Below are 144,179 nucleotides of genomic sequence, written 5' to 3'. Positions count from 1 at the left end.
CCCTGGACCTGAATGCCAGCATTTCTTAACTACTGGCCTATGAAATGCTGTCATTTAGGCTGGTGGACACAGACAGCTTCAAACAGCTCGTGTCGCTTGCTGTCCCACAGTATGTTGTTCCCAGCTGCCACTACTTCTCCAAGAGAGCCGTGCCTTCCCTGCACAACAAAGTATCCGATAAAATCAAGTGTGCACTGCGCAACGCCATCTGTGGCAAGGTCCACCTAACCACAGATACGTGGACCAGTAAGCACGGCCAGGGACGCTATATCTCCCTAACTGCACACTGGGTAAATGTAGTGGCAGCTGGGCCCCAGGCGGAGAGCTGTTTGGCGCACGTCCTTCCGCCGCCAAGGATCGCAGGGCAACATTCTTTGCCCCCTGTTGCCACCTCCTCCTTCTCGGCTTCCTCCTCCTCTTCTTCCACCTGCTCATCCAGTCAGCCACACACCTTCACCACCAACTTCAGCACAGCCCGGGGTAAATGTCAGCAGGCCATTCTGAAACTCATATGTTTGGGGGACAGGCCCCACACCGCACAGGAGTTGTGGCAGGGTATAGAACAGACCGACGAGTGGTTGCTGCTGGTGAGCCTCAAGCCCGGCCTGGTGGTGTGCGATAATGGGCGAAATCTCGTTGCAGCTCTGGGACTAGCCGATTTGACACACATCCCATGCCTGGCGCATGTGCTGAATTTGGTGGTGCAGAAGTTCATTCACAACTACCCCGACATGTCAGAGCTGCTGCATAAAGTGCGGGCCGTCTGTTCGCGCTTCCGGCGTTCACATCCTGCCGCTGCTCGCCTGTCTGCGCTACAGCGTAACTTCGGCCTTCCCGCTCACCGCCTCATATGCGACGTGCCCACCAGGTGGAACTCCACCTTGCACATGCTGGACAGACTGTGTGAGCAGCAGCAGGCCATAGTGGAGTTTCAGCTGCAGCACGCACGGGTCAGTCGCACTGCGGAACAGCACCACTTTACCACCAATGACTGGGCCTCCAAGCGAGACCTGTGTGCCCTGTTGCGCTGTTTCGAGTACTCCACCAACATGGCCAGTGGCGATGACGCCGTTATCAGCGTTACAATACCACTTCTATGTCTCCTTGAGAAAACACTTAGGGCGATGATGGAAGAGGAGGTGGCCCAGGAGGAGGAGGAAGAGGGGTCATTTTTAGCACTTTCAGGCCAGTCTCTTTGAAGTGACTCAGAGGGAGTTTTTTTGCAACAGCAGAGGCCAGGTACAAATGTGGCCAGCCAGGGCCCACTACTGGAGGACGAGGATGAGGAGGAGGTGGAGGAGGATGAGGATGAAGCATGGTCACAGCGGGGTGGCACCCAACGCAGCTCGGGCCCATCACTGGTGCGTGGCTGGGGGGAAAGGCAGGACGATGACGATACGCCTCCCACAGAGGACAGCTTGTCCTTACCCCTGGGCAGCGTGGCACACATGAGCGACTACATGCTGCAGTGCCTGCGCAACGACAGCAGAGTTGCCCACATTTTAACGTGTGCGGACTACTGGGTTGCCACCCTGCTGGATCCACGCTACAAAGACAATTTGCCCACCTTACTTCCTGCACTGGAGCGTGATAGGAAGATGCGCAAGTACAAGCGCACGTTGGTAGACGCGCTACTTAGAGCATTCCCAAATGTCACAGGGGAACAAGTGGAAGCCCAAGGCCAAGGCAGAGGAGGAGCAAGAGGTCGCCAAGGCAGCTGTGTCACGGCCAGCTCCTCTGAGGGCAGGGTTAGCATGGCAGAGATGTGGAAAAGTTTTGTCAACACGCCACAGCTAACTGCACCACCACCTGATACGCAACGTGTTAGCAGGAGGCAACATTTCACTAACATGGTGGAACAGTACGTGTGCACACCCCTCCACGTACTGACTGATGGTTCGGCCCCATTCAACTTCTGGGTCTCTAAATTGTCCACGTGGCCAGAGCTAGCCTTTTATGCCTTGGAGGTGCTGGCCTACCCGGCAGGCCAGCGTTTTGTCTGAACGTGTATTCAGCACGGCAGGGGGCGTCATTACAGACAAACGCAGCCGCCTGTCTACAGCCAATGTGGACAAGCTGACGTTCATAAAAATGAACCAGGCATGGATCCCACAGGACCTGTCCGTCCCTTGTCCAGATTAGACATTAACTACCTCCCCTTAACCATATATTATTGTACTCCAGGGCACTTCCTCATTCAATCCTATTTTTATTTTCATTTTACCATTATATTGCGAGGCTACCCAAAGTTGAATGAACCTCTCCTCTGTCTGGGTGCCGGGGCCTAAATATATGCCAATGGACTGTTACAATGTTGGGTGACGTGAAGCCTGATTCTCTGCTATGACATGCAGACTAATTCTCTGCTGACATGAAGCCAGATCCTCTGTTACGGGACCTCTCTCCTCTGCCTGGGTGCTGGGCCTAAATATCTGACATTGGACTGTTGCAGTGGTGGGTGACGTGAAGCCTGATTCTCTGCTATGACATGAAGACTGATTCTCTGCTGACATGAAGCCAGATTGTCTGTTACGGGACCTCTCTCCTCTGCCTGGGTGCTGGGCCTAAATTTATGAAAATGGACTGTTGCATTGGTGGCTGACGTGAAGCCTGATTCTCTGCTATGATATGAAGACTGATTCTCTGCTGACATGAAGCCAGATTGTCTGTTACGGGACCTCTCTCCTCTGCCTGGGTGCTGGGCCTAAATATCTGACAATGGACTGTTGCATTGGTGGCTGACGTGAAGCCTGATTCTCTGCTATGATATGAAGACTGATTCTCTGCTGACATGAAGCCAGATTGTCTGTTACGGGACCTCTCTCCTCTGCCTGGGTGCTGGGCCTAAATATCTGACAATGGACTGTTGCATTGGTGGCTGACGTGAAGCCTGATTCTCTGCTATGATATGAAGACTGATTCTCTGCTGGCATGAAGCCAGATTGTCTGTTACGGGACCTCTCTCCTCTGCCTAGGTGCTGGGCCTAAATATCTGACAATGGACTGTTGCAGTGGTGGGTGACGTGAAGCCTGATTCTCTGCTATGATATGAAGACTGATTCTCTGCTGACATGAAGCCAGATTGTCTGTTACGGGACCTCTCTCCTCTGCTTGGGTGCCGGGGCCGAAATATCTGAGAATGGACTGTTCCAGTGGTGGGTGACGTGAAGCCAGATTCTCTGCTATGGGACCTCTCTCCAATTGATTTTGGTTAATTTTTATTTATTTAATTTTTATTTTAATTCATTTCCCTATCCACATTTGTTTGCAGGGGATTTACCTACATGTTGCTGCCTTTTGCAGCCCTCTAGCCCTTTCCTGGGCTGTTTTACAGCCTTTTTAGTGCCGAAAAGTTCGGGTCCCCATTGACTTCAATGGGGTTCGGGTTGAAGTTCGGATCGGGTTCGGATCCCGAACCCGAACATTTTCGGGAAGTTTGGCCGAACTTCTCGAACCCGAACATCCAGGTGTCCGCTCAACTCTAATGCTGACGCATCAAAGGAAAGGGAATAAACCCCCCCCCCCCACCACACACACACACACACACACACACACACATCCCTATAATGTGAATTCATGTAGTGGAAACATATATCATGTACATACATATGTGCCAATGAATCAATAAATAATTATGCATAATCATAATCCATAAGTGATAAGATATGATGTTTATAAAAATTATGAACTCATATAAAGTGCACTGTGCAATGAAGCCCTGAGCAGAGTAGCCTCAGAGCCAAAACAAATACTACCCATACATTCAAGTTTAAAGTCACCCACTAATCTGGCCGCACGGATCAACCCGTACAGAAAATAGAATACAGGACACAACAATGTTTTGGAGTGAATATTCTGATGTTGGTACAGTTAGTATCCGTTGTTCCATAGGGCATATTCTATTCTGCATCATGACACAAAGAAAGCCTCCAAAAGGACCACACCATCGCAGCAATCAAGTATACTGTGAAAATACAAATAACATCAATGAATACATGATAAAAACAAACACATAGTAAAAAAAAAAAAAAACATGATTTATAGAAAGGACCTGAAGCTAGCCATCTCATTGAGACCTTTTGGGATCTCACTCTTATGCAACACAATCCACTTGGTCTCCAGCTGCAAAAGGCGTTTCATGATATCCCCTCCATGGCAGCCCAAGGACACGCTATCAATAGCCATACATTGTAGCCCACGAGGGTCCCCCCTGTGGTGATCCCTAAAATTTAGGGCTATGGGTTGGAACTGGATACCCTCCTCCTGTGTAGTGGTGGCTGCCTGCCGGATTTTGTTTGCATGTTCAAAAATTCTAACACGCAACTCCCTGGTGGTCATCCCAACATACAGGAGCTTACAAGGGCAGGTGATCAGATAAATCACAGAGGCAGTCCTGCATGTGATATGTTGCACAATTTGGTATTCACGTCTGCCCTCGGAGTCCCCAAATGTAGAAGACCGGATCATATACCTACACGCCTGACAATTATTACACAGATAGGAGCCCCACTTTGGCCCTTTGCTGCTAAAAATTTAAGATGGCGAAGGGGATACAGAGTGGCTGCTGGTAAGCAAATCACCTAGATTTTTTGAGCGTCGCCATGTCACCTGGGGATAATCCTGAAGAGTTGCCCGCAGGTCACTATCTGAGAGCAGTATTGGCCAGTATTTTGTTAGTATTTCGCGTATTTTGCGCCACTGCATGTTGAAAGGGGTAATAAAACAACAACCAGTATTGTCAATTTTAGATCTACTACTATTTAGGAGGGAATCCCTATTTGCAGATTTAGCCCGTGTATAGCCCTACTTGATGTCAGCCTGATTATAGGCCCTATTACGGAACCTCCTAGACTGCTCCCCAGATTGTGTCTCGAATTTTTGATCGCTGGAACAAACTCGTCGGAGGCGCAAAAATTGCACGACCGGAATGGCACTCACTGTCTGCGGGTAGTGATGAGCGGCAGGGGCAATATTCGAATTCGCGATATTTCGCGAATATTTGGGCGAATATTCGCCATATATTCGAGAATTCGCGAATTCATGATCTCCAGGCATTATTTTCTTGATTGCGAAAATTCGCATGAAATTCGCATACAATTTTCGCATAAAAATTCGCATGGACTGATATTTCCACAAAAATCGAATATTCGCAATTGCGAATATATTTTGCGATATTCGAAATATTCGCGAATTCTCGAAGTGCCGATATTCGCGATTAAAATTCGCAATTCGAATATTCGTGATCAACACTATCTGCGGGTAGTGTGCAGATTTCGCATGTAGCAAGGTGTTGGAGGTGGGCTTTCTGAATAGGTCCTTGGAGACCCGGCCGTCTCTCTCCCTGCAAATGAGAATGTCCAAAAATTCCATTCTATCTTGGCTATAATGCCATGTGAGCCTAATATTAAGCATGTTGTTATTAAGTTGCTGGAGGAAGGACAATAGCCGGCTCTCCGTGCCCAGCCAGATCAAAAGAACATCGTCGATATACCACGAGACCACAGAGCCGTAATCAGGGAGGTTCTGGACTAGCTCTCTTTCCCACAGTCCGAGGAACAGGTTAGCATAAGAGGGCGCACAAGTCGCCCCCATCGCTGTTCCCTGGAGCTGCAGGAAGAGGCGGTCCTTAAATATGAAATAGTTATGTCTCAAAATAAAGTCCAGTCTGGATCTAAATCTACCATACGTAAAAAGTATTGGCAGGCTCTGATCCCGTGGTCGTGGCATATCGACGTGTAAAGGGCCTCAACATCACACGTGACCAGCCACATGTCCCCCTCCAGCGACACCCCATTAAGTTTCCGCAATACATCAGAGGTGTCTCTGACATAGGACGGCAGGGTCTCCACGCACCCCCTCAGATAGAAATCCACAAATCTGCTAACTCGTTCACAGAGGCTTCCTACCCCGGACACAATAGGGCGCCCGGGGGGAGTTTGTAACTGTTTGTGGATTTTGGGCCGCAAATACAGAGTGGGAGTAACCGGGTAATCCACCACCAAGGCCCTCTTTGAGTCGAGCTGGCAGAATGTTGTTTTCTACCCCAGAATCTAGAATACCATCTAGTTCAGCTTTAAATCTAACAGTGGGGTTACTCTCTAGACATTTGTAGCAGTTCCTGTCTCCCAACTGTCTAAATGCTTCCTTCTCATATATCTGTGTAGGCCAGATCACAACATTTCCCCCTTTATCCGCTGGTTTGATAACAATATCTTTCAAACCACGGAGTTCTTTTATGGCCCGATTTTGATCATAGGTCAAATTCTTCTGACCATGGTAGCAAGCCAGCTGTTCAAAACCATGTTTGACCAGCTTGACAAAAATTTCGACATTGGGACACATTTTTTGGGGAAATGTTGTGACCGGCAGCACAGATGCATTGGTGTTTTATTGGCAGAGGGTGGTGCTTCTTGTTCATCTAACAGGGCCTGTAAATCACTAAGTGCCTGTTTCTCAGCCCCAGTAGTGAATTGTGTAGCACTATCACTCTTGCCAAAATACTTTTTAAAGAGAAGCTTCCTACCAAAAAGCTCAAGTTCCTTCACTGCTGTAAAGTAATCAAACTTGCCCAATGGGGCAAAAGTCAGTCCCTTTTGAAGGACCTGGACCTGTGTATCAGTGAGCCTGTGTGTGGAGAGATTGATTACCTTTAGTTCTTCCTGTAACGTTTGCCCGTCGCCTCCGCATTTCGGGTTCTCCTTTTTGGTCTGGGGGTGTTTGGTGCGTGTTGGTATCCGACTCGATCTGTACCTCCCTCCAGCGCCCCCTGTATTCCTAAAAATGGATCTCCACATGTCTCGTCAGAGGTAATTGAAATTCCCGATAGGGACGCTGTCACTGACGCGCTCCTCTCCCGCCTTTCTTGCCACCTGTACACTCTATTGGACTGAAAATCCGTGAGATCACGCTGGAATTTGGTAGATTTTTGTTCCTGGATATTCCTTTCCCAGGTGTCTAGATCTGATCCTAATGAGATGTCAATATTATCAAAGTCCTCTTTGTTCAGAGACTCCTGCAATTTCGTCTTGACTATGTCAATTTCTTTTTCTGTCTGTTCAAGTGACCCGCGATCGAGCCCAATCAGTGGTTTCAAGGGTGGGGAAGACCTGGATCCGTAGACCCCTGGGAATGATGTTGCGACTCAAGTAGTTTTCCAAGGCCGCCTTGTTCCACCAAAGCTTAATACGCTTTTTGAGGAGATCCCTAATTTTTAGCTTCAAGTCCTTTACATTACGTGCTTCCGAGTCAGCTGGAGTGCCTTCGCTAAATACGGAACCCAGTTTGGATATCCGTGCTACATCAATCCTGAGAGTTTCTCTGTAATGAAACAAACATTTAGACCAACCTATAAGAAAAAACTCACATATAATGTGTAGATAATACTGGGGTCTAGTATAATATACTGAGCCAACCCAAAAACAAAACCAATAACCCCAAGGAAAAGTGGGAGACACACATAAAATATATGTAATTTATTAAGACATAATCACAAACAATACCGTATATGAGACATAAGGCACAAGTGTACAGGAGGGGGGAGACCTCATGTAAGGAGGTCAGATACAACCTCTCTCCCAAACACCCAGCTGGCAGGAAAAAAAAATGTCACAGCCCTAGGTATATATCAGCATGAAAATTGTGAGAACTGTAGGTTCACTCAAAGTAACATGTACTGGTATGTATGTTACATGCACAGAGATGAATGAAAAAATGTACAAATAGCACAAGGCAAACTAGCCCACCCAAAGACCTGGGATGGCCGCATAAGGTATGCACATAGCCATTGAACTGTAAAATACAGACAGAGGCAAGTGTGCCAAGTGCAGGTGGTAATAGAAATACAAACCGGATTCCAAAAAAGTTGGGACACTAAACAAATTGTGAATAAAAACTGAATGCAATGATGTGGAAATGGCAAATGTCAGTATTTTATTTGTAATAGAACGTAGATGACAGATCAAACGTTTAATCTGAGTAAATGTATCATTTTAAAAGGAAAAATAAGTTGATTCAAATTTTCACGGTGTCAACAAATCCCAAAAAAGTTGGGACAAGTAGCAATAAGAGGCTGGAAAAAGTAAATTTGAGCATAAACGAAGAGCTGGAAGACCAATTAACACTAATTAGGTCAATTGGCTACATGATTGGGTATAAAAAGAGCTTCTCAGAGTGGCAGTGTCTCTCAGAAGCCAAGATGGGTAGAGGATCACCAATTCCCTCAATGTTGCGCAGAAAGATAGTGGAGCAATATCAGAAAGGTGTTACCCAGCGAAAAATTGCAAAGACTTTGCATCTATCATCATCAACTGTGCATAACATCATCCAATCTCTGTGCGTAAGGGGTCAAGGCCGTAAAGCCATACTGGATGCCCGTGATCTCCGGGCCCTTAAACGACACTGCACCACAAACAGGAATGCTAATGTAAAGGAAACTCACAGAATGGGCTCAGGAATACTTCCAGAAACCATTGTCAGTTAACACAATCCACCGTGCCATCCGCCGTTGCCAGCTGAAACTCTACAGTGCAAAGAGGAAGTCATTTCTAAGCAAGATCCCCAAGCTCAGGCGTTTTCACTGGGCCAGGGATCATTTAAAATGGAGTGTGGTAAAATGGAAGACTGTTCTGTGGTCAGACGAGTCACGATTCAAAGTTCTTTTTGGAAATCTGGGACGCCATGTCATCCGGACCAAAGAGGACAAGGACAACCCAAGTTGTTATCAACGCTCAGTTCAGAAGCCTGCATCTCTGATGGTATGGGGTTGCATAAGTGCGTGTTGCATGGGCAGCTTGCATGTCTGGAAAGGCACCATCAATGCAGAAAAATATATTCAGGTTCTAGAACAACATATGCTCCCATCCAGACGTCATCTCTTTCAGGGAAGACCCTGCATTTTTCAACAAGATAATGCCAGACCACATTCTGCATCAATCACAACATCATGGCTGCGTAGGAGAAGGATCCGGGTACTGAAATGGCCAGTCTGCAGTCCAGATCTTTCACCTATAGAGAACATTTGGCGCATCATAAAGAGGAAGGTGCAACAAAGAAGGCCCAAGACGATTGAACAGTTAGAGGCCTGTATTAGACAAGAATGGGAGAGCATTCCTATTTCTAAACTTGAGAAACTGGTCTCCTCGGTCCCCAGACGTCTGAGTGTTGTAAGAAGAAGGGGAGATGCCGCACAGTGGTGAAAATGGCCTTGTCCCAACTTTTTGGGGGATTTGCTGACACCATGAAATTCTGATTTAACATATTTTTCCCTTAAAATGGTACATTTTCTCAGTTTAAACTTTTGCTCCGTGATTTATGTTTTATTCTGAATAAAATATTAGAAGTTGGCACATCCACATCATTGCATTCAGTTTTTATTCACGATTTGTATAGTGTCCCAACTTTTTTGGAATCCGGTTTGTATAAAAAGAAATGTAACAACTAACTGAGCAAAACAACAAAACATGTATTACCCATGATATGCTGGACCCAGCGCGTGTGACCAAAAGCTGCACCTTGACGTACGTTTCACCTGGAGAGGATTCGTCAGGAGGTAAAGTAACAAACTGAGTTCGTCCTTAAATGGTGTGGTCCACAGCTGGCAGCTGATTAGCGCATCCGCCCAGTGTTGCAGGGATGACAGCATAAAGACGCGCCACCCAGCTTACAGAGCAAGGCGAGGCACGCCCACCGCGTCACATGACCAGACCAGGAGGAGGGAGCCGCATCTGACATCACGCCGCCACACCTCCCCGCCCCAGGTCCGATCACATGACATGCACGTCAGCCGGCCCTGAGACAGCCAGGTATAGGAGCGTCACTACAATGCCAGCCAGACAGCGCACCAGAGCGATGCGCATATGCCAGGTGGAGACCATGTATAGAGGACAGTGGAAAGATAACCACATATGAAGGACAATAGTCCAAAATTGCCAATATTCAGCTCAATCGTACAGCATATCTGAGTAATATATACAGGCAGAGCAGCATAGTATAGAGCCTCCTATAGCCTTCACCATTAACGATATATGCACAGCCCCATAAAAAAAGCCCCTTTTATATTGCTATAACACAAAAAACAACTGTGATGTGTAATATTGTAACTTTATAAAAATGGATCCATGGATCCATAAGTCAAAAATGGTAATAGAAACCTATGCCATCAGTAAAAACATGACCCTAGACCAAAAAAGTGATGAATACAATAAATATTTATATATTTATATATATAAAATCAAGCATTAGTGAACTTGTAATATTATAATTGTCAAGGCTGTTGCAGCCTGTGATTGTGGGAGGGGCGTAGGCTTTATAAGCTCCCCTCCCACGGTCATCCGACGCCGGTGTCATCTCGTGCATCCCACTTTGGTTTCGCCAGTCCCGTACGATCGCTGCTCCGGCCAGGTAAGTATGTTCCCCCCACGCTCCACTCGCAATCATGTACTCGCGCCTCCCACGCTCCTCACACATTACCGGCTGCTTCTGCCACCTCCTGCCGGCTACTTCCACCCTCATTTCGCTGCCATTGCGCGCCACAGTTTCCAGGGGGGGGTGGTCCGGCACCGACCCCCGTTTCCACCCTCCTCCCGCCCTCCTTCACCCTGCGCCTCCTGTTCCAGCACACCGGCCCCCCTCCACAGCTCTCACCTCGACCGGAGCGCTCCAGGGGCCACCCGGCAGACGGCGCGGTCGGCCTCTCCACAGTCCGGCTTCCTTACAGTCCCGGGGGGGGGGGGGAGGGGCAGGCTCCTCCTCATCCACGCCCCTTCTCCCCGCCCTCCTTCACGCAGCTCCGCTCCTCGTCACACTCAGCCACCCCAAGTGCAGCGCCCCTCCATTCCCTCCCTCAGTTCGGCTTCCTTGCAATTCCGGCCGGGGGGCGGGGCCGGCTACTCCTCATCCACGCCCCTTCTCTCAGCAGGTCTCTCTGCGCATGCTCCAGCAGGCTGCTGGAGGAAGTCATCGATACGGTCTTCTACCCCACCAAGCACAAAAAATAAATAAATAACTAAACATACATAAACCCGCCAAGCATCTGTAAAAAAAAAAAAAAAAATGGGTTAAAACAAACTCAATAAACATCACAAACCCGCCACACATTGCAAAAAATAAATAAATAAAATCATCAAGTATTATAAAACCGCCACTCATCCAAAAAAAAATAAAAAAATTGCCGCCATTCAACTGATCTTCGCATAAACACCTCAATGTCCCCCGTTCTACGTCACAGACCCACCTTCACGGTTCCTTCTGACAGAGCCGTGGTACGCCAATCGTTTTATTACTAGGTTTACCTGACCCTTTTTCTGTCACACAAAACTTCATCAGCAGGTTGGTATATTCGTTGCATCACTCTCACCAGTCTCCTGCGCACTCTGGGTATGGTAGTCTGGACACGACTGCTCGTCCACGTCCATGCCTGTTCTAATTACCACAACATTGGGTCGTCAGTCACGTCTCCCTACATTTGTGTCATCCAGCCACGGTTGTTCACGTTGCCACGCCAAATTTCACATTCCACGATTCACGTCTGTTGTCATGTCTCCTGTGCCTCCACGTCCCAGCCTGTTTCGTTTTCAGACCACGTCTGTTTCTATGTCTCACGCCTGTTTTCGTTATTCAGGCCTCGTCGGTCATTCACGTCTCACGCCTGTTTTAATTATTCAGGCCACGTCTGTCATTTATGTCTCACGCCTGTTTTCGTTATTCAGGCCACGTCTGTCATTTACGTCTCACGCCTGTTTTCGTTATTCAGGCCACGTCTGTCATTTACGTCTCACGCCTGTTTTCGTTATTCAGGCCACGTCTGTCATGAACGTCTCATGCCTGTTTTCGTTATTCAGGCCATGCCTGTCATCCACGTCCCACGCCCGACTTTGTTATTCAGGCCACATCTGTTATTCACGTCCCAGCCCGTTTCATCTTCAGACCACGTCTGTCTTCACGTCTCATGCCTGTTTTAGTTATTCAGGCCACGTCTGTCATTCATGTCCCAGACTGTTTAATTCCAGATCACGTCTGTCTTCTACGTCTCACGCCTGTTTTCTTCATTCTGGCCACGTCTGTCATTCACGCCCCACACCTGTTTTCATTTTCCAGGCCACGTCTGTCATTACGTCTCAGACAGTTTTTCATTCCAGATCACGTCTGTCCTCTACGTCTCACGCCTGTTTTTCGTTATTCAGGCCATGTCAGTCATTCACGTCACAGCCTGTTTCATCTCAGACCACGTCTGTCTTTCACGTCTCCTGATTGTTTTCATCATTCTATGCCCCGCGCTGGTTCACATAAAAAAAAAAAAAAAATTATAATTCTTCCCTTATCATGCCTGTCCACATCATTCAGCCTCATCTGTCTTCCATGTCTCACGTCTGTCAGTCATGTATCACGCCTGTTTTTCTTTATCTAACCTAGCTGTCAGTTACGTCTTTCGCCTGTTTCATTATTCAGGCCTCATCTGTCATCCACGTCTCACACCTGTTTTCGTTATTTAGGCCACGTCTGTCATCTATGTCTTATGCCTGTTTTCGTTATTCAGGCCACGTCTGTCATCTACATCTCACGCCTGTTTTCGTTATTCAGGCCACGTCTGTCATTTACGTCTCACGCCTGTTTTCGCTATTCAGGCCATGTCTTGTCTTCTCGCTTCCCCCTCCTGTTCACGTGCCAAGCCACATCTCTTCTTCTCGTTCCATCCATATATTCCATCCTCACCTTCCGTCAGGCCACTCCGTTTCACACACACGCCCTGGTTTCATCTTTTCGCCCTGTCACTCTCGGTCTCACACCTGCCACGACAGGCAGGTCATTTCGGTCCCTCATCCATGTTCATTTGTCTCCACGGCGGCCCACCCAGACTTCAGGTTAAATTAATTCGCAATCTTGCTCACTGGCCATAGGCCCCTCCGCTAAAACTTTTACTTTTATCTCAAAGACCCGATCTCGTCTACGCCGCCATGAACCTTCAGGACCCGAGGCTTCGCTAGACCAGATCGTTCCAGAAACGTTCATCTGAGGGGCAGAAAACGCAACGCACCCCCTCGGATCCAGGGCCCTAATGATTCCGAGGCTACGTCTCGGCCAACCCCCCAAAAAAAAACACAATCTTGCTCTCTCTTTCAGTTTTCCAGCATGTCACATCGTTCTGCAATCGACGACTCCGCTTCCTTTCCAGATTCCCTGACATCCAGCCACGCCAGCGTAGGGTCACTTCGGAGCTGGACGATCCCCAAAATCATAGCTGAGTTAACCAAAAGAAGGTTTCGTTACCCAGCTTCGGCCAGGAAGGCTGAGCTTTATCAACTCCTGGTATCTGATTCCTCTCACTCCGAAGAGCAGATGTCATGTCAACAATCCAGTTGTCAATGACTCAGCTGCACGTCTCCATCAACACCCTGGACACTTCCGTTTCAGTCATTCAGACCAGGCTGTCGGCAGTGGAGTCCAGAGATCCGCCTCCCCGTCCCTCCTCTCCCAGTCGCTTCCAGGTCCCAATCCACATCCTCAGGTCAGGCCAGAGCGGATCCAGCAGGATTGTCCCCTCCAGAGTTCAACACCCTACGCATGGACCAGCGCAAACTATTTCGTACGCCAAATCCCTAAAAAAAACAACAACAAAAAAAAAAACAACATCACCTTTCGCTTGGTCACAACTCCATCAGATTGCACATGGCAGGGGGGCAATACTACTTCACTCTCAATCATCCAGGTAGCAAGGCTATATTTGCATCCCCCCGCCATCGGGGCAGTCCCTAGGGGGATTCAAAAAACATCCTGCCATGCACTCACGCCAGGCAACTAGTCTCAGGGGATCTGTTGGGAAGCTTCCAATTTTCTAGACAGCAACCTTCGGGCTCCATCCCAGCACCATCTAAAAGCGGCCATGTATCCAGGTTTCCATGAGTCTGTGAACCTGTGAATTCCCCCCAAAATCCAAGGGTCCAACCAAGAGCCAGTTAGCTTGGAGTCACGACCATTTCATCCTGCTACTACCTTCCACCAAAATGTCGCAATCAGTGCCCCCAGTCCAAGTCAAGTATTTCAGGTCCTTCAACAAATGATGTCCAGTCCCGGGTTTCAACCAATCAACAAGCTCCTTGGGTCATTCCTCTCCAGACAGGCCGCGGCTGCCATTCAATCCACGACCGCGCAAACCATTTCCCACATTCACCTTCTAGTCGCCAGCCTAGGTTTCGATCTCAAAACCATTTCAGGTCACTCGTTTTCAGATCGGGGCGGCTTCCGCAGCCTCCAAGCACAACGTTCCCAGCCATAACATCCGCAAGATGGGACGTTGGGAGTCTTCTTGCCTTACCAGGTACCTTCCCAATCAGCATCAGGAATCAGACGTTTTTCCGCAAACGGGCATCGTTAACCATGTACCCTTCAATTAAATACCAAATCTACCTTACCTTGCTTTTTGGCCCCTTATAGGCTACCCACGTTTCACGGCTATGGGCACAATCCAGGCCTACTTAGTTCAATGGTATGTCTGGGTTCCTGGGCTCACCACGCTAGCACGACCATAATAATATTATGGATATGGATATGGATGCTGACACATCAAAGGAAGGGGAATAACCCCCCCCCCACACACACACACACACACACACCCCCCACACACACATATCCCTATAATGTGAATTCATGTAGTGGAAACATATTTCATGTACATACATATGTGCCAAATAAATAATTATGCATAATCATAATCCATATAAGTGATAAGATATGATGTTTATAACATAACATAGGAGGAGGGGAGCCAGTTCCAACCCATAGCCCTACATTTTAGGGATCACCACAGGGGGGACCCTTGTGGGCTACAATGTATGGGTATTGATAGGGCGTCTTTGGGCTGCCATGGAGGGGATATCAAGAAACGCCTTTTGCAGCTGGAGACCAAGTGGATTGTGTTGCATAAGAGTGAGATCCCAAAAGGTCTCAATGAGACGGCTAGCTTCAGGTCCTTTCTATAAATCATACTTTCTATTTTACTATGTGTTCGTTGTTTTTATTATGTATTCATTGATGTTATTTGTATTTTCGCAGTATACTTGATTGCTGCGATGGTGTGGTCCTTTTGGAGGCTTTCTTTGGTGTCATGATGCAGAATAGAATATGTCCTATGGAACAACAGATACTAACTGTCTACCAACATCAGAATATTCACTCCAAAACATTGTTGTGTCCTGTATTCTATTTTCTGTACGGGTTGATCCGTGCGGCCAGATTAGTGGGTGACTTTAAACTTGAATGTATGGGTAGTATTTGTTTTGGCTCTGAGGCTACTCTGCTCAGGGCTTCATTGCACAGTGCACTTTATATGAGTTCATAATTTTTATGAACATCATATCTCATCACTTATATGGATTATGATTATGCATAATTATTTATTATTATTTCTTTGGCACATATGTATGTACATTAAATATGTTTCCACTACATGAATTCACATTATAGGGATACGTGTGTGTGTGTGTGTGTGTGTGTGTGTTTGCTAGGGAGGGGGGGGGGTTATTCCCTTTCCTTTGATGCGTCCATATCCCTATTTCTTAGTTGTGAGGGGTATTTATTTATTTTATTTATTTATTTTTCAGTGTATTCAGTGTAGCAAATATTGTGATTATTATAATATTACATGTTCACTGCTGCTTTAATAAATATATATATATATATATATATATATATATATATATATATATATTATTTTTTGTACTCATCACTTTTTTGGTCTAGGGTCATGATCTCATTGATGGCATAGGTTTCTATTACCATTTTTGACTTATGGATCCATGGATCCATTTTTATAAAGTTACAATATTACACATCACAGTTGTTTTTTGTGTTATAGCAATGTAGAAGGTATTTTTTATGGGGTTGTGCATATATTGTTAATGGTGAAGGCTATAGGGGGCTCTATACTATGCTGCTTTGCCTGTATATATTACTCTGATATGCTGTACGATTGAGCTGACTATTGGCAATTTTGATCTTTGTGCCCCCCATTTATTGTCCTTCATATGTGGTTATCTTTCCACTGTCCTCTATACATTGTCTCCACCTGGCATATGCGCATCGCTCTGGTGCGCTGTCTGGCTGGCATTGTAGTGACGCTCCTATACCTGACTGTCTCAGGGCCGGCCGACGTGCGAGTCATGTGATCGGACCTGGGGCGGGGAGGTGTGGCTGCGTGATGTCAGATGCGGCTCCCTCCTCTTGGTCTGGTCATGTGACACGGTGGGCATGCCTCGCCTTGCTCTGTAAGCTGGGTGGCGCGTCTTTATGCTGTCATCCCTGCAACACTGGGCGGATGCGCTAATCAGCTGCCAGCTGTGGACCACACCATTTAAGGACGAACTCAGTTTGTTACTTTACCTCCTGACGAATCCTCTCCAGGTGAAACGTACGTTGAGGTGCAGCCTTTGGTCACACGCTCTGGGTCCAGCATATCATGGGTAATATATGTTTTGTTGTTTTGCACAGTTAGTTGTTACATTTCTTTTTATATCTCCATTACCACCTGCACTTGGCACACTTGTCTGTATTTTACAGTTCAATGGCTATGTGCATACCTTATGCGGCCATCGTAGGTCTTTGGGTGGGCTAGTTTGCCTTGTGCTATTTGTACATTTTTTCATTTATCTCTCTGTGCATGCAACATGCATACCAGTACATGTTACTTTGAGTGAACCTGCAGTTCTCACAATTTTCATGCTGTTGTATACCTAGGGCTGTGACATTTTTTTCCCTGCCAGCTGGGTGTTTGGGAGAGAGGTTGTATCTGACCTCCTTACATGAGGTCCCCCTCCTGTACACTTGTGCCTTATGTCTCATATATTGTTTATGTGATCATGTCTTAATAAATTACATATTTTATATGTGTCTCCCACTTTTCTTTGGGGTTATTGGTTTTGTTCTTGGGTTAGCTCAGTATATTATACTAGACCCCAGTGTTATCTATACATTATATGTGAGTTTTTTCTAATAGGTTGGTCTAAAAGGGGCTGTTATTACTGGCCCATAATGGGGGGCTGTTATTACTGGCGCATAATGGGGGGGGCTGTTATTACTGGCGCATAATGGGGGGCTGTTATTACTGGCACATAATGGGGGGGGGGGGTAACATACCTCCAAAAATAATTACTTTACATTCCCCATATGTCTACTTCATGTTTGCATCATTTTGGGAATGACATTAAAAGGCTTAGAAGTTTAGAAGCAAATCTTGAATTTTTCAGAAATTTTCAAAAACTATTTTTAGGGACCAGTTCAGGTCTGAAGTCACTTTGTGAGGCTTACATAATAGAAACCACCCAAAAATGACCCCATTCTAGAAACTACACCCCTCAAGGTATTTAAAACAGATTTTTACAAACGTAGTTAACCCTTTAGGTGTTCCACAAGAGTTATTGGCAAATAGGAATGACATTTCTGAATTTCATTTTATTTATTTTTTTCATGTCCCATTTGAAGCCCCCCTGATGCACCACTAGAGTAGAAACTAGATTTTGGAATCTACGGGATAAGGTGGCAGTTTTGTTGGGGCTGATTTTAGGTACATATAATTTTTAGTTTATCTATATTACATTTTTGTGAGGCACGGTTACCAGAAATAGAAATTCTGAAATTTCATCTCCATTTGCCAATAACTCTTGTGGAACACCTAAAGAGTTAACGACGTTTGTAAAATCTGTTTTGAATACCTTGAGGGGTGTAGTTACTTAGATGGGGTCACTTTTATGGAGTTTTTACTCTAGGGGTGCATCAGGGGGGCTTCAAATGGGACATGGTGCCCAAAAAAAAGGCCATCAAAATCTGCCTTCCAGAAACCATTCTGCATTCCTTTCCTTCTGCGCCCTGCAGTTTGGTCATACAGCAGTTTATGATCACATATGTGGAGTTTATGTAAACTGCAGTATGAGGGTAATAAATATAAAGTTTTGTTTGGCTGTTAACCCTTATTTTGTTGAAAAAAATAACATTTTGGCACAGTTTTTATTTTTAGGTAAGGGGTATTTTTATAGAGCAGATTCTTACGGATGCGGCGATCTCTAATGCGTCTACTTATTTTTTTATGTTTTACACTATATTATCCTTTTTATAAACCCCAAAAAATAATTTTAGCATCGCCATAGTCTAAGAGTTTTTTAGTTTTTAGCCGATTATCTTACTAAGGGGCTCATTTTTTGCGGGATGAGAGGACGGTTTTATTGGCACTATTTTGAAGGCATATGACTTTTTGATCACTTGCTATTACAAATTTTGTGATGTAAGGTGACAAAAAAATACATTTTTTTGCACCTTCTTTAATTTTAGTTTTTTGACCGTGTTTATCTGAGGGGTTAGGTCATGGGGTATTTTTATAGAGCAGATTCTTACGGACAGGGCAATACCTAATATGTCAACTTTATTTGTTTTAGTTTTACTAATATTTTTGGAAAAAAAAACATTTTTTAGTTTTAGTTTCTCAAGTCTGAGAACCATTTTTTTTATCCGATTGTCAGTGGCTAAATTGGGATATAAATTTAGTACTCCATGGAAGTATGGTACTCCCTAAAACAACAGTCAATGCAGAGCCCGGATGATCGGGGTACATGTCACACTAAGTAGTGGTGTCCTTCCATATCCCCCTCCTGTGACATACTCTGCACTTTTTTTGGGTCCGTCCCTTCTTTCCAGTATGGGATTGATTCTGAGCAGTCTGGCTGAACCCTAGGTTTCAGGAGGGATTCCCCATCACAAGGGCATGTTGATATGCATGATTCAACACTTTTAAAGGATAACCCGACATTTAAACCTATGTTTAAGGTCATTAGAGGCCAGACGGAAATCCCCTATAGAGGATTAATTGCGACGTAGTGGCAAGAACTGACCCTCTGGGATGCCACATTTCAGAGCTACAGGGGGACAACTGTCCTATTCTAGTAAAGTATTGGTTGCCGTCTTTTTTCTAAAGAGGTGTGTCCCAATATTGCCATTTATTTCCTTATAAAAAGGTAAGGTCCAGGAACGTTATTTCAGAGAAATGGATCTCAAATCAAAAAAAGCCACAGTCATTGGTGTTGAGATGTCGGACAAAAGACTCAAAAGTATCAGCATTACCTTTTCAAAGGATCAATACATCATGATGTATCTTAACCAAAGAACAATTGATTAAGTAAAATCACTCATGTTTTCCCTGAACACCACCTCCCGTTCCTTTCTTCCTAGGTAAAGGTTTGCGTATGTGGGGGCACACAGGCTCCCCGTTGCCATGCCCTTCACTTGATGGTATATTTTCTCAACAGGAAGGTATTGTGTTCAAGAATGAATCTCATGAGTTGGAACACCAGTTTGTTGTGAGGCCTTAAATGTACTGCCCTCCCTTGTAGATAAGCCACCACTACTTCACATCCCTTCTGGTGGGTTATTGAGTTATATAGGGCCTCTATGTCCAGGCTGGCTAACAACCTCCTGTGCAACATGTAAGCCAATAAAGACTCCCAGTATCTGTAGTTAATTTTAAATTGCTCACACACACTTATAAAGATAACAGAGGATGGTAGGAGATGCAAACTTTGGAGACTTATCTTAAAATAGTACCAGGTGGACTTAGGATTCCAATACTGCTTGTGGTGGTTCATATCCGCTCTCCAGGGTTTTTTGGCTAAATGGGAGAAAGAGTCTATTGACTCATCTCTTAGATTAATTACACCGCTCTTAGAGGAGGAGAAAAACGTTTTTTAAAGAAACGGTATAAGGCTACTTTCACACTAGCGTTAGTCGGTCCGCTCGTGAGCTCCGTTTGAAGGGGCTCACGAGCGGACCCGAACGCTTCCGTCCAGCCCTGATGCAGTCTGAATGGATGCGGATCCGCTCAGACTGCATCAGTCTGGCGGCGTTCAGCCTCCGCTCCGCTCGCCTCCGCACGGACAGGCGGACAGCTGAACGCTGCTTGCAGCGTTCGGGTGTCCGCCTGGCCGTACGGAGGCGTGCGGATCCGTCCAGACTTACAATGCAAGTCAATGGGGACGGATCCGTTTGAAGATGCCACAATATGGCTCAATCTTCAGGCGGATCCGTCCCCCATTGACTTTACATTGAAAGTCTGGACGGATCCGTACGAGGCTATTTTCACACTTAGCTGTTATATGCTAAAATAATGCAGACGGATCCGTTCTGAACGGAGCCTCCGTCTGCATTATTATGATCGGATCCGTTCAGAATGGATCCGATCGAACGCTAGTGTGAAAGTAGCCTAACCCTCCATGAGCAGATTGAGGTGGTGAACAAGTTCTCCAGTAACCCTGATTTCTCCCGTAAGAAACAAATACTTCAACAAACAGTTGAAAAAACTTAAAACACTGAGGGAGTTTAGGCGAACACTTGAATGATATAAGGAATGGATCAGATACCCCAGTGGCTCGTCAGGTCGCTGATTTCCATATGGCTGACCCATGGGCCATCAAATTTCAAGGACTAGAGGTTGTTCAACCATTCCCCAGAGGAGGGGACTTGGATAAAGGTCTTTTACAAAAAGAGGCACAGTGGACGTTTTGTCTAAAAAATGTGTGACCAGATGGCCTCAATGATCATATTTCTTATACATGTTTTCTGTAATATTGGGGGAATGATTCAGTGGCCTTTCCTTTATTGAACTATGGTCATTATAATAATGGACACTGGACCATGTTTCATTAAGACTCCCCCCTTGACATAACACAGTATTTGGCAACCTTTTAACCTATATTATCTGCAATACTCTCTGAGAAGTATGGTTTGTACTTGGTCTTTATCCTTACACTTGGCTATGGGGTAATACCTCTGCTGGTGGCCAATGGCGTGGGTGTTTGAGTTACCTGCATCCATGTTTATTACATCTGGATACGAGTTCCGGATCAGTACTTAAATTACTGCATCATTAGTAATCCAATAGGGAAAGAGTGTGTCCCCTTGATATACACCCATGGTCTCTGTTTACAAAATGTCATCAGTAATTTAAAGCTAATGGTACCTCTTTCTGAATAGCAATGAGCGTTTGAGATCTATCAATCATCTTTATCTTGTCTTCTCTTTGCACCGGTCCCCCTTGGAACATATTTGGTGTCCACCTATTATTCCCTGGTTATCATTAAGGTTAGATCTGGTCCCAAGGTTAGAGACTACCTTGATGGGGTTGTGTCCGTGATGATGGCACTTCATTCTCCGTGTTGGCCGCAGTATTTGGGGGTGTGGCCACTTTACTGAGGGGGCAGTGCTACACTGCATAAATACCCGGGCGGAAGCACTGCCTCTGAAAGAGAGGGGCTGCGTCATGCTGGTATTAAATCACAGCTTTATTTAAGATTCTATATTCTGGTTAGGGCTCCTGATGATACACTGTTAGGTGTGGAAACACGTAGAGCCTAGGGCCGACGCACCGCAAATAGATACATTGCTGACAGTGAGAGCAAGGGATTTTTTTCCTACCTTAGCAGGCTATTAGAGTTGGGGTGGTTTTGGTCACCGCACCTTTGCATTCTGGCCATTTTTGACTACAGCATTGATGGTTAGCCCATCTCTTGTGTGTAGGATTTGGTGCTAGGTCTAATCATGCATCACTTGCATTTAGGCACCTGTGATGTCTAGCAAAGGTAGAGTCTAGGCAATCAGAACAATAGTCTCCCTTTTTGGTCTCATAATGTGATATAGGGAACAAGGGATTACGTCCTACACAAGTATTCCAGCAATTAGGTTTTCAATCCATATTCTTTTTGAAATATCCCCTTATTTTTATCTTTATCATAATAAAGCTGTATTTTCTTTAGCATCCGATATTGCAGTGAATTACTAAAATAGTGACGCAAAAATGTATTGAAGTTGCTATATATGTGAGGCAATTGTGTTCAGTGGTTCAATTTTTTCTCACGTGGATGCTCTCAGTTTTGATGCATTCTTCACATGCATGAAAAGGAAAAAATTACGAATTGCAAATAACTTCTCCTAGCAACTATCCGTAAAAAGCCCTTTGCATCCGCATGCAATGTGTTTTTCACTGAATCCCTATTCACTATGGGACCAGGGCTGTGTGAAAAACTCTGAATATAGATGTGCGATTCTTAAGCAATGCAGAAATGATGAAACAATGCTCATGTGCATAGACCCATTGAAATGAATGGGTCAGGATTCAGTGCGGGTGCTATGCGTTCACTTTGTGCATCGCACCCAGATGGATGAATTCATGCATCTGGGCCCTTGATGCCACGCCTCCTGGTACACCAAACGATAGACTCTCTGTGCACGTTGATACCGGTCAACCCCCAGTTGAGCCAGGATCTCAGTTTTTACGGTGGAGTAGTCTAGGGCATACTGCTCACTGAGGTCATATTAGCCTTCTGGGGACCACCAACTAAAAATGGCACCAACACCTCCGCCCAAAAGTTGAAGCAACTGCTCAAGAGTTGCCACCTTCTCGAACCCCATTAGATAGGCCTCCACATCATCCTTCAACGTCATCTTATTGAGCGCCTTGTGGACCTCTTTCCTCACATCTTGCTATGGCATCACTGGCATGGCCCTTTGCAGAGTGGTCAACAGCACAGACGTCTGCTTGGCCAGCAGATGGTTAGTCTCATGTTGTGCGGCCATTGTCTCCACATGCATTTTATGGTTTGGTTTGCACCAGCTGCTTCACTAGTTCTTCTATGGCTGTGGTTTGTTGCTTCAATGCCAGTGAGCTAGGAAATTCACCATGTGTGCATCATTGCAATTTTCCGCTCCTAGCCACGATATGTAGGGAGTTGCTCTGGTAGGCAGGTGGTAGTGATAGAGTGAGATAGGGACACAAGCAGGTTAAAGTCCAAAAACAGTGTTTTATTCACACTTTCAAATAAAAACAAAACAAACAGCCTTAACTCAGGCACAAATAAAACACCTCAGCCGTCCAGCCACTAACTAATACATAGAAAGGCCTAGCTGCCAGACCCACGCTTTGGTTCCACAGAACCAGGTGGTACACAGTTACCTTGGTTTATACTGCATCAGTCCCCAGGTAGTGCACACCTCGGATTCTCTGAAGGAGAATATATCAGGCTCCTAATGAGCCACATGACCCACAGCTGTGAGATAGGGAAAAACCAAGGATGGAGTAAAGTGTCCCACTGCCAATCTACCATTCACTCCATAAAAAGCACACCTGTAACAGACTTTGCAAAAAGGTCTAAGTCAACTTTGCCTTACACAGATTAACACTTTCCAGCTGGGCTGGTAGATCCTGTACACTCATAGGTTGTTGAAGCTGGCATTTCAGCTAGATCCATAAATGCTTGGAGATGAGCCTGGTGACCGGACAGGCAAGGAAGTGTTACGGGTAAAAGACATTCCTGGGAAGCCTGTGCTATGTGTGGTAGAGCAGAATACTGCTGAAATCGCAGTTAAAAGTCCTGCCACGAGAGGCAACACATGTGGCCACAGCATGTACTGCACATATAACTGAGCTGTAAATGTCCCTCATATCACTACTAGGGGTTGCTGCCAGTCATATGTGGTGGCTCTGTCAAGCTTTAAACCAGTAGCTAGGGCAGTGTGTCGCTCCACCACAAAAGCAGAATTGAAGCGCTCACGAAGAGGCCTTATTACTCAAACCCGACCATTGTGGGATCTCAAACAGAACCTGGATTTATCCCTAAAGATGATATAGTTCCAGCCCAGATTTTCCATTCACATTACCACTCTAAGCAAAAGGTGACTCTCGCGCAACTACTGCTCCAAACACTTTCTAAAAGTTAAGTCAAAATGGCCTAGATGGATGGCAATGCTCTTAAAATGATCATTCTGCTTCTCGCAGTGCAATGATGTGCCCCCTTCTCAAAACTCTGCAATCTTTGCAAAGTGTCTCTCACCAACTGGTACACTACTCAAAAGTAGCCTCTGAGAACCAGTTTTTTTAAACAGCAGAACAGAAAACACCTTTACACTCTTGTGGCAAGACCCATTATCTTATTAGATCACACCTGTAGTCGTCTTTTACATATCTGCATGCTAAGTTTTGCAGAAATCCAACATGTCTATCTGGGCGAGTTATGTTTTTGGTCATTGAGTGTATTTTACGAAATCTCATTCACACACTGTGAAACAAATCCCCAACGTAAAATGGTCAACGACTCCCCCCATCCTCCTTCCTGACCACACAGGGGGAAAAAATAAAAAATAAAAAACTTTTTTTTACTGTGCACCTCAGGACCTGCCAAGAAACTAAAAAGTAGGTCTTGTGTAACCTCAATAAACAGAACACAATTTTTTGTTTTGCCAAGGATGGTAGATTCTAAAATGGGAGTTCAAAAATGTTTGCCAAGCTAGTAATTTTATTGTAGAATAAACTCAAGTACAAAAACTGAATATTTTTACTTAAAAAGCAAGCCAATTATGACAAAGTATGGACATGCAAAATACGAATACGCCAATTTCATACGGAAACATGCACCATGTGACTGCAGCATTGTTCCTCTGACCCGAACACCCAGTATTATGATTACTTATAATGCTGTAAGTTCCTGCCTGACGTGGGTCTCCTATACGCAAGGTATTATGCAAGTACAATACAGAATCTCTGCTGTCAGGCAGAAACTCACAGCATCATAATTTATGATGCTGGTTTGAGTTCAGGTCATAATAGCAGTGCTCGGTCTGGGAAATGTAGCCATCACACTGTTTTTGCCAGACCACTGGTGCTGGTGTGAAACTGGTCAAAGCGATTGCAATATAAATATGTGCCATTTCCTGTTTGTACCCTTATCGGTAAATATACCAATAAAGTAAATTTCTAAACCGTTACCGAAAACATTGGATGTGAACCAAAGAGAAAGAATAAGCACACACGAAACAGTACAAATCAAGGACAAGATGTAAAAGGGTAACAAAGAAAAAAAAAAACTTCCGGAATATTTGGCTAGAGGGGGTTTTGGGAGTTCACTTCTCTCCCTTCTAGTGATAGGTGTGGGTGTCACTCAAGTGCTGGCATTTCACCATTACTTGTCAGAAGTTTTTTCTTTTCTTTTTTATAAAAAAAAGTTACCCTTTAAAACAGATCTAACAAAAATTTTTAACATTCATCGATGCCTTAGGACAAGTTTCCCCCTGCCAATGCTATTGTGAAAACCTTTACTTCCATCTGGCCCATATGGAAAACGAAGTACCCCACTTGGAAGCCCTTGAGAGAATGGGGTCTTTTTCACAGCTAAAGGACTGCAGGGTAGCAGCTTATTTTCCATATGAAGATTAAAAGCAGCAGCTTTGCGTTTCTGTACCCAAGGGCTAGAAGAGCAAATGCCACTATCATAAGAATGCTCTGAAAACTTCCCACAAACTTCTGGGCTTGTTCCAGGGCTAGCAAAAACTCTGTTACGAAGGTCTGTGGCTAAGGGAGAAAGGTTATGGTATAGTTGAGTGAAGCATTTGCGTGCTAGTAATGGAGTAGATCGAGGACTACTGAAAGAATGTGGTCTTAAGGAAACATCTGAATTTGTAAAATTCACAGCAGTGAGGTAGCGAGGTGCCATAACTGGTGAGGCTGGAGTACTATCAGACTCTGATGAGCTGTAGCACGATTCCTCAGTTGGGCGCTGAAACTTTCCTATAATATGTTTTTTTGACAACTTCTTATGTAACAAGTCAGGGTTTTCACCTTCATCAGACTCCATGCCACTTTTTTTACGCATTCCTCTACCACTTACTGGGATCACCTTAAAGGAAGCAGAAGTACTATACTGCTTTGAGTCAAACGCATCTAATGCCTTCTTGGCACCTTCTAGATTCTCATATTCTACAAGAGCACAGTTCCTTGTAGCTAGTTCAGGATATTTAGACAAATATTTTTTAATATCACAAGGCATCTCTTTACCAGGTTTTATGATACGCACTGAAGTAATAACACCATATGAAGCAAACAGACATGTAACAGTTTCCATAAGGTTTTGAGACTTTCCAGGTAAGATTTTTTCTGCATTATCTAGATTCCAGGCCAACAATAGTTTGGTGGAAGGAAGTCCAAGAAGACTGTCTGGAACTGGCTTTTTTCTCCTCACTTTGGTTTCCTCTTCATTAACCTCTAAGAGTTCAGAAAACTGAAGTGCATACAAGGTTTGCCTCCAGTCTCGAGTTAGGCACTTAATCTGAATAAAAAATAAAATAAATAATGCAGTGCAATTACAAGATTAATAACAATATCAAATGGAGCAGAATGTAAAATACAGTTTTTAAATAAATACACAAGGAAAGCTAAATGAGGGTTTCCATTTGCAGTGGTACCCTCAAAGATGATACTATCCCCAAAATTAAACATACTGTCAGTTATAAAATTGTATTATGTAATATTATATGGTTTAGGATGGTCTAACAGTTATCTAAATAGGTTCCAGTACTCCAGATCTCGAGGTGACCACTGCTTTCAACTACATCTGTGTTCTCAGGACGGTGCCATCTGCTCCTTTTTTCTGTCTCATAAGCTACAGAGCACTTTAAGCGTGTATCCTATAAGATGCTCAGACAAGAATCTTACTGTCACTTTATGGCGTGGTAAAGCCCTGAACTCACCCACACCACTGTCTGTACCTACTAGCATGATCTGCCCTAAAGTGACAGGAACAAGTGGTCCCTTTCTGACTAGGTGCTGGGGCCTATGAGGGAAAATACAAATGGATAAAATAAAATAAAAAAGGTAGTATCAGACAAAATTTGGACTGTATCAAAATCCCAATGCAAAGCCAAAATCAGGCCAGATTCCAAACCAGAAAGATATGTCAGAAGAAAGACCAGATACAAAACAAAGATACCAGAGTAAAATACCAAAGGGGTTCAGTGTCAAGGAAGAAACGACAGTCAGGAGCAAGGTCAGGGACAATACCAAAGTCAAAGACAGAGGTATCCAAATAGCAGTTCAATACATGCTAGTGAGGTTTAGAAAACCAATCACAGGCACCTGTTGCCAGAAGCTGGCTGTTTAAATCTCCTTCTGGCAGACAGCATGTGACGCCTGAGCCATGCCCGATTAGTCTGATGCCTCTGTTCACACCACCACAATGTAACAATGCTGGCAGCGCCACCTTGGAGTGATGGGACCTGCCATGGGAGCACCACCAGTTGAGATCATGACACCTACATAGACATCATACATTAAATCAAATATGACCACCCAAGTTTCCTATCCATGCATCTCATGTACTGCTGATCTTAAGATACTGAGACATGAGTCAGGAGGTGAAGTCTTTGTAACTTTTCTCTGGGGTGGGCGAGAGAGGCAGGGGACAGTTCAGGAGACAGAGCAGAGTCGCCATTGCCTGGTGTGGCGGCCCATAACTAACTGGGGTCACTATGAGGAACCATTACTGACTAAGAAAACTATTGCAGAATTGACTGGCACTAAAGAGTCACGAGTACTGGAGGGGGGGGGGGGGCAATCATGGAATAGGGGCCACTATTACAAAGTCGGGGCACTAAGGGGTGTGTGATTACATTATGGAGGGCACCAAGTTTGACCTAATACTGGGGGGCACAGAGTGCAAAAATACTTGGTAGAGTATACCATTAGCTTTGTCACAGTGTGGCAATTGGAAGCATTACTACAACTATAGAACCATATAACTGTGTGTGATGCACTAAGGAGGGCAACAAACTCACTCTGCATTTTGAAAGTGTGAGGTGATGTATCTAAGAATAAGATTATCACATGTTCATGAATAAAAGTTTTTTCCTGTATGTGGATGAGATATCTTAAAAACTCGTCCACATCACTGGTACTGTAAAAGAGTTTAGCCTGCAAATTTGCAGCATTTACGCCCCATGTGGATATACCCTTATAGCTGTGCTGGCTTCAGAATATTTTTCGGGTTGGGTGAGGGCAAAACTCATGTCATTTTTATTTTTTTTAGATCATAGCAACAACAATGCTCCGAATACTGCACTTTCCTTTATACAGCCATGTTGAAATATGTCTGCCTACAACCTCTACTGGAATGTGTTCACAGTATAGAGATTTGTAAATGTTGATAGCGAGAGGTGAGAAAAAGCTAATTAACATAAGTTTTCTCCAGAACTGATCAGGTGACAGAGTCTCCTCCACCCTTTTTAAAGGGGATGCCCAACAACACACACCCCTAGCCACAAGATGGGGGATAAGGGTCTGATCAGCAAGGGTTTGAAAGCTGGGCCCCCCCTTCCCCCTGATTGATCTTGAGAACAGAAGCCTCATGTTACTTCATTTTACTCTATGGGATTGCTGCAAATCCCCCGGCAGCCCCATAGGAGTTTATTGGAGTTGCAGCAAACCTGTGACCACAACTATTCTGTGTACTGCCTGCCAGATAGTGATGAGCGGCAGGGGTCATATTCGAATTTGCGATATTTCGCTAATATTTTGTAGAATATTCATTAAATATTTGCAAATTCGAAATATTCGTATTATACTGCGTTTTTTTTTTTTACTAAAAAAATCGGCAAGATAATGATTGTGTAATATATACAAATTTTCGTAATTCGAATTTTCGTATTCAAAATTTTTATTGAGAATTTTTCAACTTACAACTAGGGATGAGCGAACTCGAACTGTATAGTTTGGGTTCGTACCGAATTTTGGGGTGTCCGTGACACGGACCCGAACATTTTTGTAAAAGTCCGGGTTCGGGTTCGGTGTTCGTCGCTTTCTTGGCGCTTTTTGAAAGGCTGCAAAGCAGCCAATCAACAAGCGTCATACTACTTGCCCCAAGAGGCCGTTGTCACGAAACGGCCCTGAGCGCGCCGTCCAGCGGGCCACGTGACTAATAACTCAGGCAATTTGAAAGACCATTTTCCTTCTTTTTATATTTCGGTTGTGCGTTTAAGTGTATGGACATCGTATTTCGTGCTAGATTTGGTTACTGGTGTTGTGCTTTTAAATGTATTCTCTTTTCCCTTTGTTGTAAGGATTGGAATGGCCTGGTTGAAATGCAATTGTATGCTAATTACTGTGTACCTCACCTCTCCAGGGCTGTGTAATCTGAGGTTGTAAGAAGGCCATCTGTATGCAAATCCGATGGTCTGATTCAAGCCTGGACATGTCTAGGGTTACATAAGGCTTGCAGTGTGTGTATAAATGCATGTGTCCAAGACCCTAAATAAATCAGTCAGTCCCTGTTTCAAGTCATACAGCAACGTCTGGTGAGTGATTCCAGGGCGCAACACATTGTACCAAGAAGGCCGGGCCACTCGGGCTGATCTCCACCGTGGGTGCCCCATCCCCTCCGCAGACGTCCGAGACATCACCAACCAGGGGGTCAGATAGGAGCAGGACCGCAGGCGGACACACCATTCCGTCACACTGGTGGCAGCAGTGGGATTGCTCTCTGCACCCCCAGAAGAGACCCTCATCTCAGCATGGCAGCCTACGCCAGCTGTAAACGAGACACTCTGCGAGATCTGCTGGAGAACCGTGGAGGGACTGCGGGCTCGAAAACCAAGGATGCTCTGGTCGAAGAGCTAATGGACATGGATCAGCGGGAGAGGGCCGCGCCCGTACCCCTACCACCGACCCCCTCCCAGGCACCCATCTCTGAAAATTCCTTCCAGAAAAAGGTACAGCAGCGGGCAGCGGCTTACGGAGAAGCCCCGACGGAAGCCACCTTCCACAAGATTGTCCAAGAAATCGCTCAAGAGGAAGAGCGGGAGAGGGTGCGCCAGCATGAGCTACGGCTGGCAGAAATCCAGTACCAGAGAGTGGAGAGCCCCAACCCCGAGAGACCAGCGGCCCGGAAAGTACCCTTCCAGGTCTTCAAGACTTTTAACGAGGCGGAGGAAGAGATCGAGAGCTTCCTCCAAGACTTTGAGCGGTCGTGCCAAATACACGAGGTTCAACGTTCCGCTTGGGTCGGGATTCTCGCCTGTAAGTTGACCGGACGAGCTGCGGAGGCCTATCGAACCGTCCCAGACGAGGAAGCCCGGGACTACGAGCAGGTAAAGCCAACCTTACTGGCCCACTTTGCCATCACTCCCGAGGCCAGCCGGATGAAGTTCCAGAACTCACGCCGGCCCAACGGCACTACCCATGTGGAGTGGACACACCGGCTGCAAAGAGACCTGAAGACCTGGTTCGCAGGGAGCAAAGCTGGAACCGTGGAAGACATCACCCAGCTGTTCCTCCTCGAACAATTCTTTGACCACACCGCCCCGGCAGTACGGGAGTGGGTGAGGGACAAGAAGCCCCAGACGGTGCAGCAAGCGGCTACCTGGGCAGATGAGTATACGGACACACGGAAACCCAATGGGACAGAGCGACCCCCACCCCTTCGACCCACACTATCCACCCCTTCCCCGGAGCCACCGACTCGCTGGCCGGCACCCAGACTGGCGAACCGCCCCCAGACAAACCGCTCGCCCTCCACGGTTACCATCCGATGTTACGGGTGCGGCCAGGGGGGGCACTACCGTCAGAACTGTCCCAACCAACCTCCCCTTCCACGGGGACCCCCCCCCCGAGCACCACCTGCGGCCCACTGTTACCAAACCGAATCCCCGTATTGGGACCCCCAGGAAGAATGGGGGATGCTGCATGAGGCCGACCCTGTACAAGCTGCCTCGGCTGACAACCGCCAACACCACCGACAGGTGGTGTGGATCAACGGGCGGGCTGCCGAGGGCCTCCGAGACTCCGGCGCCACCATCACGCTCGTGCGCCCCCACCTGATATCCAAAAAGAACCGGCTAGACCACACCGTCGCTGTCCGCGTGGCCGGAGGAAAAGTGCTTCGACTCGCTACTGCCCGAGTCCACCTTGATTGGGGGTCTGGGGAGGGATCTGTGAGGGTGGGTTTACTCGACCAACTACCGGCTGAAATCCTCCTTGGGAACGACCTGGGACGCTTGGTCTCGGCCTATGCCACGGACGCGGCAGCCCCGGTGACAACCCGGCAACAGAGCCACCGGAACAACCACGGCACGCCCGTCGGGACCCAGGTGAGACCACAACCCAAACCCCCCAAACCCCGACCAAACGAGACCACATCCCCTCGACCTGACCACCCCCTCACATGGGGCTCCCCGGCCACCTTCCGACACCAGACTCAGACCGACCCCACCCTAGAGAGGTATCGCGACCGGGCCGGCAAGGGCCCGGAAGGCGCAAGGGACGATAGCATTGAGTGGGAGGATGGGTTATTGTATAGGTACACCGCAAGGGGGGGCACACGGAAGCCACAGGCTCCCCATAAACAATTAATAGTCCCTCAGGCCCCTAGACAGGAGCTCCTGAGACTGGCCCACGACATTCCCCTCGCTGGTCACCTAGGGGTGACCAAGACCCGACACCGGTTAACACAAGCGTTCTTTTGGCCCCGTCTTAGTGAGGATGCCCGAGAGTACTGTCGCACCTGCCCGGTTTGTCAGAAGACGGGGAAAACCGGAGACCACCCGAAAGCCCCACTGCACCCCATGCCCATCATACAAGAACCCTTTAGTCGGGTGGCGGTCGACATAATTGGCCCCCTGCCTCGCCCCAGCGCCACCGGGAAGAGATATATTCTCACCGTGGTGGACTACGCCACCCGATACCCCGAGGCGGTGGCCCTGTCCAACATCCAGGCTGACACCATCGCCGATGCCCTCCTACGGGTGTTCTCTCGGGTAGGATTCCCACGGGAGATTTTGTCTGATCAGGGCTCCCAGTTCACTGCTGAGCTGACCCAACAGCTCTGGTGCCTGTCCGGTGTTAAGGCGCTTCACAGTGCCCCATATCACCCTCAGACGAACGGGCTGTGCGAACGGTTTAATGGGACCCTGAAACAGCTAATCCGAGCCTTCGCCCACGAAAGGAAGGACTGGGAAAAATACCTGCCCCACTTATTTGCCTACCGAGAGGTCCCCCAAGAATCGACCGGGTTCTCCCCCTTTGAATTATTGTACGGACGCAGGGTCAGGGGTCCCTTGGATTTAGTCAGGGCTCAGTGGGAGGGAGGACAGGAAGCCGATGGTCTCCCCGTCCTGAGTTACGTCCTGGAGCTCCGAGAGCGCCTGACCGAACTCACAGAATTAGTTCAGGGGAACATGCAGGCAGCTCAGGCCCAGCAGAAGGCATGGTACGACCGCTCTGCCCGCAGCCGCTCGTTCCTCGTGGGGCAGAAAGTCCTGGTGTTAAAGCCACAGCGGCAGAATAAGCTGCAGGCGTCCTGGCAGGGCCCTTATCGGGTGGTAACCCAAGTGGGAGAAACCACCTATGTGGTTGTCAGCTGTACCGACACCAGGATTCAGCGGACGTTCCATGTCAACATGCTCAAGGCCTACCACGAGCGCCCGGAGACGGTGTCTGCCATCTGCACTCCAGCCACCGAGGAGGCAGAACAGTTTCCCCTGATAGAGCTTTCCGGGATAGATAGTCAGCCCTCAGGGGTAGCGCAGGTGCAGCTGGGGGAGGAGTTGGGACCCGATAAACAGGCACAGGTTAGGCAGCTGCTCCAAGACCGCCAAGAGATCTTTTCTGCCATCCCCGGCTATACCAGCCAGACCGTGCACCAAGTAGAAACCCCCGGCCAGAGACCCCTCCGGCAACCAGCATACAGACTCCCGGAGGCAGTACGCGAACCCATGCGGGCTGAAATCCGGGAAATGCTGGAGCTGGGGGTGATCGAGCCTTCGACCAGTCCCTGGGCATCGCCCGTAGTCCTGGTCCCCAAAAAGGACGGTACCACTCGGTTTTGCGTCGACTACCGGAGGTTAAACGACTGCACCATCACTGATGCTTACCCCATGCCCCGAGTCGACGAGCTGTTAGACAAGATCTCCCAGGGCCATTTCTTGACCACCGTCGATCTGTGCAAGGGGTACTGGCAGATTCCCCTTGCAGAGGAGGCGACCCCGAAGTCGGCCTTCATCACCCCGTTCGGCCTGTACCAATTCCGGGTCATGCCGTTCGGGATGAAGAACGCTCCGGCCACCTTTCAGCGGTTAATCGATCGCCTCCTCGATGGCCTACAGGAGTTCGCTTGCGCGTACCTGGACGACATAGCCATATACAGCCAAACCTGGGAGGAACACATCCACCATCTGGGGGTGGTATTAGAGCGAATCAGGGACGCCAACCTGACCCTTAAACCGGAAAAATGTAAAATAGGGATGTCCGAGGTGCAGTACCTCGGCCACCGGGTGGGCTGTGGGACCCAGCGACCAGAACCCGCCAAGGTAGAAGCCATTCTAGAATGGCCCACCCCCGTGACCAAGATCCAGGTCCTCGCCTTCTTGGGCACCGCGGGGTACTACAGGAAGTTTGTCCCCCACTACAGCGACCTCGCCAAACCCCTGACAGACCTGACCAAGAAATCCCTACCCCGCCAAGTCCTGTGGTCCCCGGAGTGTGAAGCAGCCTTCCAGAAGCTGAAAACCGCCCTAACCCAAGCCCCCCTCTTAGCAGCTCCGAATTATAACAAACGTTTTATCGTCCATACGGACGCCTCAATGTTCGGACTGGGAGCCGTGCTAAGCCAAGTGGGGGACGACGGGGGGGGGATCATCCAGTGGCGTACATCAGCCGCAAACTCTTACCCCGGGAGGTGGGATACGCCGCGGTGGAGAAGGAGCGTTTGGCCTTGGTCTGGGCCCTGAGGAAATTTCAGCCATATGTTTACGGGCGGTCCTTCACCGTTATGACCGACCACAATCCACTGGTGTGGCTCAACCGGGTGGCAGGGGAAAACAGACGCCTGTTGCGGTGGAGCCTGGCCCTCCAACCATTTAATTTTACGGTCCAGTACCGGCCCGGGTCTCAGAATGGGAATGCCGATGGACTATCGCGACAATCTGCTCGGGAACCCGGAGACCCGAGCTCACCGACTCCCCCTATTCGACCCGTTGGGGTCCAACCGTGTCCGTCGTACTTTATTGGGGGGGAGAAATGTCACGAAACGGCCCTGAGCGCGCCGTCCAGCGGGCCATGTGACTAATAACTCAGGCAATTTGAAAGACCATTTTCCTTCTTTTTATATTTCGGTTGTGCGTTTAAGTGTATGGACATCGTATTTCGTGCTAGATTTGGTTACTGGTGTTGTGCTTTTAAATGTATTCTCTTTTCCCTTTGTTGTAAGGATTGGAATGGCCTGGTTGAAATGCAATTGTATGCTAATTACTGTGTACCTCACCTCTCCAGGGCTGTGTAATCTGAGGTTGTAAGAAGGCCATCTGTATGCAAATCCGATGGTCTGATTCAAGCCTGGACATGTCTAGGGTTACATAAGGCTTGCAGTGTGTGTATAAATGCATGTGTCCAAGACCCTAAATAAATCAGTCAGTCCCTGTTTCAAGTCATACAGCAACGTCTGGTGAGTGATTCCAGGGCGCAACACATTGTACCAAGAAGGCCGGGCCACTCGGGCTGATCTCCACCGTGGGTGCCCCATCCCCTCCGCAGACGTCCGAGACATCACCAACCAGGGGGTCAGATAGGAGCAGGACCGCAGGCGGACACACCATTCCGTCACACCATTCCGTCACAGCCGTCACAGCCGAGCCTACTATTGGCATGGCTGTGATTGGCCAGAGCACCATGTGACCCAGCCTCTATTTAAGCTGGAGTCACATAGCGCCGCCCGTCACTCTGCTCTGATTAGCGTAGGGAGAGGTTGCAGCTGCGACAGTAGGGCGAGATTAGGCAGTGATTAACTCCTCCAAAAGACTCCATCTAGTGATCGATCTGCAGCTGTGGATCATTGAGCTGCTGATACTCAATTGCTCACTGTTTTTAGGCTGCCCAGACCGTTTGTCAGTCACTTTTTTCTGGGGTGATCGGCGGCCATTTTGTGTCTTGTGGTGCGCCAGCCCTTGCTGCGACCAAGTGCATTTAACCCTCAATGGTGTGGTTGTTTTTTGGCTAAAGCCTACATCAGGGTGAAGCTGTCACACCAAGTGCATTTAACCAGCAATAGTCTGTTTATTTTTTGGCCATATACTACATCAGGGGCAAGCTGCGCCTGTCACCAAGTGCATTTAACCCTCAGTAGTGTGGTTGATCAAGCTGTCACACCAAGTGCATTTAACCAGCAATAGTGGGGTTATTTTTTGGCCATATCCCAGTCTAATTCTGTCAGTAAACGTATACCTGTCACCCAGCGCCTAAATACTAGGCCTCAAGTTTATATCCAGCTAAATCTGTCGTTACTGCTGTACTGTTGTGGCTGGGCAAGTTACTTAGTGTCCGTCAAAGCACAGTTTTTGTTCTGGGTTGAAATACAATTCCCAATTTAGCAATTTCCGAATTTAGTGGTTTCTGCTGTATTAGAGCTATTTGAAATCTATCCCTAAAAGGGTATATAATATTCAAGGTGTACATAGGGTCATTCAGAATAACTTCACACACACGCTACTGTGCATTTCCAAGTCTAATTCTGTCAGTAAATCTATACCTGTCACCCAGCGCCTAAATACTAGGCCTCAAATTTATATCCCGCTAAATCTGTCGTTACTGCTGTACTGTTCTGGCTGGGCAAGTTATTTAGTGTCCGTCAAAGCACATTTTTTGTTCTGGGTTGAAATACAATTCCCAATTTAGCAATTTCCTAATTTAGTGGTTTCTGCTGTATCAGGCCTACTTTAAATACATCCCTAAAAGGGTATATAATATTCAAGGTGCACATAGGGTTATTCAGAATAACTTCACACACACGCTACTGTGCATTTCCAAGTCTAATTCTGTCAGTAAATCTATACCTGTCACCCAGCGCCTAAATACTAGGCCTCAAATTTATATTCAGCTGAATTTGAATACAATACATTGGGCCAAATAATATTTTTGTTGTTGTGGTGAACGATAACAATGAGGAAAACATCTAGTAAGGGACGCAGACGTGGACATGGTCGTGGTGGTGTTAGTGGACCCTCTGGTGCTGGGAGAGGACGTGGCCGTTCTGCCACATCCACACGTCCTAGTGTACCAACTACCTCAGGTCCCAGTAGCCGCCAGAATTTACAGCGATATATGGTGGGGCCCAATGCCGTTCTAAGGATGGTAAGGCCTGAGCAGGTACAGGCATTAGTCAATTGGGTGGCCGACAGTGGATCCAGCACGTTCACATTATCTCCCACCCAGTCTTCTGCAGAAAGCGCACAGATGGCGCCTGAAAACCAACCCCATCAGTCTGTCACATCACCCCCATGCATATCAGGGAAACTGTCTGAGCCTCAAGTTATGTAGCAGTCTCTTATGCCGTTTGAAGACTCTGCTGGCAGGGTTTCCCAAGGGCATCCACCTAGCCCTTCCCCAGCGGTGGAAGACATAGAATGCACTGACTCACAACCACTTATGATTCCTGATGATGAGGACATGGGAATACCACCTCAGCAAGTCTCTGATGATGACGAAACACAGGTGCCAACTGCTGCGTCTTTCTTCACTGTGCAGACTGAACAGGAGGTCAGGGATCAAGACTGGGTGGAAGACGATGCAGGGGACGATTAGGTCCTAGACCCCACATGGAATGAAGGTCGTGCCACTGACTTTCACAGTTCGGAGGAAGAGGCAGTGGTGAGACCGAGCCAACAGCGTAGCAAAAGAGGGAGCAGTGGGCAAAAGCAGAACACCCGCCGCCAAGAGACTCCGCCTGCTACTGACCGCCGCAATCTTGGACCGAGCACCCCAAAGGCAGCTTCAAGGAGTTCCCTGGCATGGCACTTCTTCAAACAATGTGCTGACGACAAGACCCGATTGGTTTGCACGCTGTACCATCAGAGCCTGAAGCGAGGCATTAACATTCTGAACCTTAGCACAACCTGCATAACCAGGCACCTGCATGCAAAGCATGAACTGCAGTGGAGTAAACACCTCAAAAACAAGGAAGTCGCTCAGGCTCCCCCTGCTACCTCTTCTGCTGCTGCCTCGGCCTCTTCTGCTGCTGCCGCCTCTGGAGGAACGTTGGCACCTGCTGCCCAGCAAACAGGGGATGTACCACCAACACCACCACCACCTCCGTCACCAAGCGTCTCAACCATGTCACACGGCAGCGTTCAGCTCTCCATCTCACAAACATTTGAGAGAAAGCGTAAATTCCAAGAGAGCCGTGCCTTCCCTACACAACCAAGTATCCAATAAAATCAAGTGTGCACTGCGCAACGCCATCTGTAGCAAGGTCCACCTAACCACAGATACGTGGACCAGTAAGCACGGCCAGGGATGCTATATCTCCCTAACTGCACACTGAGTAAATGTAGTGGCAGCTGGGCCCCAGGCGGAGAGCTGTTTGGCGCACGTCCTTCCGCCGCCAAGGATCGCAGGGCAACATTCTTTGCCTCCTGTTGCCACCTCCTCCTTCTCGGCTTCCTCCTCCTCTTCTTCCACCTGCTCATCCAGTCAGCCACACACCTTCACCACCAACTTCAGCACAGCCCGGGGTAAACGTCAGCAGGCCATTCTGAAACTCATATGTTTGGGGGACAGGCCCCACACCGCACAGGAGTTGTGGCGGGGTATAGAACAACAGACCGACGAGTGGTTGCTGCCGGTGAGCCTCAAGCCCGGCCTGGTGGTGTGCGATAATGGGCGAAATCTCGTTGCAGCTCTGGGACTAGTCGGTTTGACGCACATCCCTTGCTGGCGCTTGTGCTGAATTTGGTGGTGCAGAAGTTCATTCACAACTACCCCGACATGTCAGAGCTGCTGCATAAAGTGCGGGCCGTCTGTTCGCGCTTCCGGCGTTCACATCCTGCCGCTGCTAGCCTGTCTGCGCTACAGCGTAACTTCGGCCTTCCCGCTCACCGCCTCATATGCGACGTGCCCACCAGGTGGAACTCCACCTTGCACATGCTGGACAGACTGTGCGAGCAGCAGCAGGCCATAGTGGAGTTTCAGATGCAGCACGCACGGGTCAGTCGCACTGCGGAACAGCACCACTTCACCACCAATGACTGGGCCTCCATGCGAGACCTGTGTGCCCTGTGTGCCCCGTTGCGCTGTTTCGAGTACTCCACCAACATGGCCAGTGGCGATGACGCCGTTATCAGCGTTACAATACCACTTCTATGTGTCCTTGAGAAAACACTTAGGGCGATGATGGAAGAGGAGGTGGCCCAGGAGGAGGAGGAGGAAGAGGGGTCATTTTTAGCACTTTCAGGCCAGTCTCTTTGAAGTGACTCAGAGGGAGGTTTTTTGCAACAGCAGAGGCCAGGTACAAATGTGGCCAGCCAGGGCCCACTACTGGAGGACGAGGAGGACGAGGATGAGGAGGAGGTGGAGGAGGATGAGGATGAAGCATGGTCACAGTGGGGTGGCACCCAACGCAGCTCGGGCCCATCACTGGTGCGTGGCTGGGGGGAAAAGGCAGGACGATGACGATACGCCTCCCACAGAGGACAGCTTGTCCTTACCCCTGGGCAGCCTGGCACACATGAGCGACTACATGCTGCAGTGCCTGCGCAACGACAGCAGAGTTGCCCACATTTTAACGTGTGCGGACTACTGGGTTGCCACCCTGCTGGATCCACGGTACAAAGACAATGTGCCCACCTTACTTCCTGCACTGGAGCGTGATGGGAAGATGCGCAAGTACAAGCGCACGTTGGTAGACGCGCTACTTCGAGCATTCCCAAATGTCACAGGGGAACAAGTGGAAGCCCAAGGCCAAGGCAGAGGAGGAGCAAGAGGTCGCCAAGGCAGCTGTGTCACGGCCAGCTCCTCTGAGGGCAGGGTTAGCATGGCAGAGATGTGGAAAAGTTTTGTCAACACGCCACAGCTAACTGTACCACCACCTGATACGCAACGTGTTAGCAGGAGGCAACATTTCACTAACATGGTGGAACAGTACGTGTGCACACCCCTCCACGTACTGACTGATGGTTCGGCCCCATTCAACTTCTGGGTCTCTAAATTGTCCACGTGGCCAGAGCTAGCCTTTTATGCCTTGGAGGTGCTGGCCTGCCCGGCGGCCAGCGTTTTGTCTGAACGTGTATTCAGCACGGCAGGGGGCGTCATTACAGACAAACGCAGCCGCCTGTCTACAGCCAATGTGGACAAGCTGACGCTCCTAAAAATGAACCAGGCATGGATCCCAGAGGACCTGTCCGTCCCTTGTCCAGATTAGACATTAACTACCTCCCCTTAACCATATATTGTTGTACTCCAGGGCACTTCCTCATTCAATCCTATTTTTATTTTCATTTTACCATTATATTGCGAGGCTACCCAAAGTTGAATGAACCTCTCCTCTGTCTGGGTGCCGGGGCCTAAATATATGCCAATGGACTGTTCCAATGTTGGGTGACGTGAAGCCTGATTCTCTGCTATGACATGCAGACTAATTCTCTGCTGACATGAAGCCAGATCCTCTGTTACGGGACCTCTCTCCTCTGCCTGGGTGCTGGGCCTAAATTTATGAAAATAAACTGTTGCATTGGTGGCTGACATGAAGCCTGATTCTCTGCTATGATATGAAGACTGATTCTCTGCTGACATGAAGCCAGATTGTCTGTTACGGGACCTCTCTCCTCTGCTTGGGTGCCGGGGCCTAAATATCTGAGAATGGACTGTTCCAGTGGTGGGTGACGTGAAGCCAGATTCTCTGCTATAGGACCTCTCTCCAATTGATTTTGGTTAATTTTTATTTATTTAATTATTTATTTTAATTGATTTCCCTATCCCCATTTGTTTGCAGGGGATTTACCTACATGTTGCTGCCTTTTGCAGCCCTCTAGCCCTTTCCTGGGCTGTTTTACAGCCTTTTTAGTGCCGAAAAGTTCGGGTCCCCATTGACTTCAATGGGGTTCGGGACGAAGTTCGGATCGGGTTCGGATCCCGAACCCAAACATTTTCGGGAAGTTCGGACGAACTTCTTGAACCCGAACATCCAGGTGTCCGCTCAACTCTACTTACAACTATTAGACAAAGAAGATTATTGCACTATATTAGCTAAATTGCTCTATATTTGTTTTGTTTTTTTATATTTGCTATATTGCTATAACTTAGTTTTTTCGAATATTCGTAATATTCTAAAACAAGTATATATAGCATTAAAGCGTATATTCGAAAAAACTAATATAGAGCAAAATTCGCAAACACTACTACTCCTAAAGTCAAGTATATTGCAGCCTTCTTATTGGCCCACAAGCTAGAGCAGGGAGGGATCATGTGTACTGATAAAAAGGGAGGGATCATGTGACCAGTGCAGGAGAGGACGGCACAGCAGTGAAGAGAATTCCTGGGAAGAAGCTGTGGTGAGGTCTGCTACATGAGGAGAGGCAAGTGAAGGGAAAGGCAGGGCAAGGGCAGTTTTTTGGAGTTCTTTTAGAAGGGGGGCGCCGGCAGGGCACAGCAGGAGATGAGCGCTGCGCTGTCATTATAGAAGCGCTCACTCATCTCCTCGGGACGGCGATACAAATGTCTGTGCTGCGGCAGGGGAGGGAGAGGTCTGTCCCCTCCCTGATCCTCTGACAGGCTGCCGGCCTAGTGCTGGCAGCCTATCAGAGGTCGGTGCAAGCTGCGCGATGACATCATTGCGCCGCCTGAGCCAGCGAGGGACACAGGCCAGAAGAAGCCTGCACCGCATCCTGGAGGAGATATATATATATATATATATATATATATATATATATATATATATATATATACACATATACACACACACAAATTACAATACTGGCACATGATGGGGGGGCCACTGGCACATGATGAGGGGGCCACTGGCACATGATGAGGGGGCCACTGGCACATGATGAGGGGGCCACTGGCACATGATGAGGGGGCCACTGGCACATTATGAGGGGGCCACTGGCACATTATGAGGGGGCCACTGGCACATTATGAGGGGGCCACTGGCACATTATGAGGGGGCCACTGGCACATGAGAGGGGGCCACTGTGCTGGCAACCTATCAGAGGCCGGTGCAAGCTGCGCAATGACAATCGCGCCGCCTGAGCCAGCGAGGGACACAGACCAGAAGAAGCCTGCACTGCATCCTGGAGGAGGCAATTTTTTTTTATATATATGTACAAATTACAATACTGGCACATGATTGGGGGGGGGCGACTGGCACATGATGGGGGGCTACTGGCACATGATGGAGGGCTACTGGCACATGATGGGGGGGCTACTGGCACATGAAAGGGGGCCACTGTGCTGGCAACCTATCAGAGGCCGGTGCAACCTGCGCAATGACATAATCGCGCCGCCTGAGCCAGCGAGGGACACAGGCCAGAAGAAGCCTGCACCGCATCCTGGAGGAGGCAATTTTTTTTTATATATATGTACAAATTACAATACTGGCACATGATGGGGGGGGGGGCTACTGGCACATGATGGGGGGGGCCACTGGCACATGATGGGGGGGGGCCACTGGCACATGATGGGGGGGGGCCACTGGCACATGATGGGGGGGGGCCACTGGCACATGATGGGGGGGGGGCCACTGGCACATGATGGGGGGGCCACTGGCACATGATGGGGGGGCCACTGGCACATGATGGGGGGGCCACTGGCACATGATGAGGGGGCCACTGGCACATGATGAGGGGGCCACTGGCACATTATGAGGGGGCCACTGGCACATTATGAGGGGGCCACTGGAACATTATGAGGGGGCCACTGGAACATTATGAGGGGGCCACTGGAACATTATGAGGGGGCCACTGGAACATTATGAGGGGGCCACTGGCACATTATGAGGGGGCCACTGGCACATTATGAGGGGGCCACTGGCACATGATGGGGGGGCCACTGGCACATATGGGGGGGGCACTGGCACATATGGGGGGGCACTGGCACATATGGGGGGGGCACTGGCACATATGGGGGGGGGCACTGGCATGAGGGGGGGGCCACTGGCACATGATGGGGGGGCCACTGGCACATGAGGGGGGGGCACTGGCACATGAGGGGGGGGGCACTGGCACATGATGGGGGGGCCACTGGCACATGATGGGGGGGCCACTGGCACATGATGGGGGGGCCACTGGCACATGAGGGGGGGCCACTGGCACATGAGGGGGGGCCACTGGCACATATGGGGGGGCCACTGGCACATGAAAGGGGGGCACTGGCTCTACTGGCACATGATGGTGGGGGGGCTCTTATTACTGGCACATGATTGGGGGGCATCTATGGGGCACATCTTACTGGCACATTATTAGGTGGCACTATAGGAGAATCTACGGAGGCTAAAAAAGGGGTATTTTATATGGGGGGCTCTGTATAGGGGCATATTATACAGGGACACATTATGGTGGGTACAATGGGGAAGGGGGGAAGAGGAGCACTATAGGGTCATCTACAGGGGCACTAAGAAGGGGTATTTTATATTGGAACATTATGGGAACATTAGCTCAACTGGGGGCATTACAAGGGGGTATGTTTTGCACATTATAAGGAGAATTCTTTCTACTGGGGGGGCATTATGGTGGGCTTTATTACTCCCCCATGGTATGAGCCCTCTAGTAGCAGCACCAGCCTCTCCCTGCTCTGCTATCCCTCTGCCCCTTCTCCAAATCCTTATTATGAAATCTTTCTCATTAGGATAAAACACATCAGCTCCACCGAGCCCCCGGCCAAAGTGTTGAAGTGGTGTCCAAGATCCCCAAGGGCCAAGCCAAGTAATTATAAGTTTTCATGTGGAATATGTTTATGTTATACACATATTGCATACACTGTGCCACACAATATACAGTATACCTCTACACTGTAGGGGTTATACTGTTTATTGTACAGCATGGCACAGAGGTTATATTGTCCGGCATGGTGTAACTTCCATACATTTTATGTACAGTATACAGTAATCCACCTTGCCATCTATGCTTTGAATCTGGTTTTATATGTTACTTGGTTTTTGTACATTTACTTGTGTGTGCGCTAGTTGAGAATTGCTGTGATTGGGTTTTAGTTAGTTATTAAATGCTAACATGACCGTTTCTTTCGGTTTTGCACATTATTGATGATGATTGTATTTCATGACTACTCTTCTAAGGGTATTGCCTTCCTTTGAACTGCAGTTCTCCTGTACCACTCTGCCTGCGACTTTTAGCAGTTTAAGCAGCAATCAATAAATCTTATACATATGGTGAGACGGTTGCAAGTACTCTTCTGATATGATTTCATTGAGCAGTTTTGATGGTGGGGCAGAGCAATGCTGGTAGTTGTAGTTATTTAACTGGGACTGTATGTTAGGGCTGAAGGGAAGGACGTTATTTACATGGGACAGTGGGGTGGAGTGATGTTATTTACATGAGACTGAAAGTTGAGGGGTAATGTTATTTACATGGGACTATGTTGAAGGCAGCTGTGGGAGGGAGTGATGTTATTTACATGGGACTGCATGTTGGAGGTGGCTGGGGAGGGGGTGATTTTATTAACATGGTACTGTATGTTGAAGGAGTGTGGTGGAGTGATGCTATTTACATGGGACAGAATATTAAGGGGGTGATGGGACTGTATGTTGACTGGCTGGTGAGGGAGTGTTGTTCTTTACATGGAACCATATGTTGAAGGTAGCTGGGGAGGGGGCGATGTTCTTTAAATGGGACTGTATGTTGAAGGCGGCTGGGGAGGAGGTGATGTTATTTTCGTGGGACTGTATATTGCAGGGGGCAGGAGAGATGGTGTGAGGTTATTTACATGGGACTGTATATTGGAGGGAGCTGGAGAGATGGTGTGATAGTGTTTACATTGGACTCTATGGCGGAGGGAGGGAAATAATGTTATTTACATGGGACTGTATGGTGGAGGGGCTGAGGACACTAAACTGAGGCATATAAATACCGGTGGCACTTCAGGGCGAGCATTATAACAGTAGGGGACAATATAAATACTGGGGGGCACTATAGGGGCATTATAACAGTAGGGGGAGATATAAATATTGGGGGCACTGTGTGGGCATTATAACAGCAGGGGGCGATATAAATACTGGGGCATTTCAGGGTGACCATTATAACGGTAGGGTGCATTATAAACACTGGGGGGCATTTAAATCCAGGTGACATTAGGCATTCTTACTACTGGGGGCTCTATAGGAGGGACTTATAGATCTGCATTATTTCTACTATGAGCACTATGGGGGTCTAATTACTACTGAGGGGGTCAGTAAATAGCTGTATTACCACTGTGGAGCAATAGGGGGCCTTATTTGTACTACTAGGGGCTCTGTAAGGGCATTATTAATACTGGAGGGCTCTTCAACTAATGGGGGCACTCTTGGGCAGCATTATCACAGTTGGGCGCACTATAGGAGGCAGTATTACTAATGAGGGCATTCTAGAACGGAATTACTATTGGTGGGACTATGAGGAGCACTATTACTATGGGGGGCACAAATTTTTCTTCAGGATAGTATTTGGGGGTACAGAAAAATGAGGAAGCTAAGATGTCTGTGTGTTACAGTCTGCAGAGACGGGGCGGCTGAGAGAAGTTGTCCAGACGGAATAGGGAAGATGATGACAGGGATTATCTGCATCAGAGGAGATGTCACCTCGGAGGCCCTGGATGTGAGAGGTATAGCAAGTACAGTAAAACGTCTTCAGTGCTAGTGTTTGCGGGTGAAAGGCGGTTGGTCGACTTAGAGAATTGGGCCATATGCATTGGGGCTTGGGCCCCAGATCTCTTGAGACCCTAGCAACGCCCCTGGGAATACGTGAAACTTCCCATTTTAGCAGGTCTGACTTCATATTACTGATTGGTGCACTAAGCATTGTTGTGAACTTGTGACATCACAGCACTATGTCTGTAGCATGTATATACAGGTCCTTCTAAAAAAAAATTAGCATATTGTGATAAAGTTTATTATTTTCTGTAATGTACTGATAAACATTAGACTTTCATATATTTTAGATTCATTACACATCAACTGAAGTAGTTCAAGCCTTTTATTGTTTTAATATTGATGATTTTGGCATACAGCTCACGAAAACCCAAAATTCCTATCTAAAAAAATTAGCATATCATGAAAAGGTTCTCTAAACGAGCTATTAACCTAATCATCTGAACTAATTAACTCTGAACACCTGCAAAAGATTCCTGAGGCTTTTAAAAACTCCCAGCCTGGTTCATTACTCAAAACCGCAATTATGGGTAAGACTGCCGACCTGACTGCTGTCCAGAAGGCCATCATTGACACCCTCAAGCAAGAGGGTAAGACACAGAAAGAAATTTCTGAACGAATAGGCTGTTCCCAGAGTGCTGTATCAAGGCACCTCAGTGGGAAGTCTGTGGGAAGGAAAAAGTGTGGCAGAAAACGCTGCACAACGAGAAGAGGTGACCGGACCCTGAGGAAGATTGTGGAGAAGGACCGATTCCAGACCTTGGGGGACCTGCGGAAGCAGTGGACTGAGTCTGGAGTAGAAACATCCAGAGACACCGTGTACAGGCGTGTGCAGGAAATGGGCTACAGGTGCCGCATTCCCCAGGTCAAGCCACTTTTGAACCAGAAACAGCGGCAGAAGCGCCTGACCTGGGCTACAGAGAAGCAGCACTGGACTGTTGCTCAGTGGTCCAAAGTACTTTTTTCGGATGAAAGCAAATTTTGCATGTCATTCGGAAATCAAGGGGCCAGAGTCTGGAGGAAGACTGGGAAGAGGGAAATGCCAAAATGCCTGAAGTCCAGTGTCAAGTACCCACAGTCAGTGATGGTCTGGGGTGCCATGTCAGCTGCTGGTGTTGGTCCACTGTGTTTTATCAAGGGAAGGGTCAATGCAGCTAGCTATCAGGAGATTTTGGAGCACTTCATGCTTCCATCTGCTGAAAAGCTTTATGGAGATGAAGATTTCATTTTTCAGCACAACCTGGCACCTGCTCACAGTGCCAAAACCACCGGTAAATGGTTTACTGACCATGGTATTACTGTGCTCAATTGGTCGGCCAACTCTCCTGACCTGAACCCCATAGAGAATCTGTGGGATATTGGGAAGAGAAAGTTGAGAGACGCAAGACCCAACACTCTGGAGGAGCTTAAGGCCGCTATCAAAGCATCCTGGGCCTCCATAACACCTCAGCAGTGCCACAGGCTGATTGCCTCCATGCCACGCCGCATTGAAGCAGTCATTTCTGCAAAAGGATTCCTGACTAAATATTGAGTGCATAACTGAACATAATTATTTGAAGGTTGGCTTTTTTTGTATTAAAAACACTTTTCTTTTATTGGTCGGATGAAATATGCAAATTTTTTTAGATAGGAAATTTGGGTTTTCATGAGCTGTATGCCAAAATCATCAATATTAAAACAATAAAAGGCTTGAACTACTTCAGTTGGTGTGTAATGAATCTAAAATATATGAAAGTCTAATGTTTATCAGTACATTACAGAAAATAATTAACTTTATCACAATATGCAATTTTTTTTTAGAAGGACCTGTATGTATGGACAGCAGAACCTATCACACTACCTAAGCCTGCACTGGAACCAGCTACACTATATCACAATCTCCCACTAACTATATGTATTAGCATAATATATATACACACACACACACACACACTGCTGTCTTTCCGAACTGCAAAAACTGCAGAAAATGGCTGCTGGGGAGGTTCTTATATAGTAAAGGGTAGGCAGCTTTCCTATTGGTTGCTAGGGGTGTTGCTAAGCTCAGGCAAAGACATTGCAGCCTTCTCATTGGCCCACAAGCAAGAAGCAGGAAGGGGTCATGGGTTCAGTTGAAAAAAAATCTAGAATATTTGTCAATACGAATATATACGTAGCACTATATTCTAAATATTCGTAAATTCTCAAAGTGGCAAAATTCGCAATTAAAATACGCGAGTTGAATATTCGAGCCCAACACTATTCTAAACATGAGGCCCCTATTCTAGTGACTGGTGGAAGCCTTAGCAATAGTGTTGGCTGGTGCAGATGATGCAGAGAATAATCAGACATATATGGATGGCTGTAGTTTACTAGGATTCATTTGTATTGAAGAGACATACAGCAGAGAGCATGGTGCTCATGTTAGCACAGGAGATATAGATAAACAACAGCCATAGATAACAGGAAAATGCAATAACAGATAGTCAACACATAGAACATTATGATAGAGTATTTGTGTATAGTGACATCTAGTGGTCAGACTCAATACTTCAAATACATAGGCATACAGGGAAATAAACCAAGCAATGTATAACATAGCATGAAACAATGTTCAGTCTCCAACAAATCGGACCCCCACCAGTAAGACACATGCCTTAAACTGAGGTGGTAAGTAGAGGTCTTGACAGATAGGTGGCTGTGGATGTAGTGTTCTTGAAACTTGCAAAGGCATTTGATGATGTCCCTTAAGCTTTTAATAGGTAAAATAAAGTCAATAGGCCTAAACATTTTCATATGTAATTGGATAGAAAACTGGTTAAAGCTGTCCAGGAATTTGTGCTCAGATCCCTATTCTGAATGGTCCCCAGCTGTAAGTGCTGTACCCCAAGGTTCAGTGCCAGGTTTAATTTATTTATGATATCGAGGATGGGATTAATAGCACTATTTCTATTTTTGTAAATGACACCAAGCTATATACTACTGGGCAGTCTATGGAAGATGTCCATAAACTACAAGCTGACTTGGACACTCATTGTTTGGGCATCAACTTGACAAGTGAGGTTCAATGTTGATAAAGTAAACTTATTGTTCTGGGTAATATTAACCCCTTCCCAACCGCAATCAGTCTATATACGTGATAGCTGCACATACCCCCGTGCAGCTACCACGTGTATAGAAATCAGGCAGTTCTTTAATCCAAGCGCTGCAAAGCGCTTGGATTAAAGATTCTTCCCCTGCCCTGGTGCTGTCAGGGACAGCATACAGTCTAGTAATGCCGGCAAGGGACCAATCAGAGTGGTCCCTTGCCGGCAATCAATCTGATTGGTTAGTCTGTGGCTCCATTCCTGAGCCGCCGACATCAGCAGCGAGTGTCAGCTGTATGCTGACACTCTGCTGTAACCCCTTAGATGGTAACCTCTTAGATGGGGTTAATAGAGGGAGGGGACTCCCTCTCTCAACCATTGGGGCTACCGCGCTGTGATGGCAGCGCCCAATGGTTGCCATGGCAACTACAGGATATTTGATAGTATTGTACTTTGCAATGCAAATGAATTGCAAAGTATAGTATAGCCATCAGCCCCACTGGATCTTCAAGATCCAAGTGGGACTTGATAAAAAAATATGAAAATAATAAAAGTTAAAAATAAAATAAAAATGTAAAAAAATAAATTACCAAAGCTACACATTAGCTATCACTGCGACCGTAACAACAGTCTTTATAAATATATCACATGATCGACCGTTTGCGATAAACACCATAAAAACTGCGTCAAAAAAGCCAATTTTGTCACCTTACACCACAAAAAGTGCAACACTGAGCGATCAAAAAGGCGTATGTCCCACAAAATGGTACCAATAAAACCTTCACCTCATCCCGCAAAAAATGAGACCCTACATAAGAAAATCACTAAAAAAATAAAAAAAACTATAGCTCTCAGAACACGGAGACACTAAAACAATTTTTTTTCTTTCAAATATTCCATTATTGTGTTAAAGTGAAAAAAATAAAAGTGTACATATTAGGTATTGGCTAGTCCGTAACAACATGCTCGATAAAAATATCACATGACCTAACCCCTCAGGTGAACGCCGTAAAAAATAAAAACAGTGCCAAAAAGCAATTTTTTTCACCTTACATCACAAAAAGTGCAACACCAAGTGATCAAAAAGGCATATGCCCCCAAAAATAGTACCAATAAATCTGGCACCTTATCCCCCAGTTTCCAAAATAGGGTCACTTTTTGGGAGTTTCTACTGTAGGGGTGCATCAGGGGGGCTTTAAATGGGACATTGCATCTGAAAACCAGTCCAGCAAAATCTGCCTTCCAAAAACCATATGGCGCTCCTTTCCTTCTGCGCCCTGCCGAGCGCCCTTACATCAGTTTACAACCACATGTAGGGTGTTTCTGTAAACCACAGAATCAGGGTAATAAATAGAGTTTTGTTTGGCTATTAACCCTCAATGTGTTAAAGTAAAAAATTTAAAAAATTGAAAATCTGCCAAAAAAGTGAAATTTAGAAATGTATTCTCCATTTTCCTTTAATTCTTGTGGAACACCTAAAGGGTTAACAAAGTTTGTAAAATCAGTTTTGAGTAACTTGAGGGGTGTAGTTTCTACAATGGGGTCGTTTATGGGGGTATCCACTATGTAAGCCCCACAAAGTGACTTCAGATCTGAACTGGTCCTTAAAAAGTGGGTTTTAGATTTTTTTATTTTAAGAATTGCTTCTAAACTTCTAAGCCTTCTAACATCCTAAAAAAATAAAATTACATTTCCAAAATGATTCCAACATAAAGTAGACATATGGGGAATGTTAAGTAATAAATGTTTTATGAGGAATCACTTTTTTTTGAAGCAGAGAAATTGAAATTTTGAAAATTGCTAATTTTTCAAACTTTTTGGTAAATTTGGGATTTTTTCATAAATAAAGGTGAAATATATTGACTCAAATTTATGACTATTATGAAGTAGAATGTGTCACGAGAAAACAGTCTCAGAATGGCTTGGATAAATAAAAGTGTTCCAAAGCTATTACCATATAAAGTGACGCATGTCAGATTTATAAAATTTGACCTGGACACTGGGGCATCAATGACCCATGATCACGAAAGGGTTAATATAGGTGTATCATACGTCATAGAGGAGATAACACTGGGAAGAGTAATTTGTAGATAAATATTGAGTGTACTTGTAGACCATAGATTAAGTAACAGCATACAATGTCAATCAGCTGCTTCTAAGGCTGATTCGTCAGACAGGGATGTAATATTACCAATTTACAAAGCTCTGGTGTTGCCTCATCTGGAATATACAGTTCTGGACACAGTCCACAGAAATGATGCCCTGGGACTGGAAAAATACAAAGCAGAGTAACTAAACTGATAAAGGGCATAAAAGGTATTAGTTATGAGGAAGGATTCAAATAATTAAACATTTAGTCTCACGAGAAGACATCTAAAAGGGGGGGGCACTACAAAAATTATGGTGAAAAGCTGATTCATTTAAACTCACTGCAAAAAACAATTGGGCACTGCCTCTCTTTGGAGAAGAAAAAGCCTCCAGAGGCATCAAGGCTTCTTTACTGTAAGAATTGTAGAGCTGTAAAAGTCTACCTCAGGTCATATAACCAAAGAAAAGGCACTAGACCCAAGATACAATGATAAAACCACCATCTTTATTGAAAAATTCATATTAAAAATATAATAGAGAGCCACATAAGAATCAGATAAAAGATAGAGGGTGAGCTAGCCTACAAAGGCTCACCAACCATTCCCGACATGTTTTGCCAATGGCTTCGACCCCCCCCCCCCAGACGAAGCAGTTAGTGAAATAGGCAGAGGCGCATAAAGGAGTTCAACACATGGCTTGGTAAATGGTGTCAAGAGCAAGGATTTGGCTTTGTTTCTCATAATAGCTCTACTTGGAATAGAAAGGAACTGTACAAAAAAGATGGTTTGCATCTTTCTCTCAAAGGAACAAATGTACTTAGTGAACAACTCCAAGAATTTGCGAAAGAGTATTTAAACTAGGAAGGGGGGGCAAAAGAGTGAAAATAAAAGAGTCCAATTGCCCCCCGAAACAATGCCAGAACAGGTCAGAAGCACAGAGGGTAAGAAATAAGCTCCAAGTCCTCTCTACAAATGCTCGCAGTTTAGGTAAAAAAAATCAATGAACTTGGGTCAATAATGGCATCTGAGAATGTAGATTTAGTGGCTGTTACGGAGACATGGTTTAATGAAAGAAATGACTGGGACATAACCATACCAGGGTACTCTTTATACAGAAGAGACAGAGAAGGCAAGAAAGGAGGAGGAGTGGCCCTGTATGTGAAAGATAGCATTAAATCTAACCTAATACAAGTTGGTGAGGCCAACATAGAGTCAGTTTGGGTTACGTTGCAGTTTGCTAATCATGCAGTAACTCGTGTAGGTGTGATATATAGACCACCTGATCAAGTTAAAGAACTAGATGATCTACTAGTTGAAGAAATAGCTAAAATGACAATGAAAGGAGAAGTTATCATTATGGGAGATTTCAATCTTCCAGATATAAACTGGAAAACCAAAATAGCAAGTTCTACCAGGAGTACAGATATTCTAAATTCCCTACTGGGGTTATCCCTACAACAAGTGGTTGAGGAGCCAACCCGGAGGGAGGCCATTTTGGATTTGATATTCACAAATGGGGATTCGGTATATGATGTCATTGTAGGCGAAACCTTGGGATCTAGTGATCACCAGTCAGTGTGGTTTAATATAAGAACTGTGAAAGAGTCCCACCACACAAAAACAAAAAAGTTTTAGATTTTAGAAAAACAGACTTTTCAAAAATGAAATTAGTCATAAATGAGTCCTTATCAGACTGGAACGGATTACATGGAGTCCAGGAGAAATGGGACTACTTAAAAGGTGCATTATTGAAGGCAACAGAAAATTGCATTAGACTTGTCAGTAAAAGCAAAAAAAGGAAGAGACCACTGTGGTACTCAGCAGAAGTGGCCCAAATCATTAAAAATAAAAAGCTAGCATTTTGTAATTATAAAAAAACCCAGAGCAATGAAGATAAGGAAATCTACAAGATTAGGCAGAAAGAGGCCAAGCAAGTTATAAGAACTTCTAAAGCTCAGGCAGAAGAAAAACTAGCTCAGTCTATGAAAAAAGGGGATAAGACATTCTTCAGATATATAAATGAAAAAAGGAAATTAAAACAAGGAATAACTAAATTAAAAATAAAGGACGGAAGGTATGTAGAAGAGAATAAAGGGCTAATCGACTGCTTTAATGAATACTTCTGTTCAGTTTTTACAAAAGAAAAAGAAGGAGAAGGACCTCCACTAGAAAGGATGACTATTAAATCGTTTGATGCATGTGTCTTTACAGAGGAAGATGTTCTAAGTTTGCTGTCTAAAGTGAAGACAAATAAGTCACAGGGGCCTGATGAGATACACCCCCCAAAATTATTAAAAAAGAGCTTAGTGGTGAGCTGGCAAAACAGTTAACAGATTTATTTAACCAATCATTAGTAACAGGAGTCGTCCCGGAAGATTGGAAATTGGCAAATGTCGTGCCCATTCACAAGAAAGGTAGTAAGGAGGAATCGAGCAACTATAGACCAGTGAGTCTGACATCAATAGTAGGCAAATTAATGGAAACCCTATTAAAGGATAGGATTGTGGAACATCCAAAATCCCATGGATTGCAAGATGAAAAACAGCATGGGTTTACTTCAGGGAGATCATGTCAAACAAATCTTATAGATTTTTTTGACTGGGTGACTAAAATAATAGACGGTGGAGGTGCAGTAGACATCGCATATCTAGATTTTAGTAAGGCTTTTAACACTGTCCCACATAGAAGACTTATCAATAAACTGCAGTCATTGAGCATGGACTCCCATATTGTTGAGTGGATTAGGCAGTGGCTGAGTGACAGACAACAGAGGGTTGTAGTCAATGGAGAACATTCAAAACAAGGTCATGTTACCAGTGGGATTCCACAGGGATCTGTACTGGGACCAATTTTGTTTAATATCTTCATAAGTGATATTGCAAAAGGCCTCGATGGTAAGGTTTGTCTTTTTGCTGATGACACAAAGATATGTAACAGGGTTGATGTTCCTGGAGGGAAACGCCAAATGGAAAAGGATTTAGGAAAACTAGAAGAATGGTCAGAACTCTAGCAACTGAAATTTAATGTGGATAAGTGCAAGATAATGCACCTGGGGCGTAAAAACCCAAGGGCAGAATATAGAATATTTGACACAGTCCTGACCTCAGTATCTGAAGAAAGGGATTTAGGAGTAATTATTTCAGAAGACTTAAAGGTGGGAAGACAATGTAATAAAGCAGCACGAAATTCCAGCAGAATGCTTGGATGTATAGGGAGAGGTATAAGCAGTAGAAAGAGTGAAGTGCTTATGCCGCTGTACAGAACACTGGTGAGACCTCACTTGGAGTATTGTGCGCAGTACTGGAGGCCATATCTCCAGAAGGATATAGATACTCTAGAGAGTTCAGAGAAGAGCTACTAAACTGGTCCATGGATTGCAGGATAAAACTTACCAGGAAAGGTTAAAAGACCTTAATATGTATAGCTTGGAAGAAAGAAGAGACCGAGGGGATATGATAGAAACTTTTAAATACATAAAGGGAATCAACTCTGTAAAGGAGGAGAGCATATTTAAAAGAAGAAAAACTACCACAAGAGGACACAGTTTTAAATTAGAGGGGCAAAGGTTTAAAAGTAATATAAGGAAGTATTACTTTACTGAGAGAGTAGTGGGTGCATGGAATAGCCTTCCTGCAGAAGTGGTAGCGGCAAATACAGTGAAGGAGTTTAAGCATGCATGGGATAGGCATAAGGCTATCCTTCATATAAGATAGGGCCAGGGACTATTCATAGGATTCAGATATATTGGGCAGACTAGATGGGCCAAATGGTTCTCATCTGCCGACACATTCTATGTTTCTATGTTTCTAAATACAAGTTAGGAGCGGTGGATGAGCAGTAGAGACGTCGCGAACATAAAATTTTCCGCTCGCAAACGGAATAAGCAAATTTCTGCAAATCTTTGCGAACGGGCGAACCGCCATTGACTTCAATAGGCAGGTGTCACGGACGGTGTACAGGAAACAAGACAATGCAACATGCATATATGACTCACTGGATCCAAAGCTAAGAAACCAAGGGGAGACCCCTGCACAAGACCTAGCACTTTCCCTGGCTGCTCAGCCTATGCAAAGATCCCAGAGGTGGATGGTTGCATATCCACGTACCTCGACTATATAACCCCTGAACACCCTACAATAGTATGCTTCAAAGTCTGTTTAAAAAGGTTGAGCATTGACTTACAGAATACCTGCCATGCATCTGGTGGCAGCATAGGTTCAGCTCTCTCCTTTTTTGGAAAGGGAGCTAATTTGCACATCTTTTTCACCAGAATACAGAGAAGCATTTCCTGGCCTATAAGGCTCCTCATGCATACTAGACACGCTCCATAAGAAGAATTAGTAACACCCCCCCCCCCCAATCCAGATGAAGCACATCACCTAGTTAAGCCATTTCTGAAGTTACACTATTTTATGAATATAATTATGTGCAATTTAATATCTTGAAAAGCATTTCTGCCTGTATAACAAGGTATTTTAGTGGCTCTTTCCCCTAAATTCCTTGTAATGAAGTTTGTTAGTGACATCTGGTAATTTGCAGCTTTTCTAAAGTCTGAAGTAACTGTACATGCATACTGCACACTGAAGACCTTTAGGAGGGGCCAGGAGGTTATAAAACATCTAGCTATATAACAAAGAGCTTTGCTCTATTGAGGGCATAATTAGGGTAAGATCTTTCTTGCTACTACTACCTCTCCATGTGTCATATAGGCATCATCCAGGTGCTATGTTGGGAACTGGTCGAAGGGGAGCCGTTATGTGGTGCCCTGTGGCAGGTGTACTGTGTAGTGTGGACATTTGTCCCTGTTTCCCATATGCAAAGTTATAAACTTCTTACTTTATTTCACTTGAAAGGGTTAACATTCACTGTTTAATACTGTGTAACTGCATTTTATATGTATGTTGTGATTAGTGTTGATCACGAATATTCGAATTGCAAATTTTTATCTCGAATATCGGCACTGAGAATTTGCAAATATTTCGAATATAGTGATATTTCGAATATTATTTATTCATTTTTTTGAATCAGTACACATGATCCCTCCCTGCTTCTAGCTTTTGACTTTAGGAGTAGTGTTGATTGCGAATTTTCGTAATAAGAATGTTCTACATTAGTTTTTTTTCGAATATTCACTATTAGTGATGGACGAACATCTGATGGGACAGTTCGCAAACACGATCGCTTGAACACGCTCAAATGTTCGCAAACCGCAGGTTCACAGCAGGTCTCATTCATTTTATTGGCATGTGAACATGAGAAATCTCCAGGTCATATTTGCAGCCACAAAATACTTAGTAAATTTGCACACAGTCCCACAACATTGACACTGACATACCAGAAGTATTAAGCAAATCTGCGATCTACAAGCATTTTTTCATCGGCAAAATTTCAGCAAAATATTAATCACAAGAGCACATGCGTTCTGAAGGTGTGGCCTACAGCAACTGGTTTACACCGACTAGCAATGAGATGGATGCGATGGTTGAAGCGAAGTTCAACGAGGAAGAGGAAGAACTCCTGGTGACTGTGTAATCTTACATTAAAGTAGTGTATTTGATTACATTTCACCTGCATGTCTGAACAATCTCTTTATATGCATAAAGTGTGTTATAAAAATAAATCGCCAGTGCGACCTTCTGCGATTCTAATTTTTCTTAAGTGCACCAAACTTCACATTTTATAAGGTCTTACTAGATATAGATTTTTGCACTCAGTATTCCTGTGACATCACACCCACTATGTTAGGTTAACCTGCAGATTGGCCGAGAGCACAGCATCATTGGTTGCTAATGCTAACTCGCTACAACGCCGTGCGCTTCTTGCCGCCACCACTGTACAGTAATACACTTTTATAGATCATAAAAGTGTATCACAGTACAGCGGTGGTGGCCTGGAAGCACACGTCATAGCAACCAATGACGCTGTGCACTTGTCCACTCTGCAGGACGGGTTTGTACGGTCCGTAGTTTAGAAAGAAACACGCCCGTGTGCATTCGGCCTGTTACGGTTAGAAGATGGGATTGTAATACAACTGTATGTGGGTGAGGTCTGAGCTATCAGATACTGTCCAGCTAAGCAGAGATGTACCTGTCTAGTGAAGTGACAGTACGGTATGGGGTGTACAGCTGGTTCGCCTCCCTGGGGTGCACCCAGGGCAACTCTAAATGAACCAGCAAATACTGGCGGTGCAGGCAGCCTAAATCTAATATTTCCACCTCAAAGCATTAAATACTTTGAGCATTTTACTTTAGTAAATTATTTTCAATACCATTATTAAATATTGGGATTATATGCTTGCGTTTTTCTCTTGCAGCAGATGTGGGGTCGGGGCTACTACTGTACCTGGTCCCACGCCAAGAAACAGAGGATTGTGCGGGAGTTGGCCTATGAAATGTGGTGCCAAATGCGTCGCAAACACCGCCGTCTGGCCATTATAAAGAAATGGTCAGACAGGAAGCGAAGAATCCGGGACGAAAAATGCCCAGGTACATACGTAAATAACTTTTGTATGTTTTGCCAACACTCTAATGTATACAGTGCTAAGCAAAAGTATTCATTCACCCCCCTTGACTTCGTTCTTTTTTTTTTTGTTGACTCACCCTCTGGAATTAACATAGATTGTTTGAGGATTTCCATCATGTAATTTGTAGAACATGCCCACAACTTAAACCTTCTTTGAAATTGGTTGGATCTGAATAAGAAGCAATACCCGCCTTTGTTCAAATTTAATCCTTACTGGTTATCGCTTATCCCTGATAAAGAGACTATAGTGTTGGAGTTAAAAAAAAAAAAAATTGAGAATAATGGTTCCGCCAAAAGAGGTATAGTGTGGGACACTGCTAAGGCATATTTAAGAGGGTGCTTGTTTAAAAAGGTGAACTACTGTAAAAAAAAAAATACTAAAAGGAAAAGGGGAATTAAATTAGAAAAGAAGTTAGAAGAAGTAAGATTAAAATGTATAATGAAGCACTGGGAATAATAAGAAGATATGGGAGGAGGAATATGAAAAGTTAAAAACACATTATATGGATAAAACAAGAAAATAATTATTTTTCCAAGGGTTTCAGTTAGCACCAGAGGGAGAAAAAGGTCGGAAAAATTCTAGCAGGTATAGTGAAAAATCAGAGAGGGAATTCATGGATAGGGGCAATTAGGGATAATAGTGGCGAAATAATTAGTTCACCCGACGGAATCAAAAAGGTCTTTGGGGATTATTATGAGGAACTGTATAAGTCCAGGGTGCAATATACAAAAAAAGATCTTGATTATTTTTTAGACCGAATTACGTTTTCTGAGATAACTAAAGCACAAAAGGAGTATTTGGATAAATAAATATTCGGCTTAGAGATATTAGAGGTTCTGGGTCAGGTGAAACCAGTAAAAGCACCGGGAAGTGACGAACTTCCCTTTGAAATCTATAAGAGTTTTGCGCAGGTCTTAATACCAGAACTAACAGCGACACTGCGAGAGGCTCGAAAAATAGGCGAGCTACCAGAGTCAATGAATGAGGCAATTATTACTTTGATTCCAAAAAAGGACAAAGATCAACTAGATCCCGCCTCATATAGACCAATATCCTTGCTGAATACGGATATTAAAATCCTAGCAAAGGTTTTGGCAGGTAGACTCTCAAAAGTGATTAAAGGTATAATTTAAGAAGACCAGACAGGTTTTATACCCGGAAGAATATATTATTCAAATATTAGAAGATTGTACCTTAATATTGAAGCTAATAAAACAGAAGCCAGTGAAAAAACAATACTCTCATTGGATGCGCAAAAGGCGTCTGATTGTATCGAGTGGGACTATTTATGGGCAGTTCTAAAAAGGGTTGGCATAGGGGAGGGATTTATAAGATGGATAAGACTTATATATTCCAAACCAACGTCCCGGGTGATGGTGGATGGGAGCTTGTCACTGCCCTTTGCCCTCCATAGGGGCACTAGGCAGGGATGCCCTCTCTCCCCATTACTATTTGCTATTGCAATAGAACCCTTGGCATGTATGATAAGAAATAGTGGGGACTGTAAGGGGTTCCAATATAGGGACGGAAACGAGAAATTAATAATGTATGCCGATGACATTTTATTGTTTTTGCATAACACTGGGGATGAGTTTAATAGCGTAATAGATATTATTTTTTTTCGGGTTTAAAGATAAATTGGGGGAAATCTCATATGATGTTATTAGGGAAAGGTGTATCACAGAATGCCTCAAGGGTGCATGTGCTTTTAGGTATATCTCTAGAAATATACTAGATTATGAAAAATTAAATGTACTCCCCTTAATAAGAACTTAGAACCAAAATACATATTTGGAAAAAACTACCAATCACAATTCAGGGTCGGGTGAACTTAATGAAAATGATTTTTCTCCCAAAGATATTACGTGTTTTTGCCCATTCCTCCTTGCAATACTGATTCTGCTCCTTCCAATTTGATGGTTTTGGCTTGTGAACAGCAATCTTTAAGTCTGACCACAGATTTTCTATTGGATTGAGATTTGGGCTGTGACTAGGCCATTCCAACACCTTTACATGTTTAAATCACTCAAGTGTTGCTGTAGCAGTGTGTTTGGGGTCATTGTTCTGCTGGAAGGTGAACCTCCGTCCTAGCCTCAGATCACGCACAGAGTGGTACAGATTTTGCTCAAGAATATCCCTGTCCATCTTTCCCTCAGCTCTGACCAGTTTCCCAGTCCCGGCTGCTAAAAAACATCCTCCCAGCATGATGCTACCACCATGTTTCACTGTAGGGATGGTGATCTTTGGGTGATGTGATGTGTTGGCTTTGTGCCAGACAAGTGACGGACTGAACCATCACTGTGTCTACAGTAGAAGCCTCAGGCCTAGCCTCCTTCCTATGACCTAGGACTATGGAGACCCCCACTCTGACCTATTTGGTTTAGAGGGAACTATAAACCATGAATTTTTGGTTGAGTTTATAGCACATATCTTTCCTATACCCCATTAAAGTCGCATGGTGTGAATCCATAAACGCAATAAGGATTAACTCTGCTCTGAGACTCCCAATAAATGTGTTGGTTTATTTTTCCCTTTGTTCTATTGTGTTAGTGATGGGATTAAGAAGTAGCTGACTCTGGTGTAGAGAAGTAGATCATCCTCTGATACACTGAGGAGATAATCACATTACATGGGTCTCCTCTCGCCCTATTGTTCCATCAAGACACTGTGGAGGAGGATGTCTTTTTTCATACTGTTAATTGTTTATTGAGTTATGCGTCAAAGCTGGCAGCCACTGCAATTCTATATAGATCCCTCCATATTCAGTGAAGGTAGTGGAGGTAGAGGCGGAAGAGGAGGAGGAGGAGGCCGGACTGTCCCAGCCTATTGAGCAACCCACACCAGATGTGGGAGAAGTGAAGGAGGTGGAAAATGCTGCACCTTCCAGCACTACCTCATCTCAGGACTCAGAGGAAGAGGAGGTGATCACCAGCCCCCGCCAGGAGGGTAAATATGCACATATAGCATTATGATTATGTATCCATAACATGTACATAAAGATTAAAAGGACAAACATTGAGGTGACAACATACACTATAGTAATACAAAAAAAAGAACACTGGACAATTACTCTTTAATCTACATTAAAACCATTAACTTAACAAATAAATAATAAACTCAATAGAACTATCAATAACTAATAAATAAAATAAAATTATACTGTACTGAAATATCACTAATAAATTATATAAATATCACTAACTTAGAGATTTAAATAGTTAGTGTATAAAAATAGAAAAAGTTAAACAATAGACAAACATGCATATTTTGTACCACTGAGTACATATTGACAGTCTCAATAAAAAATATACGATGATCTAACCCCTCTGGTGAGCACTTTTATAGGTTGACTAAATCTTTAAAGTGCAACACCAAGCTATCAAAAAAGGCATATGCCCCCCCCAAAATAGTGATAATCGGTCAGTTCATTCTGCAAAAAATGAGACCCTACCATTAGATAATGGCCAAATAAAAATAATATGGCTCTCAAAATATGGAGACCGTAAAACAAGAATTATTTTTGGTTCAACAATGCTTTTATCGTCTAAAATGGAAAACTAAAAAATAAGGAAAAATATTCGGTCTGGCTACATCTGTAACAACCAGCTAACTAAAAATATTCTACCAAATAACCCTTCAGGTGGACACCTTTTTAAACTTAAAACTCTACAAAAAGCAAATTTTTTTGACAACTTTTATCACAAAAAGGTGTAATAGCAAGCACCACAAAATAAAGGTTTAAAGGTTTAATAAGAGTTGCAAATAATGTTCATTTTTTCAAACAGGAATGAAGACATTGAAGGCAAAATTGGCCAAAATGCAAAGGGAGCACCGCCAGGATATGCGGGCCATTCAAGAGCGCTTGAAGGCCATGGAGGAGAGGCAATGCCAGACCATGAAGGCGGTGCAGGAGATGATCCTACTTTTGGAAAAGTTGCCATCATTTTTATATATTTTTTCTAATAAGTTAAATAAATAGTTATAACATTTTTTTTTTTATATTGCTCGGTTTTAGTGTAATAGATCAGCCTAAATCAGCCAGAACTGACAGCAGCCGGTAAAAATGGTATTACTTACCGGTAATTTGATTTTCCCATCGCCCATGACAGCACCACCGGAGAGAGGAGGATCCCCCCCACAGAGACAGGAAACCTGCAGGATAAAACGGGCAGACATTCTCCTCCCCTTCAGTGAGTTTTTCAAGTATCGGAGGAAGGCCGCCCACATATGTTAGATATGCAATTTATATATATATTTGATGAAACACGTAATGTCGCACTAAAATGGGGTGAAGAACCACACAGAGGTGCACCCACTTAACAGACAACACCCAGTTTGAAAATAGTGAACAATATAAATAATGGAAGTGGGGCACACTCTAAAAGTATAGGGATCTTTATTAACACTATTGATAACAATACAGTAAAATATCAGCAAATATAATTAAATGGAAAACAGCAGATAAAAGATAAAAATGGAGCGCAGCAGATAAAATAATACTGACAATAAGATAGATACTGGATTATAAATGACCATAAAAACGAAGTATAAAAATATATTAAATATGACAATATATTCGGTGTGTATATGGATCCCAATATAAACTTTGAATTCGAATGTCCGATCAAATAATATAAAATAAATCACTGGTTGTGCTTGGTATAATGTTCCATATATGATTTATGCAAAAATATAAATCATACTCTCCTGCAGACAGTCCTTGCTTGCCAGTATTGGCAGTGATCAAAAGCGTATGCAACCTGAAAGTTTTGATTATACAGTAGTCAGGCTGTTCATGCGCACAGCGGCGTCCCGCTGTATTTAATATGAAGAGCGATCGCTTATTGAAGATATGTAGAGGCTTACCCGAGGGTCTTTTGATGCTGGATAGTGGGCTCTCGACTCGGCGTGTCTGTCTTGACTCCGGTCTCAAGAGCGAATGCCCAGATTCGAATTTTGGCGCCAGTGAGGTTTGTTTGCTGCACGTGGTGTAGATACCTTTCGTATAATGGCAGTCGCTCACTTCGGAAATTCGCTGGTTAAGGTAGATATAGTAGAGAACACACCAGAGTAACATAGGAGTAACATGCGGTTTGGATGCGGTTTCGATATATTCTTTTAGGTTCTATATGGATGTTCTTGTTCTAATATATTCTATACTTATGTGCTATACTTATACTGAGACCGGAGTCAAGACAGACACGCCGAGTCGAGAGCCCACTATCCAGCATCAAAAGACCCTCGGGTAAGCCTCTACATATCTTCAATAAGCGATCGCTCTTCATATTAAATACAGCGGGACGCCGCTGTGCGCATGAACAGCCTGACTACTGTATAATCAAAACTTTCAGGTTGCATACGCTTTTGATCACTGCCAATACTGGCAAGCAAGGACTGTCTGCAGGAGAGTATGATTTATATTTTTGCATAAATCATATATGGAACATTATACCAAGCACAACCAGTGATTTATTTTATATTATTTGATCGGACATTCGAATTCAAAGTTTATATTGGGATCCATATACACACCGAATATATGGTCATATTTAATATATTTTTATACTTCGTTTTTATGGTCATTTATAATCCAGTATGGTCATTTATAATCCCACCTCACTCCCTGCCAGAAAGTCCGCTGCCTTCCTTATTGTCAGTATTATTTTATCTGCTGCGCTCCATTTTTATCTTTTATCTGCTGTTTTCCATTTAATTATATTTGCTGATATTTTACTGTATTGTTATCAATAGTGTTAATAAAGATCCCTATACTTTTAGAGTGTGCCCCACTTCCATTATTTATATATAATTTTTTTTTTTTGTTTTTTTGCGACACCCGTGCAGTATAGAAGGACCACCAGGGAGGGAAACCCAGGGTGCTGTCATGGGCTCTGTAAAATCAAATTACCGGTAAGTAATACCATTTTTTCCTATCGCTCATGACAGCACCACCGGAGATTTACTAGAGTAATCCCTAAGGGTGTGAAGTAGAGAGAAGAACCTCTTTACCAAAGGAAGAATCACCAGAAAAAGTCAAGTCCAAGTTCAAGTCCAACCTGTAGTGCTTAAAAAAGGTGGAAGGAGAAGACCAGGTTGCTGCCACACATTTTCTCAATTGAAACCGAGGACCTCTCAGCCCAGGAAGCAGCTACCGCCCTGGTCGAGTGGGCCCTCAGACCAACCGGGGGAGATAGCCCAGAGGAAAGGTAGGATAAGGAAATGTCCGAAATGACCCACCGTGATATAGAACTATTTGAGGCAGCATAACCCTTGTTCCTCCCCTGAAACTGCAGTAAGTGTGAGGAAGACTTCCGCCAAGAAGAGGTAGAGGACAAATAGGCCAAAATAGCTCTCTTGACATCCAGACAATGGAGAGATTCTTCTTCCTCCGAGGAAGGATTTTGAAAGAGTAGGAAGAATAATCTCCTGAGTGCAGTGAAATTTAGTGGCGACTTTCGGAAGAAAAGCCGGGTCAGGACGGATAATTACTTTGTCCTCTAAGATTAAAGTGTACTGAGGGTTGATGGAGATTGCTTGGATCTCACCAATCCTGCGAGCAGAAGTTAAAGCTATCAAAATGGCTAACTTCAGGGTTAGAAGCTTAATTGAAATAGAATTAATGGGTTCAAAGGGGGGCCCAGATAAAGCTTTTACCACCACTTCTAGACTCCAGGGAGGAGCTCTCGGAGCCACCACTAAGGAAGACCTCTCCATGGCCCTAAAAAACCTGGAAACCCAAGGGCTCCCGGCTATGTTCTGGTTAAATAGAACAGACAGGGCAGAGGCCTGAACTTTCAGGGTACTGACTGATAAACCTATTTCTATACCCTTCTGAAGGAACTCAAGGATAGAATGTAAAAAGGAGCAACCGAAGGAATGTTCCTCAACTGGATCTCACCATGATAGCTTCTGTAGAGTTTGGACTGAGATCTTCAATTTTGCATCTAAGGACCAGTTTTTCTTCCAAGCGGACAGGATATCCCGCTGTAAGGCTCTGGAGTGTAGCTGAGCCCACCTCACTCCCTGCCAGAAAGTCCGCTGCCTTCCTGATCGTAGGGAGGGAGGCCAAGATATCTTCCCGGGGGCACCTATTCTTTAACTGGGACTCTAGCTCACCTAACCAAACAATAAGAGACCGGACCGTGCAAGTGGAGGCTATACCAAAGATGACGTCACAGCCGGCGTCCTGAGGCCCGTCATGTGACTTTAGGAGCGCTCCACAGCCCACTCATAGCCGGAGCCGCTCCTCTTCCTCCGCCTGGTGGCCGGCGTTCTTCCGGCGTAACACGATGCTGCCGTCTCCAGTACCCACGCACACTGACCGCCCCCTCCAGGGCTCAGCTGTGCCTCTGCCTGCCCTCAGCGCACCGACAGATGCCGCTAACTTACCAGGGACTCGCAGGTTAGTGGGGAGCCACCAGAGGGAAGGAACATGTACGTCGATGCTGCAGGCTTCTCATCAGAGACCGTAAACCACACTGAAAGGGAGGAGAATGTCCGCCCATTTTATCCTGCAGGTTTCCTGTCTCTGTGGGGCGGATCATCCTCTTTCCGGTGGTGCTGTCATGGGCGATAGAGAAATACATGTCAAATACATATAGGGTCCATTCACACGTCTGTAAAATGTGTCCGCATCAGTTCCACAATTGAGAGGAACGTTTACAGACCCATTGATTTTCAATTCCAGTATGAAAAATTTGGCATTCACAGGATACAGAAGTTCCGGCCATTACAGGCCCCAAAAATTAGCCGACAGGCTTTCCCCTGACAGCAAATGCATTTATATTCTGTGGCTAGTGGTACATTAGGCATTCACAGGATACTGAAGCAAGTGTCAGCCTTTACAGGCCCCAAATATTAGGCATTCAACGGACATAAAAGGCCTTTTATGCCGCTGTATTTACCAAAGACAGGGACCATACATTGTTATTGGTGGTGGCGGATATGTGCTGTCATGAGGAATTTGAATCAAACCTGGTCTACTGGTCACATGTTTTGAATTCCTCAGAGATCCATGCCTCATTCATTTTTAGAAATGTGAGGTAGTCAACACTGTCGTGAGCTAGACGAGTGCGCTCATCATTCACGATCCCCCCTAATGCTCTGAACGTCCTGTCGGACAGGACACTTGACGAGGGGCAAGCCAACAGTTCCATTGCAAATTGTGCAAGCTCTGGCCAGAGGTCAAGCCTGCCCACCCAGTAACCCAGGGGTTCATCACTTCTCAGAGCATCCAAATCGGCCGTTAAACCGATGTAGTCTGACACCTGCCGGTCTAGACGTTCCCTGAGGCTGGATCCGGAGGACAGCTGTCGATGGGTCGGCTGAAAGAATGTTCTCATATCAGAAGTGACCAACACATCTAAAACCGCCCTCTTCTTGCCGGCACAGTTGGATTGGTACCCGCAACTGTTTCTCTGCGAGTGGAAATTCCTCTGCCAGCACCCCAAAAAGCAGAATGCAGTATTTCTCTAAGCAAGGCCTGGAAGTGCTGCATTCTGACAGCACTCTGTGATGGTGGTAACATTTCTGCCATCTTTTGTTTGTACCGGGGGTCTAAGTACGTTGCCACCCAGTACTGGTCCTTGCCCTTGATGCTTTTTATACGGGGGTCCCTCTTAAAACACTGGAGCATGAAGGCCCCCATTTGCACTAGACTGGAAGTGGTGTAGTGACCTGGCACCTGATCCTCATCCAGGATAATGTCGTCCTCGTTCTCCTCCCCCCATCCACGGACAACACCAGGGATCCCAGAAAGGTTTAAAGCATGCTCTTCTTGCTCCTCCTCATTCTCCCAGATACCATCCTCCTCTGACTCCTCTTCAGACTCCTGTTGTTGACTTGTCTCAGATGGAGTAGCCCCCCCTGGGAAATCATCCAGCATTGAGACTTCCTCATTTTCCTGTTCCTCGACGGCTTGATCAAGGACACAACGCAATGCACGCTCCAGAAAGAAGGCAAAAAGGTACGATGTCACTGATGGTGCCCTGGCTGCAACTGACCAGTTTGGTGATCTCATACGTACAAAAGCAAATTATCTAATCACCAGTCCGCAAAAATGCTGCGCTGCAGGTCCGAGGAGTGTTGTGGGGTCAATCACTCTTTCACGAAGTATATATATAGGGGTCTGACCGCGCGTGTCAAAACAAACGGTATACAAACTGTTTTTTTCTTTTATCCTCCTTTTAGAAAAAGCACCGAGGGCTGCAAATGTCCTATTTGTGGATATCCTGCAACTGATAAAAGTTATAATAGTGTAAATCCGTACGGTTGTTTTACCCTGCGGTGCACAGATTGTACTTACACAGCACTACACCAACCCAGGCATGTATGCAATATCCTCCGCAGCTGATTAGGTTTTTCCTGGCGGAGATCCACGTTCACATACGAACAAACAGGGTTTAACCGCGGACTTGGTTCAAGTATACACCAGATGAGTCTGCTGCTATTCCCACTTTCTTTTCCTAAAAGTCTCTGTGGATACAAGTAGCTCCTACCATAGTGAAGCTCCGGTGACTATTTTTAAATTTTTTATTAGCACATACTCACAAACATGCTCTTTAAAAGTTGCATTAAAAATCCCAGCGTCTTATTCTTTGCCCGACCCAGGTTTCGCTCCTTGAGCTTCGTCAGGGGCACACTTCATCTCTCCCTCCTCCTTCTTTTTATTTGGTAGGCTAGAGTTAATCAAGCTTCTGATGTGCTACTCCAAGCACCTTCTCTTTTTCCTTCACTTTAACCGTATACTTGTATCTCCTAGTTCTCAGGGGAAAAAAAACCACTGATCTTTAGGTCCTAATTCACATGGGAATACTCATTCTACCAGTTTATTAATCTAATTTAACACGGCTTGCAGGTCAAAGTCTACATTCAGGCCCCCTGGTTGTAACGTACATAATTCATATGTCCACCTACTTTCTTTTTTATTAATTTTCTCTAAAAAAGCTTCCTCCCCTCCAGTGATTTTGTACCAATTCAAACCCCATGAACTTTAGTCCCTCTGGATTTTTTGGGTGACATTTTTTATAATGTGCCGAAACACCATGACTGTCAAGCCCCTTTTTAATATTTCTTATGTGCTCCTGCACTCGGACTTTAAGAGGTCTAATAGTCAGTCCTACATACTAGAGGCCACAAGGGCACTCCAGTACATATACAACCCCTTTACTGTGGCATGTCATTTCTCCCGCTACTTCCAATTGTTTGTCTTTTGCAGTGCTATTGACTATAGTACTGTTTTGTGATCTTTCAGTTTTTTCTATTTTTACAAACAATGCAAAAACCACACCAATTGAAACTTTATTTTTTTATTCTTATTTTTATCTTCTGGTCGGTTTGCACTGTGTACTAGTTTGTTTTGTAAATTGGGTGCTCTTTTATAGATGACTAGAGGATGTTCAGGAATTGCAGGTCCGAGTACTGGGTCATTTTTCAAGATGGACCAGTTTTTTTTTATTGCGTTTTTTAGTTCCCCAGAACATTGTGTGAACTGGGTTATGAACGAAAAACGAAAGTCAGTGGTCTTTTTTGGAATTTTTGGGTTACTTGGGGTCCCCTCTCGTTGTTTTATTATATCTTTTATACATCTTTCCAGATTCTCATTTTCATATCCTTTTTCTAGGAAACGTTCTTTTATTATTTTACTCTGCTTTTTAAAAATAGCTGTGTCAGTGCAGTTGCGGTGGATTCTCTGGACCTGTCCCTTGGGTATATTTTGCAGCCAGGGGGCATAATGGCAGCTGGTTAGATCTATGTACCCATTAACATCTGTGGGTTTGAAAAAGGTCTTAGTTTTAAGCTGTCCCTCTTCCCCATATATGGTCAGGTCCAAAAAGTTAACCGAAACCGCACTGACAGTACTGGTGAAACTCAAGTTCCATTCCTTATTTTCTAATCCTGCAATAAAGGCCTCCAGCTGATTTTTTTCTCCCTCCCATATGACCAGACAGACAATCGTCTATATATCATTTCCAAGTTCTTAATGTCCCACTTTTTTTTGAACTGGTTCACCTCTGGGTCAATGTATTGTTTTTCCCACATGGTCATAAAAATATATGCAAAACTGGGGGCGAATTTCACCCCCATCGCCGTTCCGACCTTCTGTAACTAATATTCGCCCTTGAACCAAAAATAATTGTGTTCTAGACAGAATTCCACACAGCGTACTATAAAATCCGCTTGTATGTTGGTCATGTCAGGGTCATTATACAGAGTTTCTTGTATTGCTTGCAGTCCTATTTTTTGGGGTATAATGGTGTACAGGGAGGACACGTCGATGGTAGCCATCCACGTGTTCTCCCCAACCCCCTGTAGTTCTTTTATCATTTTCACCACACTACCACAATCCTTCAAAAATGAAGGTGCCAGTGGTACATATTTTTGTAAGAAATTATCTATATACTCCGTAGTCCTACTAGTGAGGGAGTTGATCCCTGACACGATAGGTCTACCGGAGGGATTTGTAGTGCTTTTGTGAATTTTTGGTAATATATAGATAATTGGGGTCACAGGTTCCTTTATGTTCAAATATTCTATTTCCTTTTTATTAAGTATGCCTTTGTCTCCTCCATATTTAACCAAAGCTTTGGTGATCTCATCAAATGGCTGCAGAAGTCTGCATGCATCGCATATGAGCAGCCACTGGCGCGGTGAAAAAAAAACAAGCTCCCCAGAACCAGTCCTGCCGCAGAGTTAGTACAGGTAGTCGTTAACTGCACGTTTCTGCTGGAGCAGCCTATCGAGCATATACAAGGTTGAGTTCCATCACGTCGGGCAGTCACAAATAAGACGTCTGATGGGCAGGTTGTGTTGCTGCATGGCACGTGTGTCATTTTTCCCTGTTTTAGCGTGCTCAGCAGATTGGCACCGTTGTTGCACACCACTTTACCAACTGTCAAATTGAGCTGTGTTAGCCACTGATCTGCCTGTGAACACAAAGCTGAAAGGAGTGCAGGACCGGTGTAGCTCTTGGCTTCCAGGCACAACAGACGCAGCACAGCATTGCAACATCTCACCTGGCATGTCGAATAGGTTCTGGGATCTTGGCCGGTGCAGCAGAAAAGGAGGAGTCAGCCGAGGAGGAGGAGAAGGAGGATGGAGTAGGAGGACGAGGAGAAGAGGCAGGCCTGCATGCAATCCGTGGCGGTAAAACCAAATCTATACGGGTGCCACGGGTGAGTTGCTTGACGGCCGTCAGAAGGTTCACCCAGTAGGCAGTGAAAGTTATGTACCTTACGTGCCCGTGTTTGCTAGACCGCGTGTCTGTGGTCGGATGTATCTTGACACTATAGCTCTGGGATGCCCTTCTGCGAGAAATTATTTCCTTCCTGGCACCTTCCATTGTGGTGTTCCAATGGCCACAAATTTTCGAAAGGCCTTTGAGTGTACAAGTTTATATGGCAGTAGTTGGCGGGCTACATATGTGGCCGTAAGCTACTGTACGAGCACACAGTAGGGTGTAGAGGGAGAGGTGCGCCGTATGGTTTTTGGAAGGCAGATTTTTCTGGTCTGGTTCATTTACACCATGTCCCAATTGAAGCCCCCCCTGATGCACCCCTAGAGTATAAACTCCATAAAAATGACCCCATCTAAGAAACTACACCTCTCAAGGTATTCAAAACTGATTTTACAAACTTTGTTAACCTTTTAGGTGTTAACCAAGAGTTATTGACAAATTTCATTTTAATCAATTTTTTCCAGTAACAAAGCAAGGGTTAACAGCCAAACAAAATGCTATATTTATTGCCCGATTCTGTAGTTTGCAGAACCACCACATATGTGGCCTTAAACTACTGTACGGACACACAGAGCGTAATGGGAAAGGTGCGCCATGTGGTTTTTGGAAGGCAGATTTTGCTGGACTGGTTTATTTACACCATGTCCCATTTGATGCCCCCCTGATACACCTCTAGAGTAGAAACTCCATAAAAGTGACCCCATTTTGGAAACTACGGGATAATGTGTCAGTTTTGTTGGGACTATTTTTAGGGTACATAAGATTTTTGGTTTATCTACAGTCGTGGCCAAAAGTTTTGAGAATTACATAAATATTGTTAATTGGAAAAGTTGCTGCTTAAGTTTTTATAATAGCAATTTGCATATACTCCAGGATGCTACGAAGAGTGATCAGATGAATTGCATAGTCCTTCTTCGTCATGAAAATTTACTTAATCCCCAAAAAACCTTTCCACTGCATTTCATTGCTGTCATTAAAGGACCTGCTGAGATAATTTCAGTAATCGTCTTGTTAACTCAGGTGAGAATGTTGATGAGCACAAGGCTGGAGATCATTATGTCAGGCTGATTGGGTTAAAATTGCAGACTTGACCTGTTAAAAGGAAGGTGATGCTTGAAATCATTGTTCTTCAATTGTTAACCATGGTGACCTGCAAAGAAACGCGTGCAGCCATTATTGCGTTGCATAAAAATGGCTTCACAGGCAAGGATATTGTGGCTACTAAGATTGCACCTCAATCAACAATTTATAGGATCATCAAGAACTTCAAGGAAAGAGGTTCAATTCTTGTTAACCACTTCAACCCCGCTAGCTAAAACCCCCTTAAATGACCAGGCCACTTTTTACACTTCTGCACTACACTACTTTCACCGTTTATTGCTCGGTTATGCTACTTACCACCCAAATGAATTTTACCTCCTTTTCTTCTCACTAATAGAGCTTTCATTTGGTGGTATTTCATTGCTGCTGACATTTTTACTTTTTTTGTCATTAATCGAAATTTAATGATTTTTTCACCAAAAAAATGACATTTTTCACTTTCAGTTGTAAAATTTTGCAAAAAAACCGACATCCATATATAAATTTTTCACTAAATTTATTGTTCTACATGTCTTTGATCAAAAAAAATAATGGTTTGGGTAAAAGTTATAGCATTTACAAACTATGGTACACAAATGTGAATTTCCGCTTTTTGAAGCAGCTCTGACTTTCTGAGCACCTGTAATGTTTCCTGAGGTTCTACAATGCCCAGACAGTACAAACACCCCACAAATGACCCAATTTCGGAAAGTAGACACCCTAAGGTATTCACTGATAGGCATAGTGAGTTCATAGAACTTTATATTTTTTGTCACAAGTTAGCGGAAAATTATGATTTTTTTCCTTACAAAGTCTCATATTCCACTAACATGTGACGAAAAATAAAAACTTCCACGAACTCACTAGGTCCATCACAAAATACCTTGGGGTGTCTTCTTTCCAAAATGGGGTCACTTGTGGGGTAGTTATACTGCCCTGGAATTCTAGGGGCCCAGATGTGTGAGAAGAAGTTTGCAATCAAAATGTGTAAAAAATGACCTGTGAAATCCAAAAGGTGCACTTTGGAATGTGTGCCCCTTTGCCCACCTAGGCTGCAAAAAAGTGTCACATCTGGTATCGCCGTACTCAGGAGAAGTTGGGGAATGTGTTTTGGGGTGTCATTTTACATATACCCATGCTGGGTGAGATAAATATATTGGTCAAATGCCAACTTTGTATAAAAAAAAAAAAAAAAAAAGGGAAAAGTTGTCTTTTGCCAAGATATTTCTCTCACCCAGCATGGGTATATGTAAAATGATACCCCAAAACACATTCCCCAACTTCTCCCGAGTACGGCGATACCAGATGTGTGACACTTTTTTGCAGCCAAGGTGGGCAAAGGGGCACACATTCCAGAGAGCACCTTTCGGATTTCACAGGCCATTTTTTACACATTTTGATTGCAAACTACTTACCACACATTAGGGCCCCTAGAATGCCAGGGCAGTATAACTACGCCACAAGTGACCCCATTTTGGAAAGAAGACACCCCAAGGTATTCCGTGAGGGGCATGGAGAGTTCCTAGAATTTTTTATTTTTGTCATAAGTTAGCGGAAAATGATGATTTTTTTTATTTTATTTTTTTCCTTACAAAGTCTCATATTCCACTAATTTGCGACAAAAAAAGAAAAATTCTAGGAACTCGCCATGCCCCCCACAGAATACCTTGGGGTGTCTTCTTTCCAAAATGGGGTCTTGTGTGGCGTAGCTATACTGCCCTGGCATTTTAGGGGCCCATATGTGTGAGAAGTAGTTTGCAATCAAAATCTGTAAAAAATGACCGGTGAAATCCAAAAGGTGCACTTTGGAATGTGTGCCCCTTTGCCCACCTAGGCTGCAAAAAAGTGTCACATCTGGTATCGCCGTACTCAGGAGAAGTTGGGGAATGTGTTTTGGGGTGTCATTTTACATATACCCATGCTGGGTGAGAGAAATATCTTGGCAAAAGACAACTTTTCCCATTTTTTTATACAAAGTTGGCATTTGACCAAGATATTTATCTCACCCAGCATGGGTATATGTAAAATGACACCCCAAAACACATTCCCCAACTTCTCAATTTGGATCCCAGACTACTTCTCACGCTTTAGGGCCCCTAAAAAGCCAGGGCAGTATAAATACCCCACATGTGACCCCACTTTGGAAAGAAGACACCCCAAGGTATTCAATGGAGGGGCCTGGCGAGTTCATAGAATATATTTTTTTTGGCATAAGTTAGCGGAAATTGATTTTTTTGGGAGGGTTTTTCTCACAAAGTCTCACTTTCCGCTAACTTGGGACAAAAATTTCAATCTTTCATGGACTCAATATGCCCCTCAGCGAATACCTTGGGGTGTCTTCTTTCCAAAATGGGGTCATTTGTGGGGTGTTTGTACTGCCCTGGCATTTGAGGGTCTCCGCAATCATTACATGTATGGCCAGCATTAGGAGTTTCTGCTATTCTCCTTATATTGAGCATACAGGTAATGAGATTTTTTTTTTCCGTTCAGCCTCTGGGCTGAAAGAAAAAAAAATGAACGGCACAGATTTCTTCATTCGCATCGATCAATGTGGATGAAAAAATCTCTGCCAAAAAAAAAAGGAGGGGGAAAGGCGTCTACCAGGACATAAGAGCTCCGCCCAACATCCATACCCACTTAGCTCGTATGCCCTGGCAAACCAGATTTCTCCATTCACATCAATCGATGTGGATGAATAAATCATTGCCGGGATTTTTTTTTTTTTTTATATACAAAGTGTTTGCCAAAGCATAGGTACACCGCCACCTCCTCAGCTCATATGCCTCGGCAAACGTATCTTTTACTGCAGAGGAGAAATCTCGTCTTGCAGCGCCGCATAAACCGACTTGTGTGTAATCTGACAGCAGCGCAATGCTTCTGTCAGAATGCACATCAGTGCTGCAGCTAGTCGATCGGTTGGTCCACCTGGAAGGTAAAAAAAAAAAAAAAAAAAAACAACAACAGGCTGCAACGCAACAATTTTATTAACTTTTGAACAGAGCATATAAACTTAAACTTTTTGAACTGAACATTAACCTTTTTGCTTACTGCTTATTTATTTTTTTACCTTTATAGGACAAACCTCTCCTTCCCCATGGGACAATGTGCAAAGCGCAAATCGCCCAAAGATGTGGCAAAGTACATTATGCACTTTATCCCAGGTGAAAGGAGAGGTTTGCAGCAGCTGTATGTGAATGGGCCCTAATAGCCCTGGTGCCTGTCCTGGTGAGATGTGATCCCTATGCTAGGTGTACCTGTGTGTGGTACTTCCGGAAACACTATCCAAAGCATAGAGCAGGGTGGTCAGTCAGGACAGAAATAGCGGGTGTCACGCCTTATTCCACTCCTGCTACAGACACGACATCTTTTTCAGGGTGACTGTTGGGTTGAGGTACCAGGAACGACATTGGGGAAATGTCGCTCGTGTAGACGGCCAACTACACTGGTGGATGGGGCCACGGAACCTCCTGGATACAGGAGGTTCTTGATGATCTCTTCCTGAAATTTGAGGAAGGATCCTGTTCTCCCAACTATTATACAGAGCCAATTGAATCAAATATACAGACACCTTCTTATACCAGCGTCTGGTGCGTCGGGAAACTAAATACGGAGACAACATGTGGTCATTGAAGTCCACCCCTCCCATGAGCGCATTATAGTCGTGAACACAAAGGGGCTTTTCAATGACACGGCAGATGTTTTGCTCAGGGGTATACAAATCAACAATTTTCTGGTTGAAGTGGTCTATGAGGGGCCGAATTTTGTGGAGCCGGTCAAAAGCTGGGTGGCCTCAGGGACGGGAGGTGCTATTGTCACTAAAGTGCAGTAAACGCAGGATGGCCTCAAATCGTGCCCTGGACATAGCAGCAGAGAACATGGGCATGTGATGAATTGGGTTCATGGACCAATATGACCGCAATTCATGCTTTTTGGTTAGACCCATGTTGAGGAGAAGGCCCAGAAAAATTTTAATTTTGGAAACTTGGACTGGTTTCCACCGGAAAGGCTGGGCATAATAGCTTCCCGGGTTGGCGGATATAAATTGAGTGGCATACCGGTTTGTTTCTGCCACGACTATGTCCAAGAGCTCCGCAGTCAAGAACAGCTCAAAAAATCCCAGGGCCGAACCGATCTGAGCTGTCTCAACCCGAACTCCAGACTAGGCGGTAAAAGGGGGAACTACAGGTGCGGCAGAAGTTGGGGACTGCCAATCAGGGTTTGCCAGCACCTCTGGGATTTTAGGGGCTCTACGGGCCTGTCTGTGCGGTGGCTGCGACGGGGTAACTAATGCACGTGCCACCGTACCAGCTTCAACTGCCCTTCTGGTCCTCGCCACTTCACCATGTTCTACGGCAGTGCTGGTACTAGGTCCAGGGAGGGCTGCGCTGCTGGTGTATGCCTCACCACGTAATCTGACAGCGCCAGCCCCACTCTGCTGCCCTTGAAGCGGATCCTGCACAACCTGTGGTCTAGCGACACGGGGCCGGGTACGCCTGGTGCTATCAGGGACCTCAACCTCCTCGTCCGAACTTTGGGTCAGAGTGCCACTGCTTTCTACAGGTTCATATTCTGACCCGCTAGATTCATCAGATGAGGGTTTCCATTCCTCATCCGACTGGGTCAGAAGCCTGTAGGCCTCTTCAGAAGAATACCCCCTGTTTGACATTTGGGCAACTAAATTTAGGGGTATTCCCTGAGACTACCCAAGAAAAAAAGCAAGCCTGTCTTACAAAAGGGAGGCTAGTGAAGTACCGGAGGCCGCTGCGGTTGATAAAAAATATCAAAACTGATTTTTTTTATCGCCGCAGCGTGTGTAAAGTGATTGTGCAGTGATAAAAAAAAATAAAAAATTTGTCACTGCGGCGGGGCGGGAGTGGGCGAACACACGTGTGGGCGACCGATCAGGCAAACACTGCGTTTTGGGTGGAGGGTGAGCTAAGATGACACTAATGCTATTATAGATCTGACTGATCAGTTCTGATCACTTACAGATACTATAAAAGTACAAAAGCTGATTAGCGATACGCTAATCAGCGAATAAGTGACTGCGGTGCGGTGGGCTGGGCGCTAACTGATCCATAAACTACCTAACCAAGGGGCCTAAACTATCCCTAAAACCTAACAGTCAATACCAGTGAAAAAAAAAAAGTGACAGTTTGCACTGATCACTTTTTTCACTTTCACTAGTGATTGACAGGGGCAAGAAGGGGTGATCAAAGGGTTAATTGGGGTGCAGGGGGGTGATCTGGGGCTAAGTGTAGTGTTTGGTGCTACTCACTGTGAAGCCTGCTCCTCTGCTGGATCCAACCGACCAAAAGGACCAGCAGAGGAGCAGGGCAGCCATATAACACATCATATTTACTAATATGATGTGTTATCTGGCTTCTCATTGGATTTTAAAAAAATCAGCAACCTGCCAGCGACGATCATTGGCTGGCAGGTTGCTGACGTGACCCCCCTCTAACTTTTGCCGGCCCTCGATGCGCATTCGTGGGCCGGCAAAGCACGTCATCTCGCGTCTCGCGAGATGACGCGTATATGCGTGACTCTGCGCAGCGCTGCCACCTCCGGAACGCGAATCTGCGTTAGGCGGTCCGGAGGTGGTTAAGAAGGCTTCAGGGCGTTCAAGAATGTCCAGCAAGCACCAGGATAGTCTCCTAAAGAAGATTCAGCTGCGGGATCGGTGCCTCACCAGTGCAGAGCTTGCTCAGGAATGACAGCAGGCAGGTGTGAGCGCATCTGCACGCACAGTGAGGCGAAGACTTTTGGAAGATGGCCTGGTGTCAAGAAGGGCAGCAAAGAAGCCACTTCTCTCCAAAAAAAACATCAGGGACAGATTGATCTTCTGCAGAAAATATGGTGAATGGACTGCTGAGGACTGGGGCAAAGTCATATTCTCAATGAAGCCTCTTTCCGATTGTTTGGGGCATCAGGAAAAAGGCTTGTCCGGAGAAGAAAAAGTGAGCGCTACCATCAGTCCTGTGTCATGCCAACAGTAAAGCATCCTGAGACCATTCATGTGTGGGGTTGCTTCTCATCCAAGGGAGTGGGCTCACTCACAATTTTTCCCCAAAACAGCCATGAATAAAAAATGGTACCAAAACACCCTCCAACAGCAACTTCTTCCAACAATCCAACAACAGTTGGTGAAGAACAATGCATTTTCCAGCACGATAAAAGCCTTTGAAATGTATGAAGTGCGTGTAATTATATTTCACTACATCACAGAAACAACTGAAACAAAGATCTAAAAGCAGTTTAGCAGCAAACTTTGTGAAAACTAATATTTGTGTCATTCTCAAAACTTTTGGCCACGACTGTATATTACATTTTTGTGAGGCAAGGTTACCAGAAATAGAAATTAAGAAATTTCATCTCCATTTTCCAATAACTTTTGTGGAACACCTAAAGGGTTAACGACGTTTGTAAAATCAGTTTTGGATACCTTGAGGGGTGTAATTTCTTAGATGGGGTCGCTTTTATGGAGTTTGTACTCTAGGGTTGCATCAGGGGGGCTTCAAATGGGACATGGTGCCAAAAAAAAGAAAGGCCATCAAAATCTGCCTTCCAGAAACCGTACGGCATTTCTTTCCTTCTGCGCCCTGCCGTTTGGTCATACAGCAGTTTACGACCACATATGGGGTGCTTCTGTAAACTGCAGTATGAGGGTAATAAATCTTAAGTTTTGTTTTGCTGTTAACCCTTACTTTGTTATTGGAAAAAAAACTTATTAAAATTGAAGATTTGCCCAATAGGTCTACTTTTTGGGTGATACCCAATAGGTCTACTTTTTTTAATTTTTAAAGGTTTTACACTATATTATCTTTTTATAAACCAAAAAACAACATTTTAGTATCTCCATAGTCAGTCATTAATTTTTTTTTGTTTTTAGACGATCTTGGGTAGAGGCTCATTTTTGGTGGGATGAGAGGACGGTTTTATTGTCACTATTTTGGGAGGCATATGAATGTTTGATCGCTTGCTATTACAATTTTTGTGATGTAAGGTGACAAAAAAAACCCCTCTTTTTGCACCTTTTTTTTCTTTTTTTGCCGTGTTCATCTGAGGGGTTAGGGGGAGGTATTTTTATAGATCAGATTATTACGGATGCGGTGATACCTAATATTTCATTTTATTAAATATTTTAGAATTATTTTTTTTTGTTTTAGTGTCTCAAGTCTGATAACCAGTTTTTTATCCGATTGTCAGTGGCTAAATTGGGATATACATTTAGTACTTCATGGAAGTGTGGTACTCCCTGAAGCAACCAATAATGCAGAGGCCCGGATGATCGGGGCACATGTCACATTGAGTAGTGGTGTCCTTCCGTATCCCCCTCCTGTGACACACATTGCACTTTTTGGGGGTCCATCCCTTCTTTCCAGTATGGGGGACCACATCTGGAAAGTGTTGGGCAGGCACGATCCGGGTGCCTACAGTTCCCAAGGTACTCCGGCCTGCTCTTTCCCGGTCAGAAAAGATCAGGGCCTTGAGGACTGCCTCATAGAAATGAAGGAATGTCCCTGTGTTGCCAGCGCTCCGGGACAGAAGAGTTGTACCAGGCAACCTGTACAAATTAGACAGCAAAATTTTTGTACCATGCCCGGGTTTTGCGCATGGTGTTATATGGCTTGAGGACTCGATCAGAGAGATCAACTCCTCCCATATACAGATTGTAGTCGATGATACAATTGGGCTTGAGGACTGTTTCTGCGGTACCTCGCACAGGGACAGGGGTCATGCCATTACCGTGAATTGTGGACAGTACAAAGACATCCCTCTTGTCCTTATATCTGACCAGCTAAGTTTCCAGTGGTAAGGGCATGGGTCTCAACCCTGGAGATAGGTACCTGGAGAGGATAGGTAGGGAGGCCGCGTTGATTTTTCCGCACAGTCCCACAAGCGGACGTAGATCTAGCGGCGAGGGACTGAAACAAGGGGATACTAGTATAAAAAAAGTTATCCACGTACAGGTGGTAACCCTTACCTAGCAGTGGGTGCATAAAGTCCCACACAAGTTTCCCGCTAACACCCAGAGTGGGGGGGCATTCTGGGGGCTGAATACAGGAATCTCTCCCCTCGTACACACAAAACTTTTAAGTGTACCCTGAGGTACAAAGTGTGCCATACCTTGCCGGCTTAGAGGGAACATACTGGCGGAAATGGATTCTCCCATTGAACGCAATGAGAGACTCTTCAACCGTGACCTCCCTTCCAGGTACATAGGCCTGTACAAATTTAGCCCCAAAGTAATCGATGACCGGCCTGATTTTGTACAGGCGGTCATAGGCAGGATCACCTGGGGGAAGGGACATGCTGCATTATCTGAATAATGCAGGCATTTCTGGATGGCCTCAAGCCGGGTGCGTGTCATGGCCGTACTGTAAAGTGGGGCCTGGTAGAGGATGTCCCCACTCCAGTAATGCCTGACACTAGGTTTCTTGACTAGGCCCATATGCAGCACGAGGCCCCAAAATGCCTTCAACTCAGCTGCACTGACCAGAGTCCAGCCACCGGGCCTAGCCAAAATGATGCCCGGGTGTTGAGCAACAAACTGTTGGGTGTACAGGTTTGTTTCCTCCACCATTAGATTTACAAAGTGGTCACTGAAAAAAAGACTAAAAAAAGTTGTATTCAGTGAAGCCCACTGTGGAAATCTGGATTCCTGATTGGCCTTCAAAATCAGGAATCACGGGCTCATAACGCTCTGGGGTACACCAGACAGGGGGCTCCGGTGGATTTAACTAGTGGGCCGGAAAACTAGTGTGAGCCTCAGAGCTGCTCGTACTAGGGTGGGCCACAGGGTCCCTAGCATGGCGGACCCCTTGCTCCGCCTGGCGGTGTCTCCGTCGCCTTGGTGGCCCTCTCCCCAGAGACCCGAATAACCCGGAAACGCAGCAAATCGCAGGTCTGAATTGACCGAGCGGCGGTGATCGGAAATACATAGGACGTACCGGTACGTCCTGTGTCCTTAAGGATCGGGAAATCAGGGCGTATCAGTACGCCCTATGTCGGGAACAGGAAAAAATAATTTTTTTAAATTTTAATTTTATCACTGTGTGTAGCAGATGTAACGCAGTAAAAGTGGATACATTTCTGCAGCACCCAACTACACTATTTGAGTAGTATATTCTTAGATAACACCCTGCTTCAATATGTGGTTTTGGGGGCCACTGGTCTATCAGTAACCTCTCCCTACACTGACAAAAGACTGACTGTAAAATGGAAGCCAGATCAGGTTTATTTATAAGGTAGGGGGTATGTCCATGTGCTGAAATGTCTCAATTGGCTGTCCTGTACCACCTGATGGATGTGTCATGGGTCAAAGTTCTCAGTATAAAAAAAATATTGCATGTTTGGCGAACCACTAATGTGTAAAGTTCGCTGCAAACCGAACGGCGGGCGAACTGCAAGGCCATCTCTATTCGCTATATATTCTTGTTTTAGAATATTACAAATATTTGAAAAACAAATATATAGCACTATATCAAATATATTAGTTTTAGAATATTAGTTTTTTTTCTCCATCTGAAGTCACGATTCCTCCCTGCTTAACCCCTTAAGGACATAGGGCGTACCGGTACGCCCTATTTCCCGAGTCCTTAAGGACCAAGGGCGTACCGGTACGTCCTAACTTAAAATCTTAATTCCGGCGCCGCTGGGGTTAATCGGAACGGGATTTCGGCTGAAATCATTCAGCCGGCATCCCGTAACAACGCAGGGGGGGGTCATTTGACCCCCCCGTATCGGCGATCGCAGAAAACCGCAGGTCAATTCAGACCTGCGGTTTGCTGCGCTTTTTGCCGTTTCTGATCCCCGCGGTCCCTGACCGCGGGGATCAGAAACTTCAGAGTGCCCGAAATCAATATTGTTAACCCCCCCCTGCACCCCTGCACGATTTGATGGCGGCGGGTGGTGCAGGGGGGGTGTCGCATGCAGTGGGGGCGTTGCGGGAGGCGGGCGGTGCGGCAGGCGGGATCGCGATCCCCCGCCCGCCTCCCATTGCATAATCGTTGGTGTACAGTGGGTATACCAGGGTGCCAGCACATTGCTGGCACCCTGGTATAAACGGCTGACATCGTTGATGCGATGTCAGCCGTTTAACCCTTTCCATACAGCGGTCCGTACGGACCGCTGTATGGAAAAGGTTAACAGTAAGAGGGAGCTCCCTCCCTCTCCGATCGGGGGGCTGCTGTGCCTTTGCAGCCCCCCGATGGGAGAAGGAGAGAGCCCCCAGACAGCCCCCCCAGAACCCCGTCCTTACCCTTCCCCGTCTGCGAAGTTCTGACCATAACTGAGCAGACGGGGAAGGTTCCCATGGCAACAGGACGCCTGATCAGGCGTCCTGCTGTCCATGGTGCTGAACAGATCTGTGCTGAAAGCATAGACCTGTTCAGTGTAAGTAAAATACAGTGCAGAAACCAATATAGGTTCTGTTCTGTATTTTACAGACATCAGACCCACTGGATCTTCAAGAACCAAGTGGGTCTGGGTCAAAAAAATCAAATAAAAAGTGAAAAAAGTTAAGATAAAAAAAAAAAACATTTATCACTGAATAAAAATTAAAAAAATAAAATACACTACACATATTAGGTATCGCCGCGTCCGTAACGACCTGATCTATAAAATGGTCATGTTACTTTCCCCGCACAGTGAACGCCATAAAAATAAAAAAATAAAAACTATGAGAAAATTGAAATTTTGCCCACCTTACTTCCCAAAAAAGGTAATAAAAGTGATCAAAAAAGTCGCATGTACGCCAAAATAGTACCAATCAAACCGTCATCTCATCCCGCAAAAAATGAGACCCTACTCAAGATAATCGCCCAAAAACTGAAAAAACTATGGCTCTTAGACTATGGAAACACTAAAACATGATTTTTTTTGGTTTCAAAAATAAAATCATTGTGTAAAATGTACATAAATAAAAATAAAGTATACATATTAGGTATCGCCGCGTCCGTATCGACCGGCTCTATATAAATATCACATGACCTAACCCCTCAGGTGACCACCGTAAAAAAAAAAAAAAAAAAACTGTGTAAAAAAAGCAATTTTTTGCCATCTTACGTCACAAAAAGTGTAATAGCAAGCGATCAAAAAGTCATATGCACCCCAAAATAGTGCCAATCAAACTGTCATCTCACCCCGCAAAAAATTAGACCCTACTCAAGATAATCACCCAAAAACTGAAAAAACTATGGCTCTTAGACTATGGAGACACTAAACAATTTTTTGGTTTTCAAAATGAAGTTATTGTATAAAACTTACATAAATAAAAAAAATTGTATACATATTAGGTATCGCCGCGTCCGTGACAACCTGCTCTATAAAATTACCACGTGATCTAACCTGTCAGATGAATGTTGTAAATAACAAAAAAAAAAAACATGCCAAAAAAGCTATTTCTTGTTACCTTGCCGCACAAAAAGTGTAATATAGAGCAACCAAAAATCATATGTACCCTAAACTAGTACCAACAATACTGCCACCCTATTCCGTACTTTCTAAAATGGGGTCACTTTTTTTGGAGTTTCTACTCTAGGGGTGCATCAGGGGGGCTTCAAATGGGACATGGTGTCAAAAAACCAGTCCAGCAAAATCTGCCTTCCAAAAACCGTATGGCATTCCTTTTCTTCTGCACCCTGCCGTGTGCCCGTACAGTAGTTTAGGACCACATATGGGGTGTTTCTGTAAACTACAGAATCAGGGCCATAAATAATGAGTTTTGTTTGGCTGTTAACCCTTGCTTTGTTACAGGAAAAAAAATATTAAAATGGAAAATCTGCCAAAAAAGTGAAATTTTGAAATTGTATCTCTATTTTCCATTGAATCTTGTGCAACACCTAAAGGGTTAACAAAGTTTGTAAAATCAGTTTTGAATACCTTGAGGGGTGTACTTTCTTAGATGGGGTCACTTTTATGGAGTTTCTACTCTAGGGGGGCATCAGGGGGGCTCCAAATGGGACATGGTGTCAAAAAACCAGTCCAGCAAAATCTGCCTTCCAAAAACCGTATGGCATTCCTTTCCTTCTGCGCCCTGCCGTGTGCCCGTACAGTAGTTTACGACCACATATGGGGTGTTTCTGTAAACTACAGAATCAGGGCCATAAATAATGAGTTTTGTTTGGCTGTTAACCCTTGCTTTGTTACTGGAAAAAAAATATTAAAATGGAAAATCTGCCAAAAAAGTGAAATTTTGAAATTGTATCTCTATTTTCCATTGAATCTTGTGCAACACCTAAAGGGTTAACAAAGTTTGTAAAATCAGTTTTGAATACCTTGAGGGGTGTAGTTTCTTAGATGGGGTCACTTTTATGGAGTTTCTACTCTAGGGGTGCATCAGGGGGGCTTCAAATGGGACATGGTGTCAAAAAAACTGTCCAGCACAATCTGGCTTCCAAAAACCATACGGCGCACCTTTCACTCTACGCCCCGCTGTGTGGCCGTACAGTAGTTTATGGCCACATATGGGGTGTTTCTGTAAACAGTAGAGTCAGGGCAATAAAGATACAGTCTTGTTTGGCTGTTAACCCTTGCTTTGTTAGTGGAAAAAATGGGTTAAAATGGAAAATTAGGCAAAAAAATGAAATTCTCAAATTTCATCCCCATTTGCCAATAACTCTTGTGCAACACCTAAAGGGTTAACGGAGTTTGTAAAATCAGTTTTGAATACCTTGAGGGGTGTAGTTTCTTAGATGGGGTCACTTTTATGGAGTTTCTACTCTAGGGGTGCATCAGGGGGCTTCAAATGGGTCATGGTGTCAAAAAAACTGTCCAGCAAAATCTGGCTTCCAAAAACCATACGGCGCACCTTTCACTCTACGCCCCGCTGTGTGGCCGTACAGTAGTTTATGGCCACATATGGGGTGTTTCTGTAAACAGCAGAGTCAGGGCAATAAAGATACAGTCTTGTTTGGCTGTTAACCCTTGCTTTGTTAGTGGAAAAAATGGGTTAAAATGGAAAATTAGGCAAAAAAATGAAACTCTCAAATTTCATCCCCATTTGCCAATAACTCTTGTGCAACACCTAAAGGGTTAACGGAGTTTGTAAAATCAGTTTTGAATACCTTGAGGGGTGTAGTTTATAGAATGGGGTCATTTTTGGGCGGTTTCTATTATGTAAGCCTCGCAAAGTGACTTCAGAGCTGTAGTGGTCCCTAAAAATTGGGTTTTTGTAAATTTCTGAAAAATTTCAAGATTTGCTTCTAAACTTCTAAGCCTTGTAACATCCCCAAAAAATAAAATATCATTCCCAAAATAATTCAAACATGAAGTAGACATATGGGGAATGTTAATTCATCACAATTTTTTGGGGTATTACTATGTATTACAGAAGTAGAGAAACTGAAACTTTGAAATTTGCTAATTTTTCCAAATTTTTGGTAAATTAGGTATTTTATTATGCAAAAAAATTAATTTTTTTGACTTTTTTTTACTAGTATCATGAAGTACAATATGTGACGAAAAAACAATCTCAGAATGGCCTGGATAAGTCAAAGCGTTTTAAAGTTATCACCACTTAAAGTGACACTGGTCAGATTTGCAAAAAATGGCCTGGTCCTTAAGGTGAAAATGAGCCCGGTCCTTAAGGGGTTAAGTAACTTAAGCAGGGAGGAATCATGACTTCATATGGAAAAAAAGACGAATATTCTAAAAAACAAATATATTAGTTTTCTAGAATAGTAGTCTTATTTTATTATCTGTACAGTTATTTCACTTTGGCATACTCCTCCCCGTCACCTCGGGAATGCCTGGGGGTTAGAATATACCATTGGATCTGAGTTTTCACAATCTCATTGATCCCAATTATGAAAATTTGCATCACGAAAATGCGTATTACAAAAATTCGCAATCAACACTACCCCTAACGAATATTCGAATTCGCGAATATTCGATAAATATTGTATGAAATATTCGGGAAATATCACAAATTTGAATATGACCCCTGCCGCTCATCACTAGTTTGATATATATCCTGTTCATTTGCAGTGTATTTGTGAGGCTCTGTTGAAAGGGCTAATAACTGAGAAGAGCACGTTTTGGGTGAGGAAATGCCAGACTTGTTTACCACCAAAACCAGATGGATTGACCTTTTGAATGTCTGATTTTAGCCATGTTATGTCTGGAAACTTGTTTTTGTCTGGAAAAACTACTGTGTCATTGCCATTGAGCATCATTGTAATGTAAAGCCTCATGCACACGTCCGTGGAACACGGACCGTGTGATACCGGCCTGGATTTCTTCTGAGTGCAGGAGCGCTCGGCGTCATTGGTTGCTATGACGCCGTGCACTTCCTGCTACCGCAGTATGGTAATACACTGGTATGATCTATACCAGTGTATTACTGTACTGCGGCGACAGCATGAAAGCGCACGGCGTTATAGCAACCAATGACGCCGTGCGCTCCTGCACTAAGAAATCCAGGCCGGTCAGTGTTCCACGACGTGTGCATGAGGCTCAAGTCTATACCAGACGGGAGTTGTAAGTTTGTAATTATTTTTGCAGAGTTTCTCCACTCCTCCCACTAGAAGGTTTCAGTTTAGCTAGAAACGATGTAAATAAAGCAGTCACAGCCACTAGTTTTCTGCAGTTAGGGACCAGTGTTTGGAGGGAAGACTCGAGCCTTGTCCATTTGGTTCTGCACCTGAATTCCTCTAGTAAAGAAGCACACTGGTTTATTGCAGACCTCGACTCTCTGGACTCATTTCTTATTGGGGTGATCCACACCTTACTATCCCTTCCAGGGAGCAGCAACACATGGTGACACCTCAACGGTGCCTGGGGACCCAGCGTAGCGTTGGCACCACCCCAAACCCGGCCACTGCAGTTACTTACTAGCTACTAAGAAGCAAGTATTTTTCCTGAATCCCAGATCCCATAGTAATACACCAACATTATGCAAATGGCTTGCATTAAATTCAGTGGGGGACATTTATCATTAGGGGAATTTTGCAGGATTTTCCTTTGCCATAATTTGTGCCATATTGATCAAGTGTCTATGTTTAATAAATTTGCTGAATCTTTAAGGCCTCTTGCCCACGACCGTATGCCCTCTGAGATATATGGTCTGTGAGCGGGCCACATGTCCCGGAGCGGCATTGATCGTGGGCACAGCATCATCGATTACAATATTGCTGTGCACGTCGGGCCGTCCGCGGGACTATTGTCCCGCACAAATATGATCATATGAGTGCGGGACAATGGTCCCGCGGGCAGCCCAACATGCACAGCATCATTGTGTGCAAGGGCCCTAAGTAACACTTCTGTCATGAGATGTTGTGAATTCCATGCAAACCATTTATTGGAGTAAGATTGTATACAATTCAGTAACAACTTTATTAAATTGTAATTAGGGCGCCCCAAATAAGCGAACCGCGATATGCGTTTGGCCAGTGACTGCCACTACAGTGTGTATACTGTTCTATTAGGTGTTAAACCAGTTTGCCATTACTCTTTGCTCCACTATGGAATATTTATATACTACAGGTGAAACTCAAAAAATTAGATCATGGAAAAGTTAATTTATTTCACAAATGCAACTTAAAAAGGGGAATCTAATATATGAGATGGACTCATTACATGCAAATCAAGATATTTCAAGCCTTTATTTGTTATAATTTGGACGATTATGGTTTACAGCTTATGAAAATCCCAAATTCACAATCTCCAAAAATTAGATTACATGAAATCAATAAAAAATAGGATGTTAAATAGAAAAATGTAGGACTTCTGAAAAGTATAATCATGCATATGTACTCAGTACTTTGTTTGGGCCCCTTTTGCATCAATTACTGCCTTAATACAGCGTGGCATGGATGCCATCAGCCTATGGCACTGCTGAGGTGTTATAAAAGACCAGGATGCTTCTATAGCAACCTTCAGCTCTTCTGCATTTTTCGGTCTCATGTCTCTCATCATTCTCTTGGCAAGTGGTAGGTCAGGAGAGTTTCCCATGGTCATTGAACCAGGTTTTGGTATTTTTGGCAGTGTGGGCAGGTGCCAAGTAGAATTCGGCGAACGCGAATTTACGCAAATGTTCGTGAATGGGCGAACTGCCATAGACTTCAATATGCAGGCAAATTTTAAAACCCACAGGGACTCTTTCTGGCCACAATAGTGATGGAAAAGTTGTTTCAAGGGGACTAACACCTGGACTGTGGCATGCCGGAGGGGGATCCATGGCAAAACTCCCATGAAAAATTACGTAGTTGGCGCAGAGTCGGGTTTTAATCCATAAAGCACCTAACATTCCTAAATAGTTTGGAATAACTTGCTTTAAAACATCCAGTGTGTATAGACAATGAGGTATAATGTTGTATCGATCAGGTAGTGTAAGGGTTACGACCGCTTCACAGTGACAGACCAAACTCCCCGTTTAACGCACCGCAAACAACCGCAAAGAGTTGGCAATAGTTTACACACTCATGACAAAATGTATTCCTCTATGCGTCAATCTTTGTGTAGTGATGACTGTGCTCGTGCGCACGTTCGGGAGATTGCAGGCGATGGCGGTTTTTCAAAGCCTATGGTCGTGCTGAGGTAGTTCAGTGACAGTTAAGTGACCCAGAAAACAATGATTCTGCAGTGTGGGCCCATTGTTGGCCTAGTAGGCTTTAATGATCACTTTAGATGAGAAAGAAAATTAGTGTTTTTTCTATGAAAAATTATCCAGCCGATCGCTTTTGGTCTGTTCACAATGAAGCAACGACCTTATCTGGGGTGTGCCAACATTGCCAACACACTCAGAGGTGATCGCTTCATTGTGATACGCAAGCCACTTCACCACAACAAGGCAACGATCACGAAGGGGAATTGACACGTATGTGCCTTTTTTTTTGTTTTGTTTTTGCAGCCACAGTGCAGCACAAGAGTCCAGAAAAATTAGGCATGTACACATGCCTGAAAAATTAGGTATTGTTGCAGCCGCTGCTGTAGCAGCAGCCGGAAAAATTGATGTTTTTCAGGTCAAGTCTGCGCACCCAGTAGTCAAGGGGTTCATCGGTTCTCAGAGTGTCGATATCTGCAGTTAAGGCGAGGTAGTCGTTCTCTGAGGGTGGACCCCAAAAGGCTGTGGCGATGTGTAGGACTTAAAAAGCTCTACATGTCCTCCATCAACAACACGTCTGTAAAGCGTCCTGTCCTTTCCGGCGTGGTCGTGGTAGGAGAAGGATTACTTTCACCTCTTCCCCTGTTAGATTCTTGTTGTGCTGTGACATCACCCTTATACGCTGTGTAAAGCATACAGGGAGCGTAGAATTATTAGGCAAATGAGTATTTTGACCACATCATCCTCTTTATGCATGTTGTCTTACTCCAAGCTGTATAGGCTCGAAAGCCTACTACCAATTAAGCATATTAGGTGATGTGCATCTCTGTAATGAGAAGGGGTGTGGTCTAATGACATCAACACCCTATATCAGGTGTGCATAATTATTAGGCAACTTTCTTTCCTTTGGCAAAATGGGTCAAAAGAAGGACTTGACAGGCTCAGAAAAGTCAAAAATAGTGAGATCCTGCAGAGGGATGCAGCACTCTTAAAATTGCAAAGCTTCTGAAGCGTGAAAATCGAACAATCAAGCGTTTCATTCAAAATAGTCAACAGGGTCGCAAGAAGCGTGTGGAAAAACCAAGGCGCAAAATAACTGCCCATGAACTGAGAAAAGTCAAGCGTGCAGCTGCCAAGATGCCACTTGCCACCAGTTTGGCCATATTTCAGAGCTGCAACATCACTGGAGTGCCCAAAAGCACAAGGTGTGCAATACTCAGAGACATGGCCAAGGTAAGAAAGGCTGAAAGACGACCACCACTGAACAAGACACACAAGCTGAAACGTCAAGACTGGGCCAAGAAATATCTCAAGACTGATTTTTCAAAGGTTTTATGGACTGATGAAATGAGAGCGAGTCTTGATGGGCCAGATGGATGGGCCCGTGGCTGGATTGGTAAAGGGCAGAGAGCTCCAGTCCGACTCAGACGCCAGCAAGGTGGAGGTGGAGGTGGAGTACTGGTTTGGGCTGGTATCAAAGATGAGCTTGTGGGGCCTTTTCGGGTTGAGGATGGAGTCCAGCTCAATTCCCAGTCCTACTGCCAGTTTCTGGAAGACACCTTCTTCAAGCAGTGGTACAGGAAAAAGTCTGCATCCTTCAAGAAAAAACATGATTTTCATGCAGGACAATGCTCCATCACACACGTCCAAGTACTCCACAGCGTGGCTGGCAAGAAAGGGTATAAAAGAAGAAAATCTAATGACATGGCCTCCTTGTTCACCTGATCTGAACCCCGTTGAGAACCTATGGTCCATCATCAAATGTGAGATTTACAAGGAGGGAAAACAGTAAGCCTCTCTGAAGAGTGTCTGGGAGGCGGTGGTTGCTGCTGCACGCAATGTTAATAATTCTGCACTCCCTGTACTTTTTAACTTGTTTTGGAACTGCTGCATCCTTTCCGACTTCCGGTAATTCGGTAACATTTCGGCCACTTTCTGCTTATACCGGGGGGTCTAGTAGCGTGGCCACCCAGTACAGGTCGTTCTCCTTCAGTCTTTCTCCGTCACCCAGCATGGTCGTTCTGTCACCCGGCATGACAGCATGAAAGATCCCATTTGCACAAGGTTGGATGCAGAGCTACTCCTGTCCCGTTCCTCGTCCTCACTGATCTCATTGAAGGTCTGTTCTTCCCCCCCAGCCACGTACAACACCACAGGTCCCAGATAGGCGACAACAAGCACCCTGGGATGCATGCTGTGGTAGGTCTTCCTCCTCCTCAAAGCCACATTCCTCCTCCGACTCCTCTTCCTTAGACTCCTCTTCCAGTGTTGCCGCAGGTCCAGCAAGCGATGATTATAAGGCTGTTTCTGGTGGTGATTGTGACCACAACTCTTCCTCTTCACGCTCATCTACGGCCTGATCCAGCACCCTTCACAGGGCACGTTCCAGGAAGAAAACAAATGGGATGAGGTAGCTGATGGTGCCTTCGGTGCCAGTGACTAGGTTTGTCACCTCCTCAAAAGGACACATGAGCCTACAGGCATTGCGCATGAGCGTCCAGTAACGTGGCAAAAAAATACCCATCTCCCCAGATGCTGTCCTAGCACCCCGGTCATACAAATACTCGTTGACGGCTTTTTCTTGTTCGAGCAGGTGGTCGAACATTAGGAGTGTAGAACTCCAACGTGTCGGACTGTCGCAAATCAAGCGCCTCACTGGCATGTTGTTTCGCAGCTGAATATCGGAAAAGTGCGCCATGGCAGTGTAGGAACACATTAAATGGCTACACACCTTCCTGGCCTGCTTGAGGACGTCCTGTAAGCCTGGGTACTTTTACACAAAGCGTTGTACGATCAGATTCAACACACGTGCCATGCACGGCACATGTGTCAACTTGCCCAAATTCAATGCCGCCAACAGATTGCTTCCGTTGTCACACCACTCTGCCGATCTCCAGTTGGTGCAGGGGTCAGCCACTGATCCACCTGTGCGTTCAGGGCGGACAGGAGTGCTGGTCCGGTATGACTGCTTTCAGGCAAGTCAACCCCAAGACGGCGTTTATGTGGAGCAAGACGCAGTAGCAGAAGAGGACTCAGCCGAGGAGGGAGTAGGAGGAGTAGAGTAGGTGGCAGCAGGCCTGCCTGCAAGTCGTGGCCGTGTCACCAACTCCGCTGCAGAGCCACGCATTCCATGCTTGGCAGCCGTCAGCAGGTTGACCCAATGCGCAGTGTAGGTGATATACCTGCCCTGACCGTGCTTTGCAGACCAGGTATCAGTGGTCAGATGGACCTTTGCCCCAACACTGTGTGCCATGACTTCCTTTTCCACAATAGAGTACAGGTTGGGGATTGCCTTTTGTGAAAAAAAAATTCGGCCGGGTACCTTCCACTGTGGTGTCCTAATAGCTACAATTTTATTTGAAGGACTCAGACTCCACCAGCTTGTATTGTAAAAGCTGGCAGGTTAAGAGTTCCGACAAGCCAGCTGTCAGACGCTGGGCAATGGGGTGACTCTGTGACATTGGCTTCTTACTCTCAAACATTTCCTTCACAGACACCTGACTGTGGGCAGATGAGCAGGAACTGAAGGTGAGAGGCGGCGTGGCGGGTGGTTGAGAGGGGGCAAGGAAGAAAGCAGTGGTTGACATGACTGAAGATTCTGGACCAGGAGGAGGATGGTGGCTTTGAGTTTGTGTGCTGCTTGTACTCATCATGTGTTGATCCCATAGGCGTTTGTGATACGAGATCATGTGCCTTCGCAAAGCAGTTGTACCCACGACTCAGTTTCTTTTGGCACAGGTTGCAAATGGCATCGCTGTTATCAGAGGCAGACACAAAAAAAATGCCACACTGCTGAGCTTTGCAGTGACGGCATTCTGGTGGTCGCAACAGCATGCGTTGATTGGCGTGCTGTCTGGCTGACCCCGGGTGCCGATACATGCTATCTAACTGTGCCACTCGCTCCTTGCGATGACCTCCTCCTGCTTCCAACTCGTCTCCTCCTCCTCTGTCTCACCATCTGAACTTTCCCCCTGTTGTTCTTCTCTTCGAGTGGGCACCCACGTGACATCCACGGACACATCGTCATCATCAACCGATTTACTTGCATCTGACAACTCAGCTAAGGAAGCAGCAGCGGGTACAACATCATCATCATCACACCGTACGTCCATGTGTGTAATGCTGCCTGACTGAGACATATCCCTGTTATCTACATCCTCTGGCAATAATGGTTGCGCATCACTCATTTCTTCCAACTGATGTGTAAATAACTCCTCTGACAGATCTAGTGAAGTGGCTGTGGTGCTAGTGTTGGTGGTGGCGCCGGGCGGGCGAGTGGTAACTTGAGAGATGCCCGAAGCTGAGCTGGATGAGGATGGTACATCAAGGTTCTGAGCGGAAGTTGTAGAATATTGGGTGTCCTGTGTAAGCCAGTCAACTATGTCCTCAGAATTTTTCGAGTTCAGGGTACGTGGCCTCTTAACACTGGGCATTATTCTAGGGCCAAAGGAAATCACAGCGCCATGACCATGACGGCCCCTGCAGGGTGGCCTGCCTCTGCCTGTCATTTTTTTTAGATTAGTGGTACTATGCGTGCAAGGTACTGTGCCACCCTATGAGTGGTGGGCAGTGCACACAGTACAGTCAGTGGGCCTGATACTCACTGGCAGGCAACTGCAATTATATTACAGAGGAAAAATTAAATTACTTTATCTGCAAGGTACTGTGCCACCCTATGTGAGTTGAGTGCACACAGTAGTGTCTGTGGGCCTGTGGCCTCACACACGGGCAGGCAACTTTTTGGGGTGCTGTCAGGATGCTGTCCTTAGAGCAGATGAGTCTTTGAGGACCTGAGTGGACACAGAACACTGGCCTAGCTAACGCTTTCCCTATTAATTCAGCAGCAGCACTCTCCCTGCTCTAACACTGCAGCTTCAGAATGAATCGAAGAGGGCTGCCGTCCTTGCTTTTTTATAGGAGGTGGGAGGGAGGGTATGCCGATTGGCTGGAATGTGTCTGCTGACTGTGAGAAACAGGGTCAAATTTGCTCAATGATGACGTATAGGGGGCGGACCGAACATCGCATATGTGAACAAGTGATGTTCGCCGGCGAATAGTTTGGGACATCTCTAGTGCCAAGTCCTGCTGGAAAATGAAGTCACCCTCTATAAAGATGGTCTGCGGAAGGAAGCATGAAGTGCTCCAAAATCTCCTAGTAGACTGCTGCATTGACTCTGGACTTAATGAAGCACAGTGGACCCACACCAGCAGACGACATGGCTCCCCAAATCAACCCAGAAACTTCACACTGGACTTCAAGCATCTTGCATTGTGTGCCTCTCCATTCTTCCTCCAGACTCTAGGTCCTTGGTTTCTAAATGAGATGCAAAAGTTGCTCTCATCAGAAAAGAGGACTTTGGACCACTGAGCAACAGACCAGTTATTTTTTTCTTTAGCCCAGGTAAGATGCTTCTGATTAGGTTTGTTGTTCAGAAGAGGCTTGACACAGGGAATACGACATTTGAAGCCCATGTCCAGGATCCGTCCAACACTTTTGAATGGCCTTTTCCTGACAATTCTCTCCAGGCTGCTGTCATTCCTTCTGCTTGTGCACCTTTTTCTCCCACACAACTTACTATTAATGTGCTTTGATACAGCACTTTGGGAACATCAAACTTCTTTTGCAATTACCTTTTGAGGCTTTCCCTCCTTATGGAGGGTGTCAATGATGGTTTTCTGCACAACTGTCAGGTAAACCGTCTTTCCTATGATTGTTATTCCTCACCCTCTGCAGGTATTATGGATTAATTAGCTGACTAGAGTGTGACACTTTGTGAGTAGAATATTGAACCTTTTCACAATATTCAAATTTTCTGAGATTGTGAATTTGGGGTTTTCATAAGCTATAAGCCATAATTATCCAAATTATAACAAATAAAGGCTTGAAATATCTCGCTTTGCATGTAATGAGTCTGTCTCATATTAGTTCCACCTTTTAAGTTGCATTACTGAAATAAATGAACTTTTGCACAATATTAAAATTTTTCGAGTTTCACCTGTATATTAGCATTTGTGCTTTGTCGTTTATTGATCCTAGTGATGTCGCCCCTTGGTTCATAGTAGTTTCCTTCAACATACTTTGCTTGTTTTCAATTGTGCAATTTAATAACTCAGTTACCGTTTTGTATAAAATTAGCAAAGTGCCTTTGTTTATAAAAGTGGTGTATTGCGTGGTGGCACATGAGTGTTTGATATATGCTAATATTTCAGGTTAACTAGACTCATATTGTGACAATTTTTGAGCCTAGCTTGAAATCTGAATGATCAGATAACCACACTCCGTAAACTATTATTTTGCTATAGGGTTCTATCAATTATAGTTACACCCCTGTTTTTTATCTTGGCGGGTGAAGTAGCCGTGTAGCCCTAGCCTTATTCTTAATATGGAAAGGATTGTTAACTTTTCAATCACTGTGCACAGCTCAATATATTTTAAACTAATTAAAACAAAAGTCTTACCACCAGAGGTCAGCAACATGCAACACTTAAGCTTCTGCGAAACTAGAACTCATAGTATGCTCTATTTACTTCTGTGGGAGTTGCAAGGACAGACAACTGCTTGTGCTGCGAGTACTAGTTTCAAAACAGATAAGTGTAACAAGTTACTGAGCACTGCGTTTTACACTAAAAGGGGTATTACAGTTTCAAGCAACAAAGTTTTTTACTTAGCATAATAAAGGGTTATGCAATTTAATATAATGTCTATTTCCTCACAAATTTGAAAACCTTCTAGGATACACAGTTGTCAGTTAAAAAAAAAAAAAAAGCATCTGTGCATGAACAGATTTGTCTGTGATGGTTCTCATTTATCCAGGTCATGGTATATCTGTAAAGAATAAATCAAGGCAACTGGACGTACTGTAGAATTCTTGAGAACGTTTCACTCGTTCTTCTTTCTCAATTCTGAGTGACTATACAAGAATTCTCTGGGAATAAATATGTAACTGAATTAACATCTGGTAATTATACCCAGCATGGGGTCAAAGGTGTTGATTCCATTATCCTAATTGGGGTCAGTAGGTGATAAAGACTTCCCAGAAAAAGGCGTCAAGACAGCATTGTATGTGGCAGACAATAGATGTCTAACCCCCCCTCCCCCCGCCTCTATTCAAGCTTGGCTTCTCCATTTTTACTTAGATGGCCTCCTTTTACACCTCGTTTGTACTAATCTGCCTCCTTATCCAAAACACGTACTTGACTGTCTTCAAAAGGTGTGACCTGTTTCTTTTAGATGCAAGTACACGTTTGGGCCTTTGTCAAAACAGAAGGAAGGAGAAGAAAGAGCACCAAGACTAACAGTGAGGATGAGAAGCATGATAGACGCAAGAATATGGTTATCCCATATGTAGCTGGGGTGTCTGAGAAATTCAAAAGGATTTTTAATAAACATCACATCCCTTTCTGCTTTAAACCCAGCAACACACTGAGGCAAAAACTGGTTCACCCCAAACACCCAACGCCTAAACACAAGATGGACAACATTGTGTACGCAGGCCAGTGCAATGAGGAATGCTCAGAACTGTATATCGACGAAACAAAACAACTACATCAGCGTATGGCTCAGCATAGAAGAGCCCAAACCTCTGGTCAAGATTCAACCGTGTACTCGCATCTAAAATAAACAGGTCACACCTTTGAAGACCGTCAAGTACATGTTTTAGATAAGGAGGCCGATTGGTACAAACGAGGTGTGAAGGAGGCCATCTACGTAAAAATAGAGAAGCTAAGCTTGAATAGAGGCAGGGGGTTAGACATCTATTGTCTGCCACATACAATGCTGTCTTGACACCTTTTTCTGGGAGGTCATTATCACCTACTGACTTTAATTAGGATAATGGAATCAACACCTTTGACCCCATGCTGGGTATAATTACCAGATGTTAATTCATAAGCAATGCAGACATCCCATTGAGATTTAAGTATAGGGGGCAGGTGGGCGTGGCTAAAATATCGTGAGCACGCCCCATTATCTTGACTACCTCCCTATCAGTCTCTCCCGGCCCTAGTGTGGTCACATGACGCCCCACGTGACCATGACGTTGTGGTCACGTGATGGGTCAGGTGACCGGGAGAGTGCGGAGCCATGATAACACGGATGGATTTAAATGGTGCAGTGATGCCGGCGTTGTCTGCGGTACTGCCACACGCGGGAACCAGCATACAGACTGGTGAGGAACCAGAACCAGTCGCTATCGAGGGAACAGGTCCACTGACCAGTTGCTCCTGATGAGAAGTAGAATCTTTTTGTGCAAGCCCCCATTTGTGATTGAGGCTAATGTTATACTGCCACACAACGGGAGCATGTGAAGCCTGAACTATATATTTATACAGTTGTTGCTACTAACCACTGCTGAGCATTCTTGTGAAACTTGAGTGACCTGCCCCCACCTGAGGGTAGGCCATTTATACTGATGCCGATATTAATCCTTGTGGGCCCCTGACGAACTGTAACACACCAGAGAAACGCGTCGGGCCATCTTATGGTTACTGATCACTTCAGCATATCCTTAATACGAATGTCGGGTGAGTCACGGACGTGACACCCGATTATACAACTCTCTTGCATGACACAGGTGTTCACTGGTCTAGTGTTGCTGTACACAGTCGTCTCGCAGGGCTCTGGGGGCGTATCTGTGGGTGGTACATTTTTGGTCACTAGGGATTCCTCCCCCCTCTTTCCTACCCCTTCAGGACGAAGCTGGGCAGTCGGAGCACTGCATAGGGACATATTTAGGGGCAAATTAGGAGGTTGCGGTGTACCAGGAGAAGGGCCCTTTCATTAGGGTGTTAATAGGGGCTAAAACCCAGCATCCCCTTTGCCCTCTTCCCCACACACTCCCTAGGAGTACCGAATTACTCACCACGAGTGGGGTAGATCCCCAATATTTTTTCTTGCACCAATACCGAAGGGCATTTATTTTAATACAAGTAAAAATAAAAGTTATATATTAAAGGCTACCAAATTCCATATAATGGTCTATTGTACGTTGCCAAACCAGTACTGGTCCTTGCCCTTTATGCTTTTTATATGGTGGTCCCTCTTCAAACACAGGAGCATGAAGGCCCCCAATTTTTTTTTACTAAATTGGAAGCGGTGGAGCGCCCTGGCTCCTGCCGATCGCCCAGGAGAATGTCATCCTCTGTCTCCTCCCCCCAGCCACAAACACCACCAGGGATCCCCGAAAAGTTTTAAGTCCCCCTCAAAGCCTGCTCTTCTTGCTCCTCCTCACCCCACCCACCATCCTCCTCCGACTCCTGCTGACTTGTCTCAGATTGAGTCAGTGGCGTAGCATGGGTTGCCAGCACCCGGGGCAAGGCAAGTATTACGCCTCCCCCAAACCTGTGGCCACGCCCCTTTTACAGATAATGTAGTAGATATCATCTGCAGTCCTAGGTAACACCAAAGATAACACGGTGATAACTCTCTGTGTACAGCTAATGTAGTAAATGGGCGTGAGCCCCCAGAATTCAGAACATGCACAGTGTAACCTGAAGTCTAGGGCCAGGCAGCTACAGTGTGGGCCAAATTCTATATCCACCCTCCCATCACTACATAACAGAGGGTAATACAGCGCACATACCTCTTACATCCAGTGATGTCTCCTTTAATGTAGATGTTCTCTTTCCTCATCTTCTCCTTACAGACCAGACTCCATTTTCAGCCATTTCTCGTCTCTGCAGACTGACAACAGCTTGACAAAAAAAAAAATCTTAGTTTACTACTTTTCCATCATCCTCCCATCTTCTGGACAAATCATCCTACCATCCCCAATACTGTGCCGCTGTGCTCCCCAATATTTTACTGCAGAAACAGAAAAACCCCTGATAGTAGTAGTACCATACAGATAGTGCCCTTTAATAATTATTGGTACACAGTGGCCCAAAATAACTGCACCCAGCAAATAGTGTCCCTGACACTAATAGTGTAAACATAACGACCCCCAAAAATAATTGTGGTAAGCGGATACTGTGTCAAGGTGCCCCCACAGTGCTAGTGCTCCCAAAAGTCCCACCAATAGGAATAATTCTATACTAGAGTACACATGGTAGTAATAGTGCTCCTACAGTGCCCCAGCATGTCCGCACTGTGCCCCAAAGTAATAATGCTCCCATAGTGCTCATACTATTAATCATGTTCCCCCCTAGACCCCCAGTAGTAATAAAGCCCACCTTAATGCCCCCCAGTAGTAATAGTTCTCCTTATGTGACAGTGCAAAAAAAAAACCCCTTTTAATGCCCGCAGTTGAGCTAATGTCCCCATAGTGCCCTCATAATGTGCCAGTATAAAATATCCCCATAGTGCTCCTCTCTCCCTTCCTCCTAGTGCCCCCCATAATGTACCAGTATAAAATACCCCTTCTAAGTGCCCCTGTAGATGACCCCATAGTACTCCTCTCCCCTTCCCCATAGTACCCACCATCATGTGCCCCAGTATAAAATGCCGCTATACAGAGCCCCCCCCCATATAAAATAATCCTTTGTGGCCTCAGTAGATGCCCCCAATAATGTGCCAGTAAGAAGTTCCCCCATAGTGCCACCCAATAATGTGCCAGTAAAAAGTGCCCCCATGGATTGCCCCAATAATGTTCCAGTAAGATGTGCCCCCATAAATTCCACCCAATCATGTGCCAATAAGTGCCTCCCATAGATGGCCCCCCAATCATGTACCAGCAAGAAGAGCCCCCATACATGGCCCCCCAATCATGTGCCAGTAGCCAGTATTGTACCATGTATAAAAAAATTAAACACTTATACTTGCCTTCATGGCAGCGATGCGATGCCTGTGTCCCGAGCTGTGCGGTTTAGGCAACGCGATGACGTCATTGCCTCCGATAGGCCGCAGGAACTAGGCTTGCAGCCTACCAGAGGAACGGGGAAGGGAGACACCTCTCACTACCCTGCCCCGCACATCCATCTCTATCGCTGTCCTGAAGAAGGCAATACAGATGACTATGGGGATAAGCGCTTCCATAATAGAGGCACTCCTCTCCCTGTGACCTGCTGCCGCCCCCCACACTTGTGAGCAGGGCCTGCTGCCTGGGGTGATCGCCTCACTTTGCCTAATTGGCGGTGCGGCCCTGTTGGCACCCCCTAAGGTTTTGCGCCCAAGGCAACACTGTGTGCCAGAGTTCTATTCATTTGCTGCTGAACGTGGCCACATAGCTCTGGGATGCCCTTCTGGGAGAGAGCTTTCCTTCTGGGGACCTTCCATTGCAGTGTGCCAATGGCCACAAATTTTCTAAAGGCCTCCGAGTCCACCAGTTTATATGGCAGTAGTTGGCGGGCTAGCAGTTCTGACAAGCCAGCAGTAAGCAGTCAGGCAAGAGGGTTATCTGGCGTCAACTTTTTATGCTCGAACATTTGGGCTACGGAAGCCTGCGTTCTGCCAGATTAATGTGACAACGGCATGGTGGAAGATGGAGTGGAGGACAAATGGGAGGAGAGAGGAGATGAAGAGGCAGGATGTGGAGCACCGGGAGTGTGGCTTTGTGGGTTCTGACGGCGTTGCTCCTACTGGGCTCGGTGATGTGAGGCCAGGTGCCTTCTTAAGGTGTTGGGATTACCACGACTTATGACATGTTAAAAAATAAAGCCCACACTGCAGAGCCATGTGTTGGCGTCCTGGGAGTGCCAGAAGTGACCGTGCATGGTGGATGGCTTGCTTCAGATACATTTGCACATAGTAATCGCATATGTGTTTCTAGATGAGTTCAAGGGCGTTCTTTTCATGACCAGGTGTCCCCACCTGCATCTCCAATCAATTAAACACATGGTCATGAAAAGAACGCCCTTGAACTCCTCTACAAACGCATATGTATACCGGCTTTAATATATACTACTTTCAATGTATTTTATATGAATATCTCAATGAATGAATATGTATATATGCATTCATAGAGATATTCATATATACATATGCATTCATAGAGATATTCATATATACATATGCATTCATAGAGATATTCATATAAATGCATATGTATATATTTGCATTGGTCTAATACATTTTATACACTAGATTGCACTTTATGTATTTCCGATATGTTTGGTGATGAAAACGCATCGTATGAGTAAAAATGCATGAAAAACGCATGAAAACTGCATGTGCGATTTTATGCTTTTCAGCCAGTATCTGTCCATTTACACTGTCCCCAGATATGCATTAACCCTTTCATGACCAAGGGTCATTGATTCCCCAATGTCCAGGTCAAAATTTTCAAATCTGACATGCGTCACTTTATGTGGTAATAGCTTTGGAACACTTTTACTTATCCATGCCATTCTGAGGTTGTTTTCTCGTGACACATTGTACTTCATGATAGTCATATATTTGAGTCAATATATTTCACCTTTATTTAGGAAAAAATCCCAAATTTACCAAAAATGTGGAAAAATTCACAATTTTCCAAATTTCAATTTCTCTGCTTCTAAAACAGAAAGTCATACCTAATAAAATATTTATTACTTAACATTCCCCATATGTCTACTTTATGTTGGCATCATTTTGGAAATGTCATTTTATTTTTTTAGGACGTTAGAAGGCTTAGAAGTTTAGAAGCAATTCTTACAATTTTTAAGAAAATTTGCAAAACCCACTTTTTAAAAGGACCAGTTCAGGTCTGAAGTCACTTTGTAGGGCTTACATAGTGGAAACCCCCATAAATGACCCCATTGTAGAAACTACACCCCTCAAGTTACTCAAAACTGATTTTAAAAACTTTGTTAACCCTTAAGGCGTTCCACAAGAATTAAAGGAAAATGGAGATGAAATTTCAAAATTTCACATTTTTGGCAGATTTTCCATTTTATATATTTTTTTTCTTTAACACATTGAGAGTTAACAGCCAAACAAAACTCATAATTTATTACCCTGATTCCGCGGTTTACATAAACACCCAACATGTGGTCGTAAACTGCTGTACGGGCACACAGCAGGGCGCAGAAGGAAAGGAATGCCATATGGTTTTTAGAAGGTAAATTGTGCTGGATTGGATTTCTGAACGCCATATGTTTTTTATTTTTGTGCCGATCGTCTTGTGCAGGGGCTCGTTTTTTGCAGAAAGTGTTGAGGTTTTTATTGGTACCATTTTTGGGTACATAGGAATTTTTGATCATTCATTATTACACTTTATGGGGCAAGGTGACCCAAAAATTGGCTGTTTTGGAACAGTTTTCATTTATTTATTTTTACAGCGTTCATCTGAGTTAGGTCATGTGATAGTTTTATAGAGAAGATCGTTACGGACGTGGCAATACCTAATATGTATACTTTTTCTTATTTATTTAAGTTTTACATGATAATAGCATTTTTGAAACCCAAAAAATGATGTTTTAGTGTCTCTATAGTCTGAGAGCCATAGCTTTTTTATTTTTTGGGCGATTGTCTTAAATAGGGTATAATTTTTTGCGGGACGAGGTGACGGTTTGATTGGTACTATTTTGGGGGTCATACGCCTTTTTGATCGCTTGCTGTTGCACTTTTTGTGATGTAAGGTGACAAAAATAGCTTTTTTGGCAGCTTTTTTAATTTTAATTTTATGGTGTTTATCGGACGGGATCTATCATGTGATATATTTATAGAGATGGTCGTTACGGACGCGGCGACACCTAATATGTGTATTTTATTTTTTCATTTTTTTATAGGAAAAGGCAATTTCTTTTTTCTAATTTACATTTTTATTTATTTATTTATTTTTACTTTTATTATTTTCACTTTTTTTTTATCAGTTCCCTCTTGGATCTTGAAGATCCAGTGGGGCTGATAGTTGTACTATACTTTGCAATGCTCTTGCATTGCAAAGTATAGTACTTCCAGATTGCCTGTAGGTGGCAGCACTGGACGCCTTTGCCATGGCAACCGGACGCTTTTGCAAAGCGTCCGGTTGCCATGGCAACCATTGGGTGCTGCAATCACAGCGCTGCAGCCCCGATGGAGAGAGGGAGCTCCCTCCCTCTGTTAACCCCATGGATGCCGCAACCGCGGCATCTATAGGGGTTACAGGAGAGTGTCAGCATAGAGCCGACACTCTCTGCTGATGGCGGCGGCTTAGTAATTGAGCCGCCGCCATCGCACACAGCAGGGGGATCGGGGGGGGCAGCGCTGGAAAGGGGGGGGGGTGTTCCGGGAGGCTGCCCACAATATCGAGGGAGACTGGGGCAGGAGGGGCGGCATGAAAATTAATGCAGGGGGCGGACCACATCAGTGCAGGAGATGGGCACAGATCAGCGGAGCACAGATGAGGGCACAGATCGGCACTAAGGGTTTGGAGGGGCACAGATCGGGGGGCATGAATTACACCATCTGCTTTCAGACTCTGATCTGCAGAGCGCAGATCAGAGCCTGAAACCGGCATTTTAACACTGCCGCGATCCGATTGGTTAGTCTGCACAGACTAACCAATCGGATCGATTGCCGGCAAGGGGCCACTCTGATTGGTCCCTTGCCGGCATTACTGCACTGTATGCTGTCCGTGACAGCATACAGGGCAGGGGCAGAAGCTTTAATCCAAGTACTTTGCAGCGCTTGGATTAAAGAGCTGCCAGAACGTTTATATACGTGGTAGCTGCACAGGGTATGTGCAGCTATCACGTATATATACAGATTGCAGACGTGAAGGGGTTAACAGTGAATATAAGGTTATAGAATATCTATGAATATCTCAAAAATGCATATGCATACATATATTCATTTTTTATTACACTTTTTATATAATTTTTTACACATTTCTTGTATCTCTGGCACATTTGGATCAATTTAGATTGTTTTATGCTACCATGAAGCAGTTCTGGTAATAAAAACGCATCTTCTAATGTATGATTTTTTTTTGTTGTAGTTTTTTTTTTTTTCCCTGACAGAATTTTTTCATTCATTCTGTTTGTAGATAGGCAAGTTGAAGATTATGGTTATCTGACCCCTGCTCCTTTGGTTCCTCTTGCAAGAGCATTATGGAACACGCGCTCTGTCTGTAACAAACTGTCATACATTCATGAACTTTTCATCTCTCAAAACCTTTCCTTTCTGGGTCTCACAGAAACATGGCTGACACCCTCAGACACCTCCTCCCCTGCTGCACTCTCTTATAGTGGATTTCAATTCACTCACACCCCCCGCCCCGGCTGCAAACATGGTGGAGGAGTTGGTCTTCTATCAGACACCTGCTCCTACAGCCCAACTCCACTGCCACCCTCCATTACGCTCACCTCATTTGAAGTACACTGTTCGCATCTACTCTCCCTCCAACCTTCAAGTAGCAGTCATTTACCGCCCTCCAGGCCCAGCCACCATCTTTCTTGACCACTTTAACACATGGCTACTACACCTTCTTTCTGCCGACATCCCCACTATCATCATGGGCGACTTCAACATCCATATTGACACATGCCACTCGGCCTCCTCTAAACTCCTGTCACTCTCTTCCTCCTTCGGCCTATCACAGTGGTCTTCAGCTCCCACCCACAGAGATGGTCACACTCTGGGTCTGATCTTTACCCGCCTCTGCTCCCTATCTAACCTTTCTAATTCGCCTCTCCACCTATCCGACCACAACCTACTCGCCTTCTCTTCATTGGTCTCTTCTGCTGCTCCCCCGGTCCACACACTAGCACACCCCCGCAGGAACCTCAATCATCTCAACTTTCGCTTGCTTTCTGACTCTTCTCCCACTCTCTACCATTTGTTCCCTCCAAGACCCAGAAGCTGCTACCACCCTATATAACACCACAATAAGTACAGCTCTGGACACTGTTGCCCCCCTCACACACAACAAAACCCAAAAAATCAACAGACAACCCTGGAACACCAACCTGACCAAAAAACTCAGACAAGCTTCCAGGGCTGCTGAGCGGCGATGGAAGAAATCCCATTCAAAGATCATTTCACTACATACAAGCAAACCCTTCTCATATTCAAATCCTCTCGGTGATGCAAAACAGACCTACTTCTCATCTCTCATATCTTCCCTGTCACAAAGCCCTAAACAACTTTTTAGCACTTTTAACTCCCTTCTCCGTCCCCCAGAGCCCCCACGCTCTACTCTCTTCTCAGCTGAGGACTTTGCCAAATATTTCAAACAAAAGATAGTCAACATCAGAAAAAACTTTACTACACAGTTCCCACAGACCCTCTACACAACTGCTCAGTCCTCTTCTTCCAAAACCTGCTTTTCCACCATTACAGAAAAAAAACTCTCCACTCTACTCTCCAAATCTCATCTGACCACCTGTGCACTTGACCCAATCCCATCCCACCCCATCCCTAACCTCAGCACAGTGTTTATCCCAGCCCTAACTCATCTCTTCAACCCATCACTAAGCTCTGGTGTCTTCCCCTCTACTTTTAAACATGCTACCATTACACCCATCCTCAAAAAGCCTTCACTTGACCCATCTTCCTTGTCCAGTTATCGCCCGATATCACTTCTTCCGTATGCCTCAAAGCTACTTGAACAACATGTCAATTCAGAACGGTCCTCCCACCTCTCCTCCTGCTCCCTCTTTGACCGCCTACAATCTGGCTTTCGACCCCACCACTCGACCGAGACTGCCTTTACCAAAGTCACCAATGACCTACTGACAGCCAAAACCAAGAAACCATACTCTGTCCTCCTTCTCCTTGACCTGTCCTCTGCCTTCGATACTGTTGACCACTCCCTTCTGTTGCAAACTCTCATCTCTTGGCATCACTGACCTGGCCCTCTCCTGGATCACATCATACCTCACAGACCGGAAATTTAGCGTCTCCCACTCCCGCACCACCTCCTCGTCTCATTCCCTCTCTGTTTGTGTCCCGCAAGGCTCTGTCCTAGGACCCCTGCTCTTCTCCATTTACACTTTTGGCCTGGGACAGCTCATAGAGTCCCATGGCTTTCAGTATCACTCCTACACTGACGACACAAATCTACCTCTCTGGTCCAGACATCACCTTATTATCAAGAATCCCACAATGTCTATCTTCAATATCATCCTTCTCTCACTTTCTAAAACTTAAACAGGGATAAGACAGAATTCATAATCTTTCCCCCATCTTGTTCAACCCCTCCCAACAGACCTATATATCATGATCAATGGCTGCACACTCTCCCCAGTCAACAAAGCCCGCTGCCTTGGAGTGACCTTGGATTCTGCCCTTTCCTTCCGACCGCACATCCAAACCCTTTCCACCACCTGCTGCCTCCAACTCAAACATCTCCCGCATCAGTGCTTTCCTTAACTTTGAATCTGCGAAAATGCTTGTACATGCCCTCATTATCTCCCGCCTAGACTACTCAACATTCTCCTCTGTGGCCTTTCATCTAGCACTCTCGCACCCCTCCAATCTATCCTCAACTCTGCTGCCCGACTAATCCACACCTCACCCTATTACTCATCTGCCTCTCCCCTCTGCCAATCCCTTCACTGGCTCCCCATTGCCCAATGAATTCACTTTAAAAAGTACTAACAAATACATACAAGGCCGTCCATAACCTGTCCCCTCCCTACAACTCTGAGCTACTTTACCGATACACCCCCACACGCACTCTCCGATCCTCACAAAACCTCCTTCTCTCCTCTTATTGCCTCTTCCCACAATCGACTCTAAGACTTCTCCTGTGCATCCCCCCAGGGCCGGACTGGCCATAGGGCAGACCGGGCATTTGCCCGGTGGGCCGGGCCGCCTCAGGGCTCGAGTGGGTGTGCCGAGTATGGCCTAATCACACCCCTGTCTGTCTGTGCTCCGCCTCCTGCCAGCCCCGGCCGCACATCTTAATAATCTGTCTGATCAGGGCCGGACTGGTCATAGGGGGGGCCGGTCCGCCTCAGGGCTCGAGTGGGTGTGCCAGTGTGGCCTAATCACACTCCTCCCTGTGCTCCGCCTCCTGCCAGCCCCGGCCGCACACTCGCACAGCTTAAATCATCATTTACATGAGTCCATGACTGACTGGGACACAAAGACACATGACAATGACATAGATACTTACTGACTGTGTGAGTCCACCCCCACTGCTCCGCCTCCTGTGCCCCGCCTCTGTGACTCCATCTTCCGGCGGCCGGCAGCGTAATGTCGCTCACTCCGACGTCACGCGCCTGCTCCGCCTTCATTAATAAAGAGGGAGGAGCGTGCAACGTGACGTAGTGAGTGACGGCACGTTACGCGGCCGCCTAGTTTGAATGTTGAAGAGCGGGACTGGACTGGAGCCACCACCGCACCAGCCCACCAGCTTCTGCCTGCCCCAGTACTAGTGCCCAACTGGCTGTGGCTGCCGCCTGCCCAATCCATGCCCACACCACAGAGTAGAGACAGTGAATGGATGTGACGGGACCGGTTGTGGTGAACCGGCGTGAATGACAGTCTTTTGTGCACAGCAGCACTCACTGTACTGTCTGTGAAAAAGAAAAAACAGTGAATTATACTTGTGTTGTGAATACAATTGGAGTCCTCCTGACTGTCCCAGGCAGTAAGTTAGTGATGATAGTGATAGATTATATTAGATAGTAACTTTATGTAAGTGAGTGAGCTATTGAGCTTGTAAATAAACTTGTGCAAACTGCAAAGTATATGAGTAGTTTAGTTACTAACTACTCATATACTTTGCACAAGTTTATTTACAAGCTCAATAGCTCACTTACATAAGGAACAGACGTCTTACAATAGGGAGGGACACTTATGGGGGGGGGGGGGGGAGAGATGTGATATGTGGATAATTACACATTTATATAGCACAAGATGCTTGCGCTGCCATATATGTGTGCCATCCACAGATCCTCCCGGCCACCCATAACAGTGTCATCCACAGATGCGCGCGCCCCCCCCCCCCCCCCCCCCCCCGGTATCTGTGTCAGATTCCACAATCCACACAGATGGCCCCATAACAGTGCGTCATCCACAGATGCCCCCATAACCGTGCGTCATCCACTGATGCCCCCATAACCGTGCGTCATCCACTGATGCCCCCATAACCGTGCGTCATCCACTGATGCCCCCATAACCGTGCGTCATCCACTGATGCCCCCATAACCGTGTGTGCAAGCAGAGGACGGCAAAGCAGACAACTTAATAGCTTCTTTTGTAAGTAAATGGTTTTATTATAAATGTAGTAAGTAAATGTAGTGGTGCTATAATGTGGACCCCAGGCCTCTCTGATGTCCTGCAGGCTGGGCTGGTGCTGTGGCAGCATATGGTTGGTCAGGCAGCAGAAAGGCGCTGGGGCTGTCATTGTGTGTTCTGGAACTTGTCCCTTCACAGCCACTGCTATCTCTCTCTTGTACAGTGCAGACTCTACAAGAGGCTTTCAGTTTGCTCTCCGTCCTCATAAAAGTCTATGGGAATCAAAACAGATCCATCTGGTTCCTGTTATGCAAGTCGGAAAACAAAGTCAATTGTGCTTCCGGTTTTGGCTCCACCCCTAGACTGCAAGGGGGTGGGGCCTGTTGGGTGTCATGTGATTGGGCTGCTCAGTCAAAAATGCCCGAGCCTATTTTTTTGTCCCAGTCCGGCCCTGCATCCCCCCCATACTCTGGAACTCGCTACCCCAACATATCAGACTCCCCTACAGTGGAATCCTTCAAAAGAAACCTGAAAACCCACCTCTTCAGACAAGCCTACAACCAATGACCCTGCTGCCTCTATACCGCCATGACCAACTTAACCCGCACCTACTGTGTCCTTCTCCCATACCATGTAGATTGTAAGCCCTCACGGGCAGGGCCCTCTCTCCTTCTGTACCAGTAACTCATCTTGTTTATGATTAGTGCAATTGTCTGTATTAAAAATGTGCACCCCTTATCATATGTACAGCGCTATGGAATGATTGGCGCTTTAATAATAAATAATGATAATTTGGTCGATATTTTACAGAATATTGAACATTTTAAAGGGCTTCTGTCAGCCCACTAAACAGTCATTTTTTTGGTTAATATTAATCCTTACACTGCAAGCTCCCTGTACATATGCTAAATATTCATTTTTGTTCAGTAGATTTTGTTAAAAATCAAGTTTTATAATATGTAAATTACCTTGCTACCAGCAAGTAGGGCGGCTACTTGCTGGTAGCAGCCGCATCCTCCTCTCATCATGACGCCCCCTCCGCTGTTTGATTGACAGGGCCAGGGAACGGGTTCGTTCTCTGCTGGCCCTGTTTGAATTCAAAATATTGCGCCTGCGCCGTACCTGTCTTTAATCAGCGCAGGCGCACTGAGAGGCGGCCGCTCTGTCGGCCGCTCCATCCTCAATGCGCCTGCGACGATGACGTCACATTACACCCGGCGCAGGCGCATTGAGGATGGAGCGGCCGAGAGAGCGGCCGCCTCTCAGTGCGCCAGCGCTGATTAAAGACAGGTACGGCGCAGGCGCGATATTTTGAATTCAAACAGGGCCAGCAGAGAACGAACTCGTTCCCTGGCCCTGTCAATCAAACGGCGGAGGGGGCGTCATGATGAGAGGAGGATGCGGCTGCTACAAGCAAGTAGCCGCCCTACTTGCTGGTAGCAAGGTAATTTACATATTATAAAACTTGATTTTTAACAAAATCTACTGAACAAAAATGAATATTTAGCATATGTACAGGGAGCTTGCAGTGTAGGGATTAAGATTAACGGAAAAAAAAAAAAAACAGTTTAGTGGGCTGACAGAAGCCCTTTAAAGATCATCCACCCCTGATTTTATCTGGAACTTGAATCTTGGTTTTCCACAAGTCTTCCAAGAGGTATAAAGGGGAAGTCTGTTGCCCCAGCAGGTCACCACTGAGGAAGGGGTATAGTGGAAACCCCGAAACGTGTTTGGTTAGGACCTGCTGTATGTACGCATGAACAACAACATATTTGCCTTTATCCACGGTCTTTGAAAAATCCAGATTGAAAGATATCCCTCTGGAACCCCACTGACTCCCTGGTGTTGCCGGACACTGGCTGCATTGCACACCTTGAGATCCATGTAATTCTCACCACAAACCTGGTAAATTAAGGATCACATGAACAGGCCCGATCACAAAAGGTAAAGCAATAGAAGCCGCCCGGAAAGGTAAAAGGTGTTTTAGGCAGTGCGGTATAGTGGGACGCCACACATACCGCAAATCTTTCTGCCATATTGCCTATTTTATAATTGTTTTACAGATTACCTATGACAGCTTCATTTGTTACCAATCTGTCTTGGAATAGAGTGGGTATATTCCTGCAGGTGGAGGAATGCACCTGCCGATTAATCTATTAATGACACTGGCAAACTGAAATTGAGGTGTATACACACTCACCATTATAACCTGAGGTGGATACACACACCAAACCTGTTGATTCTACTACTACATGCATTTAACCCCTTCATGTGAGAGGATCAACTGAGATTATATTGCATTATATTGTCACATGTATTTGGATCCATTTTATGCTGAATTTATCTTATGTCCGTAATTGCTATATATGTCCGTTTTATATTGTTTTTATTGTGTATGCTTTGCAGAAAATAAATAATTTATGACCCTATACATGCATTATTCCAGTATTTGAGTGCTCAGCCCAATTTTTTACTTTTTACATATACTATTGTGTTGGTTTTGTGGACCAACACGGCTCTGCAGCACCACTTCTTTGTTAAAGGCACAGTGAGCCACTTATACCTTTGTCTATTCTTCAGAATGTAAAATGGCTGCCAGATCGGGTTCCTTTGATAGGGTGGGGGTGTGTCCATGTGCTGAAACATCTCAATTGTGTCATGGGTCAAAGTTTGGCGCAATGCAAAAAGAATATGGTGCCGCTGGACATCACCATATGTTCGCATGTTCGGCAAATCGCAAACGCGCAATGTTCGCTGCGAAATCTACTGCTGGGCAAACCGCGAGGCCATCTCAACCTGCTGTCACCACCAGACATCTGAGAAGCTCTGACAGACGTCTAGAACCTCCTCCTTGAGGTTCCTTTGTTTTGCTTTCATTTTCTCATCGTTAGCCTCTCTCAGCTGTCATGTAGTTGCACTGATTGCATCCCTTTAAATCCTTTTCCCATAGTGCATCACTTTGCGGTTTATACAACTTCCTGGAGTGTGTGCATGCTGTTCCTACTTCTCTTCTACAAGTGTAAGTCTTCTACAAGATAAGTTTTGTTCATTTATTTGTGTTTTTCTGTTTGCTGGATCCCAGGTGACCCTGACTCCCTCCGTATCTAGTGTAGGGAGCTGGTGGTCGTGTCCCCTCACTATTATAGGGTGTTCAGGTGTTATACAGTTGATGTACGAGGATATGCGATCATCTACCATTGGGATTTTTGCAGTCAGGGAGAGTGCCAGGTCTGATGCAGGGTTCTCCCTTTTTGTTCCTTAGTTTTGGATCCAGTCAGTCATATATTCATTTAGTGTTTTCTAGTTTCCTGCACACCTTCCGTGACACCTGCCATCCTATTCCATATGGCTGCTGCCATCAAGCCACTGCCTACCTTCTAACGTGTACCTTACGACTGCTGCAGTCACTGCTGTGGCTGCTACTCCTCGCTGCTTCTGCCAGTATTACCACTACCCATAAACAGCTGATCTACTGACATATGTTCCATGCTTTGCTGTTACGGTTACAGCCACATCCCGCTATTACCCTACCTTTTCCACACTGTACTACTGCTGCTCTCAAAAAGGAGAATTTTCAGAATTAGACAGACACTTTCTTCTGACAATTGCCCATTAATGCATAATTTTAGGAGAATTAGTCCTAAAAAGCCACTCTTTTTTCTAACAAGTAAAACTTGTGTGTTTCACACTCTGCCCCTGTGAAGTCATTATTTTTTAAATCTTGGTCCCCCATAAAAGCCACAATTTTTCCCACTATGCAGGAGATCAACCTTATGTAAAGTAGAACTGGCTTAGTTGCCCATAGCAACCAATCGGATTCCAAAGAAGCTGTGAATAATGTGGATTTTGATTGGTTGCTATGGGCAACTAAGCTAGTTCTTTTTTACACCAGTTTCATAAACCTCCTATGCGTTTAAACACCATCTGCCCTTCATTTTTGGAAGACTTGGAATATGAAATGCTTGACACATGTGACAGCGAAGTGCGTTTTTAACTTATTACTGATAGATAAGTGTCACCGATAGCTGAGTGTCACTGATCTTATTTGATATTGGGGTCATTGGATTCAAGAAATTAGGGGGGTGGGAGAAGCAAAAATTCACACACAAAAAAAATAACATCCCCAAAATTCCAGGAGTCATAGGAGACTAGAAGGTGTTCTGTACCAATTTTTAGAGCAATTGGGACCACTTTGCTTCTGGTAAAATTTATTTGGGTCCTAATAAAAAAAATATTAAAAATCGATGAACCTGAAATGAATCGAATCTCAAAAGGTTTGCTCATCATTCTGAGCATATCATCAGAAGTCTCTTTACTTAAGATGGGAGTGTGTTGTGACATGCAGTACCCATTGCTAGAGAAGCCGATTAACCTCCAATTATTGTCAACTATGTGATATGGTCAGCTAGATGACTAGAGATGCCCTTTGAGAAGGGTCCTGCAATTCTGATCCTACTCTAAAGTATATTGTGATAAAAAAAGCAATCAATAGTAGATGACTATCGGGGGGGGGGCGACGAAGACTGGGGTTCGATTGGAAGATTGAACTCAGAATTCCTGGTCCTGATTTCATTTCAATATAAGGTTTCCTCTAATTACAATGAACCATGACAATATGATATTTGAAAAACTTTTCCATAATGAAATATCAGTACGTACCTTTTTGAAGGAAGTGAGTAGTTTGATGCTTACGAAGCCCATTTTGTTTTTTTGGACATGCTTGAGTAAAAATGCATCATGAGACAAGTTTTCATCTGACAAGTAGAACTCCACTTGGTTTACAATGCTACGAATTAGCTTTATATCAGGAATTGTGCAATCCCTATCATATGAGTCATCATCCATAGTGTCATTCAGGTCACAGAAACTTCTGGAAAGGGGTATAAAACATTTTTTGAAAAAATTGCTTATTTCCTATCCTTCTGACAGAACTAGTAATTAGTTACATAGGGATTAGCTAGGTATATAGCAATTATGACTTTTTAAAATGTCCCTAATGCCATAATGATAAATACATTTTATAATCTACTTTATTAATGGTTTTAGTAATACATGGTCCTGCCCGTGCCCCCTGGAGTTTTACCAAATGCTGGCATAGCACATGGGTACCCTATAACCATGTGCTGTGCTAGGATTAGCTGAGCGGAGCGGGCTCCTGTCTATGTCTGCTTCGCTAAGCTAAAAGCTGACATGCAGGACTCTTAGCTTAGAGCCCTGCTCAGCTAATTCTGGCATAGCACATGGTTACAGAGTACCCATGTGCTATGCCAGCATTTAGTAAAACTCCAGGGGGCACAAGCAGGAGCAGCAATGTGTGTTCCTGCCCGTACTCCCTGCGATGCGGCCCCATTGAGAGACTGTATTTCTCACACTGCTGACTAAGTGCACAGGTAAACATCGGGGGGGGGGGGGGGGGGGGGGTGAAAGTAACCCACCAGAAATACTGTTATGTAGCTGACTGACATTAGCGATGCGCCCATGTCAGCACTACATAACAGTATGTTTTTAACGTTAGTCCCTGCAGCCGTTTTAGTTAAAAAAGCACTTTTATTATATGCTAATGAGCCTCTAGGTGCTATGTGGGCGTAAAATCAGCACCTAGAGGCTCCGTCCACTCACCCCGTGTTCCGCCCAGGTCCAGTGTTGTGCCCGCCCAGCTCCTCTTGATTGATGCCACTGTTCCCTGCATCGTCGGCGAAAACCTGCGCCTGCGCCGTTCACTTCTGTCTTCGGCGCAGGCACAGTGAGTGAAGGCCGCTCTCCTGATGCCGGCTTCCTCACTGTGACGTAGTCGGCGCAGGAGAGCGGCCTTCACTCACTGTGCCTGGGCCGAAGACAGAAGTGAACGGCGCAGGCGCGGGATTTCACCGACGATGCAGGGAACAGTGGCATCAATCAAGAGGAGCTGGGCAGGCACAACACTGGACCTGGGCGGAATACAGGGTGAGTGGACGGAGCCTCTAGGTGCTGATTTTACGCCCACATTGCACCTAGAGGCTCATTAGCATATAATAAGTGCTTTTTTACTAAAACGGCTGCAGGGACTAACGTTAGAAACATACTGTTATGTAGTGCTGACATGGGCGCATCGCTAATGTGAGTCAGCTACATAACAGTATTTCTGGTGGTAGAAACCTTTTAAAAGTACAAAATGCCTTAACCACTTCACATCCGAGCCATTTGCCCCCTTCCTGACCAGGCATAATTTTGCAAATCTGACATATGTCACTTTATGTAGTAATAGCTTTGGAACGCTTTTACTTATCCAAGCCATTCAGAGATTGTTTTCTCGTGACACATTGTACTTCATGATAGTCATAAATTCAAGTCAATATATTTCACCTTTATTTATGAAAAAATCTAAAATGTACCCAAAATTTTTAAAAAATTTGCAATTTTCAAAAATGTTAATTTCTCTGCTTTAAAACAGAAAGTGGTACCTCATAAAATATTACTTAACATTCCCCATATGTCTACTTTATGTTAGCATCATTTTGTAAATGTCATTTCATTTTTTTAGGATGTTAGAAAGCTTAGAACTTTAGAACCAATTCTTAAAATTTTTAAGAAAATTGCCAAAACCCACTTTTTAAGGACCAGTTCAGATCTAAAGTCACTTTGTGGGGCTTACATAGTGGATACCCCCATAAATGACCCCATTGTAGAAACTACGCCCCTCAAGTTACTTAAAACGAATTCTACAAACTTTTGTAGGTGTTCCACAAGAATTAAAAGGTAAATGGAGATCACATTTTTAAAAAATATATTTTTTGGGCAGATTTTCCATTTTAAGCCATTTTTTTCTTTAACACATTGAAGGTTAACAGCCAAACAAAACTTTATATTTATTACCCTGATTCTGCGGTTTACAGAAACACCTCACATGTGGTCAGAAAATGATCTAACGGCACACAGCAGGGCGCAGAAGAAAAGGAGCGCCACATGGTTTTTGGAAGGCAGATTTTGCTTAACTGGTTTTTAGATGCCATGTCCCATCCATCCCCTGATGCACCCTTACAGTATAAAATCCCCAAAAGTGACCCCATTTTGGAAACTAGGGGATAAGGTGCCAGTTCTATTGGTACTATTTTTGGGTACATATGATTTTTTGATCATTAATAACACTTTATGGGGCAAGGTGACAAAAAAAAATTGGTTTTAGCACAGTTTTTATTTATTTTTACAGCATTCACCTGTGGGGTTAGGTCATGTGACATTTTTATAGAGCAGATAATTACGGACATGGTGATACCTAATATGTATACTTTATTTAACTTTAACACAATAGCATCTTTTAAACAAAAAAAATAATAATTATGTTTTAAGGTGTCCATTATGGAATAAGAAAAGAATGCGGCGGCACTGCTACAAATTCAGGCTTCAATCCAGCCACTACTTCTAGCCAATCGCCAACACTGAGGTAAATGAAAACTGTGTGTGGTGCTCAGCAGTTAGAGGAGAAGCTGGTTAAAATGCAACAATGTAGAGAAGATATAAAAGCAACATGCGGCACTCGCCGAAGTAGCAAATAGGTTTCTTCTTTATTATTCCTTCATAGGAAAAGTTACATGCGGGATGCTCGGGCGGACACTCTGTTGCAGATGGTAGCGGCTACGACCGTTTTGCGCATACTGTGGCGCTTCTTCTGGCCGCTGTAAACGTCATCGCTCCTTGTTGCGCTTTATAGAGGTGGCGCTCTGCAGCCAGGACCATCAGCAGCAGCTGCTCGCCGCAGGTTAGTGACATTAAAACCATGAAAATACAGAAAAGGACAAACATACAAGCCAGTACCAAAAGTTAATGCAAATTTCACTATCATGGTGCGTTTTGCTATGCGGTGACGATACGCTATCATCTGGCATATGAAAACAATCGCTCAGCAACAAGGGATCTAACTTTATAAATGGTCATGGAGTAATGAGTTACCTGAGGGTACTTTCACACTTGCGTTGCTTGATTTCGGCAGGCAGTTCCGTTGCCTGAACTGACTGCCTGATCAGGCAAATTGTATGCAAACGGATGTCATTTTTTCTGACTGATCAGGCATTTTTCAGACTGATCAGGATCCTGATCAGTCAGAAAAATCCCTGATCAGTCAGAAAAATGCATTGCAATACTGGATCCGTTTTTCCGGTGACATCAGGCAAAACGGAACCGTTTTTTTTTTTTTTTTTTTTTCCATTTTTAAAGGTCTGCGCATGCGCAGACCGGAAAGACGGGTCCGGCATTCCGGTATTTTGAATGCCGGATCCGGCACTAATACATTCCTATGGAAAAAAATGCCGGATCCGGCATTCAGGCAAGTCTTCAGTTTTTTTCGCCGGAGATAAAATCGTAGCATGCTACGGTTTTCTCTTTTGCCTGATCAGTCAAAACGACTGAACTGAAGACATCCTGATGCAAACTGAATGGATTACTCTCCATTCAGAATGCATGGGGATATGCCTGATCAGTTATTTTCCGGTATAGAGCCTCTGTGACGGAACTCTATGCCGGAAAAGAAAAACGCAATTGTGAAAGTACCCTAATAGGGAGACAAATGCATATCACATTGTCCCACTTAAAGGAAAACCGACATGTAATTTTTGTCCTTCAGCCCCACTGCTCCCATGGCTCCAGTGAGTAAGATCCACCTTGCTCCCCTCTGCAGGAGCAGACTGTGCCGATACCCTCCCCTGGGGATGGGTCGGACTTGTTCCACTCCCGCAAAGTAAAGACAACGCGGACGGGCGCCGTGGGCGGCTCGAATATGCTCTATCAAACGGGGTCATCCTTTCCCTGAACAAACAGAATTGGCATGTTTACGGATACGCTCAAAAAGTGGGCAGATTGTTTTTCCAATAGAGAATCTTTTACAAGGGCAAAAGACAACAGACAACATTGGGTGTGCGACAAGTGATGAAATCACGCACTACATGTTTCACTCCTATCTGCAGCCACTTGCTGCATACATTTAGTGCAAAAAGAGAACAATGCCCACTCTTATAATTTCCTCTGGATTTTTTGCTTGTGAGCTAGGTCTCCACCTGGGGTTTGCTAAATACACTTTTAACCAACTTATCCTTGAGGGTTGGGCATTTTCTGAATGTGACCAAAGGTCGCTAGTTAGAAAAATTGCTCAAAGAGGGATCCCCTTTCAAAAGGTCCCAGTTCTCATTGATAACTTGCTTAATCACTTCTGCAGCGGGATGGTTTCTCGTTTCCTTCCCTTTCCACCAGCAGGGAATTTCGGTCAAGTTTGGCTGCCCTGCGAAGGGCGGCTGAGACGGTCCTCGGCGGGTAACCCCGATCTAGAAACCGGTCCCTATGTACATTGGCCTGTCTATAAAACCGGACGTCGGTGTCGCTGATCCGTCGCAGACGGACGAATTGTCCGTATGGGACGGCCCCTTTCACCGACGGCGGGTGAAAACTAGCCTGGTGGAGGAGCGAGTTAGTCACAGTGAGCTTGCGAAAGCCCATGGTGTATAATACACCATCTCTCACTATAACTCGCACATCCCAAAAATCTAGCGACCCACCTCCAAAATTGACGGTGAATCGCATGTTCATCTGGTTGCGCGTATTGAGATAATCCACGAACGCGTGGCAGGACTCCTCGCTGCCCGACCAGACAAATGTCATCGACATACCGCAGAAATAAATGTATAAACCGCAGAAAGGGGTTACCCACCGAGAATATGTAGGTCTCTTCAAATACCGCCAGGCACAGGTTCGCAAACGTGCATGACACCGGCGTGTCCATTGCGGTACCTAGTACCTGGCGGTACCACAATGGGACAAAAACGACTAGGAGCTTGACCGTGTGTTCGATTGGGGAAAGAAAAGGACGCGGCCAAAGCGGATGCCACGCCGAGGACCTCATGATTTCTGGGCTACAGACACAGATTTGAGTCTGTCAGAGGCAAATGGAGCCAATCCACCTAATAATCCCACCCCTTTAGAAAAAGAATGAGAAGGGGGCGTGGCGGACGCTCAAGAAAAAACAAAAGAGGTCCGCAAATCGATGAGACGAAAATGCTAGGTCTCCTGGCGACAATAGAAAATAAAGACCCTACCCCGAACACTCGCACTATGGACATAGTGGTGAATCTTACGGGTTTAGAACTGCCCCCGGGCTGCATCCCACTCCTCAAATCGAGGGCTGGGATTCAGCCTACCTGAGAACGTGGATGGTGGAACGCACCATCGCTTCCGGTCCATACAGGAACCGGAAGTGATGCTTTCTTGCAAGCGTGGATCTGTTTGTCTGCCATGTCTATCCCTATATATAGACAGCAATTGTAATATTGTATACACTGCTGCTCCTGAGGAAGGGGTGCTTAATAGACCCCGAAACGCGTTGAGCCCACCTATTGCCTGTATTTTGAATAAAGGAAGTTACAAGAAGATCTCAGTGTGGACCTGCTGCTTCATCCTACCATTCTACTTGCGATCCAGACGAGGGGGGAATATCCAATAGGTGTCTTGAGCTTTATCCTATTGGATTCCTCCCTGGTGAAGTAAGTTTGAATATATTGCTGATCTTATTGCTGTTTGAAGCAATTCAACGGAGGAATCATTATAAGGCCCTCCATTTAGGGTGTGTATCCTGCACCTTTGTGTTTGCCTATTTACTTCCCTGTATACATCTATATCTGCATGGTTGTTCTTTATTTTATCTATTATTAGCGAGTTCCATCTACAATATAATAGCTTCCATCAGCTACTACTATACATGTAGGGGTGCGTGGCGCCGGACACCTTTTTTTCGGGTGGTTATGGTTGATATATTTTTTCCTGCTCTCGATTCTAATTGTGACAGTGCCTATACTTCACATCAACCTACACTGGCAGCCTGCTATATCCCTCTCTCCTACATCCTTCCGCTTAATCTTTCATAGCACAAAATATATAAAAACTTTTTTCCTCCAATCTCCGTCCGACCTCTGGCGCCCTTCTGTGCCCTTCATTCATGATCCTCTTATAGATAAATTTCCAGAAGAGGTAATCTGTTTGATTGTCACACTCTAATTTTTCTCATCTGTACGGTATTTGAAGAGACCTACATATTCTCGGTGGGTAACCCCTTTCTGCGGTTTATACATTTATTTCTGCGTTATGTCGATGACATTTTTCTTGTCTGGTCGGGCAGGGAGGAGTCCTGCCACGCATTCGTGGATTATCTCAATACGCGCAACCAGATGAACATGCGATTCACCGTCAATTCTGGAGGTGGGTCGCTTGATTTTCTGGATGTGCACGTTATAGTGAGAGATGGTGTATTACACACCACGGGCTTTCGCAAGCCCACTGCGACTAACTCGCTCCTCCACCAGGCTAGTTTTCACCCGCCGTCGGTGAAAGGGTCAGTCCCATACGGACAATTTGTCCGTCAGCGACGGATCAATGACACAGACGTCGGGTTTTATAGACAGGCCAATAAACTCAGGGACCGGCTTCTAGATCGGGGTTACCCGCAGAGAACCGTCTCAGCCGCCCTTTGCAGGGCAGCCAAACTTGACCGAAATTCCCTGCTGGTGGAAAGGGAAAGAAACCAGAACCCATCCCGCTTCGCCTTCGCTTTAAAATACAGTCCCGCTGCAGAAGTGATTAAGCGAGTTATCAATGAGAACTGGGACCCTTTGAAAGGGGATCCATCTTTGAGCAATTTTTCTAGCCAGCGACCTTTGGTCACATTCAGAAAATGCCCAGCCCTCAAGGATAAGTTGGTTAAAAGTGTATTCAGCAAACCCCAGGTGGAAACCTAGCTCACGAGCAAATAATCCAGAGGAAATTATAAGTGTGGCCATTGTTATTTTTGTGCACTAAATGTATGCAGCAAGTGGCTGCAGATAGGAGGAGTGAAACATGTAATGCGTGATTTCATCACTTGTCACACACCCAATGTTGTCTATGTTGTCTTTTGTTGTTCAAATTCTTTTATTCGAGAGAGCCAAGAAAAGAACAATACATCAAAAAGACAAAAACAGCCCGATTACAAGTCGTGGCTGTGTACAAGTAAATTTATACAATCAGATTGTCATAAATACAATGAATAAGTAAAATGCACAGAGTAGCATAACCAGCGATCATTCCTATCAGTTAAATGGCATATCATAATCTTATTAGCAGGTGCCTAGGAGCAAGAGCCCTGACGTATACGCACACCAATGAACAAATGACAAAGACAGAAACAGAAGAGGGGGGAAAGGAAAAAGGAATCCATGACAAGAGACTTAGAGAAGCAATCAGATAAAATGAATTCCAGATTGAATGATCCGATCTATAAATACTTCTCAGTTCAAACGGAGTTAACATCTAGGCATGAGAGAGTGAAAAATCGAATTAGGGGGCAGTTATCTCCCTAGGGACCAGCAACATCTCTGTTCAACCAATTGAGATATTCGCTAGAACCCTTAACCCCTTAAGGATCGGGCTCATTTTCACCTTAAGGACCAGGCCATTTTTTGCAAATCTGACCAGTGTCACTTTAAGTGCTGATAACTTTAAAACACTTTGACTTATCCAGGCCATTCTGAGATTGTTTTTTCGTCACATATTGTACTTCATGACACTGGTAAAATAAAGTCAAAAAAATTAATTTTTTTGCATAATAAAATACCTAATTTACCAAAAATTTGGAAAAATTAGCAAATTTCAAAGTTTCAGTTTCTCTACTTCTGTAATACATAGTAATACCCCCAAAAATTGTGATGACTTAACATTCCCCATATGTCTACTTCATGTTTGAATTATTTTGGGAATGATATTTTATTTTTTGGGGATATTACAAGGCTTAGAAGTTTAGAAGCAAATCTTGAAATTTTTCAGAAATTTACAAAAACCCAATTTTTAGGGACCACTACAGCTCTGAAGTCACTTTGCGAGGCTTACATAATAGAAACCGCCCAAAAATGACCCCATTCTATAAACTACACCCCTCAAGGTATTCAAAACTGATTTTACAAACTCCGTTAACCCTTTAGGTGTTGCACAAGAGTTATTGGCAAATGGGGATGAAATTTGAGAATTTCATTTTTTTGCCTAATTTTCCATTTTAACCCATTTTTTCCACTAACAAAGCAAGGGTTAACAGCCAAACAAGACTGTATCTTTATTGCCCTGACTCTGCTGTTTACAGAAACACCCAATATGTGTCCGTAAACTACTGTACGGCCACACAGCGGGGCGTAGAGTGAAAGGTGCGCCGTGTGGTTTTTGGAAGCCAGATTTTGCTGGACAGTTTTTTTGACACCATGTCCCATTTGAAGCCCCCTGATGCACCCCTAGAGTAGAAACTCCATAAAGTGACCCCATCTAAGAAACTACACCCCTCAAGGTATTCAAAACTGATTTTACAAACTTCGTTAACCCTTTAGGTGTTGCACAAGAGTTATTGGCAAATTGGGATGAAATTTGAGAATTTCATTTTTTTGCCTAATTTTTCATTTTAACCCATTTTTTCCACTAACAAAGCAAGGGTTAACAGCCAAACAAGACTATCTTTATTGCCCTGACTCTGCTGTTTACAGAAACACCCCAAATGTGGCCGTAAACTACTGTACGGCCACACAGCGGGGCGTAGAGTGAAAGGTGCGCCGTATGGTTTTTGGAAGTCAGATTTTGCTGGACAGTTTTTTTGACACCATGTCCCATTTGAAGCCCCCCTGATGCACCCCTAGAGTAGAAACTCCAAAAAAGTGACCCCATCTAAGAAACTACACCCCTCAAGGTATTCAAAACTGATTTTACAAACTTTGTCAACCCTTTAGGTGTTGCACAAGATTTAATGGAAAATAGAGATACAATTTCAAAATTTCACTTTTTTGGCAGATTTTCCATTTTAATATTTTTTTTCCAGTTACAAAGCAAGGGTTAACAGCCAAACAAAACTCATTATTTATGGCCCTGATTCTGTAGTTTACAGAAACACCCCATATGTGGTCGTAAACTGCTGTACGGGCACACGGCAGGGCGCAGAAGGAAAGGAATGCCATACGGTTTTTGGAAGGCAGATTTTGCTGGACTGTTTTTTTTTATACCATGTCCCATTTGAAGCCCCCCTGTTGCACCCCTAGAGTAGAAACTCCAAAAAAGTGACCCCATTTTAGAAAGTACGGAATAGGGTGGCAGTATTGTTGGTACTAGTTTAGGGTACATATGATTTTTGGTTGCTCTATATTACACTTTTTGTGCGGCAAGGTAACAAGAAATAGCTTTTTTGGCACGTTTTTTTTTTGTAATTTACAACATTCATCTGACAGGTTAGATCACGTGGTAATTTTATAGAGCAGGTTGTCACGGGCGCAGCGATACCTAATATGTATACAATTTTTTTTATTTATGTAAGTTTTATACAATAACTTCATTTTTAAAACCAAAAAATTGTTTAGTGTCTCCATAGTCTAAGAGCCATAGTTTTTACAGTTTTTGGGCGATTATCTTGAGTAGGGTCTATTTTTTGCGGGATGAGATGACGGTTTGATTGGCACTATTTTGGGGTGCATATGACTTTTTGATCGCTTGCTATTACACTTTTTGTGACGTAAGATGGCAAAAAATTGCTTTTTTTACACTTTTTTTTCTTTTTTTTTACGGTGGTCATCTGAGGGGTTAGGTCATGTGATAATTTTATAGAGCCGGTCGATACGGACGCGGCGATACCTAATATGTATACTTTTTTTTTATTTATAAAAGTTTTACACAATTATTTTATTTTTGAAACAAAAAAAATCATGTTTTAGTGTTTCCATAGTCTAAGAGCCATAGTTTTTTCAGTTTTTGGGCGATTATCTTGAGTAGGGTCTCATTTTTTGCGAGATGAGATGACGGTTTTATTGGTACTATTTTGGCGTACATGCGACTTTTTTGATCACTTTTATTACCTTTTTTGGGAAGTAAGGTGGGCAAAATTTCAATTTTCTCATAGTTTTTATTTTTTTATTTTTATGGCGTTCACCGTGCGGGAAAAGTAACATGACCATTTTATAGATCAGGTCGTTACGGACGCGGCGATACCTAATATGTTTAGTGTATTTTTTTATTTTTATTTTTATTCAGTGATAAATGTTTTTTTATTTTATCTTAACTTTTTTCACTTTTTTTTAAAAAAAATTGGACCCAGACCCACTTGGTTCTTGAAGATCCAGTGGGTCTGATGTCTGTAAAATACAGTACAGAACCTATATAGGTTTCTGCACTGTATTTTACTTACACTGAACAGATCTATGCTTTCAGCACAGATCTGTTCAGCACCATGGACAGCAGGACGCCTGAGCAGGCGTCCCGTTGCCATGGGAACCTTCCCCGTCTGCCACAACTTCGCAGACGGGGAAGGGTGAGGACGGGGCTTCGGGGGGCTCTCTGGGGGCTCTCTCCCTCTCCCATCGGCACAGCAGCCCCCCGATCGGAGAGGGAGGGAGCTCCTTGCGCTGTTAACCTTTTCCATACAGCGGGCCATACGGACCGCTGTATGGAAAGGGTTAAACGGCTGACATCGCATCACCGATGTCAGCCGTTTATACCAGGGTGCCAGCAATGTGCTGGCACCCTGGTATACCCACTGTACACCAACGATTATGCAATGGGAGGCGGGCGGGGGAGACGCGATCCCGCCTGCCGCACCGCCCGCCTCCCGCAACGCCCCCACTGCCTGCGACCCCCCCCCTGCACCACCCGCCGCCATCAAATCATACAGGGGTGCAGGGGGGGGGGTGCGCAATATTGATTTTAGGCACTCAGAAGTTTCTAATCCCCGCGGTCAGGGACCGCGGGGATCAGAAACTGCAAAAAGCGCAGCAAACCGCAGGTCTGAATTGACCTGCGGTTTGCTGCGATCGCCGACACGGGGGGGTCAAATGACCCCCCCCCCCTGCGTTGTTACGGGATGCCGGCTGAATGATTTCAGCCGGCGTCCCGTTCCGATTAACCCCTGCGGCGCCGGAATGCAGATTTTAAGTCAGGACGTACCGGTCCGTCCTCGGTCCTTAAGGACTCGGGAAATAGGGCGTACCGGTACGTCCTCGGTCCTTAAGGGGTTAAACAAAATCCAAGGAGTCCAGATTTTTAAGAATTTGTTGGAATTACCCGTGTCCTCCGCCCAGAGCTCCTCCATTCTGCAGATTTTCTAAAAGGTGATGAGCCAGTCCCTAAGGAGAGGGGCAGATGTGGATTTCCAAAATCTAGGTATAACCAGGCGAGCGGCTTGGACAAAGAATCTCAAAATACCTTTTTTCGAGGTGGAAGTAGAACTAGGGAACATGGAGAGTAAAGCACCCTCCGGTGTCCACCTAGAAGAGCTGCCACAGACCAAATCATGAAGATCATTAATAGCTTCCCAGAACGGTGTGATTCTGTTGCAGAACCACCAGATATGGGACATATTGCCCTCCTCACTACCACATCTCCAACAAGTGTTGGGGCATGTGGGAAGGAAGGAATGTAACAGGGCCGGGTCCTGTACCACCTAGACAAAACCTTAAAATTATTTTCCTGGAGTCCGCAGCTTATAGAAGACTTATAAGATAGCTCGAATGCCTTCTCCCACAGGTCGGCAGGGAATGACTTCCCTAGTTCTCTTTCCCATACCCTTACAAAGGGTAAAGTGGAGAAGGTGTAGTCTTTCCCCTGAAGTAGCCCGTAAGTCAGAGACACTAAATGTGTAGGGGGAAATGCTTGAGTGCACATCGCTTTAAAAGAGGTGAGATCTCTAGCAAGAGCTGTTTTGGGGCCTAAGGAGGATAGGTAATTTTTAAGGCTGTTGTACCGAAACCACGCCCCTTGAGACGAACCCTCCGGAATGGAGGATAGCGGCCGTAAAGATCCCTTCTCCATAACTGAGGATATAGTATGGTTATCTGCAAGGTCTAAACCCAAAAACGACTTACTCTACATGCCCAAAAGGGAAATCAGGGTTATTAAAAAGAGGGGCTTGGGGGCTAAGGGAGTTGGGTAAGGCCAAGTGGTATTGCAATTTTATCCCATATCTTCAGAATACCCGAGGTCAATAGGGGGAGGCGTGGGGGTCTTTTAGACTGAGAAATCCAGAGCAGATTAAGGGCTGGAAACCCCACCTCGTGCTTCTCAAACTGGATCCATCTTTTAGCTTGTCCATTATGAAACCAATCCAGTATGTATGAGAGGATAGCCGCTTTATGATAGTTTGGTAGGTCCGGGACCCCCATACCTCCCCTTGATCTGTGGCGCACCAAAAATCTCATCCCCATCCTGGGAGAAGAGCCTGCCCAGATAAATTTAAGGAACATAGATCTAAGGGTCCTGAAGAAGGCGTTCGGAAGGGGTATGGGGATAGTGCGGAAAAGGTACAGGATACGTGGGAGAATATTCATTTTGAGCGTGTGAATCCTACCAAACCAGGATAATGGAAGCCCCTTCCAGCCCCTTAAGTCCCTTTTAATGTCCTCTATTAGGGGGGTAAAAATTCAGAAGAAATAAATCTGCTGAGTCAGACAGAATAACCGTGCCCAGGTAAGCTATGTGTCAACGCGCCCACCGGAAAGGAAAAGAGGTTTGCAAGTTGTTGACCAAATCTTGGGGCAAGGTGATGTTAATGACCTCTGACTTATGGAGGTTAACTTTAAAATTGCTGAGATCTCCAAAGGTCGAAAACTCCCTCAATATATTTGGGAAGCCAATTAGCGGGTCTGTGCAGTAGATAAGGAGGTCATCTGCTTATATGGCAATTTTCGACTCGAGGTCTCCCATCCTAAGGCCTTTGATAGACTCATTAGCCCTGAGAGCTCTAGCCAGAAATTACATAACCAAAATGTATAACAGGGGAAAGAGGGCACCCTTGTCTGGTGCCATTATGGATACGGAAAGGTGTCGATAATGATCCATTAACTCAGACCTGGGAGCTAGGGTCACGGTAAAGTGCTAAAATTCTATCTATCATACCAGGGCCGAACCCAAACGCCTTCAGGGACTCGTGCAGAAAGGACCAGTCCACGCGATCGAACGCTTTCTCTGCGTCGATCGATAAGAGACACAAAGGAGACCCCAGTTTGCTAGCTCTGTTAATGATGGCCATGGATCGAATGGTGTTATCGCGTGTTTCCCTCCCCGGGACAAAGCACGCCTGATATACATGAATCAAAGAGGACATAACGGCTTCATTCTGTCCACTAGATTTTTTGCGTAGATCTTCACATCTACGTTGATCAGGGATATAGGGCGATAATTGCTACATGCTAACGGGTCTTTCACCGGTTTTGGTATAACACATGTGGGCCATCAGAGCCTGGGGAGGGAAAGAGAAGCCATTTGCTAGGGAGTTACACATTCTAGTAAAAGGAGGGGATCTCTCATCCAGAAAGTGCTTGTAGAAGCGAGGCGTGAAGCCGCCAGGGCCTGGACTTTTACCGACTGTTAACCCTTTAATAGTTTTGTGGACCTCCAATTCCATTATCTCTCCTTCCAGTTCCTCTCTATGTTCAGAGTGTCGGGATTCAAACCCGTGACCAGCCACATCCCAGGCAGTAGCCTTGCTTACTAGGCTACCATCCTCTCTGGACATTCCTCCCTGAAACCTATTATGTAACCTCAGTCATGCCAAGCCTTGCTCATCACCCTTGATTCCCCACACCTGGTACTTCCCTATATAAGTCCAGCCCCTTGCACTGTAGCTTGCTGATTATTGAGCTCCTGAGCCTTGATCAAGCTTCTCCTCATCTGCTGCTCTTGTTACTACTGGAAGTCCACTGCTGACCAGGATTTGCCTACCGACTACTCTTCTGCTTTGCCCCTACCTACTGAACTGCTACCACCGTTGCCATCCGGATTGTCTGACCACGCTTACTGCCGCCTGCCCTGACCCACCGCCTGCCTACCGACTACGCCTCTGCCAGACTTCCTGCACCTACTACCTGCCTGCGGTCCTTGCCACTGGGCTCCACTCCTACCTCCAGCCAGCTGTCCTCTGACTCAGGTGAGCCTGTAGGACTGTGACAGAATAATTAGCCACACTATGGAGTCCGCAATGGCCACTCTGCGTAAGCAGGTCTCTGAACTTCAAGAATTTGGTACTACATATCAGGAGAAATTTACCCAGCTCCAAGTCGTAGTCCAAAGCCAACAGAGCGAGATTATTGAACTACAGAGGCAACTCCTGGACGTCCGCGGCACGGCTGCAGACACCCGCATGCCACTCCCATCAAGATTCAGCGGCGACAGACACCAGTATCGGGGGTTTCTAAACCAATTCCGCATCTATTTTCAGATGTACCCGGCCCTCTTCACCACAGTGAAAAAGAAGGTGCTATTCATGGTCAATCTCCTGACGGATGAAGCATTAGCACGGGCATCACCATACGTGGAGACTAACAGTCAGCTCCTGAACAACCTAAACAACTTCATCACCGCCATGAGCCAAGTCTTCGACGACCCCAACCGCTGTGCGACAGCCGAGGCGCGACTACATAGTCTGCGGCAAGGGAGACGCTCCATCGCCGAATACACCGCTGAGTTTCGCCGTTGGGTCACAGACACCACCTGGAACCCAGCGGCACAGAGGAGCCAATTCCGGCGAGGCCTGTCCGAATTAATAAAGGACGAACTCGCCAGAGTTGAGGCCCCGGACAATCTGGATGACTTCATTCAGTTATGCATCCGGATAGATCAAAGACTCTCCGAGAGGAAGAAAGAAAGACTCTGGTCCTTGGACCACAGACCCACTTACTCCTTCTCTTCCACCGCCCAGCGCGACCCCCAGTCAACAACTGAACCTATGCAGGTCGAAGCTCTACGTAGGTCTCTATCCACAGCTGAGAAGGAGAGACGGCTGGCCGAAAACCTCTGCCTCTACTGTGGGGAGCCAGGTCATTTTGCCATCAAATGTCCTCATAAGATCCGAAAGACTATTGCCGTCACGGAACTAAAGGAGCAACCACAGACTCCAACCCCACCAGCAGCCCCTGAAAATAACAACACGGCGGCTCATGGATCCCACTTCATCGTCCCCATCCTCATCGAGATTGAGGGGCGGCAACTCCCCTGTTCAGCGATGTTAGATTCCGGGGCGGGAGGCAACTTCATGGACCTAACCTTCGCCCGCGAAAAAAGAATATTCCACTGACAATCAAGGCACCTGGAAACAGTCGACGGATCCCCACTCTCCTCGGGGCCGGCCACTCACTAGACCACCGAACTACAACTCATCATAGAACCAGATCACCGTGAAAAGATCCACTTCTCTCTGATCGCCTCCCCGAAGTTCCCAGTGATCTTGGGCATCCCATGGTTGGCCACCCACAACCCCTCATGGGACTGGGAAACCCACTGCATACGATTCCCGTCCGAGTTCTGCTCGCTAAATTGCTCCCACAAACCCGTCCTTCCACCCGAAGACACCATCTCAAAACTATCCGTCAAGGATCTGCTACCCTCTCAATACCGCGAGTTCCAGGATGTCTGCGACAAGAAAAACGCAGACAAGCTGCCACCACACCGACCCTACGACTGCCCTATAGAACTGTTGCCCGGGGCCGAAATACCCTTTGGCAGTATCTACTCCCTCTCAGAGCCTGAACTCAAGGCTCTGAAAGAGTACCTGGACGAGGACCTGAGGAAGGGGTTCATCCGGCCCTCCACCTCCCCCGCGGGAGCCCCCTTTTTCTTCGTAGAGAAAAAAAAAGACTCCTCCCTGCATAGACTACAGAAAGCTTAACGACATAACCGTAAAGAACCGGTACCCGCTCCCACTGATTTCAGAACTCCTTGAGAGACTCCGGGCAGCGAAGATCTTCACTAAACTCGACCTTCGAGGGGCCTACAATCTCGTCCGAATCCGCCCTGGGGACGAATGGAAGACCGCCTTCCGGACACGTTATGGTCATTTCGAGTACCTGGTCATGCCTTTCGGACTCTGCAATGCTCCCGCCACCTTCCAGCACTTCATTAACGACGTCCTCAGGGACATGCTGGATCTGTTTGTAGTCATTTACCTGGACGACATCTTGATCTTCTCTGAAGACCTCGAGCAGCACCGCAAACATGTCCGCAGGGTACTGCAGAGACTCAGACAGAACTCTCTCTATATCAAGCTAGAGAAATGAGAGTTTGAGCGAACCACCACTCAGTTCCTCGGATACATCATCTCCCCAGAGGGCCTAAGTATGGACCCGGGGAAGGTTCAAGCTGTGATGAACTGGCCCGTTCCGAAAAACGAGAAGGAGATACAAAGATTCATTGGCTTCGCCAACTTCTATCCGAAGTTTATCCAGAACTTCTCCAAGGTCATAGCACCAATCACCCAACTCACCAAGAAGGCAGTCCCCTTCTCCTGGACACCCGAGGCCCAGGAGGCCTTCACCAAGTTGAAACTCCTCTTCACTTCTGCCCCAATCCTAATCCACCCGAACCCCGTGCTCCCATTTACAGTCGAAGTGGATGAATCGGACTCCGCGGTGGGGGCAGTTTTGTCACAACGGACAGGGGAGAGGATGCTATTACACCCGTGCGCATATTTCTCCCGCCAGATGTCCCCCTCCGAGAAGAACTATGACATCGGGAACAAAGAACTACTGGCAATCAAGGATGCCTTCTCTGAGTAGAGACACCTGCTGGAGGGAGCCACCAACCCCATAATCGTACTAACTGACCACAAGAACCTCGAGTTCATCCGCAGCGCTAAGAGACTCTCAGCCAGAAAGGCCAGATGGAGCCTATTCTTTTCCCGCTTCAACTTTCTCATCACCTATCGCCCCGGATCAAAAAACGGCAAGGCTGACGCCCTCTCCAGAATGTTTTCCAAGCCCTCACAGAGTAACAAGGGCCAAAATAACATCTTACCTGAGAATAGGGTCGTAGGGGCCACCTACTCTAAAGAACTCCTGGGCACAATCAAAGAAGGATATGAAAATGACCCCTTCCTCTCCCACCTCACAGGGAATATCAGCCTTACGTTTAAGAACGGTCATTGGTTTCATCAGGACCTACAACTATATGTACCAGAAATCGCACGGCTCAAGGTGCTCAAACTCAACCATGACTCCAAGCTGGCCGGCCATTTTGGCATAAGACAGACCCAGGAGCTTCTCTCCCACTCCTTCTGGTGGCCAACATACAAGGAGGACATCAAGAGGTACATCTCCTCGTGCGCGGTCTGTGCCGCAATAAGACTCTTCGTTCCTCTCCCGTGGGTCTGTTACAACCCCTCCCTATTCCCTCCCGCCCATGGGGCTCGATCTCCATGGACTTTGTGGTAGACCGTCCTCCTTCAAAAGGGATGAACACCATCCTGGTCGTGGTCGACCGTCTCAACAAGATGGCCCATTTCATCCCCTACAAAGGCATACCCACCGCCAAACAGACGGCCGATCTAATTCTCAGAGAGGTCTTCAGGCTGCATGGGATCCCGGACGACGTGGTCTCCGACCGAGGCGTACAATTTGCCTCAAAGTTCTGGAAGAACTTCTGCCTGGCGCTCGGGGTTAAAGTGAACCTGTCCTCTGCTTTCCACCCTCAGTCAAACGGGCAGACAGAGAACTAATCAGACCCTAGAGCAGTACCTAAGCTGTTTCAGCTCCCACCTGCAGGATGACTGGCTTGACCATCTCCCCACGGCCGAGTTCACCTACAACAATGCTGAGCACAGCTCAACCAAGCACAGCCCCTTCTTTGCCAACACAGGCTCGCACCCGGTGTTATTCCCCACCTGCACGTCGCCTCCACCCTCCCAGCAGTGGCCGAACGCCTAACAACCCTACAGGAGGCACAAAAGAACATTATAGACAACCTCCAGCTCGCCCAGAGGTGTTTTAAACAGGGGGCAGACAGACGTCGCAAACCCAGCCCGGGCTTCCATGTGGGAGACAAGGTGTGGCTGTCCACCAGGAACCTCAGCTTGAAGGTCCCCTCCAAAAAGTTGGCCCAAAGATACATGGGTCCGTTCCCGATCACCGCACAAATCAACGAGGTCACGTTCCGGCTCGACCTTACGGACTCCATTAGGGTGCACCCTGTCTTCCATTGCTCACTCCTCAAGCCATATGTGGAGAACACCTTCACAGGCCGCCACTTGCCCCCTCCACCACCCGTGATAGTACAGGGTGAAGAAGAATACGTTGTCGCAAAGATCCTCGACTCCAGGTTTCACAGGGGAAGACTACAATACCTAATTGGGTGGGAGGGTTACCCTCCCGAGGATAACTCCTGGGAGCCAGAAGAGAATGTCCACGCCCCCAGACTGGTAAAAGAGTTCCACCAACGGCACCCCAGTAAGCCTGCCCCTGCGGTACCCAGAGGTCACCTTGGAAGGCGGGGGAGGGGGGGGGAGAGTACTGTCAGACAGGCTGGTCACAGGATTCGAACCCGTGACCAGCCACATCCCAGGCAGTAGCCCTGCTTACTAGGCTACCATCCTCTCTGGACATTCCTCCCTGAAACCTATTATGTAACCTCAGTCATGCCAAGCCTTGCTCATCACCCTTGATTCCCCACACCTGGTACTTCCCTATATACGTCCAGCCCCTTGCACTCTAGCTTGCTGATTATTTAGCTCCTCGCCTTGATCAAGCTTCTCCTCATCTGCTGCTCTTGCTACTACTGGAAGTCCACTGCTGACCAGGAATTGCCTACCGATTACTCTTCTGCTTTGCCCCTACCTACTGAACTGCTACCACCGTTGCCATCCGGATTGTCTGGGACTTCCTGCACCTACTACCTGCCTGCGGTCCTTGCCACTGGGCTCCACTCCTACCTCCAGCCAGCTGTCCTCTGACTCAGGTGAGCCTGTAGGACTGTGACACAGAGAATAATTTAGGGCCAAGTAAGCCAGACATATAGTCCCTGATCTTCTTGATTTTGGTGTCAATGGATCAATCTGCAAACTTCCCTCTCAGGTTATACAACTCCTCATAATAAGAGCGGAATTCTTGGAGTATGTCCCCTGTTGCGTGAATATGTCCCCCCCCAACCTACGATTTAGGGCAGGAATATATGAAGCGTTCGCTTTGGGCCGCAGCATTCTCGCCAAAAATCTACCGCTGTTATCCCCATGGCCGTAAAAAAAAGTTTCTGCAGCTTATCCCTAGCACCCAGGTACTTTTGATCAATTATCTTCCGGAAAGCTGTGCCAGTCTCACAGAGCTCCTGGAAATCCTAATTGGAGATTGAACTCTTATGTTTCTGCTCCAGACCCGCCAATTTCGGCAGTAGTGTTGACCTCCCCAGCTCTAATTTTCTTAAGTCTAGAAGCGTGTAGTATAAGTCTACCTCTAATCACACATTTTAGGGCCTCCCATTGAATGGTCGGGCTAGAGGGGTCAGATTCATGGTTCAGGGCAAAGCCAGAGAGGGTGGATCTAATGTCAGCTACACATACAGGATCCCTAAGTATACCCAAGTCAGGGAGTGATCCAAAAATAAGGCAGGTTCAATGCCCGCAGCTGGGGGTGAGTCAAGCAAAGAGTGAGAAATTAAAATATAGTCTAGACTGTGATACGTGTTGTGGGAGGCAGAAAAGAACGTGTAATCTTTCGTGGTGGGGAATAGTATGCGCCAAACATCTATTAGTTTAAGGGATTGGAGATGTTTCTTAAAACCACGGGCCACCCCAGGGGAAATAGAGGACCTACCGGAGATGGCATCAAAGGATACGTCTAAGGGGAAGTTAATATCCCCACCAAAGACAATCGGCAGGCCATCAGCGAAGTCGATCAGTGCGGAAAACATCCTGGAGGCAAAACAAGAGTACCCTGTATTAGGAAAGTAGACATTAGCAATTATTAGGAGTTTAGAAGCTAGGGAAACCTTAATGAAAAGGAAACAACCAGAACTGTCAGATACAGTGTCCAAGATTTCACAAGGTACTGATTAGTGTATGGCAATGGACACACCCCGAGACTTGGACTCTGAGTGTGTGCAGTGTGACCAGGTCGTATAATACCTATTTTTGCAGGAGGGCACATGTCCAGTTTTGAAGTGGGTTTCCTGCAAAAGAGCTATCGAGCTCCTTTGTTTATGCATGCTATATAGAATTTGGTTACGTTTGGCCGGCTCATTGAGACCGTTCACATTGTAAGAGCTGATTCTAATAGACGCCATATCGCCAGGAATGGCGAGGGGGGGGGGGGGGGGGGAGAGACTAGAGGGGAGACCAGACGGGACAGGGTAGACAGAACAAAGACACACATTAAGCACATAAATCAATAACCAGTGGCGTTTAACCTGAGGTATTAACATCTCAGGGAAATCTTCAGCCACACTGAGGAGATGAAAGCCCAGGGTGAGCAAGCATCCTCCCACCACTCAAAACTAAGGCATAACTGGTAGAAAGCTATTTGGTAAACATGTTACTGCCCCTATACTAGTACTACAAATGGTACAAAGGACAAGGACAGAACAAAGAAAAAACAAAAACTGCACATAACACCCGCAGGGGTATAAAGGCTAGTGACTTTAGCTATGATCTAGAGATAGGAACCGAATACGTGAACCTTAAGTAATGCAAAACGGTTGCAAAGGACCACTTGGAAAGTGGGCGCAGGAGAGTCCAACACAGACTAAATATACAGGAGCTTCTCACGGCGTCTTCCTAGCCTTTGACGACCGTGATGACTTGTGTCCACTGCACTCTATCTGGCTGCTGTGCTGGAGATGGCATCACCGGCCAATTCGGAAGACAGATCTTGGGTAGCGAGAAAGTCTCTAAGAATTTAGGGAGATCTTCAATATCACGAAACGTCACCATCTTGCCGTCCTTCTTGACGTGTAGTTGAAATGGGAAGCCCCAGCGGTATATTATGTCCTTCTCTTTTAGCAGGGCAAGACTAGGGCGTACCGCTCTGCGTAACTGAAATGTTCTTCTCGACAGGTCAGGAAGAATCTGAATTTGAGCCCCCTGATAGGATAAGTCCTCAGATTGCCGTGCGGCCCTCATAATGTCCTCCTTAATTTTAAAGAAGTGCACGCGACAGACTATGTCACGCGGTCTGTTGGGGTCGGCAGATTTAGGCCCTAAAGCCCTGTGCACTCGATCCAGTTCAATGGGGGTATCCGCTGACCTCTGCAACAAAGAGCTGAATAGCGCCTGAACAGTGGCTTCCAAGTCAGGCGGCGCGACGGACTCCGCAAGTCCCCTTATCCGGAGATTATTCCTCCGGTGACGATTATCAATGTCATCGATATGAGATAATATTTGGGAGATCTGCGTGGAGTGGGCAGAGATCACATGCTGGTGGTCTGCAAGATGTTCAAAAACTGCCTTCTGCGTTTTCTCAGAGGCCTCCACCCGATGTCCCAAGTAAATGATTTCCCCCTTCAGTACCTCCATCTCCGATTTGTAGGTCTGTTCGAGCCAGGAGACCGAGTGAGCCAAGTCCTCCTTTGTAGGCAGATCATGTAGCTGCACTTGTAGGTCCCAGGCGATTTCGGAGGCACATGAGGAAGGGCTCCGAGGGAGCCGCGATCTGGAAGCGGTGTGGAGGTGCTGGCGACCACCTTGGGAGCTCCTTGCTGTCCCACTGTGTTCTGCTGGGATCCGAAAAATCTCTGAATACTGGCACAGTCACCTTGCTGGTCGGTCTCAGCAGTGCTCTTTGCAGTTTTCCTGCCCATTTTGCTCGGGTTGTGGCAGCTTTAATAGCCGGGAAATAGCTGTGTAAGCTCGAGTGGCGGGAGAGCTGCAGCGACACACGTCCTACTCAGCCATGAGCAAGCCACGTCCCTCCTATGTTGTCTTTTGCCCTTGCAAGAGTTTCTATATTGGAAAAACAATCCGCCCACTTTTTGAGCGTATCCGTGAACATGTCAATTCTGTTCGTTCAGGGAAAGGATGTACCCGCTTGATAGAGCATATTTGAGCCGCCTATGGCGCCCGTCCGCGTTGTCTTTCCTTTGCGGGAGTGGAACAAGTCCGACCCATCCCCAGGGGAGGGGATCGGTACCGTCTGCTCCTGCAGAGGGAAGCAAGGTGGATCTTAATCACTGGAGCCATGGGAGCAGCGGGGCTGAACGACACGTCGGTTTTGCTTTAAGTGGGACAATGTGATATGTATTTGTCTTCCTATTAAGTAACGCATTACTCCATGACCATGTATAAAGTTAGATCCCTTGTTGCTGAGCGATTGTTTTCATATGCCAGATGATAGAGTATCGTCACTGCATAGCAAAATGCACCATGATAGTGAAATTTGTATTAACTTTTGGTACTGGCTTGTATGTTTGTCCTTTTCTGTATTTTCATGGTTTTAATGTCACTAACCTGCAGTGAGCAGCTGCTGCTGATGGTCCCGGCTGCAGAGCGCCGCCTCTATAAAGCGCAACAAGGCGCAATGACTTTTACAGTGGCCAGAAGAAGCACGACAGTACGCGCAAAACTGCCGTAGCCGCTACCATCTGCAACAGAGTGTCCGCCCCAGCATCCCGCATGTAACTTTCCTATGAAGAAATAATAAAGAAGAAACCTATTTGCTACTTCGGAGAGTGCTGCATGTTGCTTTTATATTTTCTCTACATTGTTGCATTTAATGTGTCCATGTTCTCAAAGCTATATATATTTTTTTTTGAGCGATTTTCTTTTGTAGGAGCAAATTTTTTGCAGGATGAGGTGACGGTTTTATTGGTACAATTTTGTGAGACATACGCCTTTTTGATCACTTGGCGTTTCACTTTTTGTGATTTAAGCTGACAAAAATAGCTTTTTTTATGGTGTTTATCGGACTGGGTGGATCACGTGATATATTTATAGCGCGGACCGTCACAAACATGGCAATAACAAACAGGTTTATTTTATTAAATATTTTTCCATTTTTATAATTTTTTTTTAATTCCTTACTTGGCGATTTTTTTTTTTTTATGTGAAACTTTAATTTTTTTTATTTTAACACTATTTTTTTTTTAAAAACATCCATTCAGAGATAGAGAACCACCTCCCTGACGTTTATAGTCAACGGGCGGATGGGAGGTGGTTAATAAATATATATATATATATATATATATATATATATATATATATATATATATATATATAGCATTAGGGACATTTTAACAAAAATGTATTCAAAAGTTTAGTTACTCTAAGTTTTCACAGTCTACATTAACACAAAACAAACACATACTGTACATACTATTCAACCTATTACCCAGAATTTTTGATCGGGGGGGGGGGGGGGGTGTAAATCCCCCAGAAGCCAATTTTCCTCCCTTTTAAAAAAGAAAACCCTAACTATAAATCTGGCAATCAAAATAAATCCATGAACCAACAACTCATTAGTAGAGATGAGCGAACCCGAACTGTATAGTTCGGGTTCGTACCGAATTTTGGGGAGTCAGAGACACGGACCCGAACATTTTCGTAAAAGTCCAGGTTCGGGGTTCGTCACTTTCTTGGCGCTTTTTGAAAGGCTGAAAAGCAGCCAATCAACAAGAGAGTCATACTACTTGCCCCAAGAGGCCGTCACAGCCATGCCTACTATTGGCATGGCTGTGATCGGCCAGTGCAGCATGTGACCCAGCCTCTATTTAAGCTGGAGTCGCGTAGCGCCGCACGTCACTCTGCTCTGATCAGTGTAGGGAGAAGTTGCAGCTGCGACGTTAGGGCGAGATTAGGCAGTGATTAACTCCTCCAAAAGACTTCATTCAGTGATAGATCTGCAGTTGTGGATCATTGAACTGCTGCTATTGAAATGCTCACTGTTTTTACGCTGCCCAGAGCGTTTTTCATTCACTTTTTTCTGGGGTGATCGGCGGCCATTTTGTGCCTTGTGGTGCGCCAGCACAAGCTGCCACCAAGTACTTTTAACCCTCAATAGTGTGGTTATTTTTTGGCTATATCCTACATCAGGGTGAAGCTGTCACACCAAGTGCATTTAACCATCAATAGTGTGGTTATTTTTTTGGCCATATACTACATCAGGGGCAAGCTGTCACCAAGTGCATTTAACCCTCAATAGTGTGGTTGTTTTTTGGCTATATACTACATCAGGGTGAAGCTGTCACACTAAGTGCATTTAACCATCAATAGTGTGGTTATTTTTTGGCCATATCCCAGTCTAATTCTGTCTGTAAACCTATACTTGTCACCCAGCGCCTAAATAATAGGCCTCAAATTTATAGTCAGCTAAATCTGTGGTTATTGCTGTGGCTGGGCAAGTTATTTAGTGTCCGTCAAAGCACAGTTTTTGTTCTGGGTTGAAATACAATTCCCAATTTAGCAATTCTCTAAATTAGTGGTTTCTGCTGTATCAGGCCTACTTTAAATTTATCCCTAAAAGGGTATATTAGATTCAAGGTGCTGATAGGGTCATTCTCAATAACTTCACACACACGCTACTGTGCATATCCCAGTCTAATTCTGTCTGTAAACATATACCTGTCACCCAGCGCCTAAATAATAGGCCTCACATTTATAGTCAGCTAAATCTATGGTTACTGCTGTGCCTGTATTAGTGTAATACGGTACCTAAATAGATAGCCAGATAGTGTTAGGTGTCTGTAAAAAAAGGCCTGAATTTGAATTCAATACATTGGGCCAAATAATATTTTTGTTGTTGTGGTGAACGATAATGAGGAAAACATCTAGTAAAGGACGCGGACATGGTCTTGGAGGTGTTAGTGGACCCTCTGGTGCTGGGAGAGGACGTGGCCGTTCTGCCACAGCCACACGTCCTAGTGTACCAACTACCTCAGGTCCCAGTAGCCGCCATAATTTACAGCGATATTTGGTGGGGCCCAATGCCGTTCTAAGGATGGTAAGGCCTGAGCAGGTACAGGCATTAGTCAATTGGGTGGCCGACAGTGGATCCAGCACGTTCACATTATCTCCCACCCAGTCTTCTGCAGAAAGCGCACAGATGGCGCCTGAAAACCAAGCACATCAGTCTGTCACATCACCCCCATGCATACCAGGGAAACTGTCTGAGCCTCAAGTTATGCCGCAGTCTCTTATGCCGTTTCAAGACTCCGCTGGCAGGGTTTCCCAAGGGCATCCACCTAGCCCTTCCCCAGCGGTGGAAGACATAGAATGCACTGACGCAACCACTTATGTTTCCTGATGATGAGGACATGGGAATACCACCTCAGCACGTCTCTGATGACGAAACACAGGTGCCAACTGCTGCGTCTTTCTGCAGTGTGCAGACTGAACAGGTGGTCAGGGATCAAGACTGGGTGGAAGACGATGCAGGGGACGATGAGGTCCTAGACACCACATGGAATAAAGGTCGTGCCACTGACTTTCACAGTTCGGAGGAAGAGGCAGTGGTGAGACCGAGCCAACAGCGTAGCAAAAGAGGGAGCAGTGGGCAAAAGCAGAACACCCGCCGCCAAGAGACTCCACCTGCTACTGACCGCCGCCATCTGGGACCGAGCACCCCAAAGGCAGCTTCAAGGAGTTCCCTGGCATGGCACTTCTTCAAACAATGTGCTGACGACAAGACCCGAGTGGTTTGCACGCTGTGCCATCAGAGCCTGAAACGAGACATTAACGTTCTGAACCTTAGCACAACCTGCATGACCAGGCACCTGCATGCAAAGCATGAACTGCAGTGGAGTAAACACCTTAAAAACAAGGAAGTCAGGCTCCCCCTGCTACCTCTTCTGCTGCTGCCGCCTCGGCCTCTTCCTCCGCCTCTGGAGGAACGTTGGCACCTGCCACCCAGCAAACAGGGGATGTACCACCAACACCACCACCTCCGTCACCAAGCATCTCAACCATGTCACACGGCAGCGTTCAGCTCTATCTCACAAACATTTGAGAGAAAGCGTAAATTCCCACCTAGCCACCCTTGATCCCTGGCCCTGAATGCCAGCATTTCTTAACTCCTGGCCTATGAAATGCTGTCATTTAGGCTGGTGGACACAGACAGCTTCAAACAGCTCATGTCGCTTGCTGTCCCACAGTATGTTGTTCCCAGCCGGTACTACTTCTCCAAGAGAGCTGTGCCTTCCCTGCACAACCAAGTATCCGATAAAATCAAGTGTGCACTGTGCAACGCCATCTGTGTCAAGGTCCACCTAACCACAGATACGTGGACCAGTAAGCACGGCCAGGGACGCTATATCTCCCTAACTTCACACTGGGTAAATGTAGTGGTGGCTGGGCCCCAGGCAGAGAGCTGTTTGGCGCACGTCCTTCCGCCGCCAAGGATCGCAGGGCAACATTCTTTGCCTCCTGTTGCCACCTCCTCCTACTCAGCTTCCTCCTCCTCTTCTTCCACCTGCTCATCCAGTCAGCCACACACCTTCACCACCAACTTCAGCACAGCCCAGGGTAAACGTCAGCAGGCCATTCTGAAACTCATATGTTTGGGGGACAGGCCCCACACCGCACAGGCGTTGTGGCTGGGTATAGAACAACAGACCGACGAGTGGTTGCTGCCGGTGAGCCTCAAGCCCGGCCTGGTGGTGTGCGATAATGGGCGAAATCTCGTTGCAGCTCTGGGACTAGCCGGTTTGACGCACATACCATGTGCTGAATTTGGTGGTGCAGAAGTTCATTCACAACTACCCCGACATGTCAGAGCTGCTGCATAAAGTGCGGGCCGTCTGTTCGCGCTTCCGGCGTTCTCATCCTGCCGCTGCTCGCCTGTCTGCGCTACAGCGTAACTTCGGCCTTCCCACTCACCGCCTCAAATGCGACTAGCCCACCAAGGTGGAACTCCACCTTGCACATGCTGGACAGACTGTGCGAGCAGCAGCAGGCAATAGTGGAGTTTCAGCTGCAGCACGCACAGGTCAGTCGCACTGAGGAACAGCACCACTTCACCACCAATGACTGGGCCTCCATGCGAGACCTGTGTGCCCTGTTTCGAGTACTCCACAAACATGGCCAGTGGCGATGATGCCGTTATCAGCGTTATCACTTTCAGGCCAGTCTCTTAGAAGTGACTCAGAGGGAGGTTTTTTGCAACAGCAGAGGCCAGGTACAAATGTGGCCAGCCAGGGCCCACTACTGGAGGACGAGGAGGATGTGGAGGAGGATGAGGATGAAGCATGGTCGCAGCGGGGTGGCACCCAACGCAGCTCGGGCCCATCACTGGTGCGTGGCTGGGGGGAAACGCAGGACGATGACGCAACGCCTACCACAGAGGACAGCTTGTCCTTACCTCTGGGCAGCCTGGCACACATGAGCGACTACATGCTGCAGTGCCTGCGCAACGACAGCAGAGTTGCCCACATTTTAACATGTGCAGACTACTGGGTTGCCACCCTGCTGGATCCACGCTACAAAGACAATGTGCCCACCTTACTTCCTGCACTGGAGCGTGATAGGAAGATGCGCGAGTACAAGCGCACGTTGGTAGACGCGCTACTGAGAGCATTCCCAAATGTCACAGGGGAACAAGTGGAAGCCCAAGGCCAAGGCAGAGGAGGGGCAAGAGGTCGCCAAGGCAGCTGTGTCACGGCCAGCTCCTCTGAGGGCAGGGTTTTAGCATGGCAGAGATGTGGAAAAGTTTTGTCAACACGCCACAGCTAACTGCACCACCACCTGATACGCAACGTGTTAGCAGGAGGCAACATTTCACTAACACGGTGGAACAGTACGTGTGCACACCCCTCCACGTACTGACTGATGGTTCGGCCCCATTCAACTTCTGGGTCTCCAAATTGTCCACGTGGCCAGAGCTAGCCTTTTATGCCTTGGAGGTGCTGGCCTGCCCGGCGGCCAGCGTTTTGTCTGAACGTGTATTCAGCACGGCAGGGGGCGTCATTACAAACAAACGCAGCCGCCTGTCTACAGCCAATGTGGACAAGTTGACGTTCATAAAAATGAACCAGGCATGGATCCCACAGGACCTGTCCATCCCTTGTGCAGATTAGACATTAACTACCTCCCCTTAACCATATATTATTGTACTCCAGGGCACTTCCTCATTCAATCCTATTTTTATTTTCATTTTACCATTATATTGCGGGGCAACCCAAAGTTGAATGAACCTCTCCTCTGCCAGATATTTAGGCCCCGGCACCCAGACAGAGGAGAGGTTCATTCAACTTTGGGTTGCCCCGCAATATAATGGTAAAATGAAAATAAAAATAGGATTGAATGAGGAAGTGCCCTGGAGTACAATAAAATATGGTTAAGGGGAGGTAGTTAATGTCTAATCTGCACAAGGGATGGACAGGTCCTGTGGGATCCATGCCTGGTTCATTTTTCTGAACGTCAGCTTGTCCACATTGGCTGTAGACAGGCGGCTGCGTTTGTCTGTAATGACGCCCCCTGCCGTGCTGAATACACGTTCAGACAAAACGCAGGCCGCCGGGCAGGCCAGCACCTCCAAGGCATAAAAGGCTAGCTCTGGCCACGTGGACAATTTAGAGACCCAGAAGTTGAATGGGGTCGAACCATCAGTCAGTACGTGGAGGGGTGTGCACACGTACTGTTCCACCACGTTAGTGAAATGTTGCCTCCTGCTAACACGTTGCGTATCAGGTAAAGGTGCAGTTAGCTGTGGTGTGTTGACAAAACTTTTCCACATCTCTGCCATGCTAACCCTGCCCTCAGAGGCGCTGGCCGTGACACAGCTTCCTTGGCGACCTCTTGCTCCTCCTCTGCCTTGGCCTTGGGCTTCCACTTGCTCCCCTATGACATTTGGGAATGCTCTCAGTAGCGCGTCTACCAACGTGCGCTTGTACTCGCGCATCTTCCTATCACGCTCCAGTGCAGGAAGTAAGGTAGGCACTTTGTCTTTGTACCGTGGATCCAGCAGGGTGGCAACCCAGTAGTCCACACACGTTAAAATGTGGGCAACTCTGCTGTCGTTGCGCAGGCACTGCAGCATGTAGTCGCTCATGTGTGCCAGGCTGCCCAGAGGTAAGGACAAGCTGTCCTCTGTGGGAGGCGTATAGTCATCGACCAGTGATGGGCCCGAGCTGCGTTGGGTGCCACCCCGCTGTGACCATGCTTCATCCTCATCCTCCTCCACATCCTCGTCCTCATCGTCCTCCAGTAGTTGGCCCTGGCTGGCCACATTTGTACCTGGCCTCTGCTGTTGCAAAGAAACTTCCCTCTGAGTCACTTCTAAGAGACTGGCCTGAAAGTGCTAAAAATGACCCCTCTTCCTCCTCCTCCTCCTGGGCCACCTCCTCTTCCATCATCGCCCCAAGTGTTTTCTCAAGGAGACATATAAGTGGTATTGTAACGCTGATAACGGCATCATCGCCACTGGCCATGTTGGTGGAGTACTCGAAACAGCGCAACAGGGCACACAGGTCTCGCATGGAGGCCCAGTCATTGGTAGTGAAGTGGTGCTGTTCCGCAGTGCGACTGACCCGTGCGTGCTGCAGCTGAAACTCCACTATGGCCTGCTGCTGCTCGCACAGTCTGTCCAGCATGTGCAAGGTGGAGTTCCACCTGGTGGGCACGTCGCATATGAGGCGGTGAGCGGGAAGGCCGAAGTTACGCTGTAGCGCAGACAGGCGAGCAGCGGCAGGATGTGAACGCCGGAAGCGCGAACAGACGGCCCGCACTTTAAGCAGCAGCTCTGACATGTCGGGGTAGTTGTAAATGAACTTCTGCACCACCAAATTCAGCACATGCGCCAAGCAAGAGGTGTGTCAAACCGGCTAGTCCCAGAGCTGCAACGAGATTTCGCCCATTATCGCACACCACCAGGCCGGGCTTGAGGCTAACCGGCAGCAACCACTCGTCGGTCTGTTGTTCTATACCCCGCCACAACTCCTGTGGGGTGTGGGGCCTGTTCCCCAAACATATGAGTTTCAGAATGGCCTGCTGACGTTTACCCTGGGCTGTGCTGAAGTTGGTGGTGAAGGTGTGTGGCTGACTGGATGAGCAGGTGGAAGAAGAGGAGGAGGAAGCTGAGTAGGAGGAGGTGGCAACAGGAGGCAAAGAATGTTGCCCTGCGATCCTTGGCGGCGGAAGGACGTGCGCCAAACAGCTCTCTGCCTGGGGCCCAGCCGCCACTACATTTACCCAGTGTGCAGTTAGGGAGATATAACGTCCCTGGCCGTGCTTTCTGGTCCACGTATCTGTGGTTAGGTGGACCTTGCCACAGATTGCGTTGCGCAGTGCACACTTGATTTTATCGGATACTTTGTTGTGCAGGGAAGGCACGGCTCTCTTGGAGAAGTAGTGCCGGCTGGGAACAACATACTGTGGGACAGCAAGCGACATGAGCTGTTTGAAGCTGTCTGTGTCCACCAGCCTAAATGACAGCATTTCATAGGCCAGTAGTTTAGAAATGCTGGCATTCAGGGCCAGGGATCGAGGGTGTTTAGTTGGGAATTTACGCTCTCTCTCAAATGTTTGTGAGATGGAGAGCTGAACGCTGCCGTGTGATATGGTTGAGATGCTTGGTGATTGAGGTGGTGGTGTTGGTGGTACATCCCCTTGTTTGCTGGGCGGCAGGTGCCAACGTTCCTCCAGAGGTGGAGGAAGAGGCCGAGGCGGCAGCAGCAGAAGAGTTAGCAGGGGGAGCCTGAGTGACTTCCTTGTTTTTAAGGTGTTTACTCCACTGCAGTTCATGCTTTGCATGCAGGTGCCTGGTCATGCAGGTTGTGCTAAGGTTCAGAACGTTAATGCTTTGCTTCAGGCTCTGATGGCACAGCGTGCAAACCACTCGGGTCTTGTCGTCAGCACATTGTTTGAAGAAGTGCCATGCCAGGGAACTCCTTGAAGCTGCCTTTGGGGTGCTCGGTCCCAGATGGCGGCAGTCAGTAGCAGGCGGAGTCTTTTGGCGGCGGGTGTTCTGCTTTTGCCCACTGCTCCCTCTTTTGCTACGCTGTTGGCTCAGTCTTACCACTGCCTCTTCATCCGAACTGTGAAAGTCAGTGGCACGACCTTCATTCCATGTGGGGTCTAGGACCTAATCGTCCCCTGCATCGTCTTCCACCCAGTCTTGATCCCTGACCTCCTGTTCAGTCTGCACACTGCAGAAAGACGCAGCAGTTGGCACCTGTGTTTCGTCATCAGAGACGTGCTGAGGTGGTATTCCCATGTCCTCATCATCAGGAAACATAAGTGGTTGTGCGTCAGTGCATTCTATGTCTTCCACCGCTGGGGAAGGGCTAGGTGGATGCCTTTGGGAAACCCTGCCAGCGGAGTTTTGAAACAGCATAAGAGACTGCTGCATAACTTGAGGCTCAGACAGTTTCCCTGGTATGCATGGGGGTGATGTGACAGACTGATGGGCTTGGTTTTCAGGCGCCATTTGTGCGCTTTCTGCAGAAGACTGGGTGGGAGATAATGTGAACGTGCAGGATCCACTGTCGGCCACCCAATTGACTAATGCCTGTACCTGCTCAGGCCTTACCATCCTTAGAACGGCATTGGGCCCCACCAAATATCGATGTAAATTATGGCGGCTACTGGGACCTGAGGTAGTTGGTACACTAGGACGTGTGGCTGTGGCAGAACGACCACGTCCTCTCCCAGCACCAGAGGGTCCACTAACACCACCACGACCATGTCCGCGTCCTTTACTAGATGTTTTCCTCATTGTTATCGTTCACCACAACAACAAAAATATTATTTGGCCCAATGTATTGAATTCAAATTGAGGCCTTTTTTTTTACAGACACCTAACACTATCTGGCTATCTTTTTAGGTACCGTATTACACTAATACAGGCACAGCAGTAACCACAGATTTAGCTGAATATAAATTTGAGGCCTATTATTTAGGCGCTGGGTGACAGGTATACGTTTACAGACAGAATTAGACTTAGATATGCACAGTAGCGTGTGTGTGAAGCTATTGAGAATGACCCTATCAGCACCTTGAATCTAATATACCCTTTTAGGGATAAATTTAAAGTAGGCCTGATACAGCAGAAACCAATAATTTAGAGAATTGCTAAATTGGGAATTGTATTTCAACCCAGAACAAAAACTGTGCTTTGACGGACACTAAAACACTTGCCCAGCCACAGCAAAACCACAGATTTAGCTGACTATAAATTTGAGGCCTATTATTTAGGCGCTGGGTGACAGGTATACGTTTACAGACAGAATTAGACTGGGATATGGCCAAAAAATAATCACACTATTGATGGTTAAATGCACTTGGTGTGACAGCTTGACCAACCACACTATTGAGGGTTAAATGCACTTGGTGACAGCTTGCCCCTGATGTAGTATATGGCCAAAAAATAACCACACTATTGATGGTTAAATGCACTTGGTGTGACAGCTTGAACGATGTAGGATATAGCCAAAAAACAACCACACCATTGAGGGTTAAATGTACTTGGGGGCAGCTTGTGCTGGCGCACCACAAGGCTCAAAATGGCCGCCGATCACCACAGAAAAAAAGTGGATGAAAAACGCTCTGGGCAGCCTAAAAAAAGTGAGCAATTGAATAGCAGCAGTTCAATGATCCACAGCTGCAGATCGATCACTGAATGAAGTCTTTTGGAGGAGTTAATCACTGCCTAATCTCGCCCTAACGTCGCAGCTGCAACCTCTCCCTACACTGATCAGAGCAGAGTGACGTGCGGCGCTACGCGACTCCAGCTTAAATAGAGGCTGGGTCACATGCTGCACTGGCCAATCACAGCCATGCCAATAGTAGGCATGGCTGTGACAGCCTCTTGGGGCAAGTAGTATGACGCTTGTTGATTGGCTGCTTTGCAGCCTTTCAAAAAGCGCCAAGAAAGCGACAAACACCAAACCCGGACTTTTACGAAAATGTTCGGGTTCGTGTCTCGGACACCCCAAAATTCGGTACGAACCCGAACTATACAGTTCGGGTTCGCTCATCTCTAGCTGTAACCCATTACCCATAATTTGCAACATTGTCTTCCAAAAATACATTAAGGTCACTTTTTAGGGTACTTTCACACTAGCAGTTTTCTTTTCCAGCACAGAGTTTCCATCATAGGGGCTCAATACCGTAAATGAACTGATCAGTTTTATCCCCATGCATTCTGAATGGAGAGAAATCCGTTCAGGATCCTTTAGGGATGTCTTCAGTTCAGTCACTTAACGGCGTTTTGAACAGAAGATATACAGCAGCATGCTGCGGTATTCTCTCCGTACAAAATTCCGGATCAGATCCGGCATTCATTTACATGGAAATGTATTAGTGCCGGCATTAAAAATACTGCAATGCCTGATTCGTCCTTCTGGGCTGCGCATGCGCAGACCAGCAAAAAAGTAAAAAAAAAAAAAAATGGATCAGTTTCTCCAGATAACATCCGGAGAGACGGATCCGATCCATTCTTGCAATGCATTTGTAGGACGGATCCACATCCGTCTGTCTACAAATTCTGTCCGTTTGCATGCAGATTGCCAGATCAGGCAGGCAGTTCCGGTGACGGAACTGCTTGCTAGATCACTCTGCCACAAGTGTGAAAGTAGCCTAACCTCTTCTGGAACTATATATAGCATAGCAAATTAAAGTTAAAGACTTGTGCCATAACAGGAACCTTGCTGTTACTGTAACTGTCAGCATGGGTGAAAACTCTGATGCCAACTGTTTAACCTCTTGGTGTTGATAGTTGCTATGGAAGCCTTATAGGCAAACAGTCAGTGTAAGACCCCATTCAGATTTTTTTTTTTCAGATTGGATGCTGAAATATTTATTTTGAGTGGGGGCACAAAAAACATGGACAGCACACTGTATGCTGTCTGCATACATACAGTGTATATAAAAAGTCTGCACACCCATGTTAGTCTCAGGTTTCTGTGATGTAAAAAAATGAGACAAAGATAAATCATTTCAGAACTTTTTCCACCTTTAATGTGACCTATAAACTGCACCACTCAATTGAAAAACAAACTGAAATCTTTTAGGTGGAGGGAAGAAAACAAACAAAAAAAAATACTAAAAAAAATAATTTTGCATAACTGGGGATGTAGCCGTGTTCAGAATTAAGCAATCACATTCAAAAGACCGTAATTACCAGTAATTCTGTTTCCTTGAGTCCACCATGACGGCTTACTATGAGATTGACCCTTGACCTCTGTAGGGGCAGGAACACACAGAGTTTAAAAGGCCACCACCCACACTCACCCTCAGTGCTTTCCAAATTACCAAGTGGGTGTAGCCTTATCCTAGGCAAGATATGAATATACACTTTTTTTTTTTGAGTATTAATTCATACTCAACCCCTCCTTAAATCTCAGGGGGGGGAATCTGGGCCGTCATGGTGGACTCAAGGAAACAGAATTACCGGTAAGTCTAATTACGGTCTTTCCATTTCATCCACCATGACGGCTTACTATGAGAACTACCAGATTATTACACAGGGTG

At 45.7% G+C, this 144,179-nt stretch overlaps 1 protein-coding gene across 1 annotated transcript; it reads right to left on the bottom strand.

The window, feature by feature from the left end:
- Nucleotides 1–25,061: 25,061 nt before the first annotated feature.
- Nucleotides 25,062–123,056, bottom strand: LOC122927093 (la-related protein 6-like). The gene is made up of 4 exons (XM_044278677.1): nucleotides 122,924–123,056; nucleotides 116,482–116,605; nucleotides 109,685–109,895; nucleotides 25,062–26,123 (listed from the first exon to the last, which is right to left on the bottom strand). The coding sequence occupies exons 1-4, from the start codon at nucleotides 123,054–123,056 to the stop codon at nucleotides 25,062–25,064; spliced, it is 1,530 nt and encodes a 509-aa protein (XP_044134612.1).
- Between the last annotated feature and the right edge of the window lie 21,123 nt (nucleotides 123,057–144,179).

This window comes from Bufo gargarizans, chromosome 1 (assembly GCF_014858855.1).
Source record: "Bufo gargarizans isolate SCDJY-AF-19 chromosome 1, ASM1485885v1, whole genome shotgun sequence".
NCBI lineage: Eukaryota > Metazoa > Chordata > Amphibia > Anura > Bufonidae > Bufo > Bufo gargarizans.
Note: the sequence above shows the minus strand (reverse complement) of the source record. Positions and strands in the feature narration are given on the sequence as shown.

Excerpts from the sequence above, each read along its gene's own strand:
- LOC122927093 (XM_044278677.1), bottom strand. The coding sequence starts at position 123,056 with ATGGCCATCATTAACAGAGCTAGCAAACTGGGGTCTCCTTTGTGTCTC. Across the intron at positions 116,606-122,923 it reads GGCGTTTGGGTTCGGCCCTG|CGGGACTGTATTTTAAAGCG; the intron begins GTATGATAGATA and ends TCACTTCTGCAG. Across the intron at positions 109,896-116,481 it reads GCTGAGACGGTTCTCTGCGG|AAGTTTCTGTGACCTGAATG; the intron begins GTAACCCCGATC and ends ACCCCTTTCCAG.